The 128,616-nt window shown below is 48.0% G+C and overlaps 22 protein-coding genes and 3 pseudogenes across 27 annotated transcripts in view; 14 read left to right on the top strand and 11 right to left on the bottom strand.

Moving 5' to 3' along the window:
• The window catches only part of LOC9630772, a 2,577-nt gene extending 1,078 nt beyond the window's left edge, over window positions 1–1,499 (top strand). The window contains exons 6-10 of the mRNA XM_024661550.1: window positions 1–5; window positions 56–192; window positions 247–383; window positions 443–540; window positions 591–1,499. The exon at window positions 1–5 is cut by the window's left edge and continues 150 nt beyond it. Coding sequence (XP_024517318.1) covers window positions 1–5; window positions 56–192; window positions 247–383; window positions 443–540; window positions 591–1,476 — 1,263 coding nt within the window. The 3' untranslated portion in view covers window positions 1,477–1,499. The remainder of the gene's footprint in view (window positions 6–55; window positions 193–246; window positions 384–442; window positions 541–590) is intronic.
• Window positions 1,500–1,622: 123 nt separating this feature from the next.
• On the bottom strand, window positions 1,623–2,714 carry LOC9651815 (protein DEHYDRATION-INDUCED 19 homolog 4). Its single transcript, XM_024661553.1, has 5 exons — window positions 2,434–2,714; window positions 2,254–2,375; window positions 2,059–2,136; window positions 1,804–1,994; window positions 1,623–1,750 (listed from the first exon to the last, which is right to left on the bottom strand). Exons 1-5 carry the CDS (start codon window positions 2,555–2,557, stop codon window positions 1,642–1,644), a joined length of 624 nt encoding a protein of 207 aa, XP_024517321.1. The 5' UTR covers window positions 2,558–2,714; the 3' UTR covers window positions 1,623–1,641.
• A 42-nt stretch (window positions 2,715–2,756) lies between these two features.
• Window positions 2,757–4,254, bottom strand: LOC112341453. Its single transcript, XM_024661551.1, has 3 exons — window positions 3,732–4,254; window positions 3,592–3,670; window positions 2,757–3,524 (listed from the first exon to the last, which is right to left on the bottom strand). Exons 1-3 carry the CDS (start codon window positions 4,233–4,235, stop codon window positions 2,959–2,961), a joined length of 1,149 nt encoding a protein of 382 aa, XP_024517319.1. The 5' UTR covers window positions 4,236–4,254; the 3' UTR covers window positions 2,757–2,958.
• An 89-nt stretch (window positions 4,255–4,343) lies between these two features.
• Window positions 4,344–6,646, top strand: LOC9651814. Its single transcript, XM_002987699.2, has 13 exons — window positions 4,344–4,536; window positions 4,592–4,794; window positions 4,849–4,909; window positions 4,980–5,028; window positions 5,091–5,145; window positions 5,196–5,283; window positions 5,332–5,444; window positions 5,500–5,625; window positions 5,676–5,769; window positions 5,831–5,985; window positions 6,028–6,252; window positions 6,312–6,371; window positions 6,436–6,646. The coding sequence occupies exons 1-11, from the start codon at window positions 4,344–4,346 to the stop codon at window positions 6,085–6,087; spliced, it is 1,197 nt and encodes a 398-aa protein (XP_002987745.2). The 3' UTR covers window positions 6,088–6,252; window positions 6,312–6,371; window positions 6,436–6,646.
• Window positions 6,647–13,206: 6,560 nt separating this feature from the next.
• On the top strand, window positions 13,207–15,200 carry LOC9651813 (probable xyloglucan galactosyltransferase GT20). Of its 2 annotated transcripts, XM_024661490.1 has the most exons (3): window positions 13,214–13,312; window positions 13,381–14,233; window positions 14,290–15,200. In XM_024661490.1, exons 1-3 carry the CDS (start codon window positions 13,282–13,284, stop codon window positions 15,176–15,178), a joined length of 1,773 nt encoding a protein of 590 aa, XP_024517258.1. In that variant the 5' UTR covers window positions 13,214–13,281; the 3' UTR covers window positions 15,179–15,200. The 2 variants fall into 2 exon arrangements, with proteins under 2 accessions (XP_002987744.2, XP_024517258.1); XM_002987698.2 differs by having other exon boundaries at window positions 13,207–14,233.
• A 1,127-nt stretch (window positions 15,201–16,327) lies between these two features.
• Window positions 16,328–23,005, top strand: LOC9630771 (homeobox-DDT domain protein RLT1). Of its 2 annotated transcripts, none has more exons than XM_024661488.1 (18): window positions 16,328–16,941; window positions 17,058–17,606; window positions 17,685–17,722; window positions 17,786–18,109; window positions 18,157–18,246; window positions 18,298–18,462; window positions 18,527–18,740; window positions 18,794–18,891; window positions 18,947–19,033; window positions 19,099–19,251; window positions 19,320–19,475; window positions 19,526–19,750; window positions 19,812–20,573; window positions 20,632–21,024; window positions 21,083–21,652; window positions 21,708–21,812; window positions 21,869–22,123; window positions 22,172–23,005. In XM_024661488.1, exons 1-18 carry the CDS (start codon window positions 16,830–16,832, stop codon window positions 22,871–22,873), a joined length of 4,998 nt encoding a protein of 1,665 aa, XP_024517256.1. In that variant the 5' UTR covers window positions 16,328–16,829; the 3' UTR covers window positions 22,874–23,005. The 2 variants fall into 2 exon arrangements, with proteins under 2 accessions (XP_024517256.1, XP_024517255.1); XM_024661487.1 differs by having other exon boundaries at window positions 18,151–18,246.
• Window positions 23,006–23,242: 237 nt separating this feature from the next.
• LOC112341444 lies at window positions 23,243–25,620 on the top strand (annotated as a pseudogene).
• A 2,319-nt stretch (window positions 25,621–27,939) lies between these two features.
• On the top strand, window positions 27,940–29,955 carry LOC9651811 (annotated as a pseudogene).
• Window positions 29,956–44,021: 14,066 nt separating this feature from the next.
• On the bottom strand, window positions 44,022–46,957 carry LOC9630769 (annotated as a pseudogene).
• A 6,530-nt stretch (window positions 46,958–53,487) lies between these two features.
• Window positions 53,488–55,294, top strand: LOC112341443 (zinc finger protein ZIC 5-like). Its single transcript, XM_024661531.1, has 5 exons — window positions 53,488–53,548; window positions 53,751–53,966; window positions 54,133–54,300; window positions 54,567–54,715; window positions 54,995–55,294. Exons 1-5 carry the CDS (start codon window positions 53,488–53,490, stop codon window positions 55,292–55,294), a joined length of 894 nt encoding a protein of 297 aa, XP_024517299.1.
• A 1,778-nt stretch (window positions 55,295–57,072) lies between these two features.
• Window positions 57,073–58,328, top strand: LOC112341442 (antifreeze protein Maxi-like). Its single transcript, XM_024661530.1, has 4 exons — window positions 57,073–57,133; window positions 57,331–57,543; window positions 57,710–57,877; window positions 58,144–58,328. Exons 1-4 carry the CDS (start codon window positions 57,073–57,075, stop codon window positions 58,326–58,328), a joined length of 627 nt encoding a protein of 208 aa, XP_024517298.1.
• Window positions 58,329–66,658: 8,330 nt separating this feature from the next.
• LOC9630768 (acetyl-CoA carboxylase 1) lies at window positions 66,659–75,666 on the bottom strand. Of its 2 annotated transcripts, XM_002987627.2 has the most exons (30): window positions 74,769–75,666; window positions 74,493–74,699; window positions 74,272–74,433; window positions 74,110–74,202; window positions 73,951–74,046; window positions 73,727–73,900; window positions 73,589–73,682; window positions 73,320–73,516; window positions 73,214–73,264; window positions 73,112–73,151; window positions 72,928–73,052; window positions 72,752–72,868; window positions 72,621–72,695; window positions 72,508–72,564; window positions 72,319–72,423; window positions 72,181–72,267; window positions 71,927–72,118; window positions 71,679–71,867; window positions 71,503–71,613; window positions 71,355–71,447; window positions 71,126–71,308; window positions 70,990–71,067; window positions 70,814–70,936; window positions 70,489–70,764; window positions 70,132–70,439; window positions 69,842–70,079; window positions 69,328–69,780; window positions 69,070–69,252; window positions 66,906–69,017; window positions 66,659–66,843 (listed from the first exon to the last, which is right to left on the bottom strand). In XM_002987627.2, the coding sequence occupies exons 1-30, from the start codon at window positions 75,069–75,071 to the stop codon at window positions 66,787–66,789; spliced, it is 6,579 nt and encodes a 2,192-aa protein (XP_002987673.1). In that variant the 5' UTR covers window positions 75,072–75,666; the 3' UTR covers window positions 66,659–66,786. The 2 variants fall into 2 exon arrangements, with proteins under 2 accessions (XP_002987673.1, XP_024517260.1); XM_024661492.1 differs by having other exon boundaries at window positions 72,181–72,423.
• A 611-nt stretch (window positions 75,667–76,277) lies between these two features.
• LOC9651810 (pyrroline-5-carboxylate reductase) lies at window positions 76,278–77,632 on the bottom strand. Its single transcript, XM_002987626.2, has 8 exons — window positions 77,436–77,632; window positions 77,331–77,379; window positions 77,159–77,250; window positions 77,017–77,089; window positions 76,830–76,950; window positions 76,652–76,757; window positions 76,514–76,592; window positions 76,278–76,446 (listed from the first exon to the last, which is right to left on the bottom strand). The coding sequence occupies exons 1-8, from the start codon at window positions 77,607–77,609 to the stop codon at window positions 76,337–76,339; spliced, it is 804 nt and encodes a 267-aa protein (XP_002987672.1). The 5' UTR covers window positions 77,610–77,632; the 3' UTR covers window positions 76,278–76,336.
• A 54-nt stretch (window positions 77,633–77,686) lies between these two features.
• On the top strand, window positions 77,687–79,427 carry LOC112341441 (pentatricopeptide repeat-containing protein At4g02750-like). Its single transcript, XM_024661529.1, has 2 exons — window positions 77,687–77,902; window positions 78,006–79,427. The coding sequence occupies exons 1-2, from the start codon at window positions 77,687–77,689 to the stop codon at window positions 79,425–79,427; spliced, it is 1,638 nt and encodes a 545-aa protein (XP_024517297.1).
• Window positions 79,428–83,214: 3,787 nt separating this feature from the next.
• On the top strand, window positions 83,215–85,249 carry LOC9651809 (probable protein phosphatase 2C 2). The gene is made up of 5 exons (XM_002987694.2): window positions 83,215–84,043; window positions 84,198–84,362; window positions 84,451–84,621; window positions 84,681–84,860; window positions 84,920–85,249. Exons 1-5 carry the CDS (start codon window positions 83,312–83,314, stop codon window positions 85,112–85,114), a joined length of 1,443 nt encoding a protein of 480 aa, XP_002987740.2. The 5' UTR covers window positions 83,215–83,311; the 3' UTR covers window positions 85,115–85,249.
• Window positions 85,250–86,721: 1,472 nt separating this feature from the next.
• Window positions 86,722–89,587, bottom strand: LOC9630766 (probable serine/threonine-protein kinase WNK3). Its single transcript, XM_002987625.2, has 7 exons — window positions 89,108–89,587; window positions 89,000–89,037; window positions 88,706–88,933; window positions 88,422–88,645; window positions 88,120–88,277; window positions 87,698–88,040; window positions 86,722–87,637 (listed from the first exon to the last, which is right to left on the bottom strand). The coding sequence occupies exons 1-7, from the start codon at window positions 89,186–89,188 to the stop codon at window positions 86,802–86,804; spliced, it is 1,908 nt and encodes a 635-aa protein (XP_002987671.2). The 5' UTR covers window positions 89,189–89,587; the 3' UTR covers window positions 86,722–86,801.
• A 160-nt stretch (window positions 89,588–89,747) lies between these two features.
• Window positions 89,748–91,653, bottom strand: LOC9651808. The gene is made up of 7 exons (XM_002987624.2): window positions 90,824–91,653; window positions 90,667–90,769; window positions 90,549–90,604; window positions 90,317–90,484; window positions 90,141–90,254; window positions 89,973–90,074; window positions 89,748–89,912 (listed from the first exon to the last, which is right to left on the bottom strand). Exons 1-6 carry the CDS (start codon window positions 91,490–91,492, stop codon window positions 89,982–89,984), a joined length of 1,203 nt encoding a protein of 400 aa, XP_002987670.2. The 5' UTR covers window positions 91,493–91,653; the 3' UTR covers window positions 89,748–89,912; window positions 89,973–89,981.
• Window positions 91,608–92,658, bottom strand: LOC112341456. The gene is made up of 7 exons (XM_024661560.1): window positions 92,483–92,658; window positions 92,327–92,436; window positions 92,214–92,279; window positions 92,070–92,161; window positions 91,948–91,994; window positions 91,806–91,884; window positions 91,608–91,755 (listed from the first exon to the last, which is right to left on the bottom strand). Exons 1-7 carry the CDS (start codon window positions 92,650–92,652, stop codon window positions 91,681–91,683), a joined length of 639 nt encoding a protein of 212 aa, XP_024517328.1. The 5' UTR covers window positions 92,653–92,658; the 3' UTR covers window positions 91,608–91,680.
• Window positions 92,659–92,723: 65 nt separating this feature from the next.
• LOC9630765 (glutamate-1-semialdehyde 2,1-aminomutase) lies at window positions 92,724–94,910 on the top strand. Of its 2 annotated transcripts, XM_002987692.2 has the most exons (4): window positions 92,724–92,901; window positions 93,019–93,192; window positions 93,252–94,321; window positions 94,392–94,910. In XM_002987692.2, exons 1-3 carry the CDS (start codon window positions 92,737–92,739, stop codon window positions 94,317–94,319), a joined length of 1,407 nt encoding a protein of 468 aa, XP_002987738.2. In that variant the 5' UTR covers window positions 92,724–92,736; the 3' UTR covers window positions 94,320–94,321; window positions 94,392–94,910. The 2 variants fall into 2 exon arrangements, with proteins under 2 accessions (XP_002987738.2, XP_024517327.1); XM_024661559.1 differs by lacking the exon at window positions 94,392–94,910 and having other exon boundaries at window positions 93,252–94,383.
• LOC9651807 lies at window positions 94,286–97,063 on the bottom strand. The gene is made up of 10 exons (XM_024661558.1): window positions 96,542–97,063; window positions 96,356–96,447; window positions 96,186–96,288; window positions 95,854–96,134; window positions 95,640–95,771; window positions 95,478–95,576; window positions 95,227–95,415; window positions 94,921–95,132; window positions 94,679–94,832; window positions 94,286–94,615 (listed from the first exon to the last, which is right to left on the bottom strand). The coding sequence occupies exons 1-10, from the start codon at window positions 96,738–96,740 to the stop codon at window positions 94,397–94,399; spliced, it is 1,680 nt and encodes a 559-aa protein (XP_024517326.1). The 5' UTR covers window positions 96,741–97,063; the 3' UTR covers window positions 94,286–94,396.
• Window positions 97,064–98,301: 1,238 nt separating this feature from the next.
• LOC9651806 (insulin-degrading enzyme-like 1, peroxisomal) lies at window positions 98,302–102,737 on the bottom strand. The gene is made up of 26 exons (XM_002987622.2): window positions 102,578–102,737; window positions 102,446–102,521; window positions 102,309–102,376; window positions 102,135–102,226; window positions 102,007–102,080; window positions 101,906–101,949; window positions 101,774–101,825; window positions 101,600–101,722; window positions 101,435–101,547; window positions 101,222–101,384; window positions 101,077–101,169; window positions 100,936–101,021; window positions 100,790–100,876; window positions 100,633–100,736; window positions 100,470–100,572; window positions 100,311–100,406; window positions 100,071–100,260; window positions 99,952–100,013; window positions 99,792–99,896; window positions 99,532–99,733; window positions 99,266–99,471; window positions 99,094–99,218; window positions 98,971–99,022; window positions 98,831–98,917; window positions 98,654–98,776; window positions 98,302–98,590 (listed from the first exon to the last, which is right to left on the bottom strand). Exons 1-26 carry the CDS (start codon window positions 102,692–102,694, stop codon window positions 98,378–98,380), a joined length of 2,856 nt encoding a protein of 951 aa, XP_002987668.1. The 5' UTR covers window positions 102,695–102,737; the 3' UTR covers window positions 98,302–98,377.
• Window positions 102,738–102,855: 118 nt separating this feature from the next.
• LOC9651805 (late histone H2B.L4) lies at window positions 102,856–103,371 on the top strand. Its single transcript, XM_002987690.2, has one exon. It carries the CDS (start codon window positions 102,856–102,858, stop codon window positions 103,369–103,371), a length of 516 nt encoding a protein of 171 aa, XP_002987736.2.
• Window positions 103,372–103,757: 386 nt separating this feature from the next.
• On the top strand, window positions 103,758–106,556 carry LOC9630763 (E3 ubiquitin-protein ligase HERC2). Of its 2 annotated transcripts, none has more exons than XM_024661494.1 (7): window positions 103,758–103,911; window positions 104,228–104,279; window positions 104,474–104,764; window positions 104,851–105,200; window positions 105,256–105,657; window positions 105,733–106,120; window positions 106,188–106,556. In XM_024661494.1, the coding sequence occupies exons 3-7, from the start codon at window positions 104,528–104,530 to the stop codon at window positions 106,428–106,430; spliced, it is 1,620 nt and encodes a 539-aa protein (XP_024517262.1). In that variant the 5' UTR covers window positions 103,758–103,911; window positions 104,228–104,279; window positions 104,474–104,527; the 3' UTR covers window positions 106,431–106,556. The 2 variants fall into 2 exon arrangements, with proteins under 2 accessions (XP_024517262.1, XP_002987735.1); XM_002987689.2 differs by having other exon boundaries at window positions 104,228–104,311.
• Window positions 106,557–107,017: 461 nt separating this feature from the next.
• LOC9630762 (cysteine-rich receptor-like protein kinase 19) lies at window positions 107,018–108,765 on the bottom strand. The gene is made up of 4 exons (XM_024661528.1): window positions 108,079–108,765; window positions 107,520–107,730; window positions 107,216–107,468; window positions 107,018–107,149 (listed from the first exon to the last, which is right to left on the bottom strand). Exons 1-4 carry the CDS (start codon window positions 108,763–108,765, stop codon window positions 107,071–107,073), a joined length of 1,230 nt encoding a protein of 409 aa, XP_024517296.1. The 3' UTR covers window positions 107,018–107,070.
• Window positions 108,766–121,049: 12,284 nt separating this feature from the next.
• LOC9630761 lies at window positions 121,050–123,069 on the top strand. The gene is made up of 4 exons (XM_024661591.1): window positions 121,050–121,086; window positions 121,134–122,736; window positions 122,783–122,853; window positions 122,913–123,069. Exons 2-4 carry the CDS (start codon window positions 121,552–121,554, stop codon window positions 123,013–123,015), a joined length of 1,359 nt encoding a protein of 452 aa, XP_024517359.1. The 5' UTR covers window positions 121,050–121,086; window positions 121,134–121,551; the 3' UTR covers window positions 123,016–123,069.
• The last annotated feature ends 5,547 nt before the right edge of the window (window positions 123,070–128,616 follow it).

Raw genomic sequence — 128,616 nt, 5'->3', positions numbered from 1 at the left:
TTCATGTAAGTAGTGCTCTCGCTCTCATTCCCTACAAGTTTGATACTCTACGCAGGTCTGGTCATTTGTCTGACACAGCAAAGCGTGAAATCTCGTCGTCAAATCCTCACTATGGCCATGCCGGTGTGGTGGCGGCGGCCAGAGAGCTTGCCTTCGAGCTGGACAGCCCTGAAGATAATCCCGAGCTTTCAGGTTTCGAAAGAAAACTCTTTGCTCATGTTTAAGTTTGTTTTTTCATTTCTTTAGCAGGCAGCTCTGGATCATCGAAAAAAACTGGTTTTCTGACTTCCATACTCGGTCCCGGTGGGAAGTGTGAAGGCTTTTCTTTGAGATTTACCGGACACTCGCTGGGTGGATCGATTGCTGCTATGGCAGGAATGATGGTACGTATGCTTGAGTTTTTCCTCTCTTCTTTTTCAATCTCTTTCTCTTTTTCGAGCAGCTATGGCACCGCTTTCCAAACTTACACACTTACGGATATGGCGTTCTTCCCTGTGTCGACGCTGTTATCGCAGAAGCGTGCTCACCATTTGTAACAAGGTAGGCCGAAAGTTTCTTTCATCCTGCCCTGACCGTCCACCACCTTTTAGTGTTGTGTATAACGACGAGTTTGCATCGAGGATGTCCGTGGCTTCGCTAATGAGGCTCCGCGCGGCCTCGCTTCGAGCTCTAGCAGCGGACTCGGACACCTCCGAGTCGGCAGTGATAGCGAGAGTGGCCAGAAGGCTCTTCGGCTCATGGAGGCGAGGCAAAGCTTCCAATGGAGTGGCCACTGGCAAAACTTCCAATGGAGGAGCCACTAACGAAGACTCCAATCCAAGTCCCGGTGGAGCAACGCAGTACAAGCGTGGCAAATGCGGCCACAAGCTCAAAGGTGGAGCCTTTCTTTGCTACCATGCTTGTCACTGTGTCATGGGCATGCCCAAGGGCGCTCATGGCAGCTCGACCGTGGTAATGGGAAGGCCGGTTGTTTCCACGGCCAATGGTAGTGTTAATGGTAACGGTGGTAAGCTAGAGGTGACCAAGGTGGTATCCGGGGAGGTTACGGTTGACGAGAACGGTTCTGACGGGATGGTTGCTTCCCTGGATGCAGGATCTCGAGATAAAATCTCCAAGACCCGAGATGCCCGAGATGTCCGAGGTGATGTCCGAGGTGACGAACTCGGTTCTTGTGGCGAGTTTCTCCGAGGTGTAGTGAGTGGCGAGCTGCTTAGCAATGGGATCCCGGGCCAAGGCGAGAATGGTCTCGTAGGATTCAAGCCGGGGTCGGACTTGCAAGAGATATGGCCGGTGGAGCTCGTGATGCCGGGCTTGGTCATTCATCTGGTTCGTGTTCCAGACGAGGCACCAGGCGCGTCTTCGTCTTGGTTTGCGCGGAGGAAGAAACAGCACCGAGCGATCCTGAGAGACCGAGATGATTTCCGGGACCTCGTGGTGTCTCCCTCGATGTTCCTGGATCATATGCCATGGAGGTAACGTCGCCAACCTTGGTTCTTTTCTTTCGTTCTTTGTTGTTGAGATTCTGTGCTTTGCAGGTGCCAGCGCGGGTTGAACGACGTTCTCAAGCAAGTTTGCACTCGACCACTTCACGCGGACGCGGAATCACAAAGCAGCCAAGTCGATGGTTTCTGAAGAAAACTTTCAGTTGAAAAGAGTGGAAATGACAAGCTCTTGCATGAATTTGACTCGCAAGTTTGCTTCCTTCAGTTTGTCGCACTGCTCCTCCGGGGACAAAGCTGCAACCTCCAGCCTGTGTTTGGAGAGGAAGATTAGAACCAAGACAACCACGAGGTAATGCCATACCTTTTGTGTGAAGATTGGCTTGCGTGCGAGCTATCAGAGAGCGTGGTGAGGAACGGATCCACTGTGTTACTGGGCGGTGGAGGGCCTAACAACGCTTGCAGATGGATCTCTCTAAGTTCCTTGGTGAGCAAAGCCAAAGTTGCGTTTGATGCTAGTGCTCCTGATCTTCGAAAACGCCGCCGTCTCTGGATGTGGATGTGTAGTCAAGGAGAATTATCTGATTTTGTTCGTGTTTCAAAACGTTTGAAAGGATATCTTGAAAAGCTGACTGTGGTCTAGCATTATGTGGCCGGCCATGTCTTTCCAAACTTTGGTTCCACAGATCGGACAGACCTGAAGCTAGATGAACTTAGCACATCGCTTGCAATAAACAAGAGAAAGAAAAGAAAAAATCTAAGGAAACACAGGACAGCAGCACATACCAAACGCACAGAAACTAAAGGCACTTACTGCAACCTTAGACTCATAGCAGTGCTCGTCTTCTAAATGCGAACAAAGGACAGCAACGTCGTAATCTTCGTAGCAATAAGGACACGAGTACTCGGTACGCGACTCATCCTCGTCTGGATTATCTGGCGATGAAGAGAAAGAAATGAGAAACCATTCCAGAGATTTAGATATCCCCCGTACCTGATTGCTGGCGCTTGGGAGTTGACGAGGAAGCAGAAGAGGAGGACGAAGTGGAGGGAGCGACCGGCGCTGCAGACTTATGGTTCCGGTGACTGCTGTTACAAGCATCTCCATCGCCATCCATGTCGCAAGTCTTTGCCTTGGCCTTGCCAGTGGTGGTAGCGTTGGTGGCACGACCAAGCACCCGCCAGCGGCCCCCCTTGGGGGCCGGCCGCGGCCCCGGTACTATAACGGCCCCAGGTGCTAAGAGGGGTCCGACAAAGCCTCCGCCACCACCACCACCTCCGCTTCCTCCTCCTCCTCCGCCCCTCCCCCGTCCCCTGGCTAGCACCTCCTCGACCGTCACTTGCGCTAACCTTGGCTGCTACTACGCTAGAACAATGCATGGAAAAAGGATGTAGTTCCGCCTCTTCCCTGGCCCTGCTTTGCTTTCTCTCGCTTTCCCTGTGCCTTGCGCCTGGGCTTTGTGTGCTCGCTGAAAGAAGACGACGCACCACCCGGCCACCGTGGACGCCACGTGGCCGCCTAGTCGGGCCAGTTGAAAGAGCTGCGTAGTAACTCCTTGGGCACACGTCCGAATCCCTGGCTGATGCGTAGCATCGCCTCAAACTCGTCGCGGTCCTTCTTCAGGCCGGAAAGTTGCTGGAGCGCCCTCTCCATGAAGGCGTCGTAGCTCTCCAGCGATTGCTTGGACGAGTTGGACGGTGGCGGCAGCAGCGACTTGTCGGATTCCAGTTGCTGGTACTGCTTCAGGATGCGATCCATCTGTTTCGTCAGCTTCTCCCTGGCGGTCGCGTACTCTTGCTCTTGAGCGCGCTTGAGGCCTTCCAGCGCGCGATCAATCTCTAACTGGTACTGCGGGATCAAGGAGTTCGCCGGGGGGACGACCTCGCCAGGCTGTGGAGTGAGGACGAGAGCTTTGGAGAGTGCACAAACGGCACCATCTTCGTCCAAGGGTGAAGGAGCCGGAGGAGCCGAGGAAGTATCAACCGCCATAGCTTCTTCTGCCGGAACAGCCAAATCCATCTTGTCTCCACGCTCGGGCTCTGGATCTCGCTCCGAGTTGCTAGCCTCGCCTGGAGCTCCAGAATCTACAAGGGGAAAACCAAGCGGGTGGAGTTACATCCTCGTCGAGAAGGACGAGTCGAGTCCTCTTACCGACGTGATTCGAGTTTCCATTGCATGGATCGTTACACATCCGCGTCAAAACGGCTTGTATGTCGTCACCATTCTCGGCCTAGAGGTAGAAACACACCCATCTCATCAAACGAGGAAGAAAAACTTAGCTATGGTGGTACCTTGACGAGAATGGTGCTGACGAGCGTCTCGAGCCTCTTGAGCCCGGCACGACGAGTGTTGGTGACAAGCCTGGACGCGAGCTTGGCATTCCCCTCGGCCAGCTGCTTGCTGGGAGCCGCCGCCACCGCCTGGACGAGAAGAGAGACGCGGGACAGCAAATCCGTGGTCCTGTCACACCTCCGGCACAGATACTCCACATCCAGCCCGCTCTCCACCACCACTCCCGCCAATCGGCACTGGATCGCGCACTCGAGATGCACGGAGTGGCCGCAGTAGCCGCCGCTGGCGCTCACCCTCTGGAGGCACTGGATCCACTCGTCCTGCCCCTCCGCGATGGCGCGGCTGCACAGGATGCACTTGCATTGGGGGCAAAATCCCGGCTCCGCGCAGCAAACGTCGCAGCGGAGGAGCGGCATAGCACCGAGGAGCAGGACGCTGCTGCCATTGCTCAGCGCACACTCGGGATTCTCGGCCTTGCACTGGAGCCGCCGCCCTCCCGCCATAGCGCAGCCCTTTTGCCCTAAAAGGGTATTATCCTTCCGGGGTTTTGGCAATTAAGCTATTTTTTATACTTAGATTGCTTTTTAAAGTACTTTTAGGGCTTTTTGGTTATGGAAGAAGCCACATTTCGCTCGTTCGTGGCGCTGTGGCTCAAGGGGATTCTCGACGAAGCGGCTGGAGGTGGAGATGGATCGCTTCTTCCTCCTTCATTCGCCCAGGCGCTACTTGCCGCTGATCCTTGCGTCGACCAGGAGCCAGATTGCTTGGAGGATGAGCTCGAGCTTGTTCGCTCTTGCTGCCAAGGTTTGCCTTCGTTCTTTCTATCTCTAGCTGGGAAAAATCGAAATTTGTGCTTCAGTTGATCTCGACAAGGCTTGTATCGAAGGAGTTCCTGCGTATCCACTCTACAAGCAGCTGGCTGCGAACTTGTGTCGCTCCCTCGAGGATTCCAAGACCCCGGTCTTGGATAATGCGTCGGAGCTTGAAGAGGGCGAGGATCAACGAGACAGGAAACGCGAGTTTCACGCTCGGGTGAAGCAACACCTTGCTCCTCTGGCGGAGGTCTGTGCTTTTCCTCGTAACTTAGCTAAGCTGATTGCTGCTTGTTCATTCAAGGCCTTTCACGGCGTAAGGTTTCGACTACACGTCCAAGACAGGTTCCTGTCTCAACTGCGAGGTGCGATGTGTTTTTTTTAGTGTATCGCATTCTCATGCCTTGTTTTCTTTCATTGTTTTGACCACTCTAGATGGATCGAAGATAGTGGAAGGGAGGTGCGCAACTGGTTTCTATTCAAGGTGTGGCAGTAACATACTCTTGAGTACACAGTTTTCTCTTCTTTTGCCTTTTTTCTGTGTAGAATCCGCCCTGGAGATTATCTCCTCTTTAACGGGGTTCTGATTATGGAAACGAAGGTCAGTAAATGCCGATGATAGTGTTCATATGTCTATATCCCCTTCTGCAGGACGTTCGGGCATACGAAAGCTTTCAGGACATGCTGGAAACGGAAGGGCTTGAGAACGTCCTTCCTGGTATTGAAAGCGTGGAAGAAGGTAGCTCATGAAACCGGTCGATTGCTTGTCAAGATTTTCTTGATGTAGGCATTGGCATCTACCGTGGTTTCTACTCCAGGGAAACTGAAGCTCTCGGTGTTTTGGCACTTCATGTCTCCCAACCAATCCAGCCTCGCAACGCTGTCACTGCGCTGCTGCAAGTGCGTAAGAGTTGCTTGAGTTTGTCTCGGTCGAATAACAAACTCTTTCTCTCAGAGCCTCAAAGTCGAAGGCGTAGCGTCACTTCTTGGACTAAGAGCAACAAAAGGAACACTTGTGTCTGCCCTTCCACCGCCGAGATCTCGTCTTCTCGCATCTTTTCTTGCGAGAAATTCAGAAAGTGTAAAAAGTATAATTGTACTTGCCTTGGCTAACAGTTCGCTTCGTGCCAGGTACCCTCCAGTAAGCTCACTGTAGGAGGCCGTGCGTTGGCCAAACATGTGAATCGAAGTTCTGCTGGCTGGTGGGGTGCTTGCAGTGGAACAGGTCTGCTCTATTCTTTGCTTGTTTTCAGTACGGAAATACCTTCTTTCTCTTTTCTGCTTAGAAACTGCAAAGAACAAGGTAGCGTTGAAAGCGGTGTGTCGAATTATTGATCAAGCTTCCTGGATGAACACACACCATCTTCCTCAGTCAACACATATATTTGAGATCCGTGTACAAGATGGATATGGTGCAAGGTGGTCATCTGATGGAAAGCAGGTATACGATCTACACACAGCATTTTTTTTATTCGCACGGTAGTTCAGAGGTTTCGTGGAGCCACCCATGAAGGACGGCCATTCTTCCAAATGGAGGCATTGAATGGTAGCTGTGTTGGAAACATCAGATCCGTATTGGTTTTACTTTGAGAGGTGCCAATGGATTTCTCGGTACAAAACTTGGTAATCTTGCGATTCCGAAGTTGATATTCTTCTGGGACTGGATTTACTGCAAGAGAACGATACGTCGATCTCTTCTTCCTGAAAGGTACTTAAGTTTCTCGGTTGTTTCTGTGCTTTTCTCTCACAAAGTCTTGTGTTTCACAGATGAAAGCTTGAAAAGTAGTGGTGTCCCATTCAATCTGCTACACAGCCTGGCTGGTTCAAGTAAGTAGACGATGGTTTTACTTTGCTTCACTTCCAGTTATCAGAGCTCTAACATGATCGACAGCTGCGTTGAAGCCCGTATGGCATGGATCCTTGTCCAGGACGTGGAACAATTAAAAACACCTTTAGCACGGTAGGGTTTACCACGTTGGCATGCATTTTGTAACCTAAAACTTTCACTAGTGTTAGCAGCTAGAAGTAGTACTTGGCCTTTGGTGTGGGACTGATGCATATGTGAGACCTTCTCCTTCTCGTTAATGTCTATGTGTTGAGTACAGACAGGTTAGTTTCTCCCACGAGACACACCCATTTGATTCCATGAGGTAAGTCATTGCATTTTCCCAAGGGATTATAGTTCTCAAACACAAAAGCAAAAAATCAAATATATTTAAAACTTACAACACAATTATGTATAAACATAAATGCTGTTTAGTTCTTTTTTAGTTGCCAACTAAAGAAGATAACTTTGATGCATACCTCACATTTCATTGCTAAACCTACAATGTGTAATTGGTGACAAACATCTATTTATTAAATATATATTAAGTTTAATATTTTTATTCTATTATTTTTTAAGAAAGTAGTTAATAAAAAAATCTTTTAAATAGTAAATTGAAGTGATTTCAACAAAGAATTTATAAAAGTTTTATTTTTTAACAAAAATTTATATACAGTAAAGTTAAAAAAAACTTGGCAATGCTATTTTAAAGTAATTTGTCATTCTCACATAAATGTAGAAATTCTTTAATTTTTTATATTTATTTAATCATTTTTTATATTTATATAATCATTCAATTTTATAAACTTGTAATCATTTATATATGGCATTATGTTATAAAATAAAAATAATTAAATTAATACAAATATAAATTTATATTGATTGACTAACAACTTTTTTAACTGAATATATTTATAATTATATATCTTTAAGTATTATAAATCATGTTATATTAAGCTTAATGTTATTGAAAATATTATAAATATAAAAATGTTTGCTATCAAATACTAAATTTTAGCTGAACTAGTTTCTTCTTATATTCAAGAATAGTTATAATAAAATTGTAGCAACAGTTTAGTAATAAAAGTTTGATAAAATGAATGTCAAGATGAATATATTTTTGAACTTTATACTTAATTATTTACTGGATCTATTTATTAAATAATAAATAAATAACTTATTTAAGTGTAATAAAGGATAAAGTTTTTCTTATTTCATAAAAAGAACGCCTATTTTAAATTTATTTATTTATAAAATTTCCTTGTAATACCTCATAATAAATTTTAATATATAAATTATTTTTATATTTATTTTACTAATTTTATCTTTATTTATCATTATTTCACTAATAAGAAACTTTAATATACTAAATTATTAACCCATTATATATCTAATTTTAACTAATAATGTTTTTTCTAGATTATTAATTCTTATATTATACTAACTTTTATTTATACCAATTTATACAATTTTGTTTTTTCTATCAAAGAGGTTGACCTGACTCAAATATCTTTTAACACAATATATTGTTTTATAATTATTATTTTCAATATTTTATAGTGTTTTACATATATATATATATATATATATATATATATATATATATATATATATATATATATATATATATATATATATCTGTGTGTGTGTGTGTGTGTGTTTTATAATACACTAATTATAGTACTATAGTATATAAATTGTCCATTTGAGACTGAATCTAATTCAAGTAATGTTTTACTCTATTATTTGGGATTGTGCTTTTTATTCTTATTTCTTTATTCTCTTTTAGATCTAGACCTGTATTAACTTTTTGCAAAATCTAAAATTCTAGCTATTATTATGTTTAGCTTTGCTTTCTTTTCTAATTTTCATTGCATTTTCTTCTTCTACCATACCACACTTTCATGAATGAAGGAGTATATCACTTGAATGCTTTATTTCGTTAAAGTGAAACTTATTTAGTAAAGTGGGACATTAATTAGCATGTGTCCACATGCCATTTCTTAGTACTTAATTAATATTTATTAATATTTCTATCAGTTTTTTAATTTATTTTTTATATTTCACAATATTATAACACAAAATCATATGAAAAGTTTTTAATTTATAAATTATAAAGCTAAAACTTCAATTTTTTATTGTTGTTATAAAAATGGCATGTGGCCACACACCATAAGTGGGATAATGAAAAGTTCCACTTTAACGAAATAAAGCATTTGAGGCTATTGATACAACTTCGTTAAATTGAGCTTTTTATGTTATGGGGTGTGATCATATTAATGTTACGCCCATCCTTTGTATATAGCTGTCTTCAACTTTCATAGGATATGATTATATAGGTTGTTCTATTCTCGGTGTTCTATCATTTTCCATTAGTGTGGAATATGGATCGTGACATCAATTGGCAAGCTATAGAAGATGAAATTTAGTGCTTGGAGAATGTTTGAGGATTGAGTTTATAGAAAAATAATGTATACAAAGTCAAGTGGATTCCAAATTATGATGACAAACTTGATTATTTTGGAGATAGATTTGGAGATGAGTTGGTGTCGCGAATGTGACTATAGGTATCAAAAGTTACCTATTAATTAATCCTTTTAGATATTCTTTATTTACTGCCACAACAGTAGAAAGTCAGTATTGTTAGACCCTTTATCAATCCCTCTTGTTCAAGTGTTATTAAACTTGAGTTAGCATCTATACTTAACCGGACGAGCATAAGGAAGGATTCTTAATTATCAATTTAGTTAAGTATACTTGGACAGGCTTGTTAATTCTCTTTTGCTCTATCCTACATTAGTTTGACAAGAACCTCTACGATATTAAAATTATTCCCTCAATATTCACTAAATGATATTTTATTTGTTAAACACCCTCACTTTCATACCCTTTATATTAGTAATGTTCAATCCTAATTAATATTATTGGAAAGTATCTAGATTTGCTAATTTGGCATATTTATAGAATGTAAAGATTGTCCTAAAGACAATTGGTGTTAATCCCATATCCAATTTTGCAATCTAGCACCATTCCATAATTAATAAATTTTAAACTTATCCTAGAGACTAACTTTTGGTACTAAAGGTGACTAGGGGTGAAATGTATAATAGAGATAGTGGGTAAGTTGGGCATATCTAACTAACATAAAGCATAGTTTAACTTTTATTTGTGTGTATATCTTTGTTTTGCATTCGGCTTAGATCTAAGCCCACATTCCACACCATGCTAATTGGTGGAGTATCCATATTCTCACATTATGCCATTAGTATAATAAAATAATGTCAGACTCTATTTGGCTCCGTTTGGCTCTGTTTTGTGTGTTGAACTTAAACCCTTCATGTGTTAAATGTTAAATGCCATGTGTCCAAGGACAATAGAGTGGAACTCAAATTTCAAGGCCCTAAGCCACTAAATGAAGGAACGAAGCCAAACTTCTAAATATGGAGCCGAAGAGCAAAAGAACTGGAGTACAGAGTGATTCTTGAATGTATAGCCCAAGGAGCAAAAGAATTGGAGTATGGAGTAATTCTTGAGTGTACAACCCAAAGAATGACGAGACAAAAGCACAAAACAATTTAGAACAGTTTTAGAGCATTTAACATCCTAATGTTAGGACCTACTTTATGGTTATTCTATAGTAAATCACCATAGGATAAAAGGTGAAAACCACATGCACTACAATTAAAGATTTCATGGGATATGAATCTGTCATTTAAATCTTTCTCTTTACCTTCTGCTTTTTCCCAACCTTTTCTTATTTCTCAGCTTAAACCACTTTCTTATGCATTTAGTGTTTCTTCCTTATTTTTAGTGTTTTTTTTCCATTAGCACATCGACCATTTATGATTATTCTCATTCTCAATCTAATATTGAGTTAAGTGTTTTCTAACCTCCTCATACTAATCTAGATGTTAAATATATGTATGAAGTTTGAGAATTTTTATTTTGCTTCATTGGTAGAGCCTTTAATTAGATTCAGTGTTGAGTATTCCCATGTTCCAAGGTTAATTCATTTTAACCAGAATTTCAAGTTTAGTGTGTATCCCTACTTGTTAATGTTGTTAAAAACTTTTGTTTTACCATTGCTACTCAGTAATTTATGTATTCTCTTAAGAGTATGGACATTTCTATTGATTTTCCTATCTTAAGTGTTGAATTATGTGTTGAGGAGGTTAAACAATATGAATCTTTTACTTATATTGTGGTGGCTAAAATATTTTATAATAGGAAGCCTTTTATTTTCCCAACTTTGAGCATATATCCTTTTTTTTATTTCCCCATTTCTGTATTAACAACTATTGAAAATTCTTCTTTCGATGCTTCTTTATCCACTTTTTCTTTTTTTACAATGATTTTTCCTCAATTTTTTTCACTTTCTCTTCTTTGCCCTAATGTTTCAAATTTGTTTTTCTTTAGAGGAGGGGATAGAGGGGACAAATGGGAGTTTGGCCCTGATATGATAGAATAAGGATTTAAACATATATGGTAATGTGAGAACAAATAGAAATGGTATTTCAAAACTTTTTTTCTTTCAAAGAGGGGATAAAGAGGCTATGGAGGACAAATAGAGTGAATCTGACCTCCCATATATAGTGTTAAATAATGATGAAGGTGCGAAGGATTATTGGTAAGTAAATTTAAAGGTAAGATATATTATTTGTTGCAATGGCATTTCATGGATTATAATAGTTCTCAAGATCTTTTGTTTTGGTTCAAAGTTATAGCTTTCAAGTTGGTTTGAGCATGGGAAGCTATGCACGGAATTGCAACTAGTTCATTAAGATTCTAGTCAATTAGTATTTATGCCATTGTTTTCGATTTTGTTTCAGTCATAATTATCAACAATTTTGTTAATAGTTTTGTAGGAGTTCAATTTTTTGTGGTAGTTTATAATCACCTAATAGAAACTCTAGATGTTCCACTTGACTTATTATCATCACCTTTTCATTTTCTAGAAAGGAAGATAGTGTAAAATTTTTATATATATATATATATATATATATATATATATATTTATTTATTTATTTATTTATTTATTTGTATACATGTATTACCTTGACTAGGTAATACATTAATTGTAGTACTATAGTATATGGATAATCTATTTGGGATTGAATTTGATCCATCCATTCTTGTATATAAGTAGGGGTCTTAATCTTAATTAATATATTTATTCATATATATTTTCAGAACTCTTAATAGCATTTCAAAATGTTAAAATATAAATATATTATCAAAATTTTAAAACTTTTTTATACATTAAAATTATAAATATAAATTATTATATAAATAATACATGTAAATTTTATATTTAATTTCAGAGTAACTAAAATTTAAAATCTAATTTTTTTTTTTTTTGCTTAAGCACAGGGTGGCAGTGCATATACTTAAAATATGCTTGAAAATAGCTTTTAATTTATAAACATGTTTAAAATTTATAACCTTTTCTAAACATTATCTCGTTTATTCTAATTTATTCTCTGATAATTGGATTAATAAATAATGTTACACACATTTTCCTTGAAGAGTCAGTTTTTTCACCTTCATGCGTTGGCCCTTAATCAACCAAAGCTCTTTTTGTCTTGTTCTTTCTATGTCTAGCTGGAAAAGGAAATTTCTGTTGATCTTGACAAGGCTTGTTCCTGCTTGTGCAAACATGTGTCAGCCCTGGAGGGCCTGGATAATGCTTCGAAAGGATCAGCGAGAGAGAAACCCGAGTCGGGTGACGCAACACGTTTTTCCTCTAGCAGAGGGGAAGCAGCTCTATTATTTGTCTGGCCAAGGTGATTGCAAATTTTCGATGTCTGTACATTTTTTTCTGATAGTGTTGCTCTCAAACTGTCCCCAATCAACACATATATTCGACAATCGTTTGCAAGGTGGTCTTCTGATGGAAAGCAGGTACACTATCTATGTAACATACTTGCGTTGTCACATTATGGTTTCGCATGGTAGTTCAAAGGTTTCGTGAGCATGGAGGCATTGCATGTTTTCTTGTGGTAGCTGCGTTGGAAACATCAGCTCCGTATTCACTCTTCTTTGAGAGACGTGTGCCATACAATTTCTCGACAAAAGTCTTGAAGCGTGGTCTGAGACATAGTTAGCTGGTTTGTTCTAATACTGGATGGATTTGCAACAAGAGAACGATGGGATCCCTTCTTCTTCTTCTTTTCCTTCTCCTTCAACTTCTTCCTGAGAGGTATTGCATTTAAAGTTCCTTGTATTCTAACATTCTTTTTCTCTCACCAAAGTCTTGTTGTTCACAGATTGAAAGTTTGAAAACTCTCAGCAATAAATCCCGGTGTCCCTTTCGATCTGCCGTGGCACGCTGCCTGGCTGGTTCAAGCGAGCAGACGGGCTTCTCTGGCATGTCTTTAAATTTCATAAAACACAGAAAAGCTCTGGAGGAGGGACGAGACTCTTTTTGTCGTCAGCAATAGAAGTATGTGACCTAATGGTTTACCATGTTGTTTTACATGCCCTCCACACAAGTATCCAACAAAGCCGATCATACGTCGATATCGAGATCAAAGCGATCCCTGATCACGCCACAAGATTTGGAAGGAATGACGGTGTCAACGACATTATAGCTTTTCCAGGAAATACCAGTCATCCCACTGCAGCCATTAAAACCTCTTGCAGGAAGTTCGCGACTTGCCATGCCTACGCCTGATTTTGCTGATTCTCGTTTGCAGGAAAGACTGGAAGAGAGAGCTCAAGCCGTACGGCGAGTAAGTTCTCGTCGGAATGGTTGGTTGATTAAGTTATTGTCTTGTTCCAGGACACTGAGTCGAGCACCACCTCTGTCTTCTTACATGCAGGAAACCTCTGCCGCCATGTGTACATCCTCTGAAATGGTGACCAGAGTTTTTCAAGGCGCAAAGCCCGACGGGTTCATGGCCAAGAGGATGAATGCTGCGCTGCTGCTGCTGCTGCTTAGAAGGTTGATAATTGTTCCTTCCATGCTGCTCATTTGCGTTTTCTGCATTTGGACTGTGTTTGGATTGACAGCATTCACAGTTTTCTCGCAATCTCGCCACTGCACAGCTCAGGAATGCACGTCCCTCGCCAGGAGGTGGATTGTGTTGTCCGAGCTGAAGTCCTCGGAGGCTTTTCCTTCCAATCTGCTGCTCAAGGAGCAAGTGCTGCCAAGCGATGGATTTGGGAGGTCGACCAAGTCCACCACCACGGATCATCAGCAGGGAGCCGAGGATGGAGATACTGTGACAGATTTGGAGATGGAGGACGCTGAGGCTGCTGGTAACGACGGTCATAGACGTGGTGATGAAGAGGCGAGTCTACCCTTGGAGCTCAAGTCCCTGGGATTCTCAGGTGAGAAGGGCAATGCAAGACGACAGATGATCGAGAACAGGGTGCTAGGAACAGGGGAGGAGGATGTAGAAGACGAGGATGACGACTATGGTGAAGATGAAGACGAAGCTGATGAGACTCAAGAGGACAGCCGAGTTATCAGGCCGGGACTGTTGCGGATCATGGACGAGTTGCGAGAGCACTCTCGGAACGAGGACAATGCAGTGGAAGAACCATCGTCGTCGTGCAGCGGGAAGTGGATCTACAGCTACAACCTTCCAGCGAGATTCAACGCGGACCTGGTTGCTCTGTGCGACCGCATTCTCCCGTGGTACTCGATGTGCGACTACTTCGAAAACTCTGGGATGGGCAAGGCGGTGACGACGGACAGGGCCGGGGTGCTCAAGCCCGCCGGGAGGTGGCACAAGACCAACCAGTACATGCTCGAGGTCTTGTTTCACGCTCGGCTCAAGGAGTACGCCTGCCTCACGGATGATCCGGCCAAGGCGCAGCTCTTCTACATCCCATACTACGGAGGCCTGGACGTGTTCCGGTACGTAAAAACGTTTCTCTAGCTCCTCGAGAGACCGACACACGATGCATGCACAGGTACCACTACGCCAACGTGAGCTACGAGCAGAAAGACGAGCTCGGGGTGGAGCTCATGGGACTGCTCGAGCAGCACGAGTCGTGGAGGCGGAACGGGGGGATCGATCACTTTTTGGTGCTGGGAAAGATCACCTGGGACTTTCGCCGGACGGACACCGAGTGGGGAAACACGCTGCTGATGCTACCGGGGCTCGAGAACGTAACTCGACTGCTGCTGGAGCGCGACCCCTGGAACGCCAACGACGTCGGAGTGCCGCACCCGACGTACTTCCACCCGGCCTCGGATAGGGACGTGGAGGAGTGGCTGCATGCCGTGGCGTCGTCCCGCCGCGACGCGCTCTTCAGCTTCGCGGGCATGCCGCGGACAACCGACTCCATCCGCGCGGTGCTCATCGCCATCTGCACCAGCCAGCCACGACTCTGCCGCTTCCTCGAGTGCTCGGGGGACGTTTGCCTCCGGCCCGAGTCCACCACGGAGCTCTTCCTCGCCTCGCACTTCTGCCTCCAGCCAGTCGGGGACAGCGCGACGCGGAGGTCGGTCTTCGACTCGCTCATCGCGGGATGCATCCCCGTGCTCTTCAGCCAAGAGACGGCCTACGTCCAGTACCCGTGGCACTTGCCGGCTCGGCTGGCCGACTACTCGGTCTACGTCCCCGCCGAGGACGTCAAGTCGGGCACCGTAGACATTGCCCGGCTGCTGGCGGCAATCTCGCCATCCCGGCGGCGGCGCATGCGACGTACCATTGTCACTCGGATCATCCCCCGACTCCTCTACGCCGCCCCGGCCGCCAACCTCACCACCTTTCGACGGGATGCGTTCCAAGTCTCCATTACGAGCTTGCTGGAGAAGTCTAGATCCGCGCTCGCGGCCCTGGAATCAAAGTTATAGTTTTGCTTGTGCTTGTGGTCGATTGAGTGAGATCTAAAGGTGTTGTGACAAGCAAGAGCATTGCCGTGGGTGGGGTCTGCTTCCACTGCGAAAAAGAGAGACGCACTCTTTAAAGTTTGTGGTGTGGATTTCACACACTCGCGATTGTTTGCGTGACAATGCCATGAAACTCGCCCGATGAAGACGAGGCGATCCTTGGCCAGATTGCGAGATCGAGCGATACTGCTTTGCTAGACAACTGCTGGTCCGTGAAGAACAAGGACACGCGGGTGGGGTCTCTCAAGAATTAGACCCGCCGGGAATATTCCGCTAGCGGCGGTTGACGCCCGCATGATGGCCATGCCATGCCATGCCCATCAGATGCGGTCATGGTCCCATTCATCGCTCCCTCTTTGTGTTCTTCGTCGCGTGATTTGTTTTTGCCTCCCACGCCCCCATCCAAGTTAAAACCAAACAGAACCATCCCTCCGCGCACCATCCGATCTCCGCCGCCACCGCCATCTCCTCCGTCCAATCCATCCCACCTCGCAAATTCCGTAGACCAAGCACACAAGAGCGAGAGAGAAAGAGAGAGAGAGACGCACAAAAAAAAAAAAGAGAAAAAAGAACGAACAAAGAGAAAGAAGAACGCGAGGCAAAAGAAAAGCGCTCCTTTTGGTCGTGTAGTGTAGTGTAGTGTAGCCATCCAGCCAAGCCCAGCCCAGCCCGGCCACCATTTTGTAGAGCCACAATCGCCCATCACCGCCACCATTGGGTTTTGTTGGCTAGTCGTGCGTGCCGGAGAGAGTGAGAAAGAGAGAGAGAGTGAGTGAGAAAGAGCCAGTCGTCCATCCAGTAGGAATTTTTTTTTCCTTAATTTTGTGTGTGTGTGTGTGTGTGGTGGAGTAGTAGTAGTGGTGGTAGTAGTCGTCGTCGTCGTCCAAACCCAACCCCATCACCATGCTCATGAGGAAGAAGATAGAAGGAACCAACAACAAGACGAAGTCGTCTCCCTTGTTCTTCACCCCACCCGATTCCCCCGATCCGATATCGTCCCCGCCACCCCAATCCTCGCCGCCACCGCCCCGCTTGCTCCTGCTGCCGCTGCCGCTGCTACTGCTGCTGCCGCGGCCAAGGAGAAAAAGGAAAAGAAAGAAAGAGAGAGAGACAGACAGAGAGAGAGAGAAGGAAGTTCTAAGAGAGAAGAATTAGAACTCTTTGCGAGCGAGCGAGCGAGGCGAGGCGAGGCGAGGGCGCGCGAGAGTGAGGGAGATCACACACCCCAATCCCACAAGCAAGCCCTCTTCTCTCTCTCCTTCTCACTCTCTTCTCTCTCAAACTAGACTATACCACGCACCCAAATCCGTGTTGTGAGATTAAGATTAGCAGTCTCGGTCCCCGGTGGTGGTGGTGCTTCTCCTCCCCATCCATCCATCATCCCCAGAAAAGGCCACCAGTTTTTTTTTTTTTTTTTCCTTTCTCTCCTCTTTGTTTCCTCCTCTCCCATCCCATCTCTTGTTCTTTCCCCCTTTTTCTCTCCGTTTGGTACCCGATTCATCCGTGTAGCGTTGCCCTTCCATTCGATCTCTCGCTTGCTCGCGTAGATCCGCGCCGGAGGCGACTTGGGTTGCTCGGATCTGGGGCGCGGCCGTGTTCTTGAGCGCGCTGGGGCATGGAGGGCGACGACAAGCCGCGCAAGGGAGAGGACAAGGATAAGGGTCTCAACACCAAGCGCAAGATGAAGACTCCCTCGCAACTCGAAATTCTCGAGAGGGTCTACGCCGGTGAGTGATTCCCCTCCCCTCGCTCTCGATCGATTCGTGCTTCTTCCTGTGGTGGATTGATTGGTTTTCTCTCTTTTTTTTTTGTGTGTGTTCTTCGTGTTCTTCGTGCTGTTTAGAGGACAAGTACCCCTCCGAGGTGGTCCGCGCGGAGCTCTCCACGAAATTGAGCCTCACGGACAGGCAGCTCCAGATGTGGTTCTGCCACCGGCGGCTCAAGGACAGGAAGGGCGACGAGGGCGGCGCCGCTCCTGGAGCTCCCGCCGCGACCTCGTCAAAGAAGCAAAAGAGGAAGAAGGACAAAGAAGCTGCCACCGGTGCTGCCGGCGCCGCGCTCCTCTTGCTGCCTCCTCCTCCGCCTCTTCCTCCAAATCCAAGCCCAGCGTCCATGCTTGGAGCAGCGGTCGATCTCCCGGATGCCAAAGTAGCAGCAGTGGCAGCGCCGGCGGGTGGCGAGGAAGTCGCCAAGGCGACGACGATGACGACGAAAAAGGAAGGTGGCGGTAAGAAGCGGAGCGCGGCAGCCATGGCCGCCGAGGAGCTCAAGCGCGAGCGGGAGGTGATCACTCTGGTGGAGCAGCAGCTCGGGGAGCCGATCCGAGAGGACGGACCCGTGCTGGGAAGGGAGTTTGATCCTCTCCCTCCCGGACCCTTCGACACTCCTATAGGTACGTAAGCATGGCTGGATATGTCTGTGGTTTCGCGAAGACGCAGTGCTTGAGATGATTTGTGTGCTTGCATGGCAGACTCGTCGACGTTCTCGCTCAATGCGGCCGAGCTCAAGGTAAGATCGAGGAAGAGTTTGTTCTCTCGGTCGTGTTCTCAGGCGTGTTTTCGTGTTTTTCAGGCTCCAGGAGCTCCAGAGTTGGGTAGCAGCCGGCGGACATCCCCGCTGACGAGCAGCAGGACGATCCCCCGGGAGCACCAGTTCATTCCGGAGCATCCAACCGGAGCTCAGTTCCAGCCTTGCAAGCTGGAGAGGGACGGCAAAGGAAAGGCGCAGCAGAGTAGCAGCTCGCTCACGGATGCCAGAGTTCCGAACCTCTCCTTGAATTTCCTGCCGCATGGTGACGCTGATGCCGGCATGGAGGAGCAGCTACTCAAGCCGTCTCACGTCGTGATTCCTGAAATGCCCGAGCCACCGCAACCCGGAAGCAGCAAGAAACGCAAGGTAAAAATCTTAGCTTTGAGGCCAGGCTTACGTGTGCATAGCTCCAGAGTGACGACGCAAAGCTCGCCCGGGAGCTGGAGGCCCAAGAGAAGAAGCTCAAGAGAGAAGCTGAGAAGCAGGAAGCGGCACGCCGCAAGGTAAGCTAACTTGCTTTGTTCTTTATAGTCTGTGACACTGTTGGCTGGCAGAGGGAAGAGCAGGAGAGAAAAGAGATCGAGAAGATCAACAGAGAGAGGCAGAGGGAGCTGGAGAAGATCAACCGCGAGAGGCAACGCGAGGAGGAGAGACATCAACGCGAGCAGAAGAAAGAACAAGATCGCTTGGAGAGACTGGCTCAAAAGGAGCAGCAACGGGTGAGGGTGTATGGCTTTCAAAGTTTAGGACCAGCTGATCACGAGGCATTGGTGGTGGTTTCAGCTGGAGAAGTTGCGCTTGAAGGAGGAGGTCCGGCGGCAAAAAGAGGCTGCGAAGCTCCAGGCCGCTTACGAGCGAGCGACCGCAAAGAAGCTTGCCAAGCTTTCCACGGGTCTGATGGACGACGAGCAGCTAGAACTCATGCAGATGGGCGCGTTTGTTCAAGGACTCGTCTCCGGCGATATGGAGGGTGGCTCGGCTTTCGACCCAAGCAAAGGTTTGGAGCTATCTTGCTGTTCTTGTGTTTAAAGTTTTCTATTTTCCGCGCAGTGGAGCTTAAGAAGTACCCGCCAGCTTCAGTGCGGATGAAGAAGGTTCTTGGAGTCTCGCCTTGGGATTCTGTGCAGAACGTTTCCAATCTTCTTATGGTGAGCGCTAGTTTTTTTCCAGCTTCCAGCCAACTTAACTCGTGTTGCCAAACAGGTCTGGGGATTCTTGACCACATTCTCGGACGCCATTGGGCTGTGGCCATTTACAGTCGACGAACTCGTCCAGGGGCTTCATGACTTTGTAAGTTTTTGAGCGTTGCTCGTCCTTGGCCTGCTAGAGCTTCGTGCTTTTCCACGTTTGTGCAGGATTCCAGGCTCCTCAACGAAACTTACATTGCGCTGTTGAGGACTTTGATCAGAGATGTGGAAGATGCCGCGCAAGCAGCGGCGAGTGGAACCGCTGGAAGTCAGCACGCGATTGCTGTTGCGGCTGGTGGTCACCCGCAGATTGTTGAAGCCGTAAGCTAGCGGTTATTTCCTTCTTCTGTCTTGCGTGTTTCTTGACCAGGCATGGTGTGCTCTCGCAGGCTTATACGTGGGGTTTTGACATTCAGGAATGGGGCCAGCATATGAGCCCTCTAACGTGGCCAGAGATCCTTAGACAGTTCGCACTGGCAGCCGGTTATGGACCGAGGTGGAAGAAAAAAACGCAGTCACCCGATGCAAAGCCGGATTGTATCGAGGTATTTTTTATTCCTTCTCGTGTTTTTCTCTTACGTGCCGTGTCGTGCAGATACACGATGGCCACAACGCGAATGCGATCGCGACGCTGCGCTCCGGGGCTGCTGCAGTGAATGCTGTAGCTCTCATGCGTGGCAAGCATGGCACTCGACTAAAGGTGCGCAAGGGCCAGACTCCCAAGCTTACTCCGGGAACTGTCAAGTACGCTGCGTTCCACGTCCTGTCCATTCAAGGCAGCAAGGGCCTTACCATTCTGGAGCTAACAGACAGGATACAGGTAACTCGAATAGATGTAGACTTTGCTCGTTAAGCTGTCTAAGAGGGGGCTCGTGTTGCAGAAATCAGGCCTGCGGGACTTGTCATCGAGCAAGACACCGGAGGCGTCGATCTCAGCTGCCTTGTCCAGAGACACGTATCTGTTTGAGCGTGTTGCGCCGTCAACTTACTGCGTCCGTTCGCCGTTTCGAAGGGACCCGGACGATGCGGAAGATGTGCTGCAAGCTGCACTGGAGAGGACGTATTTGTATCAGACTCGGCAGCTGGACCCGGAGAAGGCAGACGAGGACGTGGAGGATGCCGAGGAAGAGTCCGAAGGCGAAGAGCACGAGGTTGAAGAAGCGGAGCATGAAAGCGAGCATATGGACCCGGAAGTGGAGCGGGCCGAGCAGCATCAACAGCACGAGGATGCTCGCGAGCACGACGAGAGCGGGCATGCCTCCGAGAGCTACGAGACTCCACGGAGGGGTAAAGTTATTCTGCGGTTAAAAACGGGGAAGCCTCAAGATAGTGCGGGTGAGGCAACAGCAACAGCAGCAGCTGGAACAGCGGAGAGCTTTGAGACGGAAACACCAGCAGCAGTAGCAGCACTAGCAGATTCTAAGGACGATGCGGTGAGGCACTTGCGGCCCCCGCCTGATGCTCTCAGGAAAGTTGACAATGACGACGAGATGGAAATTGACGAGAGCCAAGTGGGAGAGCCGTGGGTGCAGGGGCTCATGGAAGGAGAGTTTGCGGACTTGAGCATTGAGGAGCGGCTGAATGCTTTGGTGGCTCTCGTGGATGTGTTGAACGAAGGCAACACCATCAGATCAGTGCTTGAGGTACCTACATTTAGTTTCTTCTCTTTTTCTAGTGTGTCAACCTTTTCAACGTTTCTAGGAACGATATGAATCGGCCTCGGCTCTTAAGAGACAACTGTGGGAGGAAGTTCAGGTGGACAAGCGTCGTATCAAGGAGGAGGCAAGCAAGTCGGCTGCCAAGTCCGAAGTGCCGGACGATGAGAGGCCCGCTGGTTCCGCTGCGGAGTGCGACAACGGGGCCTCGACCTCGGCAGCAGCGCATGCGGACAAGTCACGGGTTCAGATAAAAGCCGAGATCAGGTTGAGAGCCGAGAAGCTCTACGTGATCAGGTCCATGCCTCTTGGTTTAGATCGGAGACACAACAGGTACTGGCAGTTTGCAGCGTCAAACGGTGGTGAGGATCCTGGTCGTGCGAGAATCTATTTCGAGTGTAACGAAGATGGACACTGGGAAGTTATAGACACGGAAGAGGTACGAAGAAAGCCTGTCTCTCATCTTCGCTTCGCTCACGTTTCGTGATTGAATGCAGGCTTTAGATGCGCTCATGGCATGCCTAGACACACGCGGAGCAAGAGAGGCGAGCCTCTATAACATCTTAACTCACATAGGGGGCCCCGTCAGGAAAGCTATGAAGAGTCTTGCTCAGTCGAGAGCGTACGTGGAGTCATCCAAAGGCAAGGCGGAGGGAAGTCCGTCTAGTGGAGTTTTCGGACCGTCGGACGCCTCTCCAGAGGTGCCAAGCGCCATTCCAGTTGAACTTGGAAGGTCCACACTTGAGATCCAGCACGCCATGGATCGCTTCAAGGACCTGGACAGATGGCTCTGGAACCGGTGCTTGGCGAGAGGAGGGAAGAACCTCAAGGCGCTCAGCCTGGGAAACAAACGAGACGTGGAGATGTTGGCCACCTGCGAGCTGTGCCATGGCTTGTACTGGCCGGATGAAAACCACTGCCCGTATTGTCACGCCATGGTTGACAGCTCCAAGTTCTCTAGTCACGTTCGCGAGTGCGAAAGCAAGCTCGAGGCAAAGCAGGGAATTGGATATCAACTTCTTCCATCGCGGCTACAGCTGCTCAAACAACTATTGTTGTCTGTGGAGGTATGTGGAAGCTTTCTAGTTCTTTGCGCGTTTCTAATGCTTGTATCACCCTTAGGTGGCTGTTCCAGCGGAAGCGTTCAAGGATTCATGGACGAGTGACTCCCGGAGGATCTGGTGTAGTAATGTCAAGGCTGCATCGTCGTCGAGCGAGCTTCTTGAGGTAAGCCCCGGAGTGCAGTGCTACTTGTGTTGCTGACTTTGTGGTGGTTGTGGCAGGCCCTCACCGAGCTGGAGAGCTGTGTGGACGAGAACTGGATCTCTTCGTCTTTTGAGACTGCAGAAAAGGCCTTGAGCACAACAGCACTGGGGAGCAACTCAAGGAGGAAAAACTTGCCCTGGATCCCGCAGACAACAGCGGCAGTGGCGTTGCGGCTAAGTGCGTTTGATGCAGCCATAGCTTTCAGCACGGAGCAAAGACAGCAGCTGGAGGAGACTTACCAGAACAACGACCATGGCTTCCACCGCGGGACTGTAAGTCCTTGGTATCTATATCAGCGTTTCATTCTTCTGTGCACGCAGGCGGACGAGGCGGCTCCCAACGCAAATGAGTTTGCGGCAAGTCCCCAAGGGACAAGCTCCCCGGACAGCGGCTCACCGCTGGAGGTACAAAACGGGCATGTCCGAATGCGTTCTCCGCAGCACCACCGTTCGAGCTACCTGGAAGAACAGCACGAGGAAGAAGACAATCAACAGCAGGAAGTGGAGAAGCAGCAACAGATGGAGCAGCAGCAGCCGGGAAGAGGCCGTCTGCTGTTCCGTTTTCCTGGACGAAACGTCGAGCACCGTCAACAGGCGCAAGCGGGAGCATCGGGTGGGGGTGGTGAGATGGATGAGAGCTCGGACGAGGACGACGAGGAAGGTCAGGGTTGGGAGAGGCAAGGATCGGACGAGCACTCTTATGAAGATGATCAGCAACACCATCACCAGCAGCACCACCACCACCAGCAACAGGAGGAGGAGGAGGAGGATGAAGAGGAGGGGCAGCAAGCACCCCAACACTTCTACGATCGTCAAGAACAGGAGGAAATCAACAGCATGATAATGGGCGAAGAGGAGAGCTATGATGAGGAGGAAGAGGAGGAAGGCGAGGAGCTCCACCGCCAAGAACAGCAGCAGCGGCAACAGCACCATGGACAGCACCATGGAGATTACGAAGAAGAGGAGGAAGTGGAGGAAGAGGAAGTGGAGTTAGAGGAGGAGCTGTCCGAGGAATCGAGCTAAGAGAGAGAGAGAGAGAGAGTACGGTGTAGTCAAATGCCACACAGTGGCAGCGGAGAAGATATGAATTATTCGAGATAAACTCAATAGCTCTGAAAACATCACGCTCCCACGCTTGTGAGAGAGTTTCAGCGATCCAGTGACCATGATGATGTTGAGTCGCACGACGAGAGCCTTCCATGCTGGTGGAACAAAGTGCTTCGTCACGAGCTCCCACTGCCCTTTATCCGGACGTAGAACTGGTAGCTTTCTCTTCTCCATTTGCTGGCCATCGGATTCTTCCTGATTGGTAAGTGTGTGAAACCGAGAAGTCAAGTGATCCAAGCAAATACTTTGCGAAGCTACGTCTTCCTGATCGCCACCGCGCGGGAGATGGAAGCTCTTGAGCGGGTGGAACACCCAGTGACACAGCACGCCATCCTTGGAGAAACTATAAGGGCAGATCCCGCCCTCGGTGCTCTCGGTGAAGAAGACGCCGTTGTGGCTGGAGCGTGAAAATCCTCACCATGAGGTCCTTGCGGCCGCCACTAATGATTTGAGTAATTCATATGCTAATTAAGATGATGTTTTAGTCAACAATGTCACGCTTTACATTCTAAGAAATAATTTGTATACATTATTAAAATTTATATTGTATAATACCACAATAAATTTCCTTAGACATAATATATTATAAATGGAGAAATATAATTATGTCAAAATTACACGATATCAAGATATATAAGGGAGAGATAGTCACAAACTATGCCAATAAGATATAAGCTAGCTAGCCCACATTTGATTTGGCATACTCCAAGCAAGAGCAAAATTACATTTGACAATATTATATATGCTCATGTTTCCAGATTACATCTAGTGTAAGCATCATCATCCAGGCCAGCGGTCCAATGCTCTTGACCTTGGATCATCGCCAGTAAATATTACAAGCTGAGATGACCAGACCACTCAGTTCAACTTCGTGTTGCATTGTGACGAGCAGCAGCACATTGTCTAGCTGACTGTGGGGTGCAATGAGCAAACCCCACAGTATCACGTTTTGGACTTCCATGGCGTTCAAGACTCACCTGTATAGATTGACAAGAGAGATGACCACTTGATTTTGCAATAAAATTGACAGATATATTTAATATTTTTCCTGTTTATACTGTATGGTACCAAAGTAAAATTCTTATAAAAATATATATAAATATGATGGTGTGATTGCATGGAATATAGAAATGAAATACAAAAATGTGCATCTCAAAAAATTCTCTGGCCGGGATTTGATAAATGATGCAAGATTCTCAAATCTATTGCAAAAATTTCATATCCATGGCTTAACATTTTAAACTTCATGAACCTCATCAAAAAAAGGTAAATTTTGTGCCATGTCTTATGGACACTAAATATCAAATACACAATGAATGTAATATCAAAAGATATATAATATATAAGCTAGATCCTATTCATTCCTGTTCTCCACATCTCCCATATAGAATATAGATTATAAACATTCAAATGTTCATAAATAATATGAAATGAATGCTAGCAATTGACTATGCTCAAATTTAATCTTAAGATAAAATTCTATAAACATTCTTAACTTTTATTTGTACATTGTTATACTATTAAGAATCCTAATTTTAATAAAAGTTTTAAAATTATATTAAGAAAAATACTATTAATAAGGATATTTCTAAAAGATTAAAGCTTCTAGAAATGTTTTTAATTGCAGTTGTGGAATGCTGCGTCTGAATCCTGTTTCGTCAGCATGAGCACATAAATGCAGTGACTGCAGCGTTGTTCTTGGCCGGAAGTAATGCTGTTCTCGATGGTCCTGTACGTGCTGATGCGCTATCGAACCTTCACCACACCCAGTTTGTGTCATTGGCTGCAGACCAAAGTGGAGAGATCATCTGTGCTGGAACACGCATTCCAGGTATCTTGTTGCTTTCTACTCGCTTTCCTTTTCTCGATTCATTTCAAGCTTTACTGCTCTTGCTAGATATACGTTTGGTCCATGAAAAGAGTGGTCACGAGGGACCGGTTCATGGTTTGGCCTCTTCTCCTACTCCTATGCGACAATCCTTTCCACTTTCTAACACGTCTTGACAGGAGTTCTTGACTTCCTCGTCAAGGGACAAAACCGTGCGCCTGTGGATGTGTTTAAAGGCAAGGGCGGGGTTGAAACCTTCACCCATACACATGACGTGCTCACCGTGGTTTACTGCCCGGACGGAAAGCAACTGGGCTGCTCAACACTTGATGGTCAGATCCACTTCTGGGACTCGATTGACGGAGTGCTAATGGGCACGATAGAAGGCAGGCGTGACGTTGCAGGAGGGAGATTGATGAGCGATAGAAGAACGGCTGCTAACTCAAGCTCGGGAAAATGCTTTACGACCATGTCTTACTCAGCCGACGGCAGCCTACTTCTTGCTGGAGGAACATTTGCATGTATGATGCCGCAGACCAGGTATTTATCACGCGCAACCTCGCTTGGCTTTCATGCTTGCGAGATATCGTCTGTGCAGGCTTTGCTACGAAGGCTTCAGATATCTCACAACTATTCGTTGGATGGTGTTCTGGACTTTCTAAACTCGAAGAGAATGACTGATGACTATGACAGGCTGGTGTCGATGATCAAGTTAGAGGCAAGTTGGCGCAGGATGCTGCGAGGCCGATTATATGCACCAAGTGCGTCAGGATATCTCCAACTGGCAGCAGTGGCAACAACGGAAAGCCTACTCAATGGACAACCTTGTTTTTGAGTGCTTGCCTGGCGGTAGGATCCATCTGACATGAGCAAGACGAAGAGGAGATCAGAGCTAAACGGTAGACAAAGTCGAGATGTACGTTGACAGCACGGCTAGAGCCGGGCTGCTTGAGGCAGTTCCGAAGGGAGGAACCACCACCCAGGTGCTGCCTCGAAGCTCGCCATTCTGGGGCATGGGGCACTGATATGTGCAGAGGCGTTCGATGATGGTGGATCCGGCTTGCAAAACTCCCTTGAAGAAATCTCTTTGGCCACCTGAGAAGCCGGATGAAATGCGGCCACCACTGTGGGGATCACTTGCATGGCTGTCTGCGTGATCTCAACTGCATCACGTCCGAGCCCACCCCATGAGTGTCTCGACAACACTCGTCCAAGTGTGCCATCCTCAGAGTTGTATACTCCGGCCACCACCGTCCTTGGAAGCCCGCCACCTTTGACACGCTCAGCGAGTTGACACTCCTTCGAGATTGCCGCTTTCCACAGTTTGATGCAGGTGTCAATCCAGCAAAGGTATGGAGTTTAAAGTTGTGTATCTCCACGTTTTGTATCCTTTTGCACCAAAAAGGATTTAATCGAGCTAAAATACTATTATTTTAGGGCTTTTGGGAAGCACCGTGCTTTTGTTTCCTTCATTTCAGAGTGATGATATGATTTACCATTGAGTGGCGCAATTGGCTATGGTGGAGCAGTGATTCCAAGAGCTATTGAAGCATTGAGTTGTGCCAACGGTCGTGGTGGTCGTGGCGTTGGTGGCAATTGTGTCTCCTCACCCAGCATGCTCTCCTCAACCATTGGACACATCTTCCATTGCTGCTGTGGGGGCAACTGCAGTGGCGGTGACTGTTTCAACAGCTCTTGCAATCACTGTTCTACCACTTCCAATGGCATCTTTTTCACCAAGAGCACCAAGGGCGGGATCTGTGCCTATAGTTTCTCCAAGGATGGCATTCTGTGTCACTAGGGGCTCAAAAGCTTCCCTCTCCCGTGCTCAATGGCAATCAAGGAAAGTGGAGGAAGACGTATCTTCGCAAGGTATTTGCTTGAATCACCTGACTCCTCAGTTTCACACACTTGCCAATCAGAAAGAATCTGATGGCCAGCAAATGGAGCTACTATAGATGTGTGATTTTGTGTGCGGAATGCTCTGTCAATTTCATTGCTTTGGTATGGTTATGTACATAATGGTATGGGTGTGACACTTGGTGGTTGGTGTGTTGGATGAATGATTTGTCTTCTTTGCTAACGTGAAGACTTGTCATCACTTGTCTCCACACTCCTCCTCAAGGTTTGCACTGTCAGTCAAACAGAGTGATTTGAGGAAGAGTCCATGCTTCACTCGAGGTCAGGATATCAGTGACCATTGAGCTGGTCAAACAGAATTCCAGGTTGATTTTTCCATTGTTGACTTGATCCCGGATGAAATGGAACCTCAACTCAATGTGTTTGATGCGTGAGTGAAATCTTGCATCCCAAGTCAATGCTATTGCCAACATATTGTCGTGGCATTTCCACTCAGCGTGGAAGTACCTTCGACAACACCGCAGGCAAGAAGAAAGCAAGAATGCACGCTGAAGAGGAGAGAGGATCCACTCCACAAATCTGATGAAGAAGACAAAGAGGAGGAAGAAGAAGAGGATGAGAAGGAACTTTCACCACCGACAAAGACTCCACCGGCAAAAAGGACCAAGATAACAATAGTCTCACCTCCAAAGAACAGGATGAAATCAACCACAAGCTCCTCTCCAAGGAAGAACAGGAGGAGAAGAGTCAAGAACAAAGTCAAAAAATTAATCTTGACTCTGTAACTGCCTCGACCAATGCCAAGAAGTTCATGCCAAGAAAGAAGGGCCAACATCCCCACCCACAGAAATGCTAGTCAATGATAACAGCATGCCATAGCACTGCAAGCACCACAATAAAGAGCATCTAGACCAGGAATGACGCAAGGAGCCAAAGCATGAGCAACAACATGAGCCAAAGCTGCCACACCAGCTGCTCAGCTCAGCATTCCTCCAGTTTGTTGATGAAGTCTAACGCCTCTAACTAACACCTCAGATGCCAATCCCAACAGGCTTTGCATGGCAGTTCTATGACAAATAAATGAGTGTTTTTCTACATAACGGAGTGCAAGCTATGATGTAGTGCATGTGATTATGGGATGAGATTTAGATATATTGTTACTGTGAATCCTTGGGACTTTGGAGGATAAATGGAGATAAAATAGCTATAAAGAGCTCTTTTATTAAGCAATTCCCCTTTTTCAGTTAGTTTAAGGGGAGAGAGATAAGATGCATTACATGTGGTATTAGAGAAAATGGCACAAGTTTGATTCCCATTGATTAGTGGTTCCTTAAAATATAATATACCCTTGAGCAAATTATATTCCTACCCCTAAATTTGAAATCATACATATTGAACATTCATGTGTATATCCTCTTTTTAGTGGAGCATCCATGGATGAAAGTATCCACTGTGGGACTATAGTATGGATGGATGACTAATTGCTTCACATATTGGATGAAAATCTTAAAGATTGGTAGATTTAGTGTGAAAATATGAGCACACAAATGCAGTGACTGCATGTTGTTCTTGGCCGGAAGTAATGCTGTTCTCGATGGTACCATATGTGCATGGGATCTGATGCGCTATCGAACCCTCACCACGCCCAGTTTGTGTCATTGGCTGCAGACCGAAGTGGAGAGATCATCTGTGCTGGAACACGCATTCCAGGTATCTTGTCACTTTCTACTCGCTTTCCTTTTCTCGATTCATTTCAAGCTTTACTGCTCTTGCTAGATATACGTTTGGTCCATGAGAGCAGCGCGTCCTCAGTGGTCACGAGGGACTGGTTCATGGTTTGGCCTCTTCTCCTACAGGCGTCCGTACTCCTACACGACAATCCTTTCCACTTTCTAACACGTCTTGACAGGAGTTCTTGGCTTCCTTGTCATGGGACAAAACCGTGCGCCTGTGGATGTGTTTGAAGGTAAGGGCGGGATTGAAACCTTCACCCATACGCATGACATGCTCACCGTGGTTTACCGCCCGGATGGAAAGCAACTGGGCTGCTCAACACTTGATGGTCAGATCCACTTCTGGGACCCGATTGACGGAGTGCTAATGGGCACGATAGAAGGCAGGCGTGACGTTGCAGGAGGGAGATTGATGAGCGATAGAAGAACGGCCGCTAACTCGAGCTCGGGCAAATGCTTACGACCATGTCTTACTCAGCCGACGGCAGCCTACTGCTTGCTGGAGGAACCAGCGAGTACATTTGCATGTACGATGCCGCGGACCAGGTATTTATCACGCACAAGCCCGCTTGACTTTCATGCTTGCGAGATATCGTCTGTGCAGGGTTTGCTACGAAGGCTTCAGATATCTCACAACTATTCGTTGGATGGTGTTCTGGACTTTCTAAACTCGAAGAGAATGACTGCAGCAGATCCTATAGTTCTGATCGATGACTATGACAGGCCAGTGGCGATGATCAAGTTAGAGGCAAGTTGGCGCTGCGAGGCCAGTTATATGCACCAAGTGTGTCAGGATATTTCCAACTGGCAGCAGCGGCAACAACGGAAAGCCTACTCAATGGACAACCTTGTTTTTGATCCCAGTGGATGTCGAACCGGAGGTACAATTGGTGTTTACGAGCACACTGGATGTGAAGCTTTTTGTGGCTTTTGTGTAGGCAATCAATGATGCACTGGAAAGCAAGCGTTATTCACGAGCACTGATGCTGGCACTCCGGTTGAACAAGCTGCTGCTGATTCAGAAATGCGTGGAGGCCGTTGCGATCAGTGGTGTTGTCTGCAACGTTTCACTTTCGTACCTTGGAGATGCACTTGCGCAGTACCTGGAGATGACACCTCATTTGGAGTTCTTACTGGTATGTATCCAGTTAAAAGGAAACATGTACTAAGTTGGCTTTGCTACAGGAGCTTTGCATTGGCAGAACAATCCAGTCGAGGAACAGGGAGCTCATGTCTGCTCTCAAGTCCCTATCTTGCAGCAACAACCGCCTCCAAAAATGACTACCTTCTCCATTACCTGTGCTCGGCCCCAACTAACAAAGCTTGGACTTGTATAATAACGGACGCGCTGCTCAGGCTTGAGAACTGAGGTGAAGTTATTTTTTCTTTTATTTGAATGTGAACCAAACAATTTTATGTAGGTGATCAGAACGGAGGTGGGATCGTTGCTGAGAGAACGGAGCTCCTCCGTGCCTTGGAAAAGGAATAACAACAGGAGTGAGCTTTACAGTAGTGCTGCTTTAATTTGCTCCTTGAGTGCTTGCCTGGCAGCAGGATCCCTGACACGAGCAAGATGAAGAGGAGATCAGAGCTAAACGGTAGACAAAGTTGAGATGTACGTCAACAGCACGGCTAGAGCCGGGCTGCTCAAGGCCGGGGGAGTAGCTGAGATAAGGACCCAGGCGCCGCCTCGAAGCTCGCCATTCCGGGGCATGCTCAATGATGGTGGATCCGGCTTGTAAAACTCCCTTGAAGAAATCTCTTTGGCCACCCGAGAATCCGGATGAAGTGCGGCCACCTGCGAGTCGAGCTGTCCAGGGTCAGTGGGGATCACTTGCATGGCCGTCTGCATCTCCACCGCGATGATCCCAACTGGTAGCCGAGCACGTCACATCCGAGCCCACCCCTCGAGCGTCTCGGCGACGCTCATCCAAGCCCCGCCACCCTCAGAGTTGTATACTTCCGGGACCGTCCTGGGCCGGCAGGATGGAAGCCCACCACCTTTGACGTGCTCAGCCAGTTGACAGTCCTTCGAGATTGCCGCTTTTCACGGTTTGATGGACCAGCAAATGTATGTGTATCCTTTTTGGTGCCACCAAAAAGGATTGCATCAACTATTATTTTAGGGCTTTCAGGAAGGGTTTGGGTGGATCAATCTATGGTGCCTTACCACCGAATGGCGCTCCTTGAGCAGCGATTGGCAATGGTGGAACAACAACTCCAAGAGGTATTGAAGCAATTGCCACCGATGCCACCACTGCAGCCGCCTCCTCCTCCTCTGCCTCTGCCGCTGTCGCCTCCACTACTGTCGATGCCACTGCAGTTGGTCCGGGAGTTTATGGCAGAGTTGGTCTCGCTGGTCCGGGAGTCTATGCGTGAGGAGATGTGTCCACGATCGTTGGGTTCTATGGATGAGGAGCCATCCATGGTTGAAGAGAGCATGCTGGGTGAGGGGACACAATTGCCACCATTGCCACCATCCTCACCACAACCACCACCACTATCACCACCACCACCACCACCACCACCATCACCACCACAGGGGACAAAGAATAGCATAGGGACTAGGACCACCACCAGCACCATCACCAGCATTATAACTAGATTGGGATCATCGACTCTTCTTCATGTTATCATCAGCATCATAGCTGGATTGGGATCATCGAGTCTTCTTCCTGTCATCACCAACATCATAACTGGATTGGGATCATCAACTCTTCTTCGTGTTATTGCCCACATAGTAGGAACGTTTATAGGAGCGTTTATGATATTAAAAGTATGTAATTAGGAGTGTAAGAACTTCTGTTTTTGTGAATCTTCACCTGGCTTGTTGAGACTGTAAGCTCTCATGGATGCTCGAAACTTTAAGAACAACATGACGCTGCCAGGGCTCCCACCACTTTTTGGTGGATCACTCAAGAGCTTCAAGTGTTGAGAGTGCCTTGCAGCGCTGGTACCCTCCATGGTATTGAGCAAGCTTCCACCATGCTCACCCTGAGATGGCGGAACACACCATGAGTGCCTTGATGATGGTCACCTCCCTTGGCCTTAGCCTTGAACAAAAGAAGCGCAGCCCCTGATGCCCGGCTTGGGCATATCTGTCCATGCCACAACTCCAAAATGTTATTTTGGAAGATAAGCATGAATATACTCTAACCCAAAAAATGAGCCCTTCTGTGTAATCATATTTTGCAGGTCAATCAATCAACTAAGGGCTGTTCCCCAAATCCAAAACTCTCTCGCTGGTGCTGATGAATTTTTGGATGGCTATGGCAAGGATTATTGGAATGAGGAAACTCCACATTTTATTATATTGCCTGATAACAAAGAATTAATGTGGAGAGGGAGAGATGACAAGCCAAGCTACTTTTCCGCTATCTTGTTGTGGTGTAGGAGATGTTGTGTTGAGGCACTGGGCTTAGCATGCCTCCAAACATTCTCTCTCAAAGGGAATGAGTGGAGGTTACAGGGGATTTGTTGCCATTCTACTTTTCCAGGAAAGAAAATGACAAATATAATGCTTTAGCATATGCTGCCCAGTTAACAAAATACTTTTTTTATATTAAAAACTAAATTGGAATAGTATCAAAAAGCAAATAGTGTATTTCACTTTGAAAGAAGAATTAGGTGAATACAAAAATCAATTCTTGTAAACTTGATAATATAAATATTTAGAACAAAATATATTCCTAGGCATAAGTAAGAATAAATATCCAGTAATAAAAATAATAGATACAAAATATTATTTTGAAATATGAATATATTTGGAAAAATACCCGACCTAGAAAAAGTAAAAATGAATTTTCTATTATTAATAATATGTTATATGTAAATTATATTTTTAGTTGGGATAAGCGTATATAAAGATTTTATCAAACAGAAGAGAATAATTACTAAGAATAAGTATATTTCATTTTTATTAGCAAGACATTACTTAATTATGGTTTTTACTTAGAATATAAAATAATAAGTTTACATTAATATATTACTACCCAGATCCAGTCATAAAAATAATTACTAACAATTGTTTTTGTAAATATATATGCTATAGAAACTGTAATTCCATAGTATTATCACTAATAAACTATACTTATAATTATAAAAAAGAATTTAAAATACTACTTCTTAATCAAATACTGCATATATTGTTTTAGTTTTTTCTGATAATGAGTTAGATTGTTAATAGCTAAGGCTACATATAAATATATAATATGTACTTCTAATGTTGAAATTTTTTAATTTTCTTATATTAACACTTGAAGCTTTGATCATGATCCTACACACTCATAAAACTAAGTCAACCCACGTTTACCATCTAATATATTCTAGTTTATTCTTATGAAATAATATTATTCTAGAATACAGTTTTCTTATTATATTTCTGCTAAATTAAATTATAAAATTTAATTGTGACCTAAAATATTCAAAGATTATAATCATTTATAAAATAGAATAAGTTTATAAATTTGATTAATTTATTAGTAAATAATTAAAAAATAAAGCTGTTCATTTAAAAATAAATATTCACTCTCTTAGGGTAACCTATTAAACAGAATTCAAATCTCTAGCAGTTTTGGATTTTGATCATTTATCACGGGTACAACTTGTCATTGGTTAGATTAGCAAGAGCACTATGCATTGCCATCTGGATAACCTAAAATCTTTTTGATCACACTTCCATCACTATAGCAAGAGACAGAACCTATTGTTAGAGTTTGGCTAGCACTCAACACCCAATGTCCCAATCTCTGCACCTATGAATTCACTTGGTAAAGAAAGTAAAAAACTTACCATCTTGGTGACCATGGGAATCTGCCACAATGAGAAGCATGTAAGTTGCTTCTCTGATGCTAGTGGCTGAGAAACTACAGGCCAATCAATTCTTCAATGTGCTGCCCAACATAATCCTCCCAATGGAAAAATCACAAAGAATGTCACCATCCAAGCATGAACTCAAGCCAAGGACCAATTGCCACAGCTACTGTTGCAAGCTTGTGGTTTAGACATGTTGCTAGAGGCATCACACCATCATACTGTTGAAGCAACTTTGCCTTGAATCCAAAAAAACAAAACAAAACAGAATAAAAATGAAGAAGAGAAAAAAAAAGTACTTGCAATCTCAATGACTCTCCCAAAATCTTTCCATCATTAGTGACATGATAAGAAATTTGAGAAAATGTAATCTCACTGCAAGAAAATCAACTTACAACAATAGCTCTAGTGGTGTTGTAGCTCATCTCAATTCCCAAAACAGGTAGCAAACCAGTAGCCACAATGACAAAAGAAGGGTGCTATATAGGAATTTGTGCATTTGGGATGAATGTGAAGTGCCAATGCTAGGGATTAGAAAGAGCATGTGCCATAGCTCACAAAACCCTAAATTGAGGGAAAGAGATTCACATATAAACTTGAATCATAACTTGAAGGCACCAAAAGTCAGGCCTGCTGTCATAGCAAACACTCCACTAAACCTTAGAATTTACTCTCTCAATTTCAAAGGGTCTCCATTGCAAAAGGTTGAGTGTTAATGCTAGTTAACACTTTGTATGTGACATATTGCCCAGCAAATGCTGGATGAGTACAAAAATCAATAATTTTATATGCATTTTTCCTTTTGATATCTCTATATACATACACAATATTATACAATATAGACTATATATTTAACATACTAATATATTCCCAAAGTGAAGAAGAATTAGTAAGTAAATATTAGTAATAAAGATAATATATGCAAAGCACCACTTGGGAATATGAATATATTTAGAATATTAAAATTTTATGAAACTTAATACCCAACCCAGAGTAAAGTAAAACAAAAATTGCTAAGAATAATTTTTCATAGTTATTAGATTAAAAATACACTCCAAAAAAAAAGTAAATGAAGAATTACTAAAAAATAATTTTCTTAATTAGATGTTATATGTAAAGTATATTTTTACTTTGGGATCAAACAAATTTAGAATCCTGAAATGGTAAAAAAACTAATATATTACTACCCAGACTCATATAAAAGTAAAGAAGAATTACTAAGATTAACTATTATTAATTTAGAGAAGCATTATTTAATTATTATGTGTTTACTTGGAATATGAATAAATATATAACTAAGATTTTAAGAACATTACTCAGAAAGGATTGCTCAATAAAAAAAATAGCACTATTGGAAAACTAAAGTCTAATCTAGAAATAAAAAATTATATATACCCTTATTAAACTCAAAAATATTAAAAACACTAATACTACTACCCAGACCCCAAGTAAAACTAAGAAAAGAGTTACCAAAAATAATAATATACATGTTAAACACAAACATGAAATAGGAGTTCATGGCAGAGTTGGTCTCACTAGTCCGAGAGTCTATGGGTGAGGAGATGTGTCCACGATCGTCATCCATAGGTTCCATGGATGAGGAGACACGATTGCCACCACTGCCACATCCTCACCACCACCACCACCACAGGGGATGGGGACAGGGGCAAAGAATAGCATAAGGGCTAGCACCAGCACCAGGACCACCACCAGCACCATCACCAGCATTATAACTGAATTTCATCAGCATCATAGCTGGATTGGGATTATCAAGTCTTCTTCCTGTCATCACTAGCATCATAATTGGATTGGGATCATTGACTCTTCTTCCTGTTATTGCCAACATAGTAGGAACGTTTATGATATTAAAAAGCTAAAAGTATGTAATTAAGAGTGTAAGAACCCCAGATTGCTTTTGCTTTTGCAGCAATCTTCTGTTTTTGTGAATCTTCATCTAATCACCCTAGCTCTTCTGCATTGGTTGAGACTGTAGAATGCTCGAAACTTTAAGAACAGGGACATGATGCTGCCGGGGCTCCACTTTGCATCAAGCTTTGGTGGATCGCTCCAGAGCTTCAATCCGGGCACAAGCATTGAGAACGATCCCAAGAGTGAGATAAAGCCCTTCAAGCAGCATCCAGTGGAAGAGGTCCATGGATCTACACTAGAATTACTGTGTGGAGCTAGCATCTTAGCTAGAAGAAGGGGAACTTGGTTTAGCTCCTACTTCTAAAGAAATGTGGTGAATCATCCTCTCCCTCTTAGCTTAGTGGCCAAGAAGGAATTCTAGAACAATGCCATCTATAAGAAGAAGGGGAGCTTGCTTTTGTCCTACTTCTAGCTTGAAGAATTGTGGAACGAACTTGTTTCTTAGCAGCAGTAAACATGGCTTCTGAATTATTTCAGCAAAACAAAGAAGAAAACAAAAATCTCAATTTATAAATTGACGATGGCAGACAATGGCAAATCATCCTCTCTAAAGACATTTTAAAATAACACTAAAGCAAGCACGTCCACTCCAGGGCACAAAAGGCACAAAAGGCATCTCAGTGATAAGATTCGCAGCACTTTCAAGGTGCCCAGCTTTGGCCAGCAAGTTTATCACACAGCAGTAGTGCTGCTTCAAAGGCTTCAATCCACCATGGAAGCCAAGTAAGTTTTGGCCGCGTAGAGCTTGCCTCCACGGCTACAGGCCACGAGAAGTGATACAAAACAAGCTTCATCAGCTGTTGTGCCGATCAGATTCATGCTGCTAAAAATCTTGAATGCGTCTTTGGAATCACGCAGCTAAAATTGTGCCCCACGAGACTGTGTCTCTCTCAGGTTGTGCCGCGAAGATATTCCAGCATCGACCAAGATGCCCGATATGGGCATACGCAGCAAGCATTACATCCCAGGACACGAGATTCCTTTCCTGCATTGACTAAAACAACTCACAGCCATTTCTATAACACCACTTTGAGAAAACGATGAGAGCATTAAGTTATAGGACGCTACTGGTTTGACAGGTTGGCTATCAAAGTTCTCCTGAATCTACGGGCAGATTGTAGATCCACAGCTTACTGATAGCGATCGCTGGGAACATGGTTGTGGAGTTTCTGCGTTCGAGTGGGGACCTTGAGCCGGATCCAACTATGACTTTTGGCTCCAGTAAGTTTATAACCATGTTCAAAAAGGGTCAAGGGAAAAACGACAGTCTAGTTGAGCATTTTTTCGAAGCTGTCTAAAGATTTTAAGCAATCGTTTCTCGCCACATTGCGGAACTTGAAGCAGGACCGGTACAAGAATCGGCTGCTCTCGGTCTTAGCTATTGGCACAGATTCGTTGCTGTTGGAGCTGAAACTTGCCCGTGGAAAGAGAACCTAAGGGGCTCCTCCCGGTTTCTATCTTCCCTCGCCAGGCGCTGAAAACTCTCCGTTTTCGGACGAGTTCCGAATGGTTTCCACCGGTTTTACACTGTCAGACATAGAGTCGTTGCTGTGGCAGTACGAGAAGGATACATTCATCTCAGTTGACAGGGAAGCTATAGCTGCGTCGATGCTGGAATTGACGTCGGGACACAAGGGACTGGTAGGCGCATGCTGTGAGTTGCTGCACCGAGAGTTCATCGACAAGACCACGAAGACTCTTGAGATGTGGCTGCAACTGCACAAGGACAAATTCATTTTCAAGATTTTCGTCAAGGCTACGTACTATGCTATTATCTCCGCCTGCAAGGCTCTTGAGCCCCGTGGGAAGGAGCTGCTCTTGTTGCTATTGAGAGCCGGGTGCAACGTCAAAGTCCCCCACGATGAAACTGTGGAACTTCTGCTGTCTGAAGGTGTGGTGGTTGATACGAATCTGGATGGCGTGCTATGTGATTTGAAGTTCTCGTCTCTGCTGCTCATGTCGACTCTACTCTATGGTCTTTATGTTCGTCTAAGCCATAGCGTGGAAGCAGGTCCACGTCCACCACGGTTTGATCACGTTTCGGTGATCAGCAGGACCATTGAAAGGCTGGACCGGAGCATTTTGGAAAGAGCGGAGTCACAGAATTGGGATTCGGAGTACAGTATCCAGTTCGAAATGTTTGTCAAGCTGAAGGCAGTGCGTATCCCCATCAGAACTGGTTTGTGATACCGGAGCCGAAAACGAAAGACGATAAGAGGAGACGCTTGGATATATCTGTCAAAGACGGTGTCAGGAACAGATGGTTTGCGTTAGAGCTTCTGAGGCTCTAAAAAGCTTGGAAGAGCACTGGGAGAGATCCACTGCCTCGCAAACCTGCTTAAAGATCTTTGAGAAACAAAAGCTCCAGGAGCGGAGATGGCCCTGGTCAATGCGCAGAGGCGATGACACACCATACAACCGTGGATAGTGCTCTCCAAACAAACGACTGCTCCCAGCTTGTTTGATCTCTCGCAGCTTCATCCCGGACAGCCTGTGACGCATCCTCGGCCCAGCTCGTCGAGAGAATGACCTGCCAGAGAGCCCTCCGCCATGCTGGATTCAACTTCGCCCGAGAGAGCTCCAGTGGTGCTCTCTGGATGGTCTCTCGCGGGATCAGCCTGGAAGATGGAGCAAGGCTCCCAACCAAGCTAGTGATTTTGGTGTCGACGCAGCTCGATCGCCCCTCCGCAAGTCCAGCGGCGGCGGCCGGGACTTGATCTGGTCAGCGTCTCGTTGACCACGTTTTCTTCCTTCGGTCAACAGTGGCTCCAGCGATCCCGGCACTCGTTCGAGACCGCGAGCTCTCCGTTGGCCGTTACGAGAACGTTGAAGCCGGAGAGATTGGGCTGTGCCCCGCGGCTTGCAGCAGCTCCCACGGAGGAGGCATTCCGCTCGAAGGTCTGAAGGTCTGCGAGTAGAGCTCCTCGAGGCATCGATCTGGAACGAAGCTGATGTTCTTGAGGTGGCCGTGCTCCGCCCCTGGCCCCACTACAGCAAACAAGCCAAGAGAAATGGAGCTATCCCTTCTGGCGCACCGATCAAGCCACGAACTGGGAAGCAAGCAGAACCAGCGAGCGCTGCTTGATCGCCTCCAACCTGCTCGCAAGGCGCGGGTAGTTAGGGTTCTAGTTGCAAACTGGAATACGACTGGACCGAGTGGATAGGGGCGCCTCCTAAGCCCCCTCCTCTTCCTCCTCTTCCTCTTCGTCCTACAGCACCGCCTTCCTTATCGGGTTTATCTTTGCCGCAAACTCTTCACGATGGCGATGTCAGAGGCTGACCACCTCCCCACACACATCGCTGCCGTTAAGGAGATCCTCGACGAGTTGATGGCTGTTGGGGCACAGATGGAAGAAGAAGAAGAGTGCGAATATCTCCTTTCGACTCTCCCTTCATCTTTCGACACGGTGATCCAGTCTCTTCAACCGTCAATTCCTGGAGGAAAAATCTCTTGGCGCGATGTAACAACCGCGTTGAAGAACACAGAACTGAGGCGCAAGGCCAGTGACAAGGAGACAACCTCGTTCTACACCACTGCAAAGACGCAGCAGAAAAAGAAGCCGTTCAAAGCAAGTGGGAGCTCTTCATCAGGGAAATTCCCACCTTGCGAGCACTGCAAGAAGACCAATCATGAACCTAAGAACTGCTGGTTTAAGTTCCCAGAGAAGCGGCCCAAGAAATAAAAAACACTCCTAGTTCAACCACCGCTCGACATTGAAGCACATGCTTATGTGAGCGTACGTTCGGTTTTTCTAGCCTCTAAGAATCAGAGTACGTTTTATTTTGATTCAGGAGCGAGTGACCACTTGACGCACGATGCGAGGTGGTTCAAGACGCTCCAAGAGCTGGACATGCTGGTAGGAGTAGCTGTTGGTGATGGCCGCACTCTCAAGATCACGGGACGTGGAACCATACTTCTCAAACTATGTAGTGGCTTCACAGTCACGATTGAGAATGTTCTCCTTGTTCCAAAACTTAGCGCCAATCTACTTTCAGTTGGCCAGCTCACAGACTCTGGCTTTGATCTCCGTTTCAGTAAATCTGATTGCTCGTTCCTTACTCCTGATGGCAATCTCGGATTTGTTGGCGTACGACGTGAGAACAGAGGCCTTTACGAGCTCTGTATGGAACCCATTCACGCCACAGAGTTGGTGGAGAAACCTCATCAATTTCTCACCTTTGTGGCAGCTAAGACACATCATCTTGAGCTTTGGCATAAACGCTTCGGCCATGCTAGCACTCTACGCATTGCTCAACTAGCTAAGGACCAGATGGTTGATGGTCTCGATCCTCAGCTTGACAGCTCTACGTCCATAGGCTGCCAGCTTGGGAAACAGCATCGGCTCCCTTTTCCTAAGCGTGGAGCAAAACGAGCCAAAGAAGTCTTGGAGCTTGTCCATAGCGATATTTGGGGCCCTGCTCCTCATGTCTCCTTTGGCGGCTCCAAGTACTTCATTACTTTCGTGGACGATTACAGCAGGAAGACCTTCGTCTACTGCTTGGTCACGAAATCCCAGGCTCTAGATAAGTCCGAGATCTTCAAAGCTCTTGCTGAAAAGCAAACTGGAAAACCGTTGAAGCGACTCAGATCAGATGGAGGTGGCGAGTATGTCTCTCAGAAGTTTTCTGCTTTTCTTCAAAAGCATGGAATTCAAAGAGAGCAAACCGCCCCGTATTCCTCTCAGCAGAACGGTGTTGCAGAACGCAAGAACCGGAGCTTGATAGATGCCGCAAATAGCATGCTTCAAGCCAACCGCGTTCCTGCTATGTTCTGGGCTGAAGCAGTTATGACCGCCTGCTATCTACAAAATCGGCTCCCTACAAAAGCCGTGGTTGGAAAAACACCTGAAGAAGCCTGGTCACGCCGCAAGCCAGCCATAGATCACTTGCGTATCTTTGGATGTGAGGCCTACACTCACGTCCCCAAGGCCATCAGAAAGAAGCTTACGCCCACCAGCGAGCGAGGCATCTTTCTTGGCTATAGCCTGGAGCACAAGGCTTACAGGATTTTCAACCTAGTCTCCAGGAAGCTGATTATCTCCCGCGACGTTCACTTCAATGAGAATGCTATTCGTTCTCATCCAGTGGGAGATCTCTTCCCTCCTGCCCCGATTCTTCCAACTGAAGACTCTTCTTCAACCTTGGAACCGGTGGTAGTCTCTCCTATCTTGCCGCTGCAAGTGGGAGCTTCCAGAGCGCCAGATTTCCAGGTGGGAGATCTACGGTTTTGCCAAATTCGCCAAACAGGGGTGCCCTATCCCCTGTTCGGCCTCAACTGCCACTCAGGGATGACCTATATTTCGATGGAGAACCACCCGCGGCACCAGATTCTCCTCGAGGCCCTCCGGAGCAACCTGCAGTACCTCCGGATCAGCCTCCCCGCCGGTCTTTCCAGTCGAATTTAGGTGTTCCTCCGCAGCGGTTGATCGAGACAATGCTCTCGGTCGTTCAAGACATTCCTGAAGGCTTGGTTGAGACATTGCTTGCTGGCGTGGACATTCCGGAAGTTCCTCACAGCTACATCGATGCTCTTGCCTCTCCTAACAGAGACAAATGGGTTGCAGCCTTTGATGAGGAGTATAACTCCTTTCTCAAGAACAACACCTTCTCCTTGGTGGAAAGAGCTCCGGCCGGGCGTAAACTAGTGAAATCCATGTGGATTCCTAGTATTAAGCTCAACCCAGACCACACCATTTCTCGCTACAAGGCTCGCTTGGTGGCGAAAGGCTACTCTCAAGTGGCTGGTGTGGATTACACTGATACGTTTGCCCCGGTGGTCAAGCTGACTACCATTCGCACCTTGCTCGCTTTAGCAGTTGCGCACAATTGGCACGTACACCAGATGGATGTCAAGACGGCTTTCTTGAATGGAGAGCTTGATGAGGACATCTATATGGAGCAGCCAGAAGGCTACAAGGTCCCAGGACATGAGAGCCACGTTTGGAAGCTCCACAAGGCGATTTTTGGCTTGAAGCAAGCCTCTCGCCAATGGTACAAAAATCTTGATGATTTTTTGTGAAATCTCACTTTTCCAGGAGCAAGAACGATCCCAATCTCTACTTTAAACGAGTGGGAGATGAAGTGATTTACATCGCTGTGTATGTAGACGACACTCTACTCGTTTGCAACAGCCTTGCTTTCCTAGCTAAAATCAAAGTGGCTTTCTCATCTCATTTTGAGATGAAGGACCTTGGTGAAGCTCGCTACTGCCTTGGCATCCAGATTGATCGCAGAAAAGATGGCTCCCTCTTTCTGCATCAAACCAAGTATGCGGAAGATGTCCTGCAACGATTCGGCATGGACTCTTGTGCCCCTGCACCCACGCCAATGGTTGCTGGCTTAAGACTTTCAAAGGATACATCTCCTTCTACAGACTCGGATAGGAGGAAAATGGCGAACGTTCCTTACCGAAGTGCCGTGGGAAGCTTGATGTACCTGGTGGTGTGCACGCGACCAGACATTGCCTTCTCAGTGAGCATGGTAAGCAGGTTTCTCGACAATCCAGGCCCTGCACATTGGCAAGCAGTAAAAAGAATTTTTCGGTACTTACGAGCTACCACTTCTTTTGGCTTACTTTACACGCCAAAAGTCACACGCTTACAGGGCTACTGTGATTCGGACTGGGCTGGCTGCCCAGATTCACGAAGATCACACACAGGCTATTTTTTTAGCTTGCAACAAGCCGCTCTTTCTTGGAGCAGCAAGAAACAGAGTGTTGTGGCTTGCTCTAGCTGCGAAGCTGAGTATATGGCTGCTAGCAAGGAGGCCATCTGGCTTCGTCGTCTTCTAACGGACATGGAACACTCTCTTCCAGGTTCAACAGCGATCTATTGCGACAATTAGGGCTACATTGCCTTAAGCAAGAATCGCAAGATCAATTCAGGCTGCACTTGGTGTCTGCCCGAGTGGGAGTGTTACGGTGGGAAGCCGTACGATGTACGGACAGACCAGTGCCAGCTAGGACGCCAGGAGACGCATTGTATATTGACCAAAATCTCATGAATAAAGATTCATTCGATGGTCAAACACAACAATTTTTTGGGTTAGAGCATATTCATGCTTATCTTCCAAACTAACATTGCTGGTGTGCCCAAGCCAGGCATCAGGTTCTTTGAGGCCGAGGAAGTGACCATCATCAAGGTGCTCACGGTGTGTTCCAAACCCTAGGAGCCATCCCAGGGGATTGTGAGGTAAACACGCTGGTGAGCATGGTGAAAGCTTGCTTGATGCCAAGGTAGCAAGGCAGGTGGAGCATCGCAACTAGCATTGCAAGGCTGACATTCTCGACCTCTTGCTTGAATCTCACTGTCAGAATCGTTCTCAACAGTTGCGCTTGGATTGAAGCTTTGGAGTGATCCACCAAAGCTTGATGCAAAGTTCGCTGTTGGGAGCCCCGGCAGCGTCATGTCCCTGTTCTTAAAGTTTTGAGCAACAGTCTCGACAAATGCAGAAGAGCTAGGGTGATTAGAAAAAAAATTAGAAGATTGCTGCAAAAGCAAGTTCTTGATCTTTTAATATCATAAACGTTCCTACTATGTTGGTGATGGTCCAGCTAAGAGTCGATGATTCCAATCCAGTTATGATGCTGTGATGACAAGAAGAAGACTTGATAATCTTAATCCAGCTATGATGCTGATGCTAACATAAAGAAGAATCAATCCAAATTCAATTATAACATTGGTGATGGTGCTGGTGGTGGTCCTAGTGCTAGTGCAGGTCCTTGTGCTATTCTTTGCCCCTGTCCCCGTCCCCTGTGGTGGTGGTGGTGGTGAGGATGGTGGCAGTGGTGGTGATAGTGGTGGTGGTCATGGTGAGGATGGTGGCAGTGGTGGCAATCGTGTCTCTTCACCTAGCATGCTCTCCTCAACCATTAATGGCTCCTCATCCATGGAACCCATGGACGACGATTGTGGACACATTTCCTCACCCATAGACTTCCGGACCAGCGAGACCAACTCTGCCATGAACTCTTGGACCACTGGCGGTGGCACTGACAGCAGCGGAGGCAAAGGAGGCAGTGGCAGCTGTAGTGGCAATTGCTTCAATAGCTCTTGGAGTTGCTCCTCCACCACTGCCACTCGCTGCTCCACCACTGCCAATTGCTGCTCAAGGAGCGCCACTCGGTGGTAAATGATATCATCACTATGGATCCACCCAAACCCTTCCCACAAGAATAGTATTTTATCTTGATTCAATCCTTTTTACCAAAAAGGACGTTTGTATCCTTTTTAGCCAAAAAGGATACCTTTGCTGCTCCATCAAACCGTGGAAAGCGGCATGTCAACTGGCTGAACGCGTCAAAGGTGGCGGGCTTCCATTGACGGTCCCGGATGCGGTGGCCGGAGTATACAACTTCAAGTGTGGCAGCGCTTGGATGAGCGTCGCCAAGACGCTCGAGGGGTGGGCTCGGATGTGACGTGCTTGTCTCAGGGGGATACCAGTTGGCGGTGGAGATGCAGACGGCCATGCAAGTGATCCCCACGGACCCCGACAGGAGAGTGGTGCCGCAAGCCGGACCCAAGAGGTGCTACCGGCAAGTGTAGTCACCGGGACGCACGTGAGGCAGTGGTTCCTGACGTGGAGCAGCAGCGGGATGGTTGGGCCGACGACTCCAGGACCTGAGAGTGCAGAGAGTTTTGTGAAATTGTTTGGTTCACCTTCAAATAAAGAAAAAATAACTTCACCTGAGTTCTCAAGCCTGAGCAGCGCGTCTGTTACCATACAAGTCCAAGCTTTGTTCCACACTCTGGCTCTTAGTTGGGGCTGAGCATAGGTAATGGGAGAAGGTAGTCATTTTTGGAGGCAGTTGTTGCTGCAAGATAGGGACTTGAAAGCGGGCATGAGCTCCGTGTTCCTCGACTGGATTGTTCTGCCAATGCAAAGCTCCTGTAACAAAGCCAACTTAGTCCATGTTTCCTTCTAACTGGATACCTACCAGTAAGAACTCCAAATGAGGTGTCTTCTCTAGGTACTGCGCAAGTGCATCTCCAAGGTACGAAAGTGAAACGTTGCAGACAACAGCACTGATCACAGAGATGTCTACGGCCTCCATGCATTTCTGAATCAGCAGCGGTTTGTTCAACCGGAGTGCCAGCATCAGTGCTTGTGAATAACGCTTGCTTTCCAGCGCATCATTGATTGCCTACACAAAAGGCAACGAAAAGCTTCACATCCAGTGCGCTCGTAAACACCAATTGTACCTCCGGTTCGACATCCACTGGGATCAAAAACAAGGTTGTCCATTGAGTAGGCTTTCCGTTGTTGCCGCTGCTGCCAGTTGGAGATATCCTGACGCACTTGGTGCACATAATTGGCCCTGCAGCATCCTGCGCCAACTTGCCTCTAACTTGATCATTGACACTGAGTCATCGATCAGAACTATAGGACCTGCTGCAGTCATTCTCTTCGAGTTTAGGAAGTCCAGAACACCATCCAACGAATAGCTGTGAGATATCTGAAGCCTTTGTAGCAAAGCCTGCACAGACGATATCTCGCAAGCATGAAAGCCAAGCGAGCTTGTGTGTGATACCTGGTCCGCGGCATCGTACATGCAAATATAATTGCTGGTTCCTCCAGCAAGCAGTAGGCTGCCGTCGTGTAACGCATTTGCCCGAGCTCGAGTTAGTGGCCGTTCTTCTATCGCTCATCAATCTCCCTCCTGCAACCACGCCTGCCTTCTATCGTGCCCATTAGCACTCCGTCAATCGGGTCCCAGAAGTGGATCTGACCATCAAGTGTTGAGCAGCCCAGTTGCTTTCCGTCCGAGCAGTAAACCACAGTGAGCACGTCATGCGTATGGGTGAAGTTTTCAACCCTGCCCTTGCCTTCAAACACATCCACAGGCGCACGGTTTTGTCCCGTGACGAGGAAGCCAAGAACTCCTGTCAAGACGTGTTAGAAAGTGGAAAGGATTGTTGCGTAGGAGTACACACGTCTGTAGGAGAAGAGGCCAAACCATGAACCGGTCCCTCGTGACCACTGAGGACATGCTGCTTTCATGGACCAAACATATATCTAGCAAGAGCAGTAAAGCTTGAAATGAATCGAGAAAAGGAGAGCGAGTAGAAAGCGACAAGATACCTGGAATGCGTGTTCCAGCACAGATGATCTCTCCACTTTGGTCTGCAGCCAATGACACAAACTGGGCCTGGTGATGGTTTGATAGCGCATCAGATCCCATGCACGCACAGTACCATCGAGAACAGCATTACTTCCGGCCAAGAACAACACTGTAGTCACTGCATTTGTGTGCTCATGCTGACGAAACAGGATTCAAATGCAGCATTCCACAACTGCAACACATGAGAAAGGCATAAGTGACAGCGCAAGAAGAGAGTGATCACAGCCAGACCTTTACTTTGTTGTCATTGGTGCCGGTGGCAATCAGCTGCGAATCTGGTGAATATGCAACACAGTTGACGTCGAAGTATGCTGAATACTGCAGTGCTTATCTTCTCTTTGGAGATGGATAGCAGATGCATGCACGTAAAGTCGGGGACTTGGTAGATGCCAAACACTCCAGACGAGAACCCGGCAACCAGGATGTTGAGTCGCACGACGAGATCCTTCTAAGTGCTTCTTCACGAGCTCCCACTGCCCTTTATCCAGACGTAGCTCCGTTTGCTGGTCATCAGATTCTTCCTGATTGGTAAGTGTGTGAAACCGAGGAGTCAAGTGATCCAAGCAAATACCTTGTGAAGCTACGTCTTCCTCGACTTTCCTTGATCGCCACCACCATTGAGCATGGGAGATGGAAGCTTTTGAGCCCCCAGTGACATAGCATGCCATCCTAGGTGCAGACCCTCTCTCAGTGCTCTCGGTAAAGAAGAAGACGCCATTGACAACGTTGTGGTGCACAGAGAGCTCACCTAGCCTGTGAAAACCCTCACCAAGTCCTTGCAGCCGTAGATGATCCAATTGCCGCCGGGGCTCCAGTCGAGGCAAGTGATCGTGTCCTGGATGCTGGAGAGCAGCTGGAATGCCATGAACTCCTTGCGGCACTCGGGAATTCCACCAGCAGGAGCAGATGTGAAAGCATTGCAAAGGGGAATCGAGTAAAAGTCTTATTAATTAGGGCTCTTGGGGTGGATCTAGCAAAGTGGTGAGAGATCATGAATCATTTTATTCTCCTCCTGCTACTGTTTCTTCCTCTATTTCAAAGTGACCCATGCAGGTTTAGGGTTTGGCATTTAGGGTTTAGGGCTTAGGGAGAGTACCCATGAGGCTCGTGTAGGGCCACAGTGTTCCAAAGTGTTGTTCCAAAGTCCAAATGGCATAAGGGGGCAGCACTTCTTTTGTTCAAGGCAAAGTGGCATGACTAGCCTGAACTACGTTGTTGGGAGCGTTGGCTTGGCCAAAGTTTTGAGCATCCACAAGAGCTTATAGTCTCAACAAAGGCACAAAAGCCATGGTGATTAGATGAAGATTAACAAAACAGAAGATTGCAGCTGGATCAAGGCTAAGGCACCTGATCAATGGTTGTAGTAGCAGCAATCTACACTCTAAGTTACACAATCTCACACACACACACACACACACACACCTGATTACATACTTTCATCTTTCAGAGTATGATAGACATTCCTATTGTGCTAGACACAGTAGGAACAACAATGATGTTACTAATTCACTGATCATACTGGTGATGGTCCCCATCCCTTGCAGTGGTGGTGGTGGTGAGGATGGTGGCACTAGTGCCGATGGTCATGGTGGTTGTAGTGACGACGGTGGCGACGGTCGTGGTGGTTGTGGCAGTGGTGGCAATCGTGTCTCCTCACCCAGCATGCTCTCCTCAACCATGGACGGCTCCTCAACCATTGGACACATCTTCTCGCCCATAGCCTCCTTAACAAGCCGGCGAACCTCCACCAGGACCAGTGGCAGCAGTGGCGGCACCATTGAGAGCGGCAGGGCCGGGGACGGAGGAGGCGGCTGCGGCAGCTGCTACTGCAGGGGTGGCATCAGCAGCGCCAATTGCTTCAACAGCTCTTGCAATCGCTGTTCTACCATTACCAATCACTACTCAGTGAGCGCCTAACGGTGGGATATGAAATCCTCACTCTGAAATAGAGGAGGAAACAGTAGTAGGAGGAGAATAAAAAGATTCATGATCTCTCACCACTTTGCTAGATCCACCCCAAGAGCCCTAATTAATAAGACTTTAGCTCGATTCCCCTTTGCAATGCTTTCGCCTCTGCTCCTACTGGTGGAATGCCTGAGTGCTACAAGGAGTTCATGGCGTTCCAGCTGCTCTCTAGCATCCAGGACATGATCACTTGCCTCGACTGGATGAAACATGTATGTACATTCCCCAGTGTCATATAGGGACTAATGCAAAAACCGGGCTTGCTGCCCGAAGGTTATGCTACCTAGTGGAGTCTCATCCAAATTGAGTCTCATCCAAACTTGCCTCAACTGGAGCCCCGGTAGCAATTGGATCATCTGTGGCTGCAAGGACTTGGTGAGGGTTTTCACAGGCCAAATGAGCTCTCTGTGCACCGCAATGTTGTCAATGGCGTCTACTTCTTCACTGAGAGCACTGAGAGTGGGTCTGCACCTAGGATGGCGTGCTGTGTCACTGGGGGCTCAAAAGCTTCCATCTCCCATGTAGGTTTAGGGTTTAGGGTTTGGGGAGAGTACCCATGAGGCTCGCGTAGGGCCACAGTGTTCCAAAGTGTTGTTCCAAAGTCCACATGGCATCAGGGGGCGGCACTTCTTTTGTTCAAGGCTGAGGCCAAGGGAGGTGACCATCATCATGGCGATCACAGCGTGTTCTGCCATCTCAAGGATTGTGTGGTGAGCATGGTGGAAGCTTGCTCGCATCACAATCTTGGCTTGCTCTAGTTACCAGCACTGCGAGGCTGGCATTCTATCTCACTCTCGGGATCGTTCTCGACGCTTGAGCTTAGGTCAAAGCTCTGGAGCGATCCACCAGAGCCTTGTGCAAAGTGGCATGACCACCCTGAACTACGCTGTTGGGAGCGTTGGCCTGGCAAAAGTTTTGAGCATCCACAAGAGCTTATAGTCTCAACAAAGGCACAAGAGCCACAGTGATTAGATGAAGAATAACAAAACAGAAGAGTGCAGCTGGATCAAGGCTAGGGCGCCTGATCAATGGTTGTAGTAGCAGTAATCTACACTCTAAGTTACACAATCTCACGCACAGACACACACACCTGATTACATACTTTCATCTTTCGGAGTATGATAGACATTCATAGTGTGCTGGACACAGTAGGAATAACAATGATGATACCAATCCATTGATCATACTGGTGATGGTCCCCATCCCTTGCGGTGGTGGTGGTGGTGAGGATGGTGGCAATGGTGCCGATGGTCATGGTGGTCATGGTGAGGACGGTGGGGACGGTTGTGGTGGTTGTGGCAGTGGTGGCAATTGTGTCTCTTCACCTAGCATGCTCTCCTCAACCATGGATGGCTCCTCAACCATTGGACACATTGTAAGCTCCTGAGTTTGGACTTCCCGGGAGGTCACCCAGCCCAATACTATTCAAACCCAAGGACGCTTAACCCCAAATATCCCAAGACCCTTAACCGATTGGAAAAGGGGGTGCACTCTTGTTCATGGGCCCTTTCCCTCTATATTTGAACCCCTATGGACCGTCTCTTGAGTCGTTCCCTTTGGTTGCTTACAATCCACCATGCTTCCCTGCAAGTTCACGCCCTCGTGAACGGAAGCTGAGAGCCGCAGCTCTCCCGAGAGCTCCGCTCTCTTGACACCCTACCCCTCGGGTCGAGCCCAGCGGGAGCAAACTGGACCAGCTAGATGTCAATCAACATGTGGTGTGATTCCCTTAGCCAACCAACAGAGTCGGACCTGAGACCCCTCTGATACCAAATGTAAACTCCTGAGTTTGGACTTCCCGGGAGGTCACCCAGCCCAGTACTATTCAAACCCAAGGACGCTTAACCCCAAATATCCCAAGACCCTTAACCGATTGGAAAAGGGGGTGCACTCTTGTTCATGGGCCTTTTCCCTCTATATTTGAACCCCTATGGACCGTCTCTCGAGTCGTTCCCTTTGGTTGCTTACACACATCTTCTCGCCCATGGCCTCCTTAACAAGCCGGCGAACCTCCGCCAGGACCAGTGGTAGCAGTGGCGGCACTGTTGAGAGCGGCAGGGCCGGGGACGGAGGAGGCAGCGGTAGCGGCTGCTGCTGCTGCTACTGTAGGGGTGGTATCAGTGGCGTGTAAGGAACCAACTCGCCGAGGTGTCATAGGCTAAACGAACCCTAAAAGCATGACCAAAATGATAAAGAGTTCATCGGATAGGACCAAGTCTAAGATCGAGTCCAAGACCGACTCTAAGACCGAGTTCGAGATAGAGTCCGGAATCGAGTCCGAGACCGACTCGGAGACCGAGTTCGAGACCGAGTTCGAGACAGAGTCCGAGATTTGAAATCGGGTTCGAGACCGAGTCCGAGGTCGAGTCTGAGGTTGGGTCCGAGATCGGGTCCGAGATCGGGTCCGAGATCGAGTCCGAGACCGAATCCGAAGTCGGATCCAAGATTGAGTTCGAGATCGAGCCAGAGACTAAGTCCGAGTACTAATACGGGTCAAGCCCAAAGCATGCGTCTCCCAGGGGGGGGGGGGGGGGGGGGGGCTGCAGGGGGTTCCAAAAGTATAGTAGGGATAGTGAGGTCTAGGAACTAGTTTTGAAGGAATTCTCCAGTGGGGCTTCCAAACTGACTTGAGGTTGGGACTGGGATCGAGGGGCCTTGGGTGGGAGTGAGCATGGACTTGGTTGGTGCCGGAGGGGCCATCCAAGGAAGTGCTCAAGAGCAACTCCCACTCCCGAAAGGGAAACTGACTACGGTGCTCCTAGCTCATGTGGAGTGGTGCCCCACTTGAGTACCATGCGGCTCATTGGTCCTCGCCCTTCCTAGGGGCTTGGACCTTCCCTTCGGGATGGAAGTGGGGGGATAGAGGTACCCATACTGGGCCGTTAGGCCATGGTGTTTCGCCCCGGCGTCTCGAAGCATGCGTTGCACCCGAGACTTGGGATTTAGAGGGTCCCATGATCAAGTCTTGTGGTACCAAGGGATGTTAAGAATTTGGAAGCTTGGTGTGCTTGGCTGCTTGTGCTTGTGGGGAGTGTAGCCAAACCTTAAGTCCAGTCTAACCCGGGGAGGGGGATTGGGAGAGATTTGGGAATCCGTGGATGGATGGCTAACACTTCGTTGCTTGTGCAGTGAATAGCTGAAACCAAGTAGGACCAAGTAAGAACTGGTACCATAGGCAGGAACCTTGGTAAGGGAGCTTAGCAAAAGCCAAGGCAGTGTTGGATGGATAAACGAGGTAAGCTAGCAAATTGGAAAGGAAAAATTTGTGGCTTACAATTTAGTATCGGAGCCTTTTCCTCAATTCCTCAATTCTAGCGAAGGATAGAGGCGAATTGCTGGGAGATGGCAAATGTAGGGCAGAAGCGAACCAAGGCGGAGACGGAACCTCCTCCAGAGATGGAGCCTTTGGTTGAACGAGAGGCTATGGATGAGGAATCCTTGCATGAGGAGGACTCTAGTGAGGAAACTTCCAAACAGGAGTCCAGTGGCGAGGTTCGGTCGTCCAAGGCTCGATTGGATGTGGTAGAAGGACAGTTGGCACAGACCAATGCCCTACTGGAGACTCTCGTACGCAAGCTAAAGCGTGACAAGTAGCAGAAGAAAAAGAGAAAGACTGCGGATGCTGGCAGCACAGAAGATGCAGACCCTTCGGCAGGGAGTGAGGCAAAACCAAACAAGGTCGAACAGACCGAAGTAGAATCAGTCCCTTAGGCAGTTCCCAAGTACAAACCAAAGCCCCCACCAGTCTTCAAGGGAGTGAATGACTATAAGGTGGCAGAGGATTGGTTTTACGATATGGAGGACTACTTCCGAGCGTTGCAATTACCGAGCTCGGAGAAGGTCCCATGTGCAAAACCATACTTGGCAGATAATGCCAAGTCTTGGTGGAGAATGACGGAGGCCAACGAAGGACCAGTGGCCACTTGGGACATAGTGAAGGTGAGGATCCGCGCAATATACGTTCCTCCGAATGCCACTCTGCATCTGAGAGATGAGCTGAGTAGGCTGAAGCAGACTGGAACCATCCAGGAATATGTGAATGGGTTCATGGCAAAGAGGATACTTGTCATGGACATGGGGGATATGTATGTGTTCCATGCCTTCATATCAGGTTTGCAAACTTGGGCTCGCAACCAGACCATCAGCACCATTGCCACCATCCTTGGAACACTGTGGCTCTACGCAAGCCTCATGGGTAAGCCCTAAACCCTAAATACCAAACCCTAAACCCTAAACACCAAACCCTAAACCCTAAACCCTAAACCGATGGAAGCTTTTGAGCCCCCAGTGACACAGCACGCCATCCTAGGTGCAAACCCGCTCTCAGTGCTCTCGGTGAAGAAGAAGATGCGATTGATAATGTTGCGGTGCGCAGAGAGCTCGCTTGGCGTATGAAAACCCTCACCAAGTCCTTGCAGCTGCAGATGATCCAATTGCCACCGAGACTCGAGTCGAGGCAAGTGATTGTGTCTTGGATACTAGAGAGCAGCTGGAACACCATGAACTCCTTGCAGCACCCGGGCATTCCACCAGCTGGAGCAGAGGCGAAAGCATTGCAAAGGGGAGTCTAGCTAAGTTCTTATTAATTAGGGCGCTTGGGTGGATCTAGCAAAGCGGTGAGAGATCATGAATCTTTTTATTCTTCTCCTGCTACTGTTTCCTCCTCTATTTCAGAATAAGGATTTCATATCCCACCTTTAGGTGCTCACTGAGCAACGATTGGCAATGGTAGAACAGCAATTGCAAGAGTTGTTGAAGCAATTGCCGCCGGTGATGCCACCCCTACAGCAGCAGCAGCAGCAGCCGCCGTCACCGCCTCCTCCGTCCCCGGCCCTGTTGCTCTCAACGGTGCCGCCACTGCTGCCGTTGGTTCTGGCGAAGACGCCATTGATAACGTTGTGGTGCGCAGAGAGCTCGCCTGGCCTATGAAAACCCTCACCAAGTCCTTGCAACAGATGATCCAATTGCCGCCGGGGCTCCAGTCGAGGCAAGTGATCATGTCCTGGATATTGGAGAGTAGCTGGAACGAAATGAACTCCTTGTGGCACCTGGGCATTCCAACAGCAGGAGCAGAGGCATAAGCATTGCAAAGGGGAGTCGAGCTAAGTTCTAATTAATTAGGGCTCTTGGGGTGGATCTAGCAAAGCGATGAGAGATCATGAATCTTTTTATTCTCCTCTTGCTACTATTTCCTCCTCTATTTCAGAGTGAGGATTTCATATCCCACCGTCAGGCGCTCATTGAGCAGCAATTGGTAATGGTAGAACAGCGATTGCAAGAGCTATTGAAGCAATTGCCACCACTGATACCACACCTGCAGGAGCAGCAGCAGCAGCTGCCGCCACCGCCTCCTCCATCCCCGGCCCTGCCGCTCTCAATGGTGCCGCCACTGCTGCCGCTGGTCCTAGCGAAGGTTCGCCGGCTTGTTAAGGAGGCTATGGGCGAGAAGATGTGTCCAATGGTTGAGGAGCCGTCCATGGCTGAGGAGAGCATGCTAGGTGGGGACACACGATTGCCACCACTGCCACAACTACCAGGACAGTCGCCACCATTGTCATCACAACCACCATGACCATTGGCACCATTGCCACCCTAAACCCTAAACCCTACTGTTTCCTCCTCTATTTCAGAGTGAGAATTTCATATCCCACCATCAGGCGCTCACTGAGCAGCGATTTGCAATGCTAGAATAGCGATTGCAAGGGCTGTTGAAGTAGTTGCCGCCGCTGATGCCTCCCCTACAGTAGCAGCAGCAGTTGCTGCCGCCGCCACTAGCCCTACCGCTCTCAACGGTGCCGCCATTGCTGCCGCTGGTCTCGGTGGAGGTTCGCCGGCTTGTTAAGGAGGCCATGGGCGAGAAGATGTGTCCAATGGTTAAGGAGCCGTCGATGGCTGAGGAGAGCATGCTGGGTGAGGACACATGATTGCCACCAGTGCCACAACCACCACAACCGTCGCCACCGTCATCACCACAACCACCATAACCATCGGCACCATTGCCAACCTAAACTAGTTTAGGGTTTAGGGTTTACCTTAAACCCTACTATTTCCTCCTTTATTTCAGAGTGAGGATTTCATATCCCACCATCAAGCGCTCACTGAGCAACGATTGGCAATGGTTGAACAGCGATTGCAAGAACTATTGAAGCAGTTGCCGCCGCTGATGCCTCCCCTGCAGCAGCAGCACTAGCAGTTGCCGCTGCCGCTGGGCCTGCCACTCTCAATGGTGCCGCCACTGCTGCCGCTGGCCCTGGCGGAGGTTTGCCACCTTGTTAAGGAGGCCATGGGCGAGAAGATGTGTCCAATGGTTGAGCAGCCGTCCATGGCTGAGGAGAGCATGCTGGGTGAGGACACACGATTGCCAACACTGCCACAAGCACCATGATGGTCGCCACCATCGTCACCACGACCACTATGACCATCAACACCATTGCCACCCGAAACCCTAAACCCTAAACCCTACTGTTTAATCCTCTATTTCAGAGTGAGAATTTCATATCCCACCATCAGGCGCTCACTAAGCAGCGATTGGGAATGCTAGAACAGCGATTGCAAGAACTATTGAAGCAGTTGCCGCCGCTGATGCCTCCCCTGCAGCAACAGCAGTAGCAGCTGCCGCTACGTTGGGCCTGCCGCTCTCAATGGTGCCGCCACTGTTGCCACTAGTCCTGGCGGAGTTTCGCCGGCTTGTTAAGGAGGCCATGGGCGAGAAGATGTGTTCAATGGTTGAGGAGCCGTCCATGGCTGAGGAGAGCATGCTGGGTGAGGACACACGATTGCCAACACTACCACAAGCACCATGACGGTTGCCACCATCGTCACCACAACCATTATGACCATCAACACCATTGCCACCCTAAACCCTAAACCCTAAACCCTACTGTTTACTCCTCTATCTCAGAGTGAGAATTTCATATCCCACCATCAGGCGCTCACTGTGTAGCGATTGGGAATGGTAGAACAGCGATTGTAAGAGCTATTGAAGTAGTTGCCACCGCTGATGCCACCCATGCAGCAGCAGCAGCAGCAGCTGCCGCCGCCGCCGGGCCTACCACTCTTAATGGTGCTGCCACTGCTACTGCTAGTCCTAGCGGAGGTTCGCCGGCTTGTTAAGGAGGCCATGGGCGAGAAGATGTGTCCAATGGTTGAGGAGCCAGCCATGGTTGCGAAGAGCATGCTGGCTGAGGACACACGATTGCCATCACTGCCACAACCACCATGACAGTCGCCACCGTCGTCACCACGACCACCATGACCATCAGCACCATTGCCACCCAGAACCTTAAACGCTAAACCCTCATATTTCCTCCTCTATTTCAGAGTGAGAATTTCATATCCCACCATTAAGCGTTCACTGAGCAGCGATTGGGAATGGTAGAACAGCGATTGTAAGGGCTGTTGAAGTAGTTGGTGCCGTTGATGCCACCCCTGCAGCAGCTGCCGCCGCCGCCGGGCCTGCCACTCTCAACGGTGCCGCCATTGCTGCCGCTGGTCCTGGCGGAGGTTCGCCGGCTTGTTAAGGAGGCCATGGGCGAGAAGATGTGTCCAATGGTTGAGGAGCTATCCATGGCTGAGGAGAGCATGCTGGGTGGGGACACACGATTGCCACCACTACCACAACTACCATGACAGTCGCCACCATCGTCACCACGACCACCATAACCATCAGAACCATTGCCACCCTAAACCCTAAACCCTAAACCCTATTGTTTCCTCTTCTATTTCAGAGTGACGATTTCATATCCCACCGTTAGGCGCTCACTGAGGAGTGATTGGCAATAGTAAAATAGCGATTGCAAGAGGTTTTGAAGCAGTTGCAGCCGCTGATGCCACCTCTGCAGAAGCAGCAGCAGCTACTGCCGCCGCCTCCTCCGTCGCCGGCCCTGCCGCTCTCAACGGTGCCGCCACTGTTGCCGCTGGTCCTGGCCGAGGTTCGCCGGCTTGTTAAGGAGGCCATGGGCGAGAAGATGTGTCCAATGGTTGAGAAGCCGTTCATGGCTGAGGAGAGCATGCTGGGTGGGGACGCACGATTGCCACCACTGCCACAACCACCACGACCGTCGCCACCGTCGTCAACAGAACCACCATGACCATCGGCACCATTGCCACCATCCTCAGAACATTGTGGCTCTACACGAGCCTCATGGGTACTCTCCCCAAGCCCTAAACACTAACCCCTAAACCTGCATGGGAGGTGGAAGCTTTTGAGCCCACAGTGACACAGCAGGCCATCTTAGGTGCAGACCCGCCCTCAATGCTCTTGGTTTAGGGTTTAGGGTTTAGGGTTTACTGTTTCCTCCTTTATTTCAGAGTGAGGATTTGATATCCCACTATCAGGCGCTCAATGAGCAGCAATTGGCAATGGTAGAACAGCGATCGCAAGAGTTGTTGAAGCAATTGCCGCTGCTGATGCCACCCCTACAGCAGCAGCAGCAGCAGCGGCCGCACCGGCCTCCTCCGTCCCTGGCTCTACCGCTCTCAACGGTGCCACCACTGCTGCCGCTAGTCCTGGCGGAGGTTTGCCGGCTTGTTAAGGAGGCCATAAGCGAGAAGATGTGTCCAATGGTTGAGGAGAGCATGCTGGGTGGGGACACACGATTGCCACTACTGCCACAACCACCACGACTGTTGCCACCGTCGTCTCCACGACCACCATGACCATCGGCACCATTGCCACCACCCTCAGAACACTATGCCTCTCGCAAGCCTCATGGGTACTCTTCCCAAGCCCTAAACACTAAACCCTAAACCTACATGGGAGGTGGAAGCTTTTGAGCCCAGAGTGACACAGCACGCCATCCTAGGTGCAGACCCACCCTCAATGCTCTTGGTTTCGGGTTTAGGGTTTAGGGTTTACTGTTTCCTCCTTTATTTCAAAGTGAGGATTTCTTATCCCACCATCAGGCGCTCACTATGTAGCGATTGGCAATGGTAGAATAGCGATTGCAAGAGCTATAGAAGCAGTTGCCGCTGATGCCACCCCTGTAGCAGCAGTAGTAGCTGCCGTCACCGCCTCCTCTGTCCCCGGCCCTGCCGCTCTCAACAGTGTCGCCACTGCAACTGCTAGTCCTAGTGGAGGTTCACCAGCTTGTTAAGGAGGCCATAGGCGAGAAGATGTGTCCAATGGTTAAGGAGCCGTCCATGGTTGCGGAGAGCATGCTTGGTGAGGACACACGATTGCCACCACTTCCACAACCACCATAACCACCATGTTTCCTCCTCTATTTCAGAGTGAGAATTTCATATCCCAACATCAGGCGCTCACTGAGCAGCGATTGGCAATGGTAGAACAGCGATGGCAAGGGCTATTGAAGCAGTTGCCGCCGTTGATGCTTCCCCTGCAGCAGTAGCAGGAGCTGCTGCCACCGTCGCCAGCCCTGCCGCTCTTAATGGTGCCGCCACTGTTGCCACTAGTCCTGGCGGAGGTTCGCCGGTTTGTTAAGGAGGCCATGCGCGAGAAGATGTGTCCAATGGTTAAGGAGCCGTCCATGGCTGAGGAGAGCATGCTTGGTGAGGACACACGATTGCCACCACTACCACAACCACCATGACTGTCGCCCCTATCGTCACCACGACCACCATGACCATCAGCAACATTGCCACCCTAAACCTTAAACGCTAAACCCTCATATTTCCTCCTCTATTTTAGAGTGAGAATTTCATATCCCACCATCAGGCGCTCACTGAGCAGCGATTGGGAATGGTAGAACAGCGATTGCAATGGTTGTTGAAGTAGTTGCCGCCGTTGATGCCTCCCCTACAGCAGCAGCAGTAGCTGCTACCACCGCCACCAGCCCTGCCGCTCTCAATGGTGCTGCCACTGCTGCCGTTGGTCCTGGCGGAGGTTCGCCGGCTTGTTAAGGAGGCCATGGGTGAGAAGATGTGTCCAATGGTTGAGGAGCCGTCCATGGCTGAGGAGAGCATGCTGGGTGAGGACACACGATTGCCAACACTGCCACAAGCACCATGATGGTCGCCACCATCGTCACCATGACCACTATGACCATCAACACCATTGCCACCCTAAACCCTAAACCCTAAACCCTACTGTTTCCTCCTCTATTTTAGAGTGAGAATTTCATAACCCGCCATCAGGCGCTCACTGAGCAGCGATTGGGAATAGTAGAACAGCGATTGCAAGAGCTATTGAAGCAGTTGCCGCCGCTGATGCCTCCCCTGCAGCAGCAGCTGCCACCGCCGCCGGCCCTGCCGCTCTCAACGGTGCCGCCACTGTTGCCGCTAGTCCTGGCTGAGATTCGCCAGCTTGTTAAGGAGGCCAGGAGCGAGAAGATGTGTCCAATGGTTGAGAAGCCGTCCATGGCTGAGGAGAGCATGCTAGGTGAGGACACACGATTGCCAACACTACCACAAGCACCATGACGGTTGCCACCATCGTCACCACAACCATTATGACCATCACCACCATTGCCACCCTAAACCCTAAACCCTAAACCCTACTGTTTACTCCTCTATCTCAGAGTGAGAATTTCATATCCCACCATCAGGCGCTCACTGTGTAGCGATTGGGAATGGTAGAACAGCGATTGCAAGAGCTATTGAAGTAGTTGCCACCGCTGATGCCACCCATGCAGCAGCAGCAGCAGCAGCTGCCGCCGCCGCCGGGCCTGCCACTCTTAATGGTGTTGCCACTGCTACCGCTAGTCCTAGCGGAGGTTCGCCGGCTTGTTAAGGAGGCCATGGGCGAGAAGATGTGTCCAATGGTTGAGGAGCCATCCATGGTTGCGAAGAGCATGTTGGGTGAGGACACACGATTGCCATCACTGCCACAACCACCATGACAGTCGCCACCGTCGTCACCACGACCACCATGACCATCAGCACCATTGCCACCCTGAACCTTAAACGCTAAACCATCATATTTCCTCCTCTATTTCAGAGTGAGAATTTCATATCCCACCATCAAGCGTTCACTGAGCAGCGATTGGGAATGGTAGAACAGCGATTGTAAGGGCTGTTGAAGTAGTTGCTGCCGTTGCTGCCACCCCTGCAGCAGCTGCCGTTGCTGCCACCCTTGCAGCAGCTGCCGCTGCCGCCGGGCCTGCCACTCTCAACGGTGCCGCCACTGCTGCCGCTGGTCCTGGCGGAGGTTCGCCGGCTTGTTAAGGAGGCCATGGGCGAGAAGATGTGTCCAATGGTTGAGGAGCTATCCATGGCTGAGGAGAGCATGCTGGGTGGGGACACACGATTGCCACCACTGCCACAACTACCATGACAGTCGCCACCATCGTCACCACGACCACCATAACCATCAAAACCATTGCCACCCTAAACCCTACTGTTTCCTCTTCTATTTCAGAGTGACGATTTCATATCCCACCGTTAGGCGCTCACTGAGGAGTGATTGGCAATAGTAAAATAGCGATTGCAAGAGGTTTTGAAGCAGTTGCAGCCGCTGATGCCACCCCTGCAGAAGCAGCAGCAGCTACTGCTGCCGCCTCCTCCGTCGCCGGCCCTGCCGCTCTCAACGGTGCCGCCACTGTTGCTGCTGGTCCTGGCGGAGGTTCGCCGGCTTGTTAAGGAGGCCATGGGCGAGAAGATGTGTCCAATGGTTGAGAAGCCGTTCATGGCTGAGGAGAGCATGCTCGGTGGGGACGCACGATTGCCACCACTGCCACAACCACCACGACCGTCGCCACCGTCGTCTCCACGACCACCATGACCATCGGCACCATTGCCACCACCCTCAGAACACTGTGCCTCTCGCAAGCCTCATGGGTACTCTTCCCAAGCCCTAAACACTAAACCCTAAACCTGCATGGGAGATGGAAGCTTTTGAGCCCACAGTGACACAGCAGGCCATCTTAGGTGCAGACCCGCCCTCAATGCTCTTGGTTTAGGGTTTAGGGTTTAGGGTTTACTGTTTCCTCCTTTATTTCAGAGTGAGGATTTCATATCCCACCATCAGGCGCTCAATGAGCAGCAATTGGCAATGGTAGAATAGCGATCGCAAGAGTTGTTGAAGCAATTGCCGTTGCTGATGCCACCCCTACAGCAGCAGCAGCAGCAGCAGCGGCCGCACCGGCCTCCTCCGTCCCTGGCTCTACCGCTCTCAACGGTGCCACCACTGCTGCCGCTAGTCCTGGCGGAGGTTTGCCGGCTTGTTAAGGAGGCCATAGGCGAGAAGATGTGTCCAATGGTTGAGGAGAGCATGCTGGGTGGGGACACACGATTGCCACTACAGCCACAACCACCACGACTGTTGCCACCGTCGTCTCCACAACCACCATGACCATCGGCACCATTACCACCACCCTCAGAACACTGTGCCTCTCGCAAGCCTCATGGGTACTCTTCCCAAGCCCTAAACACTAAACCCTAAACCTACATGGGAGGTGGAAGCTTTTGAGCCCAGAGTGACACAGCACGCCATCCTAGGAGCAGACCCACCCTCAATGCTCTTGGTTTCGGGTTTAGGGTTTAGGGTTTACTGTTTCCTCCTCTATTTCAAAGTGAGGATTTCTTATCCCACCATCAGGCGCTCACTATGTAGCGATTGGCAATGGTAGAATAGCGATTGCAAGAGCTATAGAAGCAGTTGCCGCCGCTGATGCCACCCCTGTAGCAGCAGCAGTAGCTGCCGTCACCGCCTTCTCCGTCCCTGGCCCTGCCGCTCTCAACAGTGTCGCCACTGCAACTGCTGGTCCTAGTGGAGGTTCACCAGCTTGTTAAGGAGGCCATGGGCGAGAAGATGTGTCCAATGGTTAAGGAGCCGTCCATGGTTGCGGAGAGCATGTTGGGTGAGGACACACGATTGCCACCACTTCCACAACCACCATAACCACCATGTTTCCTCTATTTCAGAGTGAGAATTTCATATCCCAACATCAGGCGCTCACTGAGCAGCGATTGGCAATGGTAGAACAGCGATGGCAAGGGCTATTGAAGCAGTTGCCGCCGTTGATGCTTCCCCTGCAGCAGTAGCAGGAGCTGCTGCCACCGCCACCAGCCCTGCCGCTCTCAATGGTGCCGCCACTGTTGCCACTAGTCCTGGCGGAGGTTCGCCGGTTTGTTAAGGAGGCCATGCGCGAGAAGATGTGTCCAATGGTTAAGGAGCCGTCCATGGCTGAGGAGAGCATGCTTGGTGAGGACACACGATTGCCACCACTGCCACAACCACCATGACTGTCGCCCCTATCGTCACCACGACCACCATGACCATCAGCAACATTGCCACCCTAAACCTTAAACGCTAAACCCTCATATTTCCTCCTCTATTTCAGAGTGAGAATTTCATATCCCACCATCAGGCGCTCACTGAGCAGCGATTGGGAATGGTAGAACAGCGATTGCAATGGTTGTTGAAGTAGTTGCCGCCGTTGATGCCTCCCCTACAGCAGCAGCAGTAGCTGCTACCACCGCCACCAGCCCTGCCGCTCTCAATGGTGCTGCCACTGCTACCGTTGGTCCTGGCAGAGGTTCGCCGGCTTGTTAAGGAGGCCATGGGTGAGAAGATGTGTCAAATGGTTGAGGAGCCGTCCATGGCTGAGGAGAGCATGCTGGGTGAGGGCACACGATTGCCAACACTGCCACAAGCACCATGATGGTCGCCACCATCGTCACCACGACCACTATGACCATCAACACCATTGCCACCCTAAACCCTAAACCCTAAACCCTACTGTTTCCTCCTCTATTTCAGAGTGAGAATTTCATATCCCGCCATCAGGCGCTCACTGAGCAGCGATTGGGAATAGTAGAACAGCGATTGCAAGAGCTATTGAAGCAGTTGCCGCCGCTGATGCCTCCCTTGCAGTAGCAGCTGCCACCGCCACCGGCCCTGCCGCTCTCAACGGTGCCGCCACTGTTGCCGCTGGTCCTGGCTGAGGTTCGCCGGCTTGTTAAGGAGGCCATGGGCGAGAAGATGTGTCCAATGGTTGAGAAGCCGTCCATGGCTGAGGAGAGCATGCTGGGTGGGGACACACGATTGCCACCACTGCCACAACCACCACGACCGTCGCCACCGTCGTCAATAGGACCACCATGACCATCGGCACCATTGCCACCATCCTTGGAACACTGTGGCTCTACATGAGCCTCATGGGTACTCTCCCCAAGCCCTAAACACTAAACCCTAAACCTGCATGGGAGGTGGAAGCTTTTGAGCCCACAGTGACACAGCACGCCATCTTAGGTGCAGACCCGCCCTCAATGCTCTTGGTTTAGGGTTTAGGGTTTAGGGTTTACTGTTTCCTCCTCTATTTCAGAGTCAGGATTTCATATCCCACCATCAGGAGCTCACTGAGGAGCGATTGGCAATGGTAAAATAGCAATTAGAAAAGCTGTTGAAGCAGTTACCGCTGCTGATGCCACCCCTCCAGCAGTAGTAGTAGCTACCACTACCGCCTCCTCCATCCCCGGCTTTGCCGCTCTCAACGGTGCCGCCACTGCTGCCGCTAGTCCTAGCGGAGGTTCGCCAGCTTGTTAAGGAGGCCATGGGCGAGAAGATGTGTCCAATGGTTGAGGAGCCGTCCATGGTTGTAGAGAGCATGCTGGGTGAGGACACACGATTGCCACCACTGCCACAACCACCATGACCGTCACCACCGTCGTCACCACGACCACCATGACCATCAGCACCATTGCCACCCTAAACCCTAAACCCTAAACCCTACTGTTTCCTCTTCTATTTCAGAGTGAGGATTTCATATCCCACCGTCAGGCGCTCACTAAGGAGCAATTGGCAATGGTAAAATAGCGATTGCAAGTGCTGTTGAAGCAGTTGCTGCCGTTGATGCCACCCCTGCAATAGCAGTAGTAGCTGCCGCCGCCGCCTCCTTCGTCCCCGGCACTGCCGCTCTCAACAGTGCCGCTGGTCCTGGTGGAGGTTTGCCGGCTTGTTAAGGAGGCCATAGGCGAGAAGATGTGTCCAATGGTTGAGGAACCGTCCATGGCTGAGGAGAGCATGCTAGGTGAGGACACACGATTGCCACCACTGCCACAACCACCACGACCGTCACCACCATTGTCACCACGACCACAATGACAATCGGCACCATTGCAACCATCCTCACCACCACCACCACCGCAAGGGATGGGGACCATCACCAGTATGATTAGTGGATTGGTATCATCATTGTTATTCCTACTGTGTCCAGCACAATAGGAATGTCTATCATACTCCGAAAAATGAAAGCATGTAATCAGGTGTGTGTGTGTGTGTAAGATTGTCTAACTTAGAGTGCAGATTGTTGCTACTACGACCATCTTCTGTTGTGTTAATCTTCATATAATCACCGTGGCTGTTGTGCCTTTGTTGAGACTGTAAGCTCTTGTGGATGCTCAAAACTTTGGCCAGGCCAACGCTCCCAACAGCGTAGTTCAAGCTGGTCATGCCACTTTGCACAAGGCTCTGGTGGATCGCTCTAGAGCTTCGACCTGAGTGCAAGCGTCGAGAACGATCCCGAGGGTGAGATAGAACGTCAGCCTCACAACGCTGGTAACTAGAGCAAGCCAAGATTGTGATGTGGGCAAGCTTCCACCATGCTCACCACACAATCCATTGTAAGGAACCAACTCGCCAGGGTGTCGTAAGCTAAAGGAACCCCGAAAGCATGACCAAAATGACAAAGAGTTTATCGGATGGGACCAAGTCGAAGATCGAGTCCAAGACCGACTCGGAGACCGAGTTCGAGATAGAGTCCGGAATCGAGTCCGAGGCCGACTCGGCCGAGTTTGAGACGGAGTCCGAGATCCGAAATCGGGTCCGAGATCGAGTCCGAAGTCGGGTCCAAGATCGGGTCCGAGATCGAGTCCGAGATCGAGTTCGAGACCAAATCCGAAGTCGGATCCGAAATCGAGTCCGAGATCGAGCCAAAGACTAAGTCCAAATACTAATACGGGTCAAGGGGTGAAAGCCCAAAGCGTGTGTCTCCCAGGGGGGGGGGGGGGCTGCAGGGGGTTCCAAAAGTATAGTAGGGATAGTGAGGTCCAGGAACCAGTTTAGAAGGGACTCTCCAGTGGGGCTCCCAAACCGACTTGAGGTTGGGACTGGGACCGAAGGGCCTTGGGTGGGAGTGAGCATAGACTTGGTTGGTGCCGGAGGGGCCATCCAAGGAAGTGCTCAAGAGCAGCTCCCACTCCCGAAAGGGAAACCGATTGCGGTGCTCCTGGCTCATGTGGAGTGGTGCCCCACTTGAGTATTATGCGGCTCATTGGTCCTCGCCCTTCCTAGGGGCTTGGGCCTTCCTTCGAGATGGAAGTGGGGGGGTAGAGGTACCCATACCGGGCCACTAGGCCACGGTGTTTCGCCCCGGCGTCCTGAAGCAAGTGTTGCACTCAAGACTTGGGATTTAGAGGGTCCCATGATCAAGTCTTGTGGTACCAAGGGATGTTAGGAACCTAGAAGCTTGGTGTGCTTGGCTGCTTGTGCTTGCAGGGAGTGTAGCCGAACCTTAAGTCCAGTCTAACCCAGGGAGGGGGATTGGGAATCCGTGGATGGATGGCTAACGCTCCGTTGCTCATAGCAAAGCGGTGAGAGATCATGAATCTTTTTATTCTCCCCTTGCTACTGTTTCCTCCTTTATTTCAGAGTAAGGATTTCATATCCCACCGTCAGGCGCTCACTAAGTAGTGATTGGCAATGGTAGAACAGCGATTGCAAGAGCTGTTGAAGCAGTTGCCGCCGCTAATGCCACCCCTACAGCAGCAGCAACAGCTGCCGCTGCTGCCTCCTCTATCCCCGGCCCTGCCGCTCTCAACAGTGCCGCCACTGCTGCTGCTAGTCCTGGCGGAGGTTTGTTGGCTTGTTAAGGAGGCCATGGGCGAGAAGATGTGTCCAATGGTTGAGGAGCTATCCATGGCTAAGGAGAGCATGCTGGGTGAGGACACACGATTGCCACCACTGCCACAATCACCATGACCGTCGCCACCATCGTCACCATGACCACCATAACAATCGGCACCATTGCGACCGTCCTCACCACCACCACCACCGCAAGGGATGGGGACCATCACCAGTATGATCAGTGGATTGGTATCATCATTGTTGTTCCTACTGTGTCTAGCACACTAGGAATGTCTATCATACTCCGAAAGATGAAAGTATGTAATTAGGTGTGTGTGTGTGTGAGAGAGAGATTGTGTAACTTAGAGTGTAGATTGCTACTACTACAACCATTGATCAGGCTCCCTAAACCCTAAACCCTAGCCTTGATCTAGCTGCAATCTTCTGTTTTGTTAATCTTCATTTAATCACTGTGGCTCTTGTGCCTTTGTTGAGACTGTAAGCTCTTGTGGATGCTCAAAACTTTGGCCAGGCCAACGCTCCCAACAGCGTAGTTCAGGCTGGTCATGCCACTTTGCACAAGGCTCTGGTGGATCGCTCGAAAGCTTCGACCTAAGCGCAAGCATCAAGAACGATCCCGAGAGTGAGATAGAACATTAGCCTCGCAGCGCTGGTAACTAGAGCAAGCCAAGATTGTGATGCGAGCAAGCTTCCACCATGCTCACCACACAATCCCTGAGATGGCAGAACATGTTGTGAGCACCTTAATGATGGTCACCTCCCTTGGCCTCAGCCTTGAACAAAAGAAGTGCCACCCTCTGATGCCATTTGGACTTTGGAACAACACTTTGGAACATTGTGGCCCTATGTGAGCCTCATGTCCCTCTCCGAAATCAAACCCTAATTCCCCGTTACCCGTTACCACCATGGTAGGCCTCTATCCTGGGTACTCTCCCCAAACCCTAAACCCTAAACCCTAAACCTGCACGGGAGATGGAAGCTTTTGAGCCCCCAGTGACACAGCATGCCATCCTAGGTGCAGACCCGCTCTCAGTGCTCTCGGTGAAGAAGAAGACACCATTGAAAACGTTGAGGTGCGCAAAGAGCTTGCCTGGCCTGTGAAAACCCTCACCAAGTCCTTGTAGCTGCAGATGATCCAATTGCCGCCGAGGTTCCAGTCGAGGCAAGTGATCGTGTCCTGGATGTTGGAGAGCAACTGAAACACCATGAACTCCTTGCGGCACTTGGGCATTCCACAAGCAAGAGCAGAGGCAAAAGCATTGCAAAGGGGAATCGAGCTAAGGTCTTATTAATTAGGGCTCTTGGGGTGGATCTAGCAAAGCGGTGAGAGATCATGTATCTTTTTATTCTCCTCCTTCTCTCCTCTATTTCAGAGTGAGGATTTCATATCCCACCATCAGGCACTCACTGAGCAACGATTGGCAATGGTAGAACAGCGATTGCAAGAGCTGTTGAAGCAGTTGCCACCACTAATGCCACCCTTGCCTGGCCCTTGCCAAGCAGCCGTGCCGCCCCCGAGGCTTGCCTCCCTTGGAAGCCCAGAGGACCACACTGCTGCCTCCCTCCCCCTCGCCCGATAGGCGTGCGGATGTGGTCCCAAGGCCATGCCCATGGACCACACAGCACGACTCTGCCAAACGCTGAAGTGGGTGCCAGGGAAGCCACGCCGAGGCTCTCTCTGCAGCCGAGAACCCTTGCACAACCCCACCCCCCATCAATACTGGGGAGGCAATAGCAGCAGCAGCCACCGCCGCCTCCTTCGTCCCCGGCCCTGCCACTCTCAATGGTGCCACCATTGCTGCCGCTGGTCCTGGTGGAGGTTCGCCGGCTTGTTAAGGAGGCCATGGGCGAGAAGATGTATCCAATGGTTGAGGAGCTGTCCATGGCTAAGGAGAGCATGCTGGGTGAGGAGACACGATTCCATCTCGGGTCCATCTCGGACTCCATCTCAGGTCCATCTTGGGTCCATCTTAAACTCCATCTTGGGTCCATCTTGGGTCTATCTCGGACTCCGTCTCAAGTCCATTTCAGACTCCATCTCGACTCCATCTCGGACACTTCTATGTGTCATGCTGGTCCTTTTGTGTCCTTTTTCTAGAGACTCATTCATTGCTTGCTTCATGCTTGTTCCTCGAGCACTTCATTGGACCTTGTTTTTTATCCCACTGATCTCGATATGGATGTCACACCAGGGGTACGATTGGTCTTTACGGGCTCACTAGATGTGAAGCTTGTTGTTGCCTTCTGTGTAGGCAATCAATGATGCACTGGAAAGCAAGTGTTATTCATGAGCACTGATGCTGGCACTCCGGTTGAACGAGCCACTGCTGATTCAGAAATGCAGGGAGGCCATTGCGATCAGTGGTGTTGTCTGCAACATTTCACTTTCGTACCTTGGAGATGAACTTGCACAGTGCCTGGAGAAGACACCTCATTTGGAGTTCTTACTGGTATGTATCAAGTTAGAAGGAAACATGTACTAAGTTGGCTTTGTTACAGGAGCTTTCCATTGGCAGAACAATCCAGTCGAAGAGTAGGGAGCTCATGCCCGCTCTCAAGTCCCTATCTTGCAGCAACAACCGCCTCCTAAAACGACTACGTTCTCCATTACCTGTGCTCGGCCCCAACTAAGAGCAAGAGCATGGAACAAAGCTCAGACTTGTATGATAACGGACATGCCACTGAGAACTCAGGTGAACTTATTTTTTCTTTATTTGAATGTGAACCAAACAATTTCACGTAGGTGATCAGAACGGAGGTGGGATCCTTGCTGAGCTCCTCCGTGCCTTGGAAAAGGAATGACAACAGCAATAAGTCTTACAGTAGTGCTGCTTTAATTTGCTCCTTGAGTGCTTGCCTGGCAGCAGGATCCATCTGACACGAGCAAGACGAAGAGGAGATCAGAGCTGCACAGCTAGACGGTAGACAAAACTTACCTTATCAACAAGGTTCCGTATAACTTGCGGCAGCACCTCGAGATCGTCGTTTCGATTTTGACAATCACTGAGCATCTGCCTCGAAACTTTCTGCACTCTGAGCTGCTGGAGCTCCCGTTGGATCCTGGACTCGTTGCTGGCCAGCCACTCCACAACCAGAGTATCGTCGGCCCAACCATCCCCATCACCGGTGCTGCTGCTGCTCCACGTCAAGAACCACTGCCTCAACAGCTCCAGCGCGTCCCGGTGACTACACTCGCTTCCAGCAGCCGCTAGCACACGTTGTATCACAGATTCTTGGGCCAGCCTCCTCGCCAACCTGTTGTAGAAGAAAGACCTCGAGCACTCCCAGTCCACCACCCGCCGGATGATCCCTTTGGCGGCCAGCCGGAAGGCCGTGTCGTGCATATCAATGAAGCGGAGGGCGATCTGCTTGTACACTGGAATCAGGCTGTCCTGGCGAGCTCTCATCGCTGCTGGATCCTCGAGTCGTGGCAGTACTGGATCCAAGCGCTTCATGGAGTCGAGGATTTGCTCCCTCCGGAACTTTATCTCGGCTACTCCCTCGGCCTCGAGCACCCCGGCTCTAGCCGTGCTGTCGGCGTACATCTCGACTTGGTCCGGATTGATCTTACTGTCCACCACCACCCAGGCCCCGCCTCGAAGCTCGCCATTCCGAGGCACGTAGACGAACACCGGTTGCTGGTACGTGCGGAGGTGCTCCACGATGGTGGATCCGGCTTGCAAAACTCCCTCAAAGAGATCCCTTTGGCCACCCGAGAAGCCTCTCCAGTTGGCCAGGATGAAGAGCGGGAGCCCCTCGTTGTTGAAGTCGATCATGGCTTGGGCCGTCTTGGAGGCCGAGTCCGGGAACCAGACCTGTCCGGCTTGCGGCACCACTCTCTCCTGCGAGTCGAGCTGTCCGGGGTCCGCAGGGATCACTTGCATGACCGTCTGCGTCTCCACCGCGATGATCCCAACTGGTATCCCCCCGAGCCGAGCACGCCCTGTCACTACCGTCCGAGCCCACCCCTCGAGCGTCTCGGTGAAGCTGCCTTTGTCGAAGATACCGCCCATCCAGCCGCCGCCACCCTCGGAGTTGTAAACTCCGGCCACCGCGGCACGAGGATCGCAGCTGTTCTCCGGGACGTAGGCCACTGTCCTGTCCGGGGGATCGTCGCTGGGCCGAGACGGAAGCCCGCCACCTTTGACGCTGGGGACGTAGCTCAGCCAGTTGAGGATGGCGGACACTCCTTCGAGATCGTCGCTCACAGTGAGATGCGTGACGCCGTTCGTCGCCATCACCTTGGGTCCCCCGAGCTGCATTTGCGAGCTGTACACTTCTCGTCCCAGGAGCTTGTTGAGCGCCGAGTAGCCCGTGAGGATGATCGGCTGGTCCAACCGCTGGATGCACCGCATTCCCAGACGAGCAAGGTAGGCACCGATGCCGACCGTCTTGCCGGAGACGTACGTCAAGGTGAAGGTCTCCCTGTATGCCTTGGAGTAGGCGCTGGCGATGGCACCGCTCCCCGAGAGGTTCTCCACGCCGAGCCCGTCCTTCTGCCCGATGATATCGTCGATCACCCAGCGCACCTGTCCGTCCGCCACCTCCAGCTTGTGAGCGTTCACGAAGGCGCCGAGCTTGGAGTAGTCGTCCGGCCGGAGGTAGAGGTAGTGGAAGCCGTGCTCCGGGCGAGAGTCGTCCAGCCACCCGACCTGGAAGCTCCTCCTCACTTCCTCCGCTACGTCGATCCGGGCACCCGAGTTGGCGGCCAGGTAGACGAGAGGGAGCTTCTCCCGGCACGCCATGTCCGTGACGCACTTGAAGAAGGCGTCCTCCTTGGGGCCGAAGGAGCCAGCGGCATGCGTTACGTCGTTGGAAACCACGATAAGGTGGCGGCCCTGAGGGTACTCTGGAGTGCACAGCTCCAGACGCCACGCTACCATTCCAATGTCGTTGCTGGCGCTGGGCCGGTTCGTCTCCACCAGGGTGGCGTCCCACGACTGGTTTGCCGTGGGAAACACGAGCTCGGTTGCGCAGAACGCTGTGGTGTCCTTGGGCAGCTCCATCCCGGACTCCTTCCAGCACTGCTTGAGCGCAGCCTCGAACACCTGGTTTGACACAAGCTCGTTCGTCGCTCAGCTAGAAACACGCACAACTTACCAGAGGGAAGTCGTAGCAAAAGGTGGTGCCGTTCTTCCTGGCCAGCAGCCGTCTAGAGTCGAGAGCTTCCAACGGCTTGCACTGCTTGGACAACGGGACTCCATGGAGCGGCCCCTCACAACCTGGAAACGGCGAGCTATAGACGGTCTGCTTCGTGAGAGGATCGCGCACCTCCCTGTAGATCTGCGAGCACACAAAGAAAGAAGAGATGTAGAGCTGTGAATCAAAGAGACAAGAGGAGCAAAGAAAGACTTTTACCTCAACCTTGCAAGTGTAACCAGTAGCGTTAGACACCACCACTCTCCAGATGCCTTCGCCACCCAAAGACATCCGGAGCTCCCATGCAAGCACGGCTAGGCGGTACATGCGTGTTCCAAGAGCAGCGTAGATCTTGTGTACCAGCGCCTCGAGCCACATCACGATTGACGAGGCCAGGCTTCTCACTCCCTGCGGCCTCAGCACGCAAAGGTACATATGGACGTGCTCAGCTCTTCCTTCTGCGACTTCCAGCTCTTCCAGAGCGCCTTGGAGCGCCTTGATCACGCTCTCAAAAGTGCCATCCTCGTCCAGCGTCTTCGTTTGCCTCACGAAAGTCCGTAGAAACGTGCGCTTCACCGTCGACTTTCCCTTCTTCTCCTGGACAGAGTAAAGATGCCATTGCCTGTCCCGTGACAGTGAGTACTTCATCGTTCCAAGCTCCTTCAAGTTGTCCTGCAATAACGAAGGAAAGTGTTGCTTTGGGGTGACGAGGGAGGATTGATTCTATACATACCAGCTCAAGGAAACCAGAGAGAGGTGCCTCGACGTGACGGTAGAGCGGGTCTTCTGCATATGATTTCGTCTCCTGAGACCAGTGAAAGCAGTGGCGGATTGGACCCCTGCCTTCGTCTCTTTGGATGATGCAGCTCACAACTCCAACTCCGGCAGCTTGCAGCAATCCTCGCAAGGTCTCACCCTTGAGTCCCTTGGCGAGCTTCTCGACTCTTTCTTGCGTCTGCCCCTCATCACCACTGCAAAATGTTAAGTGTGTCACACCACAGGCACAAAAGCTCCTTCATATACCTGTCTTGATGAGCACTCAGCTGGTTCTTCCTCCCGACGAGAGCAATATGGAGCACGTTGCCAAGGCGGGTATGGTTAGAGTCCTTGGTCTCCTGCGTGACACCAAACCACTCTTCAAGCGCAGTCCGAACAGTAGACGAGAGTGTGTTCAAGGACGAGAGGACCGCCATGGCCCCACGCCATTTGACTGGTTCACTTTCTTCTGCCGCTGCTGCCACCCGGAGAGGCCCTTCCTCGTAGAATTGCCACGAGGCTAGCATTGCCGAGCGCTGCCATTGCATCCGGACTGAACCTTTCACTAGATATGGCTGCGAGGCCCGACAAGTTTGTCAAGAACACACACACAGAACAAAGTACCTGATACAGCCTTCGGATGTAAGTCTCGATAACGCGCCTTTGCAACGTGTGATCGCCATGGTCACCGTGATCAAACAACGCCACAAGAGCATCTTCCACAGCAACCGGTGCGTCAACCCAGTATTCCATTCTCTCGTCGATAGCACTCTTGCCAGATCGCTTTGAGCCGTTTTCGTCCTCCGTAAACATTCCCAGCTCTGATAGACTTCGCGCAATATCTGCTCGAATTCCGCTCAACTTAGATTGTTCCAGAAGAAGGCTCGACTTTACCGCCAGCTGCATTACCACCACGTTACTACACACAACCAAGGAGGAGTTTACGTACCTCCGTGTAGTTTGAGTCACTCAAGGCCGCCAAACGCACAAGTTGGTCTCTGTATGCGGAGGGGTTAGGATACACGAGAGCTTCGATAAGGCGTAACATTAAGGCGTTCTTAGTCTTGATACCCTGTGTTCTCCAGTTACTTAGCGTTCTTAGTTCTTAGGGAGGAAAAACATTACCTGGTGAGAGAGCACAATATCGACAACCTTCCAGAGGTCTTTCTTGTGGACGTGTCGAAGGCTTTCGATGACGTCAGCCTGCAAAGCAAAGAATTTGGAGCTCGTGATTCAAAAAAGAGCGAAGCTCGATACACACCTGTGTACCGGTGCCTTGGCTGAAATGCTCCTCGACGAGCAAATACTCCTCAAAGAGTGCTTTTACGATGCTGCAGGCGTGACCCCGGCGCCCCCCCTCGTATGACTTGGCTAGCGTTAACAAGGGCTCCACAAGCCTTTCTTGTGTCGCCCTGTCTTGATCGGTTGCGGAGGCAAGGAATTCCTACAAAGAAGGATGGCTTTCGTAAAAAAACAACGTAAGAACTCACCTCTAAAACTTCCCGCACTCCCTTGGCAGGAAAGTCTGCAGCTCCTCGCTCGCTACCAGACGAGGCTTCGTACTCTTTCAGCTTCAGATCCAGCTGTGTAGAACACAGTAAGCTGCGTGCTCATTCAAATGAAAAACCCACACTGTACCCGAGCTTTCAAGTTGGTCGGGATTCGGCTTGCGAGTACTGCAATGCATTCTTGCCACTGAAGAACGGGCAGCTGAGGATCGTCCAAGCAACTGAGAAGAGTCTGCACAACCTACAACCCACACAAAAAAGTCTCGTAAAGCTTAAGCCAAATGGACTAAGTACTGATCAGCTTACCTCGTCCACGTTGTGTTCGTAACCGGCGAGTATCATGTTCGAGGCATTAATGATCAAGGCACAGCGATGATGAACCTTTCCAGGGACCGGTATTGGAGTTCCAAGTGCCGGAAATCCTTCCGAAAATGGAACTGCTTTTCTCACAGCAGAAGGATCATCCAAGTCGAGCACCGCAATCAAATCGCCGGCCTGCACGGACAGAACACACAAAGCAAGATAACAAACACTAAACCGACGGTAGAACGTACCACCATCGCTTGTGCTTCCAAATGCTTGAAGTGGATTGTGCCGGAAGCCGGTGAAAGAAGAGGCATGCACATTTTCATAACTTCCACCTCGGCGTAGGGTGTGTCGGTGTCAACATGGCTACCGTCCGCCACTAGAAAGCGCATTAGCTTGCACGGGGTCTCCGCTATCAGTCGTGACGGATCATGATCGTTCTGCACAAACAAACACAGCTTCAGCAAAAACAAAGAAAGAAACCAGGGGAAGAAACTCTCACCTGTAACAAGCATGTACGTCCATCAATAAGTAGCCTCGTTCCAGCGGCTTCCTCCTCTCCATAGACAACATGGCTGTTCCCATCCAGCTGATGGATGATCCAATGAGCAATAACAAGCAGCGGTAACAAAGCACAAACCTGGACAAGTAGACCTCCGTCTCGCAGCGTGTGGACCTCGGCCTCGACTCGAGAATTATTCATATTTAATCTGTACGTCCCGGGGCCACCTTTTGTTAATTCCATCTGTGCACACACACGCACACACACACACAGTCACGCAGTGAGAGAGCGAATTGATAACAAGGCGAGAAGATGGTTGCCGTTTACCGTGTATTTGCTGCCATCGATGTTGAGCGACGTGCGAAAATTGACGAGAGAAATGTTCTGTTGAGACGAACTAGCGAAAGGATTAGTAAAGAAGAACCGCAAGCATTGCTTACCTTCGGTGGGATTTGTCCTTTCTCAAGGTAGCCTATGTACTCGGACACTCGTGCTGCACAAAGTCTTGATGTTCTCTGGCACATAAACGCACAGATAAGGTGTTATGCTTCTCAAAGCAAGGAGAACTTACGTAAATGGCTCCACAAACCACCGATAGATACCACAAAGGCCGCTCGGCCCGCAAACGCATGGCAATCCGGCCGTCCAGCCAGCCCGTATGTATCTTGTTGTTCTTGTACTCAGGCGCCTACAACGCACAAGTATTAGTGACAAGACTCCACATTGCGTGCATTACAAAAAGCTTACGTGAAGAAGATCGACGGTGTAGTCAACGTTGGTATGGATTTCACCTCGGATGTGCAGCTCTTTGAGCCCAAGTACCATGTTTGCAATGGCGGCCGGACGTGTCTCTCCAAACGCAAAGACGTGTCCTACAGGAGGCGCAAGAGCAATCAGCAATAATTAAGTGTGTCCTCGACTGGAAACGTACCAAACTGGGAATCGGAGAACTCGTGGATGCCACCACCAGACTGCAAGACAGGCCTCTCAGGACAGGGTGAAAAGGGAAAAGATAAAAGAGGTTTTGCCGCACCTTTACAGAGAAATAGGCCCATATATTCGGTTTGCTTCTAAAGCTCACTTCCTGAAAAAAGCAGAACAAGTCTGAAGCAAAAAGAGACGCAGGGATATTGACATACCTGCACTTTGCCAGTGGTGGGCTTGAAACCATCGTCCGGATCCTCGCTAGTGACACGCACGGCTACAACATGTCCCCTGGGCTTGTTAGCCACTGCTGTGTCAAAGTCGAAGGCCACAGCGGTATCAGCAGCAGCTGCGTGCCAATTCGTCTGGTTGTGGACGAGCTGGTCTTCCTTGCCGTAAAACCGCCTGATCTCTGGAGTACTACGTCTACTTTAGCTCCCCACGATGCGAGCATACAGGTAAAGAAAAGAAAAACAAAACATACCCGGTATCTTCCAAAGAGGAATCCCCATGCCAACCGCGAGCTGTGCCGCAGGTAAGTTAACTTCCGCGATCCACTCGGTCACCGGATGCTCTACCTGAAGGACGCGGTAAGAGGAGGCAAGATATAAGCGAGACAAACCTGTAGCCGCGGGTTGAGCTCGAGAAAATGGAACTCGCCAGTCTCCATACTGTAGAGGTACTCCACAGTAGCAGCACCAACATAGCTGACACACTGTGCTAGTCTTCGAGCGCCTTGCTCCAAGAGGCGCACAGTCTCGGGCGGAGCTATGGTTATCGGCCCCTCTTCGATTATCTGCGATGGCGTTTGCGTTAGTGTAGTAGCAATGCGTTCCTTGGTTTTACCTTTTGATGGCGCCTTTGGACGCTGCAGTCACGGCTGTGCAACGCAGCGACATTGCCATACTGATCACACAGAAGCTGGACCTCCAAGTGGCGGCACTAACCAGAAGAAACAAAAAGAGAGTTTTTTTTTTTTCACGGTGTTCTTCGTTCTTTACGTACCTGAGAGGCAACTTTCATGATAAAGATCGGCGAGCCCGGTACTTCGCCTTGCACTTGCTTAAACAAAGCCTTGACCTCTTCGTCGTTGTGAACCTACAGGAGGAACAGTAGTCAGCTATAAAGAAGAGCACGAAGAAAGCGAAACTTTTTGCTCTAAAATACCTTGCGGATCCCTTTGCCACCGCCACCCCAGGACGCCTTGATCATGGCCGGGTATCCAATCTTCTGGCACATCGCCAGCGCTTCCTCGGCCGAGAAAACGCACGCTTGCTTGTAGAGCTCCTCGGGGATCCCATCTCTACAGCTCTCAAACGGCACAGCAACCTGTGGATCAAAGAAGCAAAGAAGTGTGACTTGACGACGACGAGCGCATATAAACTCACGTTGGATCCACTCCAGGGAAGCGTTGGAACTCCAGCAGCCTGCGCGATGAGCGAGGATCCGATCTTATCTCCAAGAGCAGCCATAGGCGCCGCGGGAGGCCCCAAGAACACGATATTCCTCGCAGCGAGCGAGCTGGGAAGATCGGGATTCTCGGAAGCATGCCCCCATCCGGGCCACACTGCCGCCACGCCGGCTCGCTCGGCCACCTGGGAGAGACGCGAAGAACACCACGATCACAGCGAGAAGAAGGTGAGAGCTGGCGCTCTGGATCATACCTCGGTGATGAGCTGCACATTGGCGTAGTTGTTGTTGTTGGTGCCGCCGGGCACCTCGACGAACTGGTCGGCCATGCGGATGTGCTCGGCGTTGATCCTCATGTCCTCGGGCGTGGCCATGGCGACGAGCACCACCGCCCTCTCCGCGCCAAACGCCTCGTACGCCCAGGATCTGACGCTGCGCATGAACTTGACGGCGGCCATGCCATTGTTGGCAATGAGGATGCTGTGGATGGGCCGCGCGCCGCCCAGCGAGAAGCAGTAGTCGTCCACCTGCGAGTGGGGATGCCCGTTGGCCTCCATCGCTGCGCTCCAATCGCCCTACTTACCTAGGGCTCCACTCGCGCGAGCTGGGCATTCTTATGGCAATTGGAGAGGAGAGCTCTTTGGGCTCTTCAAGGGCGGAGAAGGATCCACGCCATTGTCATGGGTTTTGGGGCCAGTTAGGTGGGGTGATGTCTTTTTGTGTGTGTGTGTTTGCTCACACCGGTGGATCAAGTCAACACAAAGGAGGAGATTGATTTGTTTGGGCAATGGGGTGTGTCTAGAATCTAGATCTAGGTGAAGATCCAACATCATCCTCTAACTTGGTATCTCAAATGCTCATCCAACAGTGCTCTCTATCTAGTTTGCCCTCCAAGCTCAAGTGGAGATAACTGGGGGGCTCTCGCAAGAGCTGCAGATGCCTAGTTGCGGCAAATGCCGAATCGCACAGATCATATCAGAAGATGACGAAACAACACAAGTCTAACCGGGGTTGACTTGGAACCAGAGATTCTCTACGTACGTCCACAGTCAACGTGATATCGTCATGTTTCCTCAAATGGGCATTCTTTAAGAGACCTCGGAGACTAAGTGGTGTGATTCAAGCAAAGGGAAGCTGGCTAAGCGAGAAAAATCTAAGAAATGAAAGAAACTTTTTTTTTCTTCTAGAAAGAACAAAATGCAACTTGTGCGAGAGCTGCTGTGAAGACAAGCTCTACGTATGTACGTCCTTGCCCAACCGAACTCCTCCTGTAAAGAACACCTCGGATTGTGATGCCATCTTTGCACTAGATCCAATTCGCCTCTGGAAGGCCTTCGTAATTCCTTGATTTTAGCATTCCAACTGTATAGATGACAAGAATGCCACGCCTCTTCTACTAGAATCCAAGGATTCTGGACACTTTTGAACACTCAATGCCTTGGAAAACCTTCCTTTCTATCCCGAAAGCCTCCTTTTTGTCTCCAGATTTGATCGCTTCTCCTGCCAAAATCTCAAATCCTTCAAATGCGCCACGTTGATACCTGTTCTATCGCACAAGTCAGTGACGCGTCCGTTTCATTGGTTCAGCTAGGAACTTTTGAAAGATCGCACACTTAACTCTAAAGTGACGCCGACACAAGAATGTGTTCTTCCGTGAGCATAGAAGATCTTTCTCCAAACTTTTATGGAATTGGGACCCTCGTCCTTCCATCTCCGCCACCCTGCCTGGAAAGATGGCCTATGATTCTCTTCTGGAGAAACACTTTTAGCAAAACATGTTCTGTTTATTTTCAAAACACAAGAGACAGTATTTCTAACTTGATCACATCTTGGAAAGCTTTTCACCTCTCTCAGTCGCTGCAACAACAGCATTTATGAATGCAGCTCTAACTCCGCCTTTCTCGAGCTCGTGCAGTCCTGCTATCGTGGTTCCTGTTTTTTTATCCAAAAGCCACTAATTCAAGACAGAGAGAAAGGAAAAAATATATGTTTGCAATACCTCCAGGAGATGCTACTTCGTCTTTCAGCAATCCCGGATGCTTTCCTGTTTCCAGCACCATTTTGGCCGATCCATAAACCTGCGATACAGTTAAATAAAGGAAAAGAACCTCAATGATCCAGATGAGACAAAGCTTACCGTTTGTGCTGCGAGTGACAAGGCAATGTTTCTTGGCAATCCAGCGGCCACTCCGCCATCAGCAAGAGCTTCTATAACGAGGAAGATATAAGCAGGGCCACTACCACTGCACAGCACCAAAAACGTATTCTTCTGTTAACAGGCAAGAAAACGAATGAAGAACAAACACTTGATCTACCTTACTCCCGTCACAGCGTTGAGGAGCTTCTCGTCGACTATATGAATTTTCCCCACCGCCTCAAAGAGCGACTTGACGAGATCAGCGTCTTTGTTCGTCGCAAACAACCCCAGGCTCATAGCTGACAAGAAACGAAGAAAAGATTCAGTTGCGGAGTCTACAGACACAAACGTAGTCTTTTTGTTACCAGCGGCTGTCTCTCCCACCAGACATGGAGTGTTGGGCATTACCCTCACGATTCTTGCCTCTCCTGCCCATTCCTAGCTCCACGAAATGGATCAAAGCAGAAAAATCTAAAGAGGACTTACAAAAACTCGTCGCACACATACCTGTAAGCGATCCAAAGTCACGCCTGCTGCAATCGACACAAGCAAGTGTTCTTCCGTGAGCTTTGGCTTCAAATCCTTGACGACGATGCTAGCTGCACTCTTCCAACAGCCAAGGAATCACTAAAAGAGGCATACGAAGAAAAAGAAAAAAGGCACAAGGAGAAAGCTTTACCAATCTGGGGCTTCACTGCGAGAATTATGACATCGCTGCTGCTCGCAACCTGATCAGAGATAGAATCCCGTCCAATCTGGAGAGGGAAGGGAAAATGTAGCTTACCTCATGGTTGGATTCAACAGTTTTGACGCCCAATTGCTCAAACACGCGGCGCCGGGCCTCGCTCACATCGGCTGCGATCATCCTAGAGAACGGGACGACCGATGCCCGGGACAAGCCCCGCGCGATCGCCTCCGCCATGGCGCCGGCGCCGACGAATCCGACTCGACACCCCATGTTGGCCTACAACCCTAAAACCCCCAAAACCCCTGTTGAAAAGAGCATATTCCAAATAAATTAGGGCTCTTGGGAAAATGCATGATCGGCCTTCTTCGCAGATGGGCGCATTCTCAGCCGGATTGCGCAGCGCAGGGCGTGTTCGCCAAGGCTCTGGATCAGGATGCCCTTGCGACGCTGCTGCGATCGTGTGGGGCGTCCAAGAATCTGGCCAAGGGCAGGCTCGCGCATGGATTCCTCGTAGCCGGAGAGCACAAGCACAACAGATACCTCGCCAATCTCGTCGTCCAGATGTATGGAAAATGCGGCAGCGTGGCCGACGCTCAAGCCGCATTCCAGGAGATCTCTCATCCCAATCTCTTCTCCTGGAACATCCTCCTTTTTGCATATGCCCAGAACGGGCATCTTGATCGTGCGAAGGAGGTATTTGATTCTCTGGAGAGAAAGAACGTTGTGACGTGCACGACGATGCTACAGCTCTACACTCAGCACGGGGAATTCGATCTTGCAGAGGAGCTTTTCGAGAGCATGGCCGATCGAAACACTGTGTCTTGGAACACAATGATCACCGCGTATGCCCAGGCCGGGCATTTGCAATCTGCGAAGAAGATGTTTGATCGAGCGCTTGTCAGGGACGTTGTGTCGTGGAACGCAGTCGTCCAGGGCTTCTCGCAAAACGGATCCCTGAGTGGCGCCCGGGAGATCTTTGAGAGAATGCCGCAGAGGAACACTGTGTCCTGGAATCTCATGATCTCCGCAGTGGCTGCTCACGGCGAGGGGAATTATCTAGAAGAGATGAAGTGTCTGTTTGATCAGATGGAAGAGACGGACGCGCTGTCGTGGAATCCTTTGATCCAAGCTTATGCTCAGAATGGGGATATCGATCAAGCTTGTCAACTTTTCGATGATATGCCCGAGCGAGACGTGACTTCCTGGAACATTATGATCCAATCGTTCGTTGAAAATGGGATGGCAAAAGAGGCCGAGTTTGCCTTCCAGAAAATGCCCGAGCAAGACGTGGTTTCCTGCACTGCGATGCTCGCTTCGTTTGCCAAGTCTGGGAATCTCAACAAGCTCCATGCCACCTTTCGGAGCATGCCGGAGAGAAACACAGTAACTTGGAACGCTTTTCTACAAGGATACTGCGAAAACAACCGTCTTCAGGAGGCTCTGAAGGTGTTTAAGAGAATGCCCGAGTGGACTACTGCGTCGTGGAACTCGATGATCCCAACTTATGCCCAATCTGGGCATCTTGACAAGGCCAAGTCAACGTTTGAGTCTATGCCTGACCTGGACATCGCTTCTTGGACTGCGCTTGTCAAAGCTCTGGGTCACACGGGACATGGATCTGAGGCGCTGGAGGTATTTCGAAAGATGATCCTGGAGGGCCACACTCCAAACGAGATATCCTTTGTGAATGCTCTCTCGGCTTGCAGCCACGGTGGTCTGCTGGAGGAAGGAATCGAGCTCTTCCAGTCGATGCAAAGCGACCATGGAATCAAGGCGATGAGGGAGCACTACTGCGCCGTGATCGATGTTCTTGGGCGAGCTGGGCGTGTGGAGAGTGCCGAGGAGCTCATCCTCGACATGCCATTTTCTCCAGATGCGATTGCTTGGGGGTCGCTACTGGGCGCTTGCAAGCTCCACCGCGATGTTGTTCGCGGAGAGAATGCCGCAGAGAGACTCCTGGCTATGGATCCTCACAACTCAGTGCCGTACCTCCTGCTCGAGGAGATTTATACAAGCGTTGGGAGGAAGAAAGACGTTGCCAAGCTCAAGAGGGTTATGAAGTCGAAAGGATTGATCAAAGATGCATAGCTTCCAATCAATCCATAGTGATTACTCGTCGACTACAAGGCGCTCCAGGATCAACTTGACGTGATATTGTTGTTGGATCTCCTTTGGTACTGGAATGATCTTGGGCGCTTGCTCATGATTCCACTTCTCTTCTAGGTGACTTCTCCTCCTCATGAGATTTCCTCAATCTCGGTTCTAAGCGATACTCTTACCTCCGCGCAGTACAAGCCAGAGGAGTGCCTCTCACTCTCATCGCTCGAATCTAGATCTCCATCGCCAGATACTCTTAAGAACAATATATAATTTATTCACGAAGGAAATTTATTCAAGTCCAGCTTGTTCTAAGAGCTATGGAACACAGGCACAGCGTCCCCTGCTACAGAACTCCTTAAACACTTCCACAGCCTCTTGATCGCAATACGCTGCTGAGGCATCACCATATAGGGGAGTATTCGGACAGCACGCGCAAAGGCAACCTTCGCGAGGACCATCCCTGCAGCCTTGTGGGAGATCTCTGCATTCCTGGGAAGCTACTGCTGACACCAGAAGCGCAAGAGCAAAGAGAGCAGCGCAAACTCTAGGACTGACCATCATCCCAAGATGTGAAAACCTTGGAACACATACTGTCGGTATATATTCGTCAAGAGAGGCCGCCTAAACTGACTTCCAGAAAAGATATACCTTGGCATCTTTTCATGTTTAGGCCTTTCATGTGCTGCTTCATATCCATTCGTTCTTTTTTGACACATACCAAAAGTCAATTGTCAAGAATACGATGTCATTGAAAAACCACCCAAAAACTTATAAAAAATATTAGTAGTACTTTTTTTGAGTTTAATATAAACTTTACACTTTGTAAGCGACTCAAATCAAGGGTTTTCTCGTCGAAGGCTCGAGCAAATTGCACTTGTTTATGTTCCCTGTCAATTATGGATCCGCCACAATGACGACGTTCATGTAACAATCAAGTCTTTGCTCTCTTGGGTGCTTGCCAAGTTCCTCCCCTTCTCCTAGATCAGTGAGCCTTCTAATGGAGTAGGATCGGACATCCCACTTCTCACTCTCCTGCAACAAGCAACAAGAAGTCCACCGCCAGATACATTAAGAAAAATACACACAAGGAAATTTATTTTATCAATTCAAGTCCAGCTTGTTCTAACAAGCTATGGAGCACATGCACAGGCTACAGAAGTCCTTCAACTCTTTCAGAGTGTCTTGATTGCAATACGCTGCTGAGGCATCATCATATAGGGAAATACCTCCACAGCACATGCAAGGGCAACCTTGATCCACGCAAGCTTGATCATGCCAAGATGTGAAGAACCTAGAACCCACTTAATATATATGTGTGTGTGTGTGTGTGTGTGTTTTGAAAATGCACAGTGGGCAGTGACAGCACATGAAAAGTAAAAAGCTTAAGAATATTTGTAAGGCATCTAATGGCCATTCTACTTTGCTCACTAAATCCTCAGGCTTTAAGTCCCCAAAATCACAAGATTAAAATATGCCAGACCTGAAATGGCACTAGCTTGGAAGCATAATTTGCCTTTGGCAAATAATAGGTACTTAAAATAGTCAAGCCAAATGAGATATTTGAAATTTATTTATATTTTATAGAATTTAATTCTTTTAATGTTTAAATTAAAATTTTATAGCTATAGCCTATTATAAATTTGTTAGTAATAAATAAAAAAGTAATAACAATACTGTCCTTTGAAGACAAGTAAGAAATTCAAGTATTATCCTATAAATGATAAGTGATAATCATTGTGACGTGATCAAATCAGTAATTTCCTAGGAGAAATCTAAAATGGATGTAAAAATTGATAAGGAAAATTGAATTGTGAATGATGCCATCAACTAAGTATTAAACAACTACACTAACTATTGTGCCACAGTCAAAAGAAGAGGAGAAAGAAGTTGTTATTGCAAAGGAGGAAGCAATTATTTATTTATGGATGTTAAAAAAGAGAAAAATGAACGATAAAATTTCTTTCATAGGCATTTCTGACATAGAATAATGATGATTCATGGCAAATAATATGGATCATACAAGCAAAAACATCTCATATTTTTAAACAAGATTTTTATACATGTATTTTTCTGTGTACTAAGTTATGTGGCATTATGCAAAAAATGGAACAAAAAAAAAGCATCACACCGAATGCTATTATTTAAGTGGAGAGAGAGTGAAATTGTTGTTTAAAGAGAAGGGATGGCATGAAGCAACACTTTATTTGTTCCTTTCTCATTTCTAAATAAATTAAGGTCATAACCATTTATAAATATCCCTTTGAAAGTGAGTTATAAAGGCATAATTATCTATTATTCATGGAGTGAATGCACTCTTATAAATCTTATTACTTGGTAACCTTATTAATCTTATTAATCTTATTTTTATAGGTAGCAACAAAAATAATAATTAAGTTTATATTACATGTGTTTTTTTATGTACCATTATAATAATGGTATTATCATAAAATATTAGTAAAAATTGAATGATATATAACATTTTTGAAATGTTTTCATACTTTCCTATTGTCCCAAAATTTCACCTTACAAATAATATGTTTGAGCTAATTCCTGCTTATGTACTAAATATATAATAAAATTTGATGTTCAAACATAGGAGAAGAAATAACAAAACCAAAATTATATCATATTAGATTAACTATTTTATAGCATCATTTTAATCTCACTAGAAGAACAATTTTAACATAGCTTGCTCAAATACAACGTTATAGAGCAAGCAGCTCTAGAGCTGGTGGTGTGGCGAGATTTAGCCTGGTAATGAGGTATGCCTAGGGCATGGGCACAATGAGTCCTAGCGATGTCAAGCATAGTTAGGATATTTAAGAAATTGAAGGAGTTATCAATATTTTTTTGAGATTCACAAATATCCACTTACAGTTCTAAACAAAAGACATGAGGTGTGCTGGCACAGTTCACATGATTTGTTTTTTGGCACCCTCAAGTGTCTTCTCCGAGCGGCTAGCTCTCTCTGAATCGCTCAATTGTTGATGAGACACTGACTGTAAGACCATCAGGTTTCTGGATGATCAGGTGTTTAACGTGAATCAGTGAGCAGCTTTGAGCAATGCATGTTTAGGAGGCATGACTGAGCAAAGACTCGACTTTCGCCAGGTGCCAGTTTGTAAAACTATTTTCTTGGTCAGTTGTGTGGCACAACTCTTTCCTCTCACTCCAATCGCAGCCGAGCAGCGCGTAGGGAGCAGTGCTGAGAGAACTTTGGCCCTTTCCATCGGTAAGTTCATAAGCTCTTTCCTTCATGTTGACCACTAACTATTCAGGTCACAGGAAGCATTGGATACAGACCTGGAGGTACTGAGACCTCCAGGCTAGAAGTGATTTTAGAGCTTTACATGGAATAATTGTTCACTCATTGTGCACAAAAACTCTTCAAAACAAGTCAATGTTCAGATTCAAACTTTTGGAACTTCTATTAAGTCTTGCCAACTAGCCGGCATTCGCTGGGCAATTTTTAGTTGTAGCACAAATCAGCATATTCTTTGGAACCTTCGACCAAGACATATAATTAATCATATTTGATCAGTTTGACGCGCCTGAAATTCTAAAACCAAAATGCGCTTTTGATAAGTCCATACTCGTCAATACTCGTTTCACACGCTGCTTAGTTGGTGCCAGGTGGACGCATCTGAGCGTGCCAGCGCACAAACTGCCCGTTAATCTGGCCAGGCAGTGCCACGTTGCTAATGCCCATTGGCCACAGTAGTAATGCATTCTGTGATTTCTAGGTATTTAAAGGACCGTCCGCCCCGCCCAACGGGTCCATTGGCTTTCTATTCTTCCAACGCCGGGGCACAGTCTAGGGTTCTTCGAGGGATTTCTTGGAGCGATTCTAGCACAAGGATTTTCTCGGCGCCATGTCGATTGCCGAGACAGCTGCGGGATGGGGCAGGGACATTTTCGACCGCTGGACAGGTTTGGGGCGAAGCTTGCATTGCGTGTCCGTGGAGAAATTTGAGGCGTCGGAGGAGATTTTGCCTCGCACACCGCTCCTCAAGCCACGGAATCTGGCGGTTTCTAGCCCGCCTCCTCTCTCACTACCGCCGGCAATGCGGCTGAATTTGTCGCCATTGCAATCGCAAACGCTGGCCAACGCGTTCGGGGGATTTTGTAGCTATGAGAATTGCTCGTCTTGCGTCGCGCCTACTCCGACAAGAGGAACTCCAAGAAGCCCTCTCCTGGAGCTCAAGACAGAGATTAACAGATCTAGCTCGCCGGATACGGATAGCAGTCCATCGCTGGGATTTCGGGCCAAAGCAGGGGCCGCCAGCAAGAGGATCAAGGGGAATTCTCCTTCTTTTCGAGGATTGTCGCAAACAAAGTGGGGTGGTGACAAGGTGGCCAAAGAAAACACTGAGAAGCAAATCACAGTGACAGTGGTTTCGCCTTTGAAGAGGAAAAGACCTCCAAAGCTGCAAATTCCCAGCTCGGGTGGTGAGTCGGAGGTTGTCAAGCCGGATCATAAGGACGTTCCAATGGATATCTCAGCGGAGGGAAAAGGCTATGGAATTCACAGCAAAAAGGGTCACAGAGAAGTTCTCGAGGATGCGTATCAAGCTGTTCTTGACATTGATGGAAACTCGAGACATGTAAGCTGATCTCCTCTGTACTTTGATTGCTTGATGACTGGGTCTTTGATTTCTTCTCGTGCAATTGGAACAGTGTTTTTTAAAAATCTTGACTGTTTCTACGTGAGTTTCTGGATCTGATTACTGACTGGGTCGCTGGATTTTCTCGCTACAGGCTTTCTTTGGAATTTTCGATGGTCACGGGGGACGCGTAGCGGCCGAGTTTGCTGCCGACAACTTGTCCCGAAACATCCGTGATGCTCTTGACAATGGAGAACGCGACTTGGAAGCCGCTGTGAGAGTGGGATATCTTTCAACGGACGCTGCGTTCCTTAAGAAGGTAAATTTCTTCGAAAGTCCCCGTAGAAGAAAAGTGAAGAAAAACTCGGCGATGGCTAACTGGAAGGAACTTTTTATTTATTTTGCAGCAACTTTCAAGTGGAGCAAGCTGCGTCACAGCCTTTATACAGGATGGATCGCTGGTGGTCGCAAATGCTGGAGACTGCCGTGCAGTGATGAGTAGAAATGGAGTCGCTGTAGCTCTCACAGAAGATCACAGGCTTGCTCGCGAGGACGAGAGACGAAGAGTGGAAGATCTGGTAAGTGAAGTTTATTTTTCTGTTTGAAGTTCTATGGGCTTACAAGCTTTGCTCTACAGGGTGGCTACGTTGATTTGTACTCGGGTGTTTGGAGATTACAAGGAGTGCTGGCGGTGTCAAGAGGCATTGGTGATATCCATCTCAAAAGATGGGTGTCCGCAGAACCCGAGATCCAAAAGCTCGCCGTCGATGAGGATTGTGAGTTTTTGTTGCTAGCATCTGATGGGCTTTGGGACGTGGTAAGTTGTGTAGCATTTCTTTCTGCCCGCTCTTTTCTAACTCGATTCTCTTGCTCTAGGTGTCGAATCAAGAGGCTGTAGATTGCGTAGGAGACGAGATTAGATCGGCAGAGATGAGTAGCGTTGGAGGATTAGCAGCGTCGACGAAGAAACTGGCCGAGCTCGCGGCGAGCAGAGGTTCTCAAGACGACATAAGCGTCATGGCCATCGACTTGAGACATTTTCGAAATCTTAGGGCGGACGTGTCGCATTGACGTGTCCGTTGACTTCTCACGTGGCAGATCCGTCGGCCCAGGCGGCAGATCTGGGCATTTTTGGCATCCGACGGCTATGGATAATTGATGTGCTGGAAAAGTGAAAATGAAAAGGCGGATGACAGTTGTTTTTCCTTTTTTGTTTACGATTTTCCTCTTTTTCTTTTTTTCTTTTCTTTTTTATATATTTTGATCTTGGAAGAACACCCCATCCTTTGGCGATTGGATCCAAAGCGCTTGCCCTAGATCTCCGAAAAGGCAGCATCGCATTGCTGGGGTTTTTCTTTGCGATCGATCGATCCCATCCATTTGGGGTGTTCCAAGAAGATAGGAGCCAAGATTTTCTCTCGATATTTCGTGGCGAGCTCCTAGCAGCTCGATCCAATGCCTGTTCTGTGAGGGATCGGCCGATCGATCGCTCCATCGGCAATGGCGGCGGCGTCTTGCTTCGGCGATTACGGCGTGGAGGTGAGTAGCGATCATTCAGCATCGCTGGGCAGGAAGGCGGCGGCGATGAATCAAAACTCCGTGTCGTGCTTGTACCGGACCAAGCTCGCGGGCCAATGCCGGATCGTCACAGTCACCTGGTCCAAGAACGTCATCGGTCAGGGCTTGAATGTGGGTGTGGACGATGGAAAGTTTGGCTGCAAGGTGGAGCTCCGGCCATGGCTCTTCTGGAAGAAGCACGGATCCAAAGGCTTCGAGCTGGGGAATCGCCAGGTCGAGGTGTTCTGGGATCTCTCCTCGGCCAAGTACTCGCCGGGAGGGGGCCCCGAGCCAGTGGCGAGCTTCCTGGTGGCCATTGTGTGTGAGGAAGAGATCGTTCTCCAGTTGGGCGATCAGCACCACCCGGGCAAGGGCCTGAGCAGCAGCAGGGAGGCCTGGAAGAGGCTGCGCGCTGCCAAGCCGGCTTCGATCAAGGCGAGCTTGCTTTCCAGGCGAGAGCACCTCTACGGGAAGAAGTTCTTCGCCACCAAGGCTAGCTTCTGCGAGGGTGGTGAGCTCCACGAAGTGATCATCGAGTGCCCGACGCTGGGAGCGGGCAGCCATAGAGGCTGCGGTCACGGAGATGGCGATCACGGCGATGGCGATGGCGACGACTACCACCATAGCCGGAATGGGAACAGTACCAGCGCAAGTGGCAGCAGTGGATTGAGCTCCGGCTCGAGCAACAGCAGCGGTCACAGTAGCAGCAGCCGGAGTAGCAGTGGCAAGCCGAGCCTCAAGGAGCCGAGGCTTTGCATCAGGATCGACCGGAAGGTGGTGGTCCAGGTGAAGAGATTGGCGTGGAAGTTCCGGGGGAATCAGACCATCGTCATCGATGGTCAGCAGGTGGAAGTTTTCTGGGATGTTCACAACTGGTTGTTTAGTGGTGGTGGCAACGCTCCTGCGAATTCCGCGGTGTTTATGTTCCAGATGTGTTCTTCCAGTGGAGAGGAGATCAAGCAGCCATGGCTGAGCCAACAGCAGCAGCAGCAGCAGCAGCAGCGAGATTCTTCCACAGGTTTCTCATTGTTTTTATACGCTTGCAGGAACGATTGATTTGACATAGGGGAATCACTTGCGCTCCAGCTCCTCATGATGTTCTTTTTATTCTTTTGGAGGAATTCATCCAAAGCAAATATATTAGAAATATAAGAACAATCCAATAGTAACACAAGAACAAGTGTGTGCCACCTTTCTGGGATCATATGCTTTTGTTTCTCACCATAAACAAAGCTTGCTCGTGTCTCTTTTGTAACTCCTTGATCTCCTCCTCTTGCTTTAACATGAGCAGCATCATTTCGTGCGCCATTTCTTCGCCATCTTCTTCTCCAGCCTTGTAGAAATCTGTCACCCCACCACAAGACGATGATTCCGCCGCCAGTGTTTGTTCTCTTTCCACTGCGATCCCTTCCCAGCTATACGCATGGTCCTGCGATGAATCACTCCTCCTCAGCTCCACCAGCTTGTTGAACGACGCTGGATCTTGCTCCGGGGGCTCTTCCACCGCCGACAAGCTCGGATTCAAGCTCGACGAGACGCTACCATCGCTAGCATCCGACTTTGGAGTTGCCGGGAAGCTCGTCTCTTCACCATCGTCCGAGGACTCGTTGGAGAAGAAAGCATTCGCCTCCGACGGGTCCGAGCCACCCGAGTAGACCTCTTCAAATCTTCCATACATCGTCCCTTCGCCGCGAGGAGGAGATGCCACATCCACGCACGGGAGCTGTGGAGAAAGGTGCCGCTTGATGTTCCCACTCGCGAAGTGAGAACCATCCGAGGAGACGTTGTCCGTGGCGTCCCCAAGGTTCTTCATGTCATCGCCATCTATGTAGTTGTTTTCTCCATCGCCACCACTCTCGTCAAAGGCTGCTCCTGGCTTCCAGTCCGGGACCAAGTTGAGGATCTCTGCGTCGATCATCTCGGCGATGGTGGTAACATCTTGGTCTGAGAGATCCAACTCCGCCACCATCTCACTCGCTACGCTCAGCGCTGTGTCGCCCTCGACGTCGAAAGGAAAATGGATGTTGCGTATATGACCTGTGCACAGTGCTCGCAAGAAAAAACATAAGATAAGTATGAAAGAGATAAGTTATATACCTTCCGGATCTGCGATCCTCAGCCTCAAGAATATAGTGTCGTCTTCTCGTCGCCTCCCCTTGACTTTGAAATCTATGCTTTTTCTTTGCTGATCCGAATCGCCTTGATCGGATTCGTGATTTGTCACAGCGGAAGACCGCAGCTCCTCCATATCGTCAACTCGGGATTGCTTTCGAATCACTGGGATACATTCCAGAGTCTCTCGCTCCCCGTCACATCGAAGGAATGGATCCATCAAGAGCTCCCGGGCAGGAAGTCTTCTGGAGACTGCTGCTAAACATTTCTCGATGAACTTCCGGACCTCCGGATCCTTCACCTTCTCAAAGGCAGCTGGTTTCTTTCCCTGCTCACGATCAAAATCACACAGACATAGAAAGAATGAAAGATAAGTTCCAAGAAAGAGGAAAAAAGATCAAACTTACGGAAGTGACTCGCTTATAAATCTGTGCGGCATTCGTGCACTCGCTGTAGGGGTACTCAAATGTAACCATCTCCAAAACACACATCCCAAACGAGTATATGTCCACCAGCTCGTCGTATTCTTCCTCGTAAAGCTCCGGGGCCATAAACTCTGGAGTACCTGCAAAACGCCATTACCCTGGATGAGAGGAACCAGGGCAATCCAAGTTACCATCACCATGCCATGCACAACTCTTAGAAAGGACAAAAAGAACGAAAAAGAGGAGAAACTCTAAAAGCACCTCTTAGAAAACGAAACACTTACCAATCACACTGTGAGCAGCGTGAGCTTGTCGAAGAATGGTGGCGAGGCCGAGGTCTCCGATCTTAACTTCGCCATAGTTTCCATTCACAAATATGTTGTCACACTTCAAGTCCCGGTGGATGATGGGTGGATCATGGCTATGGAGGTAGAGCAATCCACGGAGTATCTGCCTGGCCCAGTTTTTCACGGCTTTCATGTCAACATTCTTGTGCTTTTTGCGGTACCTGATGATCATCGAACAGTCCAATGGAATTTCGAAGACTTACTTCAATCGAAAGACTTACTGTCGCAATGTACCGGATGTGAAGATCTCTGTGATGAAGTTGACATTTCTCCGCTTGGAATCCACCCAGGATGTGTAGAACTTGATGATGTTCTTGTGCTTGAGCGTCTTTAGAAGATGAACTTCCGAGTACAAACGCTCAAGATCGTCGGGACTTCGCAGGAGATCTTGGACATTGACTTGGTTCCAGGCAACCTCGAGGCCATCCACTTCATCGAACGCCCGGTATCTAAGATCATCTCAAAAGTCAAGGATCAAACACACACTGGAACGAATCGATCAAAAGAAAGGATACACAGCTTTGAATGCTCCTTTGCCGAGAACTTCGCTGTACTGCAAGATGAATGGACAAACACACTGCTTAGCAAGCTTGGAAGAAGAAGAATGGGCAGCAAGAACTTACCCGACCATAGCGACCAGTGGGATCGATCTCCACAAACTCACTTCCGGCATCACTCTCTACTCCTGGTTTGCTAGCAGGCATTTTAAGCTACTCAATTGGTAGCCCCTTCTTGCCGGAAAGAAGCATCCATTCCGCTAGTTTCATGGATCATCACCCAAACCCCCCAAAAAAGGGGATAGAGAAAAAAAATGTTGTCTCTTCTCTGCGATTCCTGAGCTCTCGTGGAGAGGAAAATCTTAAAATACCAATTGGAAGACGCTGAAGCGAGAAAGAATTCAAAGCTCGTGAGCTCTCATTCCAGATTCACAGAATTGGAGAGCACCGCCAAAGAAGAAGAAGAAAAAAAAGAGAGAGTCGATCGTATGAACTCCGTGAGCTCGCTCAAACCCTTGGCCGCCAACCCGACACAACCAAACTACGCCATCTGGAAGTATTTCGGCCACGTAAGCTCCACCGAATATGCTCATCTCGCCGACGTGGCATAATGGGGTGCGTCCGATGCTGTGGCGGGGCCACCACTTGCGCATGATGAAACCGTCACTTGTGCTCGTAGGTCAACTCTTTCGCGGGCATATCCTATTATCCCTCTCCTTTGTCTCGCGAATCTTTTGTTCTGTGTGCTCAGCACGAGAGAAGAAAAAAAAAAGAAAAGTGTCGTTTGGAACGACGTAGAATGCAGCCTTGGACTTTGCTATACTTCATGAGATGCCGCGGCCATCCTTTTAGCTATCTAATCCCAGCAAGTGGCACCAAAGTCCAACGTTTTGGATAAGGATCATCGCTTTCCAAAACAAAGTTTGCTTCTCTGCGCCAAACGAACAATTCCTTGAAAAGGTCCAAAAAGAAAATCTCGAAGAGAGTTTACCTCTTCGTCTCACAGCGGCCTGAGTAGTGGATAATCTCTTAGCAGCTCATTCTCGGTGAGAGCATCATTCTCGTCTTGTGGCGTCCACAACACCTCCACTGCCTGCAAACAAACCAATGGCCACCACCACTAACAGCTAAAACACTCAAGACGACCAAAACGACTTACGAGCAACTGCTGCACGGGAATGGATCCAAGCTTGCTGAGAGCAGCCTTGAGGTCCGTATTGCTGTTTACTGTGGGTAGCTTGTGTGATCCCTGCACAGCTACCAGGACGGTCACCTACAAAGGAGTTATAAATGTTTAGAGGAAGTGGGATTCGATTTTATACGATCCATGCCTACCACAATGTATTCGTTGTTGAATGTCTTGCCCGAAAACGATCTCGGACTAGTTCGCTTCCTGATGCTGTCCACGCTCACGAGCGTTTCCTCGACGAACTTGCCTCTCTCCTCCAGAGACAGCTCATTGAACCTTGCCTCGCCAGCTTCCACCGACCTCTTTACTTCAGACTGAGAGAAGCCAAAAAAAGAGGAGATTATATCGCAAATTAGATAAAAGAAATAGCAGACTCACTGACGATGTCCCCGAAATGCAAAAGTCCGGATGCCGCATAAGTGAGAGTACAGTTTCTGGTACACCAAAAAATAAAATCAATATTGCATTTCGCAAGAAGAGAAATAAAAATTCGTACCTGTAAGAATATAATGTAGTCCGGATGGATTCGAGGTATCTGCACGATTGGCCAGTTGTTCTAGCTCCCGTTGCAACGAGCGAGCCATTCCAAGCAGGCCTACCTGCAAACAAAATGTTGGTTGAAAACCAAACAAAACGGCAGTGAATTACATCACCTGGAGTTTCATAACACTCGTTTTCGTTGTGCCTATTTCTTGATCGCGATCTACTAAAAAGCCGCTGACGAGTTGAAACGCCACGAATCCAAGCAGCAACATAAGCACGATGCCACCGCCTCCGAACCCAACACTGTATCCCGGCGTCAAATACAATCCACCTCCAATCAAAGGTGATGGAGCCGCGAAGCTGTACGCGTTGAAGCTGGAGCTGGAGCCCCCGGACCGAGGTAGAGAGTACGTCTGGCTTGATCTACCACCACCGCCAGATGAAAACGATCTTCCTCCCATTCTTCCACCACTTGCCGAGAGAGCATCCTCTGGAGAACCCAGTAGTAGCCCAATGAGGAGCAGAGCTATCGCTGGCTTCTGCAGAACCTTCAGAGTATCGCTGATGATCTTCTGGATGTTGCTCGAAACACTGCTGAAAAACTTCTTGGCTCCGGTACCATTCTCGTCGAGCACTAGCAAAGAATTTTCCTTCGTAGTAGCAGCCTGCTTCGTCCTGTTTCCAGGTGCTCCTGCTAGAGCAATGGTATGACGGCCGAGACCAAAAACCCCTCCTGGCCTTGCAACCCGTGGCTGGCTGTATATCTTGAACTGGCGATTGTGGCAGCCGCTACATCTGGTACCGATTTGGCTTGCAAAGACTCCTGCTCTCACAGACATTGTTGCTCCTGTCCCAGGGCACCGCCTATTCCCCGAAATAATCAGACCCGCTTAGCAGCGCTGATTCTTCTCGTACCCAGACTCAAATATCCAATGCACGTGGACCATAGCAGAGTGACCGAGTGAGATATGTTCTCATACGTTTCCAGTACCACATAATTAGCATATTCCAAACGCATCCGTCTTCTTCATAGGCCGCTTCTAAATAACTGTGATAAAGCTTGCAGTGGAGAGATACTCCAGCTCTCAACATGCGAGGTTATCTACAAGAAAAAATGAAAGTCATAATCGAGAGATCCAGAGTGATAGTTACCCTGCACGAGGAGTCAAGCTTGTATTTGGTGGAACCATCCAGCGTGACCAGTGGCCGCCATGGAAGCTTCAAGTATGTTCTACACGCAAACCACTGTCAACACGCTGGGATTTACTGCTTCGTAAGAGACCGACAGACGAACCTTAGCCTCCAAAACGCGACTATAGCTTTTTGATCACTTTCGCAAACCTGAAGTTAATCCAAGTTAACCATTACCCGACCAGAAACGAAAGAAAAAGAAACACTAAGTGAATCAAGCAGTACCTCTGGGTCTGGTTTGATATCCAGCAGAACCAGCGATGGACTTTCATAAAATGGAGATAATAGCATTAAGTTGCGCCTATACAAATCTCTTCCTGGAAAGAGTTTCATTCTCGTCAACCAGCCAGATGATCATCAGTGACTTACCTTGGAATTGTATAGTTGGATCGGCAAAGAAGCAATCTTCTTTGTATATACTACGCGTGAAGTCTCCTAAGAAATTTTTTTAAAAAAATCCACACATCATGACCTCAAAAAACCTGTGAGAAAGTAGGATCGATCGTAGTCGGATTTTAGACGCGCCAAAACCTCTTCCAACTGGAAACTCGACTCATCGTCCACGGCAGAATCGCTCACTGCATCAAAATCCCTGCAACAAAGAGTCAATTCACTAGCTGCATTACGATCTAGCTCACCGGCGTTCCAAGAATCGGAGAAGCGCTGTTGCCGCCGACACCGCCACTCCAAGCGCGCCACTCTTCCTCCTCCTCGCGCACGAAACCCTAACCCCAAGGCCTCGTGAAGGAGTAAAATTTTCTCGCGGTGGAGAGGAGCACACAGAACGAAATTTCATCGCCGTTAGCATTGTGTGTTTTTGGCCAGTATCGAACCTCAGACCTGGCCTGCTGATAAGGTCTTCTCGCAAAAATATTTACTCACTGTTAGGCCAATGGCCGCGGCGATGGCGGGTCTCTCTGTGGAATGGAGGCCATCTCCAAATTCTCGCCCGCGCCCGCGTGGATCGGCTTGCCGAGCTTCCGGATCGCAAATGGCGGTGTCCGTGGAGAAGAAATTCGTCACGCGCAAGTCCGAGGAGATTTTCAAGGAGGCCAAGGTAGGCTATTCCCACATTCTACTTGTTCTAGGGAGATTTGCCTTGCCGAGGAGCTGTAGCTTAGAACCAGGCTTTTTTCTCCTCTTAGAACGGAGCTTATCGAGCTATATTTTCCAGGACTTGATGCCAGGAGGAGTAAATTCGCCGGTTAGAGCTTTCAAGTCTGTGGGTGGGCAGCCGATTATCTTTGATCGCGTCAAAGGATCGCGAGCTTGGGACGTGGATGGAAATGAGTACGTTGATTATGTTGGCAGCTGGGGTCCTGCGATTATAGGCCATGCCGACGACGAGGTACTCTACTTTTTCTACTTTTTTGTATGATCGATCGATGAGAAAAACTTCGCTGCCAGGTACTTAAAGCTCTAGCCGAGGCTGCGAAGAATGGTACGAGCTTTGGTGCTCCCTGTGCCGTGGAGAACGAGCTCGCAAAGCTCGTCATCGACGCAGTCCCAAGCGTGGAAATGGTCCGGTTTGTCAACTCGGGCACAGAGGCGTGCATGGGAATGCTGCGGCTTGCAAGAGCCTTCACGGGGCGAGAGAAAGTTATCAAGTTCGAAGGCTGCTACCATGGCCACGCTGATTCGTTCCTCGTCAAAGCTGGGAGCGGTGTTGCAACGCTTGGACTCCCGGATTCGCCCGGAGTGCCTAAAGGAGCCACTTCCTCGACGCTTACTGCGGGTTACAACGATTTGGATGCTGTGAAGCAGCTCTTCCAAGACTACAAAGGCGAGGTTGCTGCCGTAGTTTTGGAGCCAGTCGTGGGAAATGCCGGGTTCATAGCTCCCAGCAAGGAGTTTTTGGAAGGATTGAGGGAGGTGACGAAGAACGAGGGCGCTCTTCTCGTTTTCGACGAAGTCATGACCGGATTCAGGATAGCTTACGGAGGTGCACAGGAATACTTTGGCATCACTCCAGACTTGACAACGCTGGGTAAAGTGATTGGTGGGGGACTGCCCGTCGGTGCCTACGGTGGAAAGAGGGAGATCATGGAGATGGTTGCACCGGCTGGTCCCATGTACCAAGCAGGTACTCTCAGTGGAAATCCTTTAGCAATGACTGCTGGAATTCACACGCTCAAGCGGCTCCAGAACTCCGGGACGTATGAGTATCTGGACAAAGTATCGGGAAAGCTAGTTCAAGGCCTCCTGGAAGCTGGGAAGAATGCGGGGCATGATATGTGCGGTGGATACATCCGGGGGATGTTTGGTTTCTTCTTCGCTAAAGGCCCAGTCCACAACTTCGAGGACGCAAAGAAGAGTGACACGGCAAAGTTTGCGAGGTTTCACAGAGGCATGCTCGAGCGAGGCGTCTACTTGGCTCCGTCCCAGTTTGAAGCGGGTTTTACGAGCTTGGCTCACACGGAAGAGGACATTGACTTCACTCTAGCCATGGGCAAGGAAGTACTTTCCAGCATTTGAAGGTATACACTGGCTATCAGCTTTTTTTTCTTCGAAGGAAATTCACAGCTTATTTTGAGACTTATATTACAGAGTTTTTACGATCCCAAGCAGAGCTGATATACTTGGCCGTTCTTCTCGACGCTCAAGCGCCTAAGCCCCTCAAAGTTTCGTCTACTTCCCAAGAACTCGTATCTCTTGGTTGGGACGTAGCCAGCTTCGACCGTCTCTGGAGCCGAGTAAACCGCTCGAAGCCTCTCGGCGTGCTTGGAATCCGTGTACACGGCAACCTCGATCTCGCTACTCGACAATGGCTCCTGCGTAAGTCGAGCTTAGTTTCCTTTCAAGTTTCCAGTCCACAGAACTTCGCAGTGAGTTACCTGGTAGAAGCCATAGACGTTCTCCAGGATTTGCTGCCTCGTGAATCCTTTCTCGGAGAAGAACGGCTTTGACGATGGCCCCATCTCCGAGAATCTATCCAGCGGGAATAAGATCGTCAAAAACGCTCCCTTGTAAACGACGTCTTGCTTCTCACTGTTCCAAGTAGATGCAGCTTGTCAGCGAGATGAATTAGAAGAAGCAAAGCAGAAAAAAAAAGAGTTTTTTTGTGAAGAGAGCTTGCCTATCGTTGAGCGGTCTCACATAGACTTCACCACTACTCGAGTCTTTCCCACTCTCCTGGGCGTCGAAGTAATCCGAGGCTTGATCGTAGTGCCCGGTTCCATCCGAGTTGTCGAGATAGAGCTGGGCCGTCGACGGTGGCTCCGACACCGACCAGCAAATCGATTCCATCATGCTCTGCGGCGTGATGGGACGAGGCAGTGCTCGGCAAGGCTGCGAAAGTTGGCAAAGAGAAAAAAGAGAGAGAGAGATTTTTTACTCGAAGAACGCAAAGTTTTTCTTGGATAGAGAGAAAAGAGCTACGAACCTGCATGCTCGGTCCTCTACGCCTTCGAATACTATCCCTGGCTGCTCGAACTCTGGACTCCGATTCATCCAGCTTGAGCTGACGAGTTTGCGAATCTTCTCGAGCACAAAGCGCGAGCATTTTCCTACTGCTGCCATGCTGCTGCTGCTGCTGCTGCTGCTGCTGCTGCGCTGCTGCTGGCTCGGATTTCTACAGAAAAATAGAAACCAACTGAGATAGATCACGAAAACTATGGAGTTTCGATCAGTCACCTTGTCTAAAAGGTGTGGAAAATGCCTGAGCAAATCAAGCGAGATGTGTACGAGGTGGTACCACGCGTGCTCTTTCACTGTTCGTAGCACCCACATTGGCTGGAAAGAAAAGCTCAAACGAGGAAATGGTGGCGAGAAAAAGGAAGGATTTTGCGTACTTACCGATACCAAATGGATCTTGTATCCAACGTACTTGACAAGGGCATTGTCCTCGCAGACAATGTGTGTCGCGTTGCATCCGATATACCAATCGCTTATGCAAGTAGCTCCTTCTTTCACTGCTGCCTCTACAACCTTTTTAAGTCGCGAGGAACGAAAAGAGCTCTTGAGAGATTTTACTTTAAAGGAAAGAGCTAAAGAGTTCTAGAAAACTTGCCTTGATTTGCAACTCGGTGGAGATATCATTGTCAATGTAGAAGCAAATGCCGGAAAACATCGGCTTCCTGGGAGCCTTGGGGAATTCGGTGGAGTTTTTGTTGTTGCTGGCCATTGGAACGACTTGCAAGCTCGCGAGAGGCTTGTTTGTGAGAGGCGGGAGAGGAGCACTGAACGATGGTTTCTGCGGCATGCAAGCGGCTGGATCATCGCGTGGTAGCGAGTTCTCGGCGGATTCAAAATCTCCTGTCGTAGCATCGTACTTGGATTCGTCCAGTCGCTCTGGAAAGAAAGATGAGTTGGCTTGCCACCAAAAGAAACGAAAAAATCTACCATTGAGCCTTGCGGAATTGACGAACCAGGAGAGTGTCACTACAAACAAGCCTTTCTTAAACCTGTTCTTGAGAGCGTGCTCGTATTTGCGGCCAGCACTTCTGTGGAAAGAATCGACAATCAAGGAAAAACAAAGATCATAAATAGTAGTCACTAAAGTTTTTGGATATCTGGACGACGAGATGAGTGCATCCAGAGTGAAGATCTGGACTGTAACTTCCTCCCAATCTCTCGGTTGTGATCTGGACTTGCTTTCGAGCTTCTGCTCCAAATCAACCACAGCAATTCCAATCAACCACCATAGCCAAGGCCAAAAGCACAGAGCCAAAGAAAGAAAAGATTTCGAAAGAACGTACCTTTGGAGAGACCCGTGACACAGATTGTGAGACCCGAGAATGGTCCTTTTGGAAGGATGCGTTCGTCTGCTCGTGGAGTCCCAATTCCAATCCCACCACCGCTAGCTTCTCTGGAACAAGGCGGAGGAGCCTTAACTTCCGATGCCCAAGAACAGCCGCTCTTGAGCACCAGCTCTTGCATCCTGTGCTGGTAACTCATCCCCAAAACACACCAGCGAGAGGGAGAGGAAGAATTCCCAGCTTTTCTCCCTTTTCACATCGGGAGCTCCTGATCAGCCCCGTGCATTGATTGACGCCCGGAATCTGCCACTGCTTGACGAAGAAAGGCGGAAGCACCTCCATTTATCTAGTTGGTTTTCATATGATCTAAAAGCGAGAAAAAAAGAAACAGAAGAAGAAGAAATCCACCACACGAAAAGGGTTGATTCAAGAGCTTTGTTACAAATGATCATGGGTCAGAGAAAAGAAATGTCCTAGCACAACAAGACATGGGATCAAATAGGCCAATACCAACAAAAAGAAAAAAACTGGGCTTCTGCTTCAATTCATTCATTCATTCATTCATTCATTCATTTGTTGGGACACACCTTTCCCTGGCGCGTTTGTCACGGGTCAATTTGTCCCATAGTAACAGGCATAGTCAACGATAGTCAACAGGGAACCTCAGTCAATAGTAAATATTCACGGTGAACATGAATTTCCAGAAATCATTGAGAGAACCATGAATAAGAGATATTAGGCAGCTTTTGTTGGTCCAAATTAGAAGCTAATATAGTTGCCAGCTTTAAGAATTAGGTTTTGTCTTTTCGAAAATGGCTACGTCGATGGAACCGGGAGTTTACTGGCGTGACAACAAGAAGCCCTGGAAGCCATACAAGCAAGAAGTTGCTCAAAAGATACTTGACAAGTATTTTGAGGTACTAGGTTTGCACGGTAACTGTATTGATTTCTCGACAATGGAGCTGACGAATGCATGCACGAGAGTTGATAGAATCGTCAAGATAGTGCTTGTGCCTGTTGAGGACCTACTCCTCCAACTGATCGATGCCAAATTCCTGGAGAGAGTCATCACTTGCCCCGGGGTCACCATGCAAATTCAGCCAAACAAGCTAGACTCGTCTTCAGCGATCTACAGGAAGTTCGTGGGAGCTCTCCAACGCTACGCCACCCTCGACGACAATAGCGTCTTAGGTATGTAGATTTTCCACTGCCAGCTTTTGATTTCTTGATTCACGCAAATGCCTGAAGGTTTAAACTTTATTTTAATGGCCTATTTCTTTCTTGCGTATTGCAGATGAGATGCGGCAAGCGGTGCGCAGTTACAGCATCTCAGACCTCAAATCGTTAGAGTTTGTGTTTCATGGAAGCCCGCTGGAGAACATAAGCTCCATCCTTGAACAAGGTCTTGATCCCCTGAAAGCCAAAGGTAACTATGGCATGGAACCCTTTCTGTGGGTTGGAAAGGACCCATTTGTGAGTGAGCCGTACTGCCGAGGCTCCAGGAAAACAATGGTGCTGTTTTTGGAGCTCAAAAATCATGGTGAGAGAGACTGGTGCTCCACACGCAAACGAACTGTGCCACTTGACAAGAGCCATGTCTTACTGCCGGTCGCAAAGCTTGTCTGTAAGTTTGAATTTGATAATTGGTGAATGGAATTGCAGATTTAATCAATATCGCAAAAACAATGTTATTATATAGAATCACTTTTCATTTCTCAAATCTGTTTTGTGGTAACTAAATCGTTTTAGTGAACACAGCATTAGCAAACTACTCACTTGTTTATGCTCCAGAAGCAATTTTTTACGGGTTTTTCAGTAACAATAGTAAGATCCTATTCACCTCAATGAGCTATATAGTCCTTGCGATCGTTTGAAACTAAACAGATCCTTAATCCTGTTCTTGCCATCTTCCAGGAGTTCCAGCTCCTGCATGTGGAGCTTGCCATAGATCTGGACGCTGAGCTTTCTCCTCATGGGCGCGCCAGATTTTATGTGATTGATGTAAAACTCTAGTAGCTCATCTTTGGTGAGAGCCCGTAGAGCAGCAACCTGGAAAAATATATACCACACAAGGTTTGCTGACGTTTCATAAGATTGTGTGCTGTTCATCACCTCGACTTGCTGCCTGTCAAACTTGCATGCGCCATTGTCAATCTCCATCCAGAAGAAGTTTGTCTCCTCGTAAATGTTTTTGTGTTTCTCGAGCTTGATTTCGACGAGTGCCTCCACATTTCTCTGTCAAAAGTGGGGCAGCAAACATAAATGGTAGCTCCACCAGCGATTACTTACCTGAAATTCCTCGTCACTCATGTTTGTTAGTGTCGTCTCAAATGATTTTAAAAAGTCCTCGACTCTTTCCTCGACACCATTGGGATCCTGCAGGCAGATCCTCCTTCGGAATCAAAAGTATTTACAACTTGAAATTCTACCTTTACGGTGGACTGAACGATAAACTGCACACCTTGGACACCACAATCGTTCCTGAGGAAGAAAAACGAGCCCAATCAACTCCACGCCAATTGGATGTAATAATCTTTAATCGCAAAACCCACCTAGTTACTAAGGCAGTAATATAGCCGAGCTGCTCCACAGATCTAAGCTGATGGAACGCAGGTTGTTTGGCACTGAGAACAAATAGCTCCACGAGAATGTTCATCACTGTCTCGTCTTGTCCCACCTACAAGTGTTCAATCCTTCATAGAGTTAATGAAAATGACAACATACCTGGAGGTATACATGGAGAGCTGAGTTTTCATTGTCGGGATTCAAACCAGATATTGGGTAAAACATTTCCGAGTTGTCTAGTTTTGTGATTCGGTCTTCGGTTGCTTGTGACGACAGCAATGGCTTCGTTTTCGTAGATGGAGAACTGGTAAACCTGTTCTCAATAAGTTCGGCCAAAGCCTCTGCCTCTTTTGTTGTCATGTTACCTGAATTTACAAAATGGAAAACAGCACGTAACATTCGTGAGAGCAATCTGATTTCCAAACCTGCAGCATAGCAATCAGCATATATTCGAGAGAATAATTTGGGGAAAAAGGCTTGCAAATCGCTTGCGTTGAGAGAAGGAAGAGTTTCGAGATAGTCTTTTATGTGCCACCGGTTTTGTTCCATCATCAACGAACAGTAATACATAGCCTGTTGGTATGGCTGTTGAAACTTGTAGTTAACGTAATCTTTCATGAGCTTTTCCTGCCAGACGCAAGAACAGTCAGTGCACGAGAAACCCGCGATATGTCCCATCTCATACCTTTATAACAAGAAACCGATCCTCTTTCACCTGAAAGTTGACCGCCTTGTCTACAATACGTTCCAAAAGACTGTACAGTTTATGATTGTAACCAGTGATGAATAACTGTTAATGCAAGAAAAGTTTTGGTGGATTCATATCGAAGTATCAACAATCTTACCAAAAAACCATGAGAGGTGCGTTGAATAGAATACTGCAGGCCAGCAATTTCTGCAAAATAAGCTGTAACCAGCATACCGGTAAGAATGTTGAGATTTTAGTGACTTATCACAGGCTCACCATATTCGTTCAGATAATCTAGAAGTAGTTTTGTAAAAATTGTCGATAGAACAGATGATTCAGGAGAATATTTGCATTCTGGACAATGCAAATGAATCATAACACAAGCTTTCGGCGTTTGAAACTTGGTATCAGGCTTATACCACAACTTCGACAATGATGAATTTCTCAAAACATAAGGATATTGCATCTGTAAATTCACACGTCAGTTCCATTGCTTGTTTTCTGAGATTTATACACCTTCAGATTTGCTTCCTTCAAGCTGAAGTCTGTAGGAATGAAAGGATTAGGATCTGGCAAATGTAGCCTTGGATCCAACGGAGCGTTTTTCCAGCTCTACATCACTCATTAAAGATGGTTTAAATCGAAAGAAGGAAAAGATAAAACAACAATGCCAACCTCGAGAAGAGATTCAGAAACTCTCTTTGCAGTGTAGGATGTACCATACCAAGGTTCTGTTTCGTTGGTCATCCCTTCAAACTGCTTGGAGGACCAGATGATCCTAAAAAATAACAAAAAAATAAATGTAAAGGGCATTTCTTTGGTAGAAGTGGAAAGTTACCTGACGTTTTCTGGAGTTAAAAACTCAATCTCCTGTTTAATAGCATCAGGGTCAAAAGTTCTTGGCAAGGAGGAACCTGCAAGCCAATCTTCAACCGGATAAAGCTGAACAAGTAGCACTGTTTTAGAAACTTTATTTAAATCGAGAGAAAGCACACCTGCATACTCCCGACCAGACGTGTAACATAATGCATTGGTTGGTACTTATCTTGATAATGGAACTTCATCTCACAGACTGTTCGTATCTTAGAAAGAGAAGAAGAACAATGGTCACAAAATGAAACCTCACGAGAAGTTAAAGTACCTCGTCAAAAAGTGCTTCTGTGACTCCTTTGCGTCCTAGCAGGCTAATATGCTGAAAAGTGAACCCCACTATGTCCTCCATATGTTCTGCTAAGCTCTGCGAGTCTAAGGCACAGAGCAAAACAAAACAAAAAAAAAAGACCTTGGCCTGCATCGGTGAGTTCGATATAAATAGAAAAAAGAGAATAATCCGAACTCCTTTCATTTTCTCCGGCAGAAAGACTGCTCGCCCAGCCTAGTTATGATTTGATGTATCAAACCTTAACAAGGAAAGCTCAAATGCTTACCAAGACTTTTGAGAAGTGCAAACAAAGAACCGTCTGCCTCATGTCCCAGAACGTGGCTAATGTATCGACAGGGTCCAGCTTTGTAATTCTTTAATTCAGGTAGAATTAACCAAGTTAACTCCAGATTATGTCGCTGCTTGATGGGAACTCCTTTGATAATGATCTACATAAAAGCGATGGAAAAATGAAGTTCAACACTAACAAACTACTCACTTGTTTATGCTCCGGAAGAAATGGTAGACCAGGAAAAGATGGAGCCATTTTGCCGGTATTTTTTATGTCTTGAAACGTCTCGCTTACAATTTTTTCAAGCTCGTCCAAGGTTTCTAGCAAATGAGTTCAAGTTAATAAATAAAAGATCCTTATGTCTTTTCTTACCTCTTCCATACACACAAAGGCACATAAGATTTGCCGAGTAGTGAAATTTGTGGAACTTTATCAGCTCCTCTCTCGTATCAATGCCTTTAGATTTCGGAGAAACATCCAAAGTCTCCAAACTACCTGAATTTCCAGCGTGAGTACTTGGATAAGAAGCTTAGAAAAAATGAATACCAGTTCCAAATTTGTGGTAAGGATGGTCTTTAGAACTCACATGTCTCGCAACCTGCACAAGTTCGACCAGTTACATGTTAGAAACGCTTCACTAGAATAAACACATGGCATAATCTAGCAAGCAAACGACACCTGATCAAATCGCCATCTATCGGTGGTAAGGTTTTTGTTATGCTCTATCAAAAGAAAGAGATACGAGCTCAGGTATAAAATTTGACTGCGGCCATTCTTACCTGAATTCACAGCATTGATTTCTCTTGACGTAGCATCTTGCGACATCAAAGGGCAGATAAAAAACTGCGCAAACCTGAAATTCTGCGATCATTAGACATGAAACCGGGAGAAAAATGAAAACAAAAACCTGTCAAGAGCCTGGCTTAAGTGCTCGGCGTTCACGTCAAAGTGGAAGTTTGTGTCCTCGGAGCTCGTGAAAGCATTTGAGTGACCTCCATGCTGCAAACGAGTAGCAGTTTAGACGAGAGAGAGAGAGAGAGAGAGAGAGAGAAAGAGAAATAATCCCATTTGGCCAGCCTACCTCGTTCAAAAACTTGGAGTAATCGTCTTCCAAGGGATATTTCTCGCTGGAAAAGAATAGCATATGCTCTACGCATTCCAAGTTCCATCGTCAAAACCAGCAAGGAAACATAAATCGAGAGGAATTGGTCCACATACCCAGGAAATGCGCAAGCCCTGCAAGCTCCTCGGGATCGCAAAACGATCCAACATTGACATCCATCGCTGCCGCGGCCTGCGCGCCATCACACAAATCCTCAATCCATCGAAAATTTCCGCTACGAATCTCACCTTATCCGTTTCGGGATCGCTGACAAGGAGCACGCGCAGCTCATTCCGGAGCACCACATTCCTGTACTCCCGCTTGTCAGTGCGCGGCTTGACAATCTCGGGCCGGACCTCGCCCATGGATGGAGCTTGATCGAGCTAGGTAAAGAAGAGGGGAGAAAATATTTTTTAGGGCTCTTGCTGGCCGTTGATATGGACGGCTGGGATCATTATAAATAGTGCCAAATCCAAGCTAGCTTTTAGGTCATTGGTTTGGTTTGTTTTACTTCATGGGTGACGGGATGGACGTGCCCGCGTTGATCATCGACGCGGCCGAGAACGAGGAAGAAGTGGCGGAGGAAGAGGCGGCGCCAGCCGAGGCGGCGCCGCCACCCGCGCAAGGAGTAGCCAAGAAGAAGCCGGCAGGGAAGAAGCCAAAGAAATCCAGCACCGCGGCCAAGCGGCGGCCCTCAAAAGACGATCAAGACGCCGCGGATCCATCGCTGGGGGTTTCCAAAGGTGGCAGGAGGATCAAGAAGAAGGAGGAGAGCTTCAAGAGCTACATCTACAAGGTTCTCAAGCAAGTCCATCCGGAGACGGGGATCTCGTCAAAGGCGATGAGGATCATGGACAATTTCATCTACGATGTGTTTGACAAGATCTCGGCCGAGGTCTCGGCGCTCGTCAAGCGCACGTCCAGGCATACCGTGGGAGCTACCGACGTCCAAACCGCGGTGAAACTACTCATCCCCGGTGAGCTCGCCAAGCACGCCGTTAGCGAGGGTACCAAGGCCGTGACCAAGTTCATAGCCCACTAGCATAGGCAATAGTATAGAAAACCCTAAAACTCACGAGATCCCTAGATTCCTTGGTCGATCCTTTGTTTGATCGCTTCCGGGTCATAGCCCTAGCTAGCGTAAGAGGATATGTTAACGCAAGCTTTATTCTTTTTCTCTGCTAAACGCAACCATGGAAGTTTCACTGCGACTGAAAGTGTAGACGTGGCCCGGGTAAATTCGTTCGTTTTTACCCGAAAAACCAAAAGAAAAAAAAAATGGAGGAGAGGAGCGTCAATGGCCGCCACCCTTTGCTGCTGTCCCTCCGTTTTTTGCCGATGTGACTCCAGAGCCGTTGGATCTTCCACGCTTGTTACTTGAGCACACTATACACACTACTGCTTTTTGTGGTATTTGGCTCTTCCATTTCTTAGGGCATTGATTTGCGCTATCGCCCGGATCCAATTTCGCGACTTCTCGGTGCGGATTCCTGGATTCTCCCTCCTCCGCGCCATCGCGCGCGCGTCTTCGGCCGGCTGGGCATCGATCGATCGGCGTCGCAAAAGCTTTTGCGAGCGCGAGGTTGTGGATCTTTCCTCTGGCAATTTGTGTGTTTTCTGGTTTCTCCCTGTGGGAATGCACGCGACGGGGCTTGGTGATGATGAATGCTGCTTGCGCTGCTGGATGTTAGTGGGAGATTAGGCAAGAGCTGGGGCTTATCCCCGGATTTGCAATGGGGGAATTCGCGCATTTGCAAACCCTAGGCTATGTCGTTATCTGCTTGATGCCTCGTGCCTGGCTTTCGCTGTGTTCTTCGCATTGTTTCCCCTCTTTCACCGTTTTTTTTTCTTTCTTGTTTTTCTCTTGGTCTCATTTGTTTCGATCGTTGATTTTGCAGGGCAAGGCGAGTGACTTGTGCTTGGAGGCTGCTCTAAGCTAGACTCATGAAGGTTGTCCATCGTTCTTTGGCTAGGGAATTCCGGTTGGTTTTTTATTCTCTCTAGGATGGTCTCGAAGTTCTTCTTACTTGCAAGTTGCAACTTTGTGTGTGTTTGTTTGTGAACGATGTGTGTTTGCTTTCATGGCATGGCTAGCTTTCATTTGCACAGAAGTGAATGTTTTGCTGCTCTCTTTGTTCTTGCAGTTCTTCTTAGGAGCGACTTAGCATCACAACGGGCACTGCGATTTGCAGTGCCCCATGGATACTGCAGCAACTGGACCAGTTTGGCAACCAACTTCTCTGTCGTTTATAGGAATCTCTGGAGAACAGCCTCATGGTGTTGCGGCACTCATGCAAACGTCGCAGCGCAACCAGCGCCTATGCTATGGGAGCTCGAGCTCTCATGGGGAATTCCCGCTCGCCACCAATCCATCCATTGTTTTGCACGTCCTCACCGAGTGCTGCCTTGATCCACAAGACCTGGCACGGCTTGAGGTAAGTTTTCCGAGTCTTCACTTTCACGTTTCTTACTGGCTGGCCCGGAGCTCACATGTTTTCTTCTTTTTTTTTTATTGTATCAGGCAACTTGCTCATTCTTTAGACACGCCGCCAACTTCACACCCGACGTCACGCTCTCCCTCTCGGAGCTCGCTGCATTGGACATGTGTAAGAGGCGGGCTATCTTCAGACCGATGACGAGCGAGGAGAGGGAGTCGCTCAAGGAGAGCTGTGGAGGGTCCTGGAAGCTGGTGCTGCGTTTTCTCAAAGCTGGCGAGCTTTGCTACAGGCGGGAGAAGATCCAGGCGATCGCGGGCCCTGGCCACAGTATCGTCGTCACCAAGACCGGTGCCGTCTACACCTTCGGCTCTAGCAGTTCTGGGCAGCTTGGACATGGGTCGCTTGACGAAGAGTGGCGTCCTCGTCTGCTCAGGTCTGACAAGAGGCAGAGGGAGAGAGCGTTTCTCAACGTTTTGATGTTTTGGCAGGTCCCTCCAAGGCGTGAGGATCATCCAAGCCACAGCAGGTGTAGGCCGGACGATGCTTATCAGTGACACTGGCCGGGTGTATGCGTTTGGGAAGGATTCGTTCGGGGATCCAGAGTATGGTGGCCCGGGCTCCAAGAACATCAACACGCCGCAGATAGTAGAGTCGTTGAACGGCATTTTTGTGGTACAAGCCGCTATAGGAAACTTCTTCACGGCCGTGTTATCTCGTGAAGGGCGAGTGTATACTTTCTCCTGGGGTGCGGATGCCAAGCTCGGGCACCAGACAGAGCCCGAGGATCAGAAACCGCAGTTGTTAAGGGGAGCGTTAGAGAATAAACCTGTCGTGCAAATTGCAGCAGGATATTGCTACCTCCTGGCTCTCACTTGTCAATCCACCGGGATGTAAGTCCTCTCATCTCTCCTTTTTCTTCTTCTTCTTCGAAAGTTCTTATAACTTTGCCTGGTTTTCATGCGCAGGGCGGTTTACTCCGTTGGCTGTGGACTCGGAGGAAAGCTGGGACACGGTACTCGATCCGACGAGAGATGGCCGAAGATGATAGAGCACTTCCAGCACCTTCGCTTGCAACCGATTGCGGTGGCTGCGGGGGCATGGCACGCAGCCGTGGTGTCCGAGGATGGCCGAGTGTGTACGTGGGGATGGGGCCGCTATGGCTGCCTAGGACACGGGAACGAGGACTGCGAGTTGCTGCCAAAGGTGGTGGAGTCTTTACAGGGAGTCAAGGCCGTGCACGTAGCTACCGGGGACTACACAACGTTCGTGGTGACTGACGCGGGAGAGGTCTTCTCATGCGGCTGTGGGGAGTCCTCGAGTCTCGGACATCTCAGTGGTGCTACCGAGGGCCAGGTTCGTGGTTTTTTCTTTTTGCACTCTTTTGCTTGGGTGTTTTACACATGCCGGGATGGTTTTGCAGGCTAATCGTCACGCGAACGTTCTCCGGCCGGAGCTCGTGTCGTCTCTTAAACAGAGAAACGAGAAGGTGTTGCAAATCAGCCTGACGAACTCGGTGACTTGGAACGCGCACACGTTCGCGCTCTGCGACTCGGGGCGATTGTTTGCGTTTGGAGCTGGGGACAAGGGGCAGCTTGGCACCGAGCTCCTGGACAACGAGAGCGAGAGAGGTACGCCAGAGCTCGTCGACATCGATCTCAGCTGATGGAAGCATCAAAGAAGAGAAAGTCTCCATCCAAAATTTCCACTTTCACTGTGTAGATTTGTTCATCCACCAGGGACATATTTGTACATAGATCAATCCAAAAAAAAAGAGAAAAACTTGTATAAACGTTTCCCGGGCCTATTTGAATTTGAAATTTCGAATATTCGGGATGATCTTCTCTATCGAGGCTCCAGATCAGTGAACGTCCGGGATTCTTCTTGTCTCTTGTTCTTGGGATCGCTGGCGGCGGAGTTTGACGATGACAAATAGAACCTTGGGTTCATAGCTCGGATGTCGAAAGTGGCAAAGAGCGGGACATTAACGTTGGAATGGCCGGAGAGCATCGCTATGACGTGAGACATGGAAGGCCTGTCCTGCGGGGATGCTTGAGTACACATGAGGGCGATGTGGATTGCTTGGACTAGCATTCTCGCTTGCTCGTTATTGCTAGAGCTTACAAGCTTGCGGTGTAGAAGATTTGGGAGCAGTCTATCGGAGTGGAGTTGACAAGCCTGCGGAAAGGGTTCGCTTGAGAACCTGTGATTCTTGAAGAAAGAAAAAGAGAGGAGCCATTAACATACCCATTCCAGAAGATATTGCTCCGGTTCCGGTAGACTCGCGTCCTTGTTCTTTCTCCCTGCTAGACGACTCCAAAGCTGAAAACATCGGCCTTTTCGCTCAAGTGCCCGTGAAAGGCATACTCTGGAGCCATGTATCCACTGGAAAGGAGCTTCATTTTAGTCTGCGATCACGAGTTTAACGCTAACGCTGAGGTGGTTACTTACTAGGTTCCTGCGACTTTTGTGGTGATGATCTCAGTCGCTTCGTCCTCTCCATACAGCCTTGCCAGCCCAAAGTCTGATATCTTGGCTTCGAATGTTTCGTCCAGAAGAATGTTGCTGGGCTTTATGTCCCGATGAACGATGCGAATTTGTGAATCCTCGTGAAGGTACGTGAGGCCCCGAGCTGTTCCAAGCAGTATATTGTACCGGGTATTCCATCCCAATCGAGGAGTTTCTTCCGCACTGATCAAATCATCTAGCCCACGCGGTGGAAGTTTAGATACGAACTACCAAATGCTCAACTTACCAAGCAAAGCCTTTTCAAGGCTGTTGTTCTTGAGAAACTCGTAAACCAGGAGCCTTTCACTGCCTTCGACACAGCACCCTAAGAGCCTGACGAGATTCCGGTGCTGTACGCTGCCAATAACTTTAACTTCGTTGAGAAACTGCTGCTCCCCTTGCTTGGAGGCCACCGAGAGCTTTTTGATAGCAATCTCGGTCCCATCACTAAAAGTTCCCTGTAGGAAAACCAAAGCTTTCAACTAACTGATCGATCAAATCCATAACCCACCCTCTCCAAGCTTGTGGTCGTCACTGAAACCCTCAGTAGCACGTCTCAGCAAATCGTACGAGAAAGTGACAGGGCCTCGATGCAATGTGACTTGGAGTTCATCCAATTCCTCTGACAAAAACCATACAAAAGGTGGCGAACAAAGCATATAGTCGACATACCAGGAGGTTTTGAAACGTTTTTGCTTCTTTTGGATATAAAAAATCCGATCACCAGGAGAAGCAATGCCAACACACCAGCGATTGGAATCCCAATTGCCAGTAGCAAAGTTTTCTTCGCTGTAGAAAAAACGTACAAAAGATAACATAACATGATCCATAACTTTGGAATTGGATGGGAGAGTCCCATTTCCTAGGACAGTGGCATTTTCGGGAATGCCCTGGAAGAATTTCGATCTCTGGAAGAAGAGCGTGCAGCTAGAATAGTAGCAAACCCCTCCGCCGCCGCCGCGGCAAGTGCTGGCAATCGCATTCTCCGCGGCGGCGAGGCAAGAGGCACAATCGGCAGCGCTTAAATCCGGAATGCACTGACCGAGAGCGTACGCAGGCACCGCCGATCCAATCCCCGCCACTGCCGCCACGAATTTCCTTGCCTTTCGAGGAACCTTAGCTTTAAGAAACTCTAGTGCGGTCCTAGAATTGGATTGGAAAATGGCCAAGGAAGAGGAAGGGATCGATGTTGAGCAATTGCCTTGGTTGGTGTCCTTGTCGAGAATGGAGGAGAAGAAGTGGTCCTCGTAGCGCAGGAAACAATTGCCGGGGTGGATCCTTCCTCCTTTGGTGGAGTTTCTCACGGTGGAATTGAGGATCTGGACGGCCAATCGCGCGCACGAGGAGCATTCCTGGGCAGAGATGTCGCCGCGGCATTGGATGAAACCGTAGACGGTGTCGCTCATACTGCCGGAGCTCGTGGATTTATATCCTCCAGCTGCAGGCCCTTGATCTTGGAGTGTGGCGAGCACCGTGAGGAGATTTCTTCCCATTTGGGCGCTAGTAATTTTGTAGGCGTCAGAGCACGAAGGCCTGGCAATATCTAGATCTGTGGTGGATTGGAAGCGAGGGCGAAAGCAGCGATGAAGATGGAGGCCACAAGAACAAGAGGGAGAGGATGATTCGCCATTGTTTGCCGAGAAGTAGGAAAGAATCAAGCTCCTCTTCTTATAAATGGATGGCCGCTAAGCTAAGAAGCTAGCTCCAAGGATGCTAGAGCGATTAAACTGGCATTTTTAGCAGCCAGTTTAGCAGTACAAAATAAACACTGGTCCGACATTTTGGGAGGCCCACGTTGATCTCGTGCAGCTCAGAGTCGTACGGATCAAAAGCTATTCGCTGGCTTATTTGAATTTGAGATCCAGAATATTCGGGTCGTATCCCCCCGAAAATTGCCTCCTGTTCTTGGGATCGGAGTTTAATGAGTACGTCCCTCCCTGTGAGTGGAATTCAATGCCCAGACGTCGAAAGTGGTGGAGAGTGGGACATTGACGTTGGAATGGCCGGAGAGCATTACTACTACATGAGACATCAAAGGCCTGTACTTGGGGGAAGCTTGAGTACACATGAGAGCGATGTGGATTGCCTGGACCAGCATTTTCTCTTCCTCGTTGCTGCTGGATCTTATGAGCTTGGGGTCTATAGAAGATTTGCGAGCAGTCCATCGGAATGGAGTTGCCAAGCCTCTGGAAAGAGAAAGAGTTGGCTTGAGAACTTTCGGAGGAATTCACATACCCATTCCAGAAGATATTGCTCGGGTCCAGGTAGCGTCACCCTATTCTTTCTTCCGAGGTTCCTGGGACTTTTGTGGTGATGATCTCCGTCACTTCGTCCTCTCCAATGCAGCCTTGCAAGCCCAAAGTCTGATATCTTGGCTTCGAATATCAGAATGTTGTTGGGCTTTATGTCCTGATGAACGATGCGAATTTCGTGAAGGTACGTGAGGCCACAAGGAGTGTATTGTATCAGGTAGTCAAGGACAACCGAGGAGTTTCTTCCTCACCGACCATCTCATCTGTCTCAACGCTAAAAGATAGGATGCAAACCACCTCCGGAATCTTGTCAGGCTAGTAAAAGGCTCCTAGTTTCTCAAGAAAGAGGCTTTTCTTGGTATGCACTTGACATCACAATGTGGTTCGACCACATGTCTCTCTGAATGTGCAGTTACCAAGGTACAACTACTTTATAACTATTTTGAATGAACACTTGTTTTGGATACTTGCCTCTTGAAGCCGAGTGTAACAGGTGAAGATGATGCACATCTAATTTGCTGGTGTGGTAAGGCCAGTGATGTGTTGCTGATGTACATTTGTTGACATGGTAGCACCAGTGACTGTCGCTGATGTGGACATCATATTTGCTGACATGGATGCACATCACAACTGCTGACCAGGACCAGTGACGTGTTGCTGACATAGATGCACATCAAAGTTGCTGACATGTATGAAAATGTCACATTGCACAGAAACTTGGCAAGAGTGTGCCATGTGTCAGGAGACATAGTGCTCATTGCCTCTATAAAACCCACTTTTTTTTTTTAGGTTCACATTTTTCAAACTTCCTGATGTGGCAGCTGATGTAACCCAGATCACAAGAACAAGTACCAACAATTTATATGTAGCAATCCAAAGGACTATTTATACTTTGATAGCAATCACTTCACTCGCGAATGTGATTTCGAGTATCGAAAATTACCTGTCGACCAGTCCTTACGGACACTCTACATTACTGCCACGACGGCAGGAGGTCGGTATTGCTGGACCCTTTATCAGTCTCTCTTATGCAAGTGTTAGTATGCATCTGTACTTGGCCGGATGAGCATAAAGACGGAATTTCTTTAGCCAAGCATATTTGGCTTGGCTTTTTAGTTCTCTTTTGCTCTATCTTGCACTGGCTTAACAAGAACCCTCGCATATTGAGATTAGTCCCTTAATATCGCTACCGTGTTTGCCAAACACCCTCGCTATCATGCCCTTTGTGTTAGTTTCATTTCAGTCCCAAATGCTATTTATGGAAAGTGTCTAGATCTGCTCATTTGGCATATCTACGAAATGTAGAGATTGGCCTGAACACAATGGTGTTCGTCCCATGTCCAAATTCACATTCTAGCGCCATTCTATATTTAATAAATTTCAAGCTTATCCTAGAGACTAACTCCTAATACTAAAGGAGGCTTGGGGTGAAAGCCCAAAGCCTGTGTTCCTCAAGGGGGCGGGGGGAGGAGGGGGGATTCTGGGGGGTTTCAAATGTATAGTAGGGATAGTGGGTAGGTTGGGCATGGCCAACCAGCCTGAGGTATAGTCTAGCTCCCGTTTGCGTGCCTGTCCTTGTTCTGCATTCAGCTTGGGTCTAAGCCTAAGTTCCATTCCATGTTAGCTGGTGGAATACCTATATCCTCACGTTAGGCCACAAGTATGCTGAAATAACGCCAAACTCCATTTGGCTTCATTTTGCATGCTGGTCCTAGCATTGGGATGTTAGATACTCTAGGACTATTCCAAGTTGCTCTGTGCCCCTATTCCTTCACTCCTTAGGGTATATGCTTGGGAGTTGCTCCGTGGTTCGGTTCCATCACTCTTTGGCTCCATACTTGGGAGTTTAGCACTGTTCCTTCGTTCAGTGGCCTGAAACTCGGGTTCCTCACCACTGTCCTTTGGACACGTGGCATATAACACGTGGCAAAAAAAGGTTTAAGTTCCACTTCGTGGTGTTATCCTAGAGTCCGAGAACTCCTTGGACTCCCCAGCTTCCCGGGAGTCCGAGAACTCTTGGGACTCCCACCACCAAATGGCAGGAGTCCAGGGAGTTTGAGGTGATGTTAGGGCTACTGCTGCCACCTAATCCAGTCAAACATACATGGCACACATACGTAACACACACCACGTTCCCCTATAATTGCACATCCGTGTGCAAACCTATGGCAGTTCCCTACTAATTCCCCATCCCCCCAGCTGCCTTTACTTGACCAGCGTCTTTATTATTTACTTGCTTGGTCCGCAGGCTGCACAAGTCTCCCCCATGTGGCAGGAGTCACTGAACCCTAAATTGGGTCAAACTCCGTTTGGTTAAATTCATCATTGTCATCAGGACTAGCGGCAGCTGGCGGCTTTTTGCCAGAAATCGCAAGTTCAGATGATCTAGCCTCACTGCTGGATTCACCCAGTCCACGGCCATCATCACAACACTCGGCTGGACAAGCGGATAATCCTTATCCAACCTTTTTCACGTCCAGCCCTCTTACTCAAGCACTAACCTCATCCTCACTTGGGTCCATCCACTGATCGACACCAAGCGTCCGATGGAGCTATCAAATACAAGCTATCACTTGCTCCCTCTATCTAACTTAGCCCTCTGATCCCAGCAGATCAGAACGGTAACTTGGAATTACCATGCTTACCAGTACTAAGGGAAAGTCATTCAGGTAACTCGGCTCATAGGGTCGCCACCCTAAGGCCTCTAGCCACTCTATGCCACCATGTCCATGACCATAATCCCGTTTCCCACCAAGTATCAACTCAGTCATCTGCACTCATATAACCTCATCTTGTCGCTCAATTCCGGTCTGTCCAGCTCTTTACAGACACCCAAGCCTACGATAACCACGGCGAGCGGGATACATAACCCCTGCTCCAGCCACTCTATCTCTGGTAAATTATCCAAGTACTGCCTTGAGCTCTGATAACCCCTTTGCTCAGCAGATGTCTCCACATATCTTATGGTTGTAGACTTCCGAGATCAGCCAGTTCCACCTCGCTGTCCTGCGAGTGGGGAAATCTTACCCCATGCAGTAACTGCTACCCGAAACATAACCAGCTCTGGTGGTGACCACAAGGCTTCCGCCAAGTGTGTCACCCACAAACTTAATCTTTCAGGGACTCAAGAGGCACGCTCACAACTTGAGCTCCTCTTCATGGTCCTTACTTTGCTTCTCCGGTTCAACATGCTCTCACATGTCTTTGCAAGTGCTGTTCCCATCAGCCATTCACAACTTGCCTAGGAGGTCCAAGACCTCCCATTCAAGAAGCACTCTTGTCTTTGGTACTTTTCACTCTCCAAGGTCACTCCTACAGGCAGCTAGTAATTTCCTAACCAAGCAGAGGAGAACTTCGTCCCCGCTATTTCTGTTAAGTCCAATTACTTTTTCACTTGGCCCTCTCCAAGTGACTATACACTCTCCGGTGAAAACCACCCAGCTGCCCCAGTGAGTTACATTTTCACTAGCGTACGGCTAGTTACTTACCCTCACAAATCACTGGTCCTTGTTATTTGAAGAACTCGGACAACTTAATATCCACGCCATCCATAGAGACAAGTTCTTACCAAACATGGGGTGGTTGCACTCCACCCACACTTTTCGAGCCTTACCGATTATGCCTGCATTTTCACACTTCCACAATTTGTGCATTGTGGAGCTCAGACACTTAGGGTCATCTGGTTCTCCCAGTGCCTTTACGTGCCTTCTCTTTGGATCTCCGAGCTCTCCCTATGGTAGTACTAGTTCTTACTCTGACACAGATTTCAGCAACTAGTTCTCCAGCTATTCTGGAAGAAAAACTCTTTGAAAACTCACTCCACAGATAAGTATTCCCACCGCTCAGCTTACAACTTCTTGCAGCCAGCAAGGAACCTGGATTTCCATATAGCTCACAGCCGCAACACACAGCACATAATTTTTTGAGTTGGGGCCCCATTTCCCAGCTCAAAAGAACTAAAGAAAAAAAAAATTCCTTGTCTTCGATACTACGTATCATGGAAATTGGGCCGCCAACTTATCTCTGATACTACGTGTGACACGGGTATCCTTCTTGGATACCAGATGCATCGCGGGCACCATCTCCGACACCACGAGGCCCATTAATACCAGCTGTGTCTCGTGTGCCAGATCTGGTAACCCTTATTACGGCTGTTGCGAATCCGAGCTCCAGCTTCCCTTTGGACGATCCATGTAAATCCCCAGCCTTGTGCACCCAAGGCCTAAGTCCTAAGTCAGGTGTCTGTACCCGAGCATAGTTTCGCCATCCCAAGTTCAGGTCCAAGGGGTGTCGCCCATGGGCGCCTCATTCAGTCAGCTGAAATTAGGCACTCCCTGAACTTCGGATACTTGGGACGAGATCCAACTTACGAGCTCAGTTTAACTGCGGTGCTGGCCTTTGGCGGAAATCACCCACCTGTCTTGGAGGAATCCACCAAAGGCCTTAGGCTCCAGCACCTCCCAACCATGAGCAACCAGAATTAACTCCCCACCGAGCGAGTTCAAAGTAGGAACCTTACCCGACAAGGTTTGTATCAGGCGTCCAGTCTCAGCGCATCTGACCACTTAGTTGCTATATCTGCCTGATGGCTAGAGCCAACAGTCGAGAACCAAGAGTTCCGCCCAGATTCACGGCGTAGCTTTGCCAACAGCTACGCCGACACCTTGGCCGCCTCTTGTCGACCAAGCATTCACTTGCCAAAGCCACTTCTCATGGCTTGCCTGACTCCCAGTCTTTCGCTCCTATGGAGCTCTAATTATCTCAGCCGGAGTCACTCCTCATGACTTGCCCGGCTCCGCCAGTCTTTCGCTCCTACAGAGGTTTTATTTCCGGAGCTGATTTCCTCAGCATGCCCGGCACTATCACGTGAACTTGAACTCAATGAAGAAATTCAAAACAAAGAACACCTGAACATTTCCAAGATTATTCCATGCAGCGGGATCATCTGGTTGACTCTGAAGAACAGCTATGTAGTCTTCCGTGGCTTCCTCAAACATGCGCAGACTTTCCAACGGTAATCTCCAGGAAAGTTTAATGTACAAGTTTCCTGGATCAATGGCTTCAGTGTGGTTATGGCTCCAGTTCTCCTATGCAATGTGGCAATTTCTCAGAGAGGCCAAGTTTTTCAGGATCCGCTCTAATTTACCACACCTTCAAGTGGCTAAGAGCATCGGAGGACATTACAATTCCGGATGGTTGCACCCTGCTGGCCGGTTTTACTACTGCACCAAGGTGACTTTTTGTGGTGTGTTTAAAGTCTGTTGCCTTGAACAGGCATGGGGGATGCCGAGCTTTGAAAGTACTCCTGACACGTCAGCGGGACTTTTCCGAAATTGCGAGGCAACCCTTGGACTTTTCGTCTCCGATTTCGTCCCCGTCCGCTCCTGACACGTCAGCACAAGTTGCGATTTCCGGCAGAAAGCCACCGCCACATCAGCATCTCTTGCGATTCCTGCCACATCACTGGCTCCTTACGAGTCCTGCCACGTCAGCGTCCTAAGTGCTTGTAGCAACCCGGGGTTGCCTTGCCAGATTCCTGCCATGCTCACACATCCGTGTGCCTTGCACTCCATTTTCTGGATGTCTTATCCACTCACAAATCCGAGACACATATCCGTAACACTTCCTGCCTCTAACTCGGTAACCTCCACCATTACTTGAATGTTTTGATGCGGACTTTTGTTCTTCAGTTTTCCATAGCCCCAGCTAGGCTTCTTTTCCCCCTCCCCGTTTTTGCTGCCCTTGATGGGCCGCCGCTCGGTCCCTTTCATGTGATCACCAGCATCGCCAAAGACTGAAACTCTGCAAGAGTTGTTAGGAGTTTATTCCCAGCTTGAAATACCGCCCTCGCGATGTCAGTGTCCAAACCCTTCTCATAAATCTGCATGGCCTCCCCGTCGCTCAGATCAGTCACCAAGAGTTGTTTCAGGGTGAAGGACTCCGTGTAGTCCTTCACCGAACCTCTGCTGTGGAAGGGCAGCCGATCGTTTAGGAGTCCCCACTTCGCCAGCATCAGGGATTCTAAATCTTTCCACTCCCTGATGTCGTCTTCCATCATGTGAAACCACGTACGAACATTCGGGGATGTAGGTCTTAGCAACTAGCAACCGCCGGCGCAAGGCCCCCTCCTCGATGCTCTGAGTGTCCGCACACAGCTTAACATCACGCAGGAACTGGAGAACCAGGTTCGTCCCAATTTTGCAGTCAAATATTTCCGGGTGCGGATGCCTCTGTCCTCTTGGTGGGCACCTCCAGCTTGTTGTCCAACTCGAGGCTGGGCATGTCTCGAGTGTCCCCAGACGCCGTGTCGTTACTGGGGCCCTAGGAGTTGCCTTCAGAGTTACTCGAAGACCTCCTTGTTTCCAGGTTGGAGCTCCGTTATCAGCTGGTTAAACCAGGCCTCCATTCGCTGCTCCAGTCCCACCATGGCTTCTCTGATCATCTCCTGCTGTGCCTGTGTTAATGAGTTCTTTGATTCTTAACTATTTCCTTTTTTTCACATAATTAGTTCCGAGCGAGAGAGAGAGAAAATATTTTACCTGAAAAGCTAGTGTCCTCTAGCCTCTAAGGCCTGTGGCGGTTAACTTCTACTTCCTCCTTGCTTGCTACTCCTAGTTACTCAATATTTCTGAAAGGAGCAAGGATAGTTAGAAGTGTTCAGAAATTTCAAGAAAAATCAAGAAACTTCATCTCGGGACATGCATAAGGTGCCGGTTTTTCATTGGCTCACCAAACATGTAACAATGCAAGCAAGGGAGGACCCCTAAACCAGCCAGCCACTTGTGGGGGCACTTTGTCCCACAAGCGTAACCTACGGTTGATACAAACCTCGGAGTCGCCACACCCAGGCACCAGTCTTTTAATTGCAGTCTCGACACGACCTCCATTTTGAAAAAATGAATTTTCCCCACAGAATTTGCATCTTGCCCGTAATTGTCTCTCTGATACCACGTGTAACAACCAGCCGCTAAGTCCTGGGTGACTCCCAAGGCCATCTCTCGACAGTTCACTAAGTCAGGTCCCTGTACTCAGACCCACCCGAGCCATCTCGAGGCTAAGTCCTGGGGGGGCGCCATCTTTGGGACCGCCAAAGATATGCACTTCTTAACAATCGAGCCTCAGCTTATCATTGGACGATCCACCTTACGACCTCAGTATTAACTGCGGCACTGGCCCTTGGCAGAATCACCCACCTGCCTCGGAGGAATCACCCCACCCGAGGCTTCAGGACCTAGTGCTTCCCAACCACGAGTAGCCAGAGCTAACTCCCCACCGAGCGAGTTCGAAGTGGGAACCTTACTCGACAAAGTCCGTATCGGGCCTTCAGCCTCAGCGTGTTTGATTGCCCGGATGTTTCCCTGATTGATGGCCAGAGCCATCTCCAGGCATCCAAGTGTTCCCACACAGCTTGCCCAGATTCACGGTGTGGCCTTGCCACCAGCCACACCGACTCCTTGGTTGCTTGTCAGGCACCCAAGTATTTGCCTGCCAGAGCCGCTCCTGTGGATTGTCTGGCTTCTTGTCTTTTGCTTCTATTCCGGCTAGAGTCATCTCCACTAACTCGCCTGGCCTTGTGTCTATTGCTCCTATGGGCGAGGAGAGTACGAGCAGGAATCCCGGGCATCACCCTCGGTTAACTCCCATTTCCCACTCTCCATTCCCTTAGTTTCTCAAGGAGGAGAATTCCCCGTCGTCTGATTTTCAGAGGAATTGGTCTTCCTCCTTTTTGAAAGAGAGGGTACCCTCTATATACCATTTGTAACTCCTCCTACACACACAGACACACACACACCCCCCCCACCCCCTGTTACGGGCTCTCACATTTTTTTCTGGGAGTGAGTGGTAGGATGCTCTTAACACATCAGCAGGAGCTATACTTATAATTTGAGGGCAAGATCCTCCTGCCCTCTCTAGTACTACCAGGATAGTATCTTCCATGCTAATTCTTCCTAGCTAGCTGAACGGGTCTGACATGGTACACTCCTGCCACGTCATCATACTACAATTAAATAGATGTCTTTCAGAGAAGTTGTGCACGGCTATTGCTGTCACCCGTATGCAGCCGGGCATTCGAGGCACATATCCGTAACAGGTGCACCCCTTAACTTATGTGTTTTCACATAACACAGTTTACGAGGAGAAATGACAGTTTATGAAAAATGGAGGGAAATTGGGAGGGAAATGTGGTTGTTTAGTTAGGGCTTGTATACAGGTATTTGATTTCTTGATTCAAATATGTCTTCACCCATTAACATTGTACTTACTTTCAGATTCATGCTTGAATGTTTTGCAAGCCGAGTTCAACAAGTAACATCATAAGGCACGAGTCATCGTGGAACAGATGTTTGGGTTGCTGAAGTAGAAGTTCAAGTGTTTGGATCAAAAGTAGAGGATGGATTTGGATGACTTGCCAAATGTTTGAAAGAGCTATTGTATCTTGCACAATCTGCTCATCGATGTCAAGGATGCAGATCTGGAAGCTGAACTATGGGAGCTAGAGCAAGAAATTGCAAGACGAAAAGCAGAGCGTACGCATGTTGACTACGGTGATACAGAACCAACTCTTGAGGAGAACTTTGACTCTACAGTGGGTGGAAGTGTAGTGCGGACTGTTCTTACTGAGCTTGTGTGTTTGATTTAAATCAAAATTAGACGCGTGTATTTGTTTTAGATTAATTTTTAAATTTAAAAAATTTGATATTTAATTACATGGTTAGTTCACATACATAAAACTTATGTTGTTTTGGTGCGTCCTCCACACTACATACATAAAAAAACCATATAGTTTTTATGTATGTTATGTGTGTCCCCCTTACCACATACATAATTCTTAATTATGTGGTTGGTGCGTTGGTTCCTCCACGTACATAAGTTATGTGTTACTTCTACCTTATGTATGTTATGTGGGCGGTGCCTCCCCCCTACCTAACCATCTTGCTCTTTAAACTCTGTTTGTCGATAGCAAACATTGAACTTTTTGTGTCTGACGGGGAGAGATTCCATTTTCTGATTCACTTTCCACCTTAAGCTGGTTCACAGGTCTTTGAGCTTTGGTGTCTCGTCCCTTGCATGTCTGTTTCGGTTTTGAGCTTCCAGGTTTTGATTCATCAGAGTCCTGCTTTCCAGCTTTGTTCGACTTCTTCCCGAGCTCAACGAGGGAATCTCGAAGCCACACGGCCGAGTTTGCATTCTACCTCTCCGGTTCCTTGGAGACTGAAGATCAACAGACACAGACTCTGCTTCTGCTTGCTTTGCTTTACCATACCGTTCTTTAATCCGGATTTCATTTCAACCACTGTTGATTTCAATTCCTGTGACCTTGGTCAAGCCAGATGTTTTGCTGAGTTCCTCATCCGTCTGTGGAGGAGGAACTATTGCCTGTAGGAACTATTCCCTGAGGCAACTGTGTTACTGCGGCCTGATGAACACATCGGGAGGTCGCAAGGAGGATTCTTGAGTTGCAGATCTTCAAATTGAAAGGGGAAGCTTGAACGAGCAAGGCGATTCACGGGCAAGAATGATGCGCGAGCGATTGAGCTCAAACCTGATGGTCCACTAGCCGCTCCTTCTTGCTCCGTGTTGCTTTAAGTCACCACATAACCCGAAATTTGGCAAATAAGCTTTCTCTGAAACGAAATGCAACACTGAAATTCCCTCAAGCTGGCAACATCTAGGAGCTAGGGAGCTAGGGTTTTCTTCCATATTTTTCTGATTTTCATTTCAAGGCAGGGGTTTTGACATGGAAGCTCATCATCGCTCTACTGCTGCTGCAATCAATGAACAATCTAGGCAGGAGCAGATCAACAGCCTCAGCAAGTACTCTTGCTTGATCAAACGTGTCCCCACCCATGAAAGCGGATTGTCCTCCTGCTGCAATTTCATTGAGAATTTGATCATGATTTGAACATTCCTTAAACCCAATCTATGTGATTCTATGGCTCGGAGGATTTTCAATCCTGTTGCAGATTCATTTTCTATTTTGGAGACCTTATTTCTTCATGGATAACGAATATCCAAAAAGGTCGCGGCTACTATAATGAATCGTCATTTTTTCTTTTATCTTTCGTGAGCACTCTTTCAAGCATCCATACATCCATTGTTTGCTGAGGGAGAACAAGCCGATTAAGAGGGCATGAACCTCAAAATGCAAACTGCCTCCTAAAGAGTTGGTAGACTTGTTGTTGGCCTTTGGCTCTGGTGACTGTAATGATTCTTACTTATACTTCTTACTTCTTACTCGGTTTTGTATATATCATCTTAAAGAGGATTGAAAATTAAACAGAATTGCAAGAGCACTTTATTCAACATTTCATTCATTTCAAAATTTTAATAAAATTCAAAATGAATGGATTTCTTTTAAACAGATGAAGCACTTCTCACTGCTCCTAAACAGGTGTAGCAAGGTCAAGGAAGCAGAAAAACTTCACACTTTGATTAGTTTTTAGCCATGGATTTTTATGTCAAATGCGGGAGCTTCAATATATATAGATATATATATATATATATATATATATATATATATATATATATATATATATATATATATATATATATATATATATATATATATATATATATATATATATATATATATATATATATATATATATATATATATATATATATATATATATATATATATATATATATATATATATATATATATATATATATATATATATATATATATATATATATATATATATATATATATATGTGTATGTAAAGAATAAGATCTCATTCTTTTTGCCAGATGGCAAGAGCATGGTAAAAGGATATAATAAAACCACTACTCAGAAACAGAATGATATAGTTAAAGAATACTCAACATACTAGAAATGGGACATGTTGAAACAACATATTAAAACACTACTCAGAAATAAAGAATAGTGAAACAACATACTTACAACATAGTGAAACACTATTTAAAAACAGGGCATGGTAGTCAAGTTAACACCACATAGTAGAAATTTACACAAACTGAAAATGCATACCACTTAGACAACACATACATGTGGTTTCTTTTAGCATATGCAAGGAACACACACTCATTATGATGTACCAATGTATTTCAACTGTGTTCCTGATTTGGGCACATAGTATTCTTAAATAGTATAAATAAACAGATTACTAACATTGTAAGATATCCTCATTTTAACCAGGATGTCCTTTTTTCCTAGGCGTCATCTATTTGATGATCCTCACAAAGGCATAATATATATATGGTTTTATTCTTATTTTGGCAAATCAGGAAATGACTGATTTCATTGAATTCTCCTTAGTTTTTGTTTCTTCCAGATCATAATGACAACAAGCATCTTCTCTTTCTTTTAATTTCATTTTTCTTCAGTCCAAGAAATTTATGAGAAAGTGGATTTGAATTTCTGTTTGGGAAAGTTACAAAAGCTTACCCCTATATTCTTAATTATTCAGGTTGTTAATTACAAAAACACCCCTCTATTTTCTACAAATTACAAACAAAAATGCCCAATTTAGTAGAATATTCTTAAAAGTTCTGCCCTAGCCTAGGGTTTTAGTTAATCGCCTGCGGAATGGAGCTCGGTAAGTCTTGATCTTCGAAATGCGTGTGCTTGATTTAGATTTCGCAGGCCGCCACAACTACTTCGTCAATTTCCACCTCTCCGAATTTCAGACCTTGGGCGGCGATGGGTTTGTGACGCTCGACCCGAAGAAAGACGACATTGTGGGCTCCTTGTTCATGATCAAACTCGGCCGCAACATCAGGGACGTGCCCCAGAGCCGCTGCCTCTATGTTCGCCAGGAGTGTCTGGAGCTTTACGAGAGCGTGCTGGACGATGAAAAGGAAGGAGACGTGACTCAGAGGCTGTACATCGGGAATCCATCGGCAAATCGGTGACGGGTCTCCAGCTTCTGTTCCTTTTTGCTGTGGTGGGCAAGCGCACAGCAGTCTACTACAAGGAGAAGCTAGCTGCGGGAGTGTACTTCCTGTTTCGTGACGGCAAGTTCGACTCTGTTCTCGATCTCCATGGGGCGAGCGAGTACTTTATGGACTCCTCTACAATGTACATCCACGACGGGAGTAGGATTCCGAACTCGGACTCCATCGATGCCCAGACCCTGCTGATCTCAAGTCCTGACGTGAAGGTATACAAAGAGTTCAGCAAGGTTTGTGGAGGCTCTGACGCTTTTTATGCTCGGCTATGGAGCAAAGAAGAGCTCATGGAGTGCTGGAGTGTTGCATACAGTAGTAAGCTGGAATGGAGAACAGTTCAAAAGCACATCGACGTTGCCGGTCCTATTCCGAGGCTCGTGTTCCAGACACCAAAGAAGTTCAAGTGCGTCCAGCAGGCCATGAAGAGTAATCTCCTGAAGACAGAAAACTTACTGTCGCTCTTCTCCCTGATAGGAAACCATGATCTGGAGAGTACGTTTTCCCACGAGCTCCTTCATTTAGACAGGGGAGGCGACTCATCTGAAGGCTGCACGAAGATTGCTTCAAACTTCGTGAAGGAGCAGTTGCTGTTCCGGCTTGAGAAAGAACACTGGTCAGAGATGATCAAGCAGTACAGCAGTCTAAGGGGAGTCGGCGGCCTGGCAGATTTCCGGGGTACTTTGATGGAACTACTCATGCACATGACCTTTCCGAAGTACTTCGTCAGCTGTGAACGAATATGCGATCTACCGAAGCGTGGCCAGAAGCACAGACATGTGTCGAACAACGCTGCGAACGACCTGTTGCTGGCAGATGGAGTGGATGACCTGCATATCATCTTTTATCACGACTTTGCGGACCTGCAGAAGAAGATTCAGAACTGCCTCAAAAAAGGCTATACAGCTGCTTATTTTTGGCCCAGGACGAAGACGGAGGCTGCCATCGACAGCCTCTACATAAACTTCAAGACCAAACGGGCGTACCTCCTCCAGGCGACTGTTTCAGAGAAATATCCAGTCGTGTGGCATCCCGTGGAGCTACTGTTGAAGCATTTGAGCAGCAACGGGATCTTCATTGTGGGACTTTTCTTCATCGTCTCGGGGACCAATTATACAACGTTCAAGCCTCAGGCGTGGAAGAGAAAACGTAAAGTCAGAGGTGCATTCGTGGACCTCAAGACATCCCCGAACTTGTGTCAGTACAAGGTGAAGTTTGAGCTACTTGGCGATGATTTACAGAAGATCCATATGCTGAGGGACTACGTGGACAGCATAGACGGCAACTACAAGGCAATCATGGTAAGAAGCCTGGTTTCTTTCGCTCTAACTGCACTGTTCCTGCTAGGAATCTATGAGGGATGTGCCTGAGGAGCATGTTCGGAAGCGCAAGCGCGATGGTGCCTCATCGCCTGATATGTAAGCTGTAGTTCACATTGCTTGATACTCTGCTGACTAGTGGTGGTCATTTTTCTTAGCACGGCTTCGATGCCAGCGGAGTCTGACTCGGAGTACGACATGGAACTGTTGGAGGGAGAAGAAGATGAGCTGTTTGACCAGGAAGCCTATGACGACGAGTAGAAGTAACTCTGGCGAAAAAAACACTTTGAATACTAGAAAGTGGGTCTTACAGAAGGTACTTTGTCTTACGATACTTCAAAGTACACTCCAAGGGATGCAGCTCTTCTCAATGTCTTTCACTGCCGCTCTTGAATCTTCAGAATGGTTTCCATAACCTGATGTGGAGCTTTCTGACATGATGCATCACCCTCAACACCCTGTGGAATCAGTGCCACTTTCAAAGGTCTGGAGTCGTGCTAGCTTCTCAGGCAAAGTTGAAAAGAACAACCATCCCTTTTTTGCATTCAAAGCCCTCAAAAGAATATCTTGAAAAGTGTGGACTGAGCAAGCTTAAGGTATATTAACCCGGCTACCAAACTTCAGAACAAGGTTGCATCGAAAGGTTGGTCGTTGTAATCCTTGCAGCACCAACCTCCATGGGGGTCGCTGAAGAGTTGAAATCTTGCATATTGTGCTTGTGAGAAAAGTTTGTGAATGTAGTCAGGCTAATGCGGAGGTGTTGGTGGTCCCAAAAACCGGCCAACTGGTAAGTCTTGCAAAGGTGCTAGATAACTGCCGCTTCATCTGCAAAATGTAATCAGTGGAATGAGGAGAAGGTCATCAACATAAAGATAATGATGGTGATGGCTTGTTGACGCCAGTCTGAGTGACATCTGCAACTGTGTTTCCAAAGGAATGCTGCCACAGCAAATTGCTACCAAATGTTTCAAGCCGTACAAGGCTTTGCAAACCAGTTACTCCTTGCCTGGCTCCAAAAATCCTCCAGCCTGACGCATGTATATCTCATCCTCGAGCTTACCATTCAAGAAGGCCCTGCCGACATCCATCTGATGGATGTCCCAGTCATGCTGTGTTGCAAGGGCTAAGAGGCTGCAAAGACTTGCCATGTGAGCAACCAGGGAAAAAGTCTATGTAGTGGATGCCAGCCACCTTCATGAAACCCTTAGCAACCAACTGAGTCTTGTAGCTGGTGGATCTGGTGCGCGGCGCCCAGCAGGAAGAGGAACAAGAGAATAGGTACCATTCTTGTGAATGGCATCAATTTCATTGTGCATCTCCACCTGCAATAATTCAGCTTCATGACTCGCTGTGGCTTCAAAAGCGGTTAGATCTCCTTCAACACAGCCACAGAGTCGGCACCTGTTGAAGAAGATGCTGGTCCAATTTGATGCTCTCAAGCATGCATTGTGACGTGCATGGTGCAAGCAGCTCAAGAAGAAGAGGATCTGAGAGTCCGCGGTGACAGAATGCCAAGGGGTTGTGTGCATCAGGGTCCTTGGAAGATTCTGGAAGAATCTGTGAGGAGATTCCTTGGAATCTCGTATTAAGCAAAGTTGATTTAGAAAACAATGTCCTTTTTTTTTGCATTGGCAACAAAATCTAATTTCTTGAATTTTTAAATTTATAATTATAATTTTAAATTTAGATCTGAGTCTAGGGCTTCGTCACTTCCCTCCACAGTCTCCCAAGTGAAACAAGACGGAGCAGGAACCAAGTACTCTATTGTTCTTCCATTGCCAAGAGGGAAAATTCATAATGGAGCAGCAACCACATACTCTCATGTATAAAACTTTATTGATCTGAATATGGGTAGTTTTTGAGTTGAGCTCAAATCAATGAAAGTCAATGAAAATCAATATAGTCCACCAAATACAAAAGTTGATTCCAACCAAGTGAGCCTGTTCACTCAAGGCACCTAGGTGGATCTTTAGGTGAGGCCACAGAAGTCGAAGCCACTTCCTTCTACTCCAGCACTCAATGGACACATGCAAGGTTCGGGATGAACCAACAATTCTATTCAAAACTTAAGACATATTTTCAGTCCAAGAAAAAGATAAATAATATAAGTCTAATAAGAAATAAATATCATAACTCAAAGAAGAAACTCTATATTACCACTAAAAAATTTGACTAAAGAAAAAACTAAACTTAGTCTTTCTAAGCATTTACATCCACAAAAGGAGGAGTTCATATAGTATTATGCTCTTTAACTGTGGGCTTTTGTTATATATGAGTTTGTGCCATTGTTTTTGCATAATATAGCCCATGTTATTGATCTACCTAATATACACAACCATGATGGAATTACTATAATGAGAAATTTATACTTTATTATCACCTGTTATGAAATGTCCCAAAAACACCTTCAAATGCACTCTCCTTCTCTAGTGCAAAAATTGCACAGCCAATCTCTTTAGCCGCTAGCACTATCGAACCAAAACCTACTGTAGCATCAAACACAATTCCTTTAGGAGGACAAAACAACTCTAGGAGGATTTGCATGGCTTTTGGTGAACAATGTTGAGAGCTAGAGAACTCTATATGATGGTCCTCATTGATGACATTCGGGATGATATCTATTGAGCTATCATATCCTAGAAATGCCAAACCTGCACGCTCATCAGCTTGTGTAATACTGTGACGGCAAGAGTAGCAGTAAAGAGCATGGTAGTTCCATGCTAAAACCTACAATGAAAAGAGGCAATCAATTTAAGATATGAAAAATAAGGAAATGCAAACCTTTTGGATTCGGCCACCTACTCCTTTTGTTTCAACCGGGATGTTTGAGATAGGTAGCCTGATGCAAACTCAACCAATCTAGAGTCATCATTTTCCGCAATCGTTGCAAGAAGACCTCCGCAAAATAAAGAATGGGGAAGAATAACTAGCATAATGCCCTCATATTGCAACACTTTGGATGCCACATCCATTGCTTGAGAAATATGGTATAGTCAAAGGATGTTCTACGATGGAGTGTCACCTTGTAAAGGTGGTAACCCATCAGGCAGGTCGAAGAATGCGAGGTCGATGCCAAAAGTATTGTTCATTCCCAATCCTCGCATCCATCAATGGAACATAGAAGACTCTCGTCTCACATTGTTGGAAAGTTGAAAGTAGTCCCCAATAACTATTACCATGTTGCTAACACTTCCCATAAGAGAAAGAGGGCAAACCTGAATAGTGTTCAAAACTGGGAAATATTAAATTTAATACATGTTTTTTTTCATACCTGTTTATGTGAAGCTGATGAAGATAACTCTTGGAGGTCATCCTCTATAGCAAGGGATGGAAAGAATGCATTTGTACGTCGGCGTATAGAGTGCTAGTTGGTTTCTTCGACATCTACAACAAAATTACAATAAGCACATTGGAAATCAAGTTCTTACTCTCTTGGACGTCCTCACTATGGAGCTGCCTTTGTACATTTCAAGCAGTCATGGCTGGACAAGCAGCAGCAGTAGGATCTGGGGAATGAGCAACTACTATAGGATGAGATGGGGCAGGAGAGCTTTCAGCTAGGTTTTCCATTTTTTCATCTTCGGTCTGCTCAATATGAATCTCGTCCCTGTCTTGAGGCATCTCCACTCCCTCCAAAAGTGCCTCTACAATAAAGTAGAAACATAAGTTACTACTAGGAAATTTTACTCATCAAACCTGAATGACACTTGAGGTAGAGATCAAGCTCAAAATGTGACAATGGCATTTACCTCTACAACTCCAAGTACCATGGACAAAGTTCTTGCTCTTGCGTAGTGGGACAATAGAACTTTGGCTCATACATACCAAGTTTCTTCCTACAAATTAAGAGCTTGAGAAAAACACTTGCTATATACACTGGAGTACCTGAGCAATGATTTAAATACCTACAAAAGAGCCATGATTAAATAAACAAGTCAATTTCTTACAATATACCTATATGCCATGTGGCGCGAGAAAAATGGTTGGCCCGACTGGTTCTTGAAATCCATAGAGCTTGAGTTGCCATCAGGAAGCCATCCATTCCCAAGCTCTTGAAGGGAAGCTCGGACATATTTTGGAAGTGTTATGCCGGTGCGGGCACTAGTAAGGAACTTCGTATCCCATACTTGAAGTAGCTCCTTAGCAGCCGCAATACTTTGAGTGATATAGAGCTTCTCCTTTAATGCTTTATTTCGTTAAAGTGGGACTTATTCAGTAAAGTGGGACATTAATTAGCATGTGTCCACATGCCATTTCCTAGTACTTAATTAATATTTATTAATATTTCTATCAGTTTTTTAATTTATTTTTTTATATTTCACAATATTATAACACAAAATCATATGAAAAGTTTTTAATTTATAAATTATAAAGTTAAAACTTCAATTTTTTATTGTTGTTATAAAAATGGCATGTGGCCACACACTATAAGTGGGATAATGAAAAGTCCCACTTTAACGAAATAAAGCATTTCATCACATTCTCAAGTTTGCTCTCCAACTGATTATCATTGTTATGATGCCAAGTGTTAAGGAGCTCCAAGCAAGAGGTTTGTTCATTGAAGGAGAGTTTGCTTTTTGCGATGTTATAGATTAATTCTTCAGGTGCTTTACCATTTCCTACAAGGACAAGGATTTCAAAGTGGAATAAAAAAGATAAAAGGGATTAACTTATTGCCACAAGAGTATATCTCTGCAATGCAATCTAGCCAATTTTTATCATGTCAAATGTCTGCAATTGCAAGTAGCTTCTTCACCTTTGATTTCTTCGAGTTCAAAATATGCTGCTCAATTTGTTGCAATTCAAGGTTCTTTTGCACCTCATCTATCACTTGCTTAATTTTCAAATATGAGTTTTGCTCCACCTTGACAATTGGCTAAAAGGAAAACTTGTGAGTAGAAAATACAAGTTCATACAAGAAAAAGATACTTTTGCCCAGAACGCAACCAAAAAATCCATAGGCACCTGATACCAAGTAAACAACTCTTGGCCTTTACGTGCTACAAGCTCTGCTTGAACTGCTTCCTTAACCTCATGACTATACAGCATTTGGATTTCCTCGAGAGAAAGCATGCCAACATATCGAAGGTGCTTGATATCATGGACCAAGGTATGTGCTTGGAAAGCAAACTAATTAAGCCTATGACATAGTTGGTGAGAACAAAGGTTACTAGTAAATGATTCTTACATGTTGATCTTATGACATGCCAAGTTGAGCCTCACAACTTGGTTTTGATCCTGTGGCTCCACAAGTGTCACTGAAACACAAATATGTCACTCGTCATCGTCCTAGAACTTCTCTTGGATACACCTCCAAAACGCTAGCCACCGATGGTTTCCATCAATAATGAAGAACATTTGGCCTACAAAGGCTTGTGTCTCCTTGTGGCATGCCATCAAATTATCAAACTCCTGAGATTTCCTCTGCCATATTTGATCCCAAATCTGCTCGATCTCGTGAGTAACCATGTTTATGCAATTTGTTCCAAGGAATGATGATGACACAATAAATGATCCAGTAGTGTGCATGAATCCAACCTCTATGAAAGAGGTATAAATAGCCATGTTGAGGTTATAGGCTGAGCACATCTAGTGACTCTGTTTAAGATGGCAAAGTGGAATCTGAAGATGTTGGGATCCTTTCCTTTCACCTAACACCCTGTTGATAGTTTATTCTTGAGCTTGGACAATAGTCTTGCATACTCACTCATTCAAGATCATGTCGGCCTCTAGCATAGTTACCACCTCATTTCTGTGACCTTCAAGAGCAATAACATGTCTACCATTTCCACCACCAAGATCTACCCCACCACTTATAGAACTAGGTGCATTTCTACCACCAAGTTCCACCCCACCACCTAT

The sequence above is a fragment of the Selaginella moellendorffii genome, unplaced genomic scaffold (genome assembly GCF_000143415.4).
Source record: "Selaginella moellendorffii unplaced genomic scaffold, v1.0 SELMOscaffold_83, whole genome shotgun sequence".
NCBI classification, from domain to species: domain Eukaryota; kingdom Viridiplantae; phylum Streptophyta; class Lycopodiopsida; order Selaginellales; family Selaginellaceae; genus Selaginella; species Selaginella moellendorffii.
The sequence above is the reverse complement of the archived record's forward strand: the minus strand, read 5'-3'. Positions and strand labels throughout refer to the sequence as shown.

What these genes read in the sequence shown, in the direction of transcription:
- LOC9651815 (XM_024661553.1), bottom strand. Translation starts at nt 2,557, where the DNA reads ATGGATGGCGATGGAGATGCTTGTAACAGCAGTCACCGGAACCATAAG. An exon ending in GCTATGAGTCTAAGGTTGCA is followed by an intron (nt 2,137 to 2,253) that starts GTAAGTGCCTTT and finishes ATCTAGCTTCAG; the next exon opens with GTCTGTCCGATCTGTGGAAC. An exon ending in ACCACAGTCAGCTTTTCAAG is followed by an intron (nt 1,995 to 2,058) that starts ATATCCTTTCAA and finishes CTACACATCCAC; the next exon opens with ATCCAGAGACGGCGGCGTTT.
- LOC112341453 (XM_024661551.1), bottom strand. Translation starts at nt 4,235, where the DNA reads ATGGCGGGAGGGCGGCGGCTCCAGTGCAAGGCCGAGAATCCCGAGTGT. An exon ending in TCAGCACCATTCTCGTCAAG is followed by an intron (nt 3,671 to 3,731) that starts GTACCACCATAG and finishes TTCTACCTCTAG; the next exon opens with GCCGAGAATGGTGACGACAT. An exon ending in TGGAAACTCGAATCACGTCG is followed by an intron (nt 3,525 to 3,591) that starts GTAAGAGGACTC and finishes TTCCCCTTGTAG; the next exon opens with ATTCTGGAGCTCCAGGCGAG.
- LOC9651814 (XM_002987699.2), top strand. Translation starts at nt 4,344, where the DNA reads ATGGAAGAAGCCACATTTCGCTCGTTCGTGGCGCTGTGGCTCAAGGGG. An exon ending in TATTGAAAGCGTGGAAGAAG is followed by an intron (nt 5,284 to 5,331) that starts GTAGCTCATGAA and finishes TTCTTGATGTAG; the next exon opens with GCATTGGCATCTACCGTGGT. An exon ending in GGGTGCTTGCAGTGGAACAG is followed by an intron (nt 5,770 to 5,830) that starts GTCTGCTCTATT and finishes TTTTCTGCTTAG; the next exon opens with AAACTGCAAAGAACAAGGTA.
- LOC9651813 (XM_002987698.2), top strand. Translation starts at nt 13,224, where the DNA reads ATGGTGACCAGAGTTTTTCAAGGCGCAAAGCCCGACGGGTTCATGGCC. An exon ending in GGAGGCCTGGACGTGTTCCG is followed by an intron (nt 14,234 to 14,289) that starts GTACGTAAAAAC and finishes ATGCATGCACAG; the next exon opens with GTACCACTACGCCAACGTGA.
- LOC9630771 (XM_024661487.1), top strand. Translation starts at nt 16,830, where the DNA reads ATGGAGGGCGACGACAAGCCGCGCAAGGGAGAGGACAAGGATAAGGGT. An exon ending in GAAGCAGCAAGAAACGCAAG is followed by an intron (nt 18,110 to 18,150) that starts GTAAAAATCTTA and finishes ACGTGTGCATAG; the next exon opens with CTCCAGAGTGACGACGCAAA. An exon ending in AAGTTATAGACACGGAAGAG is followed by an intron (nt 21,025 to 21,082) that starts GTACGAAGAAAG and finishes GATTGAATGCAG; the next exon opens with GCTTTAGATGCGCTCATGGC.
- LOC112341443 (XM_024661531.1), top strand. Translation starts at nt 53,488, where the DNA reads ATGGGCGAGAAGATGTGTCCAATGGTTGAGCAGCCGTCCATGGCTGAG. An exon ending in GGCTGAGGAGAGCATGCTGG is followed by an intron (nt 53,549 to 53,750) that starts GTGAGGACACAC and finishes ATGCTAGAACAG; the next exon opens with CGATTGCAAGAACTATTGAA. An exon ending in GTCCTGGCGGAGGTTCGCCG is followed by an intron (nt 54,716 to 54,994) that starts GCTTGTTAAGGA and finishes ATAGTAAAATAG; the next exon opens with CGATTGCAAGAGGTTTTGAA.
- LOC112341442 (XM_024661530.1), top strand. Translation starts at nt 57,073, where the DNA reads ATGGGTGAGAAGATGTGTCCAATGGTTGAGGAGCCGTCCATGGCTGAG. An exon ending in GGCTGAGGAGAGCATGCTGG is followed by an intron (nt 57,134 to 57,330) that starts GTGAGGACACAC and finishes TGGGAATAGTAG; the next exon opens with AACAGCGATTGCAAGAGCTA. An exon ending in TACCGCTAGTCCTAGCGGAG is followed by an intron (nt 57,878 to 58,143) that starts GTTCGCCGGCTT and finishes TTCACTGAGCAG; the next exon opens with CGATTGGGAATGGTAGAACA.
- LOC9630768 (XM_024661492.1), bottom strand. Translation starts at nt 75,071, where the DNA reads ATGGAGGCCAACGGGCATCCCCACTCGCAGGTGGACGACTACTGCTTC. An exon ending in AGCTCAACCCGCGGCTACAG is followed by an intron (nt 73,683 to 73,726) that starts GTTTGTCTCGCT and finishes CGCGTCCTTCAG; the next exon opens with GTAGAGCATCCGGTGACCGA. An exon ending in AAGGACAAATCCCACCGAAG is followed by an intron (nt 72,565 to 72,620) that starts GTAAGCAATGCT and finishes TCGTCTCAACAG; the next exon opens with AACATTTCTCTCGTCAATTT.
- LOC9651810 (XM_002987626.2), bottom strand. Translation starts at nt 77,609, where the DNA reads ATGGGGTGTCGAGTCGGATTCGTCGGCGCCGGCGCCATGGCGGAGGCG. An exon ending in GGTGGGAGAGACAGCCGCTG is followed by an intron (nt 76,951 to 77,016) that starts GTAACAAAAAGA and finishes GTTTCTTGTCAG; the next exon opens with CTATGAGCCTGGGGTTGTTT. An exon ending in TGTCACTCGCAGCACAAACG is followed by an intron (nt 76,593 to 76,651) that starts GTAAGCTTTGTC and finishes ACTGTATCGCAG; the next exon opens with GTTTATGGATCGGCCAAAAT.
- LOC112341441 (XM_024661529.1), top strand. Translation starts at nt 77,687, where the DNA reads ATGCATGATCGGCCTTCTTCGCAGATGGGCGCATTCTCAGCCGGATTG. An exon ending in GCCAATCTCGTCGTCCAGAT is followed by an intron (nt 77,903 to 78,005) that starts GTATGGAAAATG and finishes GCATATGCCCAG; the next exon opens with AACGGGCATCTTGATCGTGC.
- LOC9651809 (XM_002987694.2), top strand. Translation starts at nt 83,312, where the DNA reads ATGTCGATTGCCGAGACAGCTGCGGGATGGGGCAGGGACATTTTCGAC. An exon ending in ACGCTGCGTTCCTTAAGAAG is followed by an intron (nt 84,363 to 84,450) that starts GTAAATTTCTTC and finishes TTTATTTTGCAG; the next exon opens with CAACTTTCAAGTGGAGCAAG. An exon ending in GACGAAGAGTGGAAGATCTG is followed by an intron (nt 84,622 to 84,680) that starts GTAAGTGAAGTT and finishes TTTGCTCTACAG; the next exon opens with GGTGGCTACGTTGATTTGTA.
- LOC9630766 (XM_002987625.2), bottom strand. Translation starts at nt 89,188, where the DNA reads ATGCCTGCTAGCAAACCAGGAGTAGAGAGTGATGCCGGAAGTGAGTTT. An exon ending in CCACTGGTCGCTATGGTCGG is followed by an intron (nt 89,038 to 89,107) that starts GTAAGTTCTTGC and finishes TTCATCTTGCAG; the next exon opens with TACAGCGAAGTTCTCGGCAA. An exon ending in TTTATAAGCGAGTCACTTCC is followed by an intron (nt 88,041 to 88,119) that starts GTAAGTTTGATC and finishes GATCGTGAGCAG; the next exon opens with GGAAAGAAACCAGCTGCCTT.
- LOC9651808 (XM_002987624.2), bottom strand. Translation starts at nt 91,492, where the DNA reads ATGTCTGTGAGAGCAGGAGTCTTTGCAAGCCAAATCGGTACCAGATGT. An exon ending in ACTACATTATATTCTTACAG is followed by an intron (nt 90,605 to 90,666) that starts GTACGAATTTTT and finishes TTGGTGTACCAG; the next exon opens with AAACTGTACTCTCACTTATG. An exon ending in TTCCCGTGCAGCAGTTGCTC is followed by an intron (nt 90,075 to 90,140) that starts GTAAGTCGTTTT and finishes GTTTGTTTGCAG; the next exon opens with GCAGTGGAGGTGTTGTGGAC.
- LOC112341456 (XM_024661560.1), bottom strand. Translation starts at nt 92,652, where the DNA reads ATGCTAACGGCGATGAAATTTCGTTCTGTGTGCTCCTCTCCACCGCGA. An exon ending in TCCAACTATACAATTCCAAG is followed by an intron (nt 92,162 to 92,213) that starts GTAAGTCACTGA and finishes AACTCTTTCCAG; the next exon opens with GAAGAGATTTGTATAGGCGC. An exon ending in ATATCAAACCAGACCCAGAG is followed by an intron (nt 91,995 to 92,069) that starts GTACTGCTTGAT and finishes GATTAACTTCAG; the next exon opens with GTTTGCGAAAGTGATCAAAA.
- LOC9630765 (XM_002987692.2), top strand. Translation starts at nt 92,737, where the DNA reads ATGGCCGCGGCGATGGCGGGTCTCTCTGTGGAATGGAGGCCATCTCCA. An exon ending in AGATTTTCAAGGAGGCCAAG is followed by an intron (nt 92,902 to 93,018) that starts GTAGGCTATTCC and finishes TATATTTTCCAG; the next exon opens with GACTTGATGCCAGGAGGAGT. An exon ending in TAGGCCATGCCGACGACGAG is followed by an intron (nt 93,193 to 93,251) that starts GTACTCTACTTT and finishes CTTCGCTGCCAG; the next exon opens with GTACTTAAAGCTCTAGCCGA.
- LOC9651807 (XM_024661558.1), bottom strand. Translation starts at nt 96,740, where the DNA reads ATGAGTTACCAGCACAGGATGCAAGAGCTGGTGCTCAAGAGCGGCTGT. An exon ending in TTCCACACCTTTTAGACAAG is followed by an intron (nt 95,416 to 95,477) that starts GTGACTGATCGA and finishes ATTTTTCTGTAG; the next exon opens with AAATCCGAGCCAGCAGCAGC. An exon ending in ACGTCTATGGCTTCTACCAG is followed by an intron (nt 94,616 to 94,678) that starts GTAACTCACTGC and finishes CGACTTACGCAG; the next exon opens with GAGCCATTGTCGAGTAGCGA.
- LOC9651806 (XM_002987622.2), bottom strand. Translation starts at nt 102,694, where the DNA reads ATGGGCGAGGTCCGGCCCGAGATTGTCAAGCCGCGCACTGACAAGCGG. An exon ending in TTAAGCCAGGCTCTTGACAG is followed by an intron (nt 102,081 to 102,134) that starts GTTTTTGTTTTC and finishes GCAGAATTTCAG; the next exon opens with GTTTGCGCAGTTTTTTATCT. An exon ending in TTTCTGAATCTCTTCTCGAG is followed by an intron (nt 100,407 to 100,469) that starts GTTGGCATTGTT and finishes TGAGTGATGTAG; the next exon opens with AGCTGGAAAAACGCTCCGTT.
- LOC9651805 (XM_002987690.2), top strand. Translation starts at nt 102,856, where the DNA reads ATGGACGTGCCCGCGTTGATCATCGACGCGGCCGAGAACGAGGAAGAA.
- LOC9630763 (XM_024661494.1), top strand. Translation starts at nt 104,528, where the DNA reads ATGGATACTGCAGCAACTGGACCAGTTTGGCAACCAACTTCTCTGTCG. An exon ending in ACTTGTCAATCCACCGGGAT is followed by an intron (nt 105,658 to 105,732) that starts GTAAGTCCTCTC and finishes TTTCATGCGCAG; the next exon opens with GGCGGTTTACTCCGTTGGCT. An exon ending in GTGGTGCTACCGAGGGCCAG is followed by an intron (nt 106,121 to 106,187) that starts GTTCGTGGTTTT and finishes ATGGTTTTGCAG; the next exon opens with GCTAATCGTCACGCGAACGT.
- LOC9630762 (XM_024661528.1), bottom strand. Translation starts at nt 108,765, where the DNA reads ATGGGAAGAAATCTCCTCACGGTGCTCGCCACACTCCAAGATCAAGGG. An exon ending in ATCATGTTATGTTATCTTTT is followed by an intron (nt 107,731 to 108,078) that starts GTACGTTTTTTC and finishes GTTTTCCTACAG; the next exon opens with GGAACTTTTAGTGATGGGAC. An exon ending in CCTTGAAAAGGCTTTGCTTG is followed by an intron (nt 107,469 to 107,519) that starts GTAAGTTGAGCA and finishes CGCGTGGGCTAG; the next exon opens with ATGATTTGATCAGTGCGGAA.
- LOC9630761 (XM_024661591.1), top strand. Translation starts at nt 121,552, where the DNA reads ATGGACTCCTCTACAATGTACATCCACGACGGGAGTAGGATTCCGAAC. An exon ending in GCAACTACAAGGCAATCATG is followed by an intron (nt 122,737 to 122,782) that starts GTAAGAAGCCTG and finishes TGTTCCTGCTAG; the next exon opens with GAATCTATGAGGGATGTGCC. An exon ending in GGTGCCTCATCGCCTGATAT is followed by an intron (nt 122,854 to 122,912) that starts GTAAGCTGTAGT and finishes CATTTTTCTTAG; the next exon opens with CACGGCTTCGATGCCAGCGG.